This window comes from Henckelia pumila, chromosome 2 (genome assembly GCF_033568475.1).
Source record: "Henckelia pumila isolate YLH828 chromosome 2, ASM3356847v2, whole genome shotgun sequence".
Taxonomy (NCBI): Eukaryota; Viridiplantae; Streptophyta; class Magnoliopsida; order Lamiales; family Gesneriaceae; genus Henckelia; species Henckelia pumila.
Genome location: NC_133121.1, coordinates 122381830 through 122526008, shown reverse-complemented (window position 1 = coordinate 122526008; position 144179 = coordinate 122381830). Strand labels below are relative to the sequence as shown.

The 144179-nt window shown below is 33.7% G+C and overlaps 8 protein-coding genes, 2 long non-coding RNA genes and 1 other non-coding gene across 16 annotated transcripts; 6 read left to right on the top strand and 5 right to left on the bottom strand.

Annotated features, from left to right (window-relative positions):
• The first annotated feature begins 13493 nt into the window (after window positions 1-13493).
• Window positions 13494-16583, top strand: LOC140881020 (7-deoxyloganetin glucosyltransferase-like). The gene is made up of 2 exons (XM_073285967.1): window positions 13494-14124; window positions 15523-16583. Exons 1-2 carry the CDS (start codon window positions 13605-13607, stop codon window positions 16449-16451), a joined length of 1449 nt encoding a protein of 482 aa, XP_073142068.1. The 5' UTR covers window positions 13494-13604; the 3' UTR covers window positions 16452-16583.
• A 33164-nt stretch (window positions 16584-49747) lies between these two features.
• On the bottom strand, window positions 49748-50556 carry LOC140877547 (uncharacterized). The gene is made up of 3 exons (XR_012149283.1): window positions 50248-50556; window positions 49961-50140; window positions 49748-49854 (listed from the first exon to the last, which is right to left on the bottom strand). It is a non-coding gene; the product is annotated as an uncharacterized lncRNA (long non-coding RNA).
• Window positions 50557-79955: 29399 nt separating this feature from the next.
• Window positions 79956-81799, top strand: LOC140882623 (7-deoxyloganetin glucosyltransferase-like). The gene is made up of 2 exons (XM_073288735.1): window positions 79956-80571; window positions 80671-81799. Exons 1-2 carry the CDS (start codon window positions 80052-80054, stop codon window positions 81600-81602), a joined length of 1452 nt encoding a protein of 483 aa, XP_073144836.1. The 5' UTR covers window positions 79956-80051; the 3' UTR covers window positions 81603-81799.
• Window positions 81800-98478: 16679 nt separating this feature from the next.
• Window positions 98479-98589, top strand: LOC140885797 (small nucleolar RNA R71). The gene has a single exon (XR_012151213.1). It is a non-coding gene; the product is annotated as a small nucleolar RNA R71 (small nucleolar RNA).
• Window positions 98590-105222: 6633 nt separating this feature from the next.
• Window positions 105223-106177, bottom strand: LOC140878312 (protein TRANSPARENT TESTA 1). Its single transcript, XM_073281915.1, has 2 exons — window positions 105806-106177; window positions 105223-105628 (listed from the first exon to the last, which is right to left on the bottom strand). The coding sequence occupies exons 1-2, from the start codon at window positions 106175-106177 to the stop codon at window positions 105227-105229; spliced, it is 774 nt and encodes a 257-aa protein (XP_073138016.1). The 3' UTR covers window positions 105223-105226.
• A 1332-nt stretch (window positions 106178-107509) lies between these two features.
• Window positions 107510-112584, bottom strand: LOC140879945 (cryptochrome-1). 2 transcript variants are annotated; one of them, XM_073283938.1, is made up of 5 exons: window positions 111888-112582; window positions 110994-111212; window positions 109239-109945; window positions 108324-109126; window positions 107510-107785 (listed from the first exon to the last, which is right to left on the bottom strand). In XM_073283938.1, the coding sequence occupies exons 1-5, from the start codon at window positions 112198-112200 to the stop codon at window positions 107782-107784; spliced, it is 2046 nt and encodes a 681-aa protein (XP_073140039.1). In that variant the 5' UTR covers window positions 112201-112582; the 3' UTR covers window positions 107510-107781. The 2 variants fall into 2 exon arrangements, with proteins under 2 accessions (XP_073140039.1, XP_073140040.1); XM_073283939.1 differs by lacking the exon at window positions 107510-107785 and having other exon boundaries at window positions 108320-109126; window positions 111888-112584.
• Window positions 112585-115559: 2975 nt separating this feature from the next.
• On the top strand, window positions 115560-116605 carry LOC140885006 (signal peptidase complex-like protein DTM1). The gene is made up of 2 exons (XM_073291921.1): window positions 115560-115890; window positions 116398-116605. Exons 1-2 carry the CDS (start codon window positions 115652-115654, stop codon window positions 116483-116485), a joined length of 327 nt encoding a protein of 108 aa, XP_073148022.1. The 5' UTR covers window positions 115560-115651; the 3' UTR covers window positions 116486-116605.
• Window positions 116606-118300: 1695 nt separating this feature from the next.
• Window positions 118301-119311, bottom strand: LOC140881379 (uncharacterized). Of its 2 annotated transcripts, none has more exons than XR_012149929.1 (3): window positions 119152-119311; window positions 118913-119063; window positions 118301-118381 (listed from the first exon to the last, which is right to left on the bottom strand). It is a non-coding gene; the product is annotated as an uncharacterized lncRNA (long non-coding RNA). The 2 variants fall into 2 exon arrangements; XR_012149930.1 differs by lacking the exon at window positions 118301-118381 and adding an exon at window positions 118554-118742.
• A 3365-nt stretch (window positions 119312-122676) lies between these two features.
• On the top strand, window positions 122677-123425 carry LOC140878311 (uncharacterized). The gene is made up of 2 exons (XM_073281913.1): window positions 122677-122862; window positions 122988-123425. The coding sequence occupies exons 1-2, from the start codon at window positions 122677-122679 to the stop codon at window positions 123423-123425; spliced, it is 624 nt and encodes a 207-aa protein (XP_073138014.1).
• Window positions 123426-124361: 936 nt separating this feature from the next.
• Window positions 124362-130999, bottom strand: LOC140881378 (aspartokinase 2, chloroplastic-like). Of its 2 annotated transcripts, none has more exons than XM_073286639.1 (13): window positions 130716-130999; window positions 128954-129496; window positions 128747-128829; window positions 128625-128665; window positions 128100-128254; window positions 127444-127593; window positions 127252-127347; window positions 127057-127173; window positions 126524-126643; window positions 126357-126449; window positions 126139-126261; window positions 125796-125912; window positions 124362-124928 (listed from the first exon to the last, which is right to left on the bottom strand). In XM_073286639.1, exons 2-13 carry the CDS (start codon window positions 129353-129355, stop codon window positions 124743-124745), a joined length of 1683 nt encoding a protein of 560 aa, XP_073142740.1. In that variant the 5' UTR covers window positions 129356-129496; window positions 130716-130999; the 3' UTR covers window positions 124362-124742. The 2 variants fall into 2 exon arrangements, with proteins under 2 accessions (XP_073142740.1, XP_073142741.1); XM_073286640.1 differs by having other exon boundaries at window positions 126145-126261.
• Window positions 131000-137996: 6997 nt separating this feature from the next.
• On the top strand, window positions 137997-142354 carry LOC140879895 (uncharacterized). Of its 3 annotated transcripts, XR_012149549.1 has the most exons (10): window positions 137997-138159; window positions 138230-138308; window positions 139402-139481; window positions 139585-139651; window positions 139809-139880; window positions 140382-140618; window positions 140710-140890; window positions 140967-141096; window positions 141340-141513; window positions 141973-142354. XR_012149549.1 is itself a non-coding variant. In XM_073283854.1 (8 exons), exons 1-8 carry the CDS (start codon window positions 138084-138086, stop codon window positions 140970-140972), a joined length of 798 nt encoding a protein of 265 aa, XP_073139955.1. In that variant the 5' UTR covers window positions 137997-138083; the 3' UTR covers window positions 140973-141237. The 3 variants fall into 3 exon arrangements, 1 of the variants encoding a protein (XP_073139955.1); XR_012149548.1 differs by lacking the exon at window positions 141973-142354 and having other exon boundaries at window positions 141340-141934; XM_073283854.1 differs by lacking the exons at window positions 141340-141513; window positions 141973-142354 and having other exon boundaries at window positions 140967-141237.
• The last annotated feature ends 1825 nt before the right edge of the window (window positions 142355-144179 follow it).

Sequence of the window (144179 nt, the reverse complement as noted above, 5' to 3'; positions counted from 1 at the left end):
CTTTTAGGTGAGTGACTGCGTGCATCGTCTAGAGATAATCCAATCATGAACATTTAAATTCCGATCCCCATGCACCAGTTTGATTCCTTGATAAATTGCTAAGAGTTGGGCAAATTAAAACCACCGAGCCGAGGGAATTAAGTTTTCCTGTTCTCCTGCCAAATGCCAACAGCAAATTTCCAACATGATCACGGACCCCTAACCGAGTAGGTCTATGAGTTCTCATTATAAACGGCATCTACCTCCAACCTTAAACAATTCATATATAGCTGGTTTAGGGTAGAAAAAAAAAACATTGGAGGTAAGCGTGTCTAGAAAAATGTCTAATATATATTAATTTATTTACCAAAATATCAAAATCACTTTTGAAAAATCGGAATTAAAATAAACTAACTTTGAGGTTTTAATTGCCAACGTCTATTTTATATCATTTTTCACTTTTATTTTCAAACACCATTAACTTCTAATATTTTACACCTACAAATTTAATCAATTTTATAAATTATTATGATATTTAATTTACAATAATTAATTAGAATCACTGTTTGCAATTATTCCTCTCTTCCGCCATAAAAAGAGTTTAACTCTATAAGGTCATGTACAATGCAGGACTTCCTCGCCAGTCGACGCCCCATTTGATTTCTTGCCTGAAAGGGATTTTTATTGATGATCTCTTGTGCGATGTTGCAAGCGGGCCTAGTATGAATTTCTTCCGTGTGGTGAAGTCGTTTTCTTTTATAATTATTATTACTATTATTGAATAAGATGACTAAATTAATCAAATCGTTTTTAATTAATTTAAATTAATAAACAAATAAAATTAGCAACTAAAAAATCGACGTTTTTCAATTATATGCAGTTTTATTTTGTTTTTAAATATATGTTTATTTTACGAAATAAAAAATTTAATATATTAATATAAAAAATTAATAATTTTAATATTATCTATACCGCTGACAATATGAGATGAAATTAACTAACAACATTAACATGTTACATTATTAATGGTGAGAAATGAAAAGGGTATTGTGTTTTTATTGTGTTTGTGGGTAAAAAAGAGTTCAATTCACTATAATTTTCTTCAAGAGTTGCGTAGAAACATATATGAGGGTTAGACGAATCGACTTCTTCTGCACGTCAATCTTACCTGAGCACCAACATATGAAAAATGGGCCACAAACTTCAATTATATCTTCATATATATAGAATTAAACAAAAATGAACTACGTACAGAAAAATCTTATGTTATCTTTGAATTATATATATGTTAATTAATCTGACTTAGCTTACATGTTCGTTATTTAGGTGCACATTCATTCCAGCAATTCCTTGTACAATCAAATATAAAAATATTTTGGGCCAACTTTGAGTAACACACTAACATGTCATACATAATCATAATCAAGGACGGATTCAGAAATTAAAGTTGGGGTGAACTTGAATTTAATCAATAAATTATATATTATTAAAAAAAAGGTCATTACATTGTACTACTCACAAAAAATAAAAAAAATCGTGTTTTTGGTCTTATATGTTTGTCTTTAGGATTTTGATCCTCTACATTGTCAAATTTTAATTTTAGTCATGATATCTTTGTTTCTTTTTGGAAACTTTCATATTTTTTCCGACTTGGCTCTGACATGGAAATAATGCATTACCGGTATATAGTGCTACATTAGAACTTTTAATAAAAAAAAATACTATAATGACCAAAAAAATTTGCGTGACTAAAACTGAAATTTGATAATATAGAGAATTAAAATCATAAAATGACAAATTTTCAGGATCAAAATGCAATTTTCCTCCCAAAAACGAAGTTGTGCACTTGTGCACTAGAATTAAGAAGATGAGCTAGGCTTTCGGTATGAAAAATAAGTTTTATTGGATTAAGTAAAAAACATTAAATATATAATTAAAAAAAAAATTGGGGTGGGCTACAATTTAAAATTGACTTAAGCTAGATCGGTCCCCGATCATAATATATATAAAAATAGTTTCAAATCTATGTAAAAATTGTAAAAATACAATTTTGTATATAATTGGGGGATATGATTCATCTTTAAATATGCTAATTAAAGGTTTCGTGTCATTTTCCATCAATCGTCTGAAAGTTGACAAATACACGTTCGTAATTTAGTAATCCATCTGTTACGTTGTTGTTGTTGTTTTCAATTGCACATGTCAATAATTTAGTGGAATCAAATCTTGCATGGGTGATCTTTCCCATTATAATATATGTAAACAAATTCAATCTTTATATATTTACAAAACTATGAAAAATCATCGCATGTGAGCGAGCATATCAAAATCGATTCCCAACTCTCCGCCGGTGTATCAAAAAATATTTTAAAATTTTTTTTTCAACGGTATCTAGTCAACAATTATAGTTCTACAGTATGTTGATCACATTATTATTTTAATGATTAATATATTCCCGAGGGAAGAGTAACTGAGTAGTATTCATTCACCATCTTTCAAATCATATATATTTGGCCATTCATCGGTGGAATTATTTTATAATCTCAACAGATATTAGAAATTGTTTCTTTTTGTATGTATTTGACTAATATTTATATATATCACAGTTAAAATTATAAAAATGGCGCATATGTGATATCACTAGTAGAAAAATTGCGTAAGACTTCGGTTAATAACCGAAGTCGTAGGCACTTAATTATCGAAGTAGTGTCACGTGAAGTAATAGAGTACTTTTTTACTTCGCTGAATCACCGAAGTCTTATACTTTAAATTACCGAAGTTTTTGGTCATTTTTTAAAGGCAGAATTGGACCGGTGCCGAAGTAAAATCATATATTTTACTTCGCTAATTTCATAAGTTATGAAGTCAAATATATTCCTATACTTCGTCAATTAATGAATTTGCCGAAGTAACAACTATGATTTTACTTCGGGTTTTGGACGAAGTTAAATATTGTCTATTACTTCGTTAATTTCATATATAACCGAAGTAAAATGTATTCTTTTACTTCGATTTTTAATCAAATTTTCGAAGTTAAATATTGTCTATTACTTCAGTAATTTCAATAATATACAAAGTGAAATAATGTCTTTTACTTCGTTAATTTCTTATATTACCGTATTAAAATGCATTCTTCTACTTCGTCTATAAATAAAATTTTGTTTATTCTAAAATTGCCGAAGCAATAGAACACATTTTATAAATTAAGATTTAGATACAATAATGCCATAATATATTTTTGAAACTAAAAAATACACTAATAATATTAATTAATCCATCCCAAAACGACACATACATAAATCAACAAGTACTATCCACCAAAATACACTAACAATTTGAAATGACATATTCAACCACCAAAACGTGTACACATCCACACGTATTTCGTAAGAACTGCTACCTAACTGAGAGTAGGAATGTCGTAAACTGGATTCTAGCTTGCCATAGGTCCCCTGAAGTTGCTCTCTGTGACCACTGGTGAAGTCCTGCATAACATAAAGATAACGTCCACCTCATTTTTTATCTTTAGGTAACAACAAGGCCATTTGTATGTATAGTAACTTTCTTACGTTTACTAAACCAAATTGTTATCAAAATCATATCAACTTAGTTTCTCAGCCCCTATTTGGGGATTTGAACTTTAAGGCCAAAGCACCAAATTTTATGATCATGAATTCATGATCAGATTAGGAAAAAAGGCATTAAAAAACTGAAGAGACTTTAACCTGAATAAGTTGCTGGGCTAGTTGAACTTGTGAAGAGGTGCCTTTTATCTCCACGGTGATTTCATCAGGCAGGCCCCTACTCTCTTGCACAGTTAGAATGGCACCAGTAGTGCATCTAATGTAATCAATATTTCTCCCTGAACTCCATTTATATCCTCTGCATAAGCAAGTGGTACTTGCATTGTCTGTGCAACCTGCCACAAGGAATCAACATGGCATATTTACAGGAAGAAATAGTGCAAAAAGTAACATCCAACTCCTAATAATATTTTACATATTTATTTTTGTTGCCGTCTGTGTTCGTTTCCTCAATTTCTGAGTGCCTGCAGACTGTGCATGAAACGACCCTAACTCTATAATAAATAAATATGCGGAATTTTTTTTTTTTTTTTTTACTACTAAATAAAATATGTACATATATGCCCATACATATATGCACAAAATAAAATCTTAAAATAAATTCATAACTAAATAAATAAACAATTTAAATACTTAAATAAAATGCATTCTATGAATTAAATAAATATCTGAGTCAACCCTATAATTAAAAAGATATTGCATAAATAAAATAAATAAAAAATGTGCATGCACCTAAAATATTTAATAAAATATTCCAAAAACATCAACCCATGAAAATATTAAAATGTATCATAACATAACATATATGGTGACTCAGAGGCTGTCACGGTCACGGAGCTACTGCAGCACTGCTCATACATCCTCACCACCGGTAGGAGTAACCTTCTCCTCTACGTACTCACCTGCACCATATCAGTGTAGTGAGCCTAGAGGCCCAACATGCATACTAACAAGGGTTCAAAATAATTTAAAACAATTTAATACTAATACATACATATACATGAATGAGCATGCTTAAAAATTTCATAACATAACTTACATAAATAAACATAAATAACATAATACATAACATACATAATATCATACATACTTGAGTTGTTGAGCATTTATTTTCTGAACATCGAATGGTCCTATCCGTAAGTGTGACCCATACTTATAGTGCGACTGATCAGTCTAAGAAACCATCGTACGAGGCTGGTGGCGAACCACCCATACATAAATGGCAGAAAACTGCCCATACATAAATGGCAGAAACTGCCCATACATAAATGGCCACACTACTTCAATTTCCACCTAAAATATTTTATTTGCTCAACCATAGAAATTAAATCATAGCATAAAAATTGATTTCATAAATGCATGTACTTAAATAAATTGTGTGTCCTTCATATATATTTAATTTAATTTTCTTACTAACATATAAATATTAAAATAACTTAAATGCATAAAAATAATTAAATATATAATCAGGACACATGCAATTTTCTCATGGATGGTTCTGGACTGCTGGCCCTACACTCAAGCCCATTAACTTAAATCTGGCCCATTAACATACTTAAGCCCAGTAACTTAAACTTTAAGCCCAATTAATTAATCTAAGCCTAATTAAATTAATTAAGCCCATTAAAATTACACTAAGCTCAATAACACTTAAACTGGCCCATTGGGCCCAAAAACCCAAAGACTGGCCCATTAACTTTTATAGGCCCAAAAGCCCATAAAATTAATGGACTAACTTAATTAAAATTTTAAAAGTTCAAATAAAATTATTTGGGAGTCCAAATAATTTTATTTTAATTTAGTTGACTCAATAACCCATTAATTCATAAAATATTTTAAAAATAAAAAGACTCGAGCCCGGCCCACCAAACCCGGACCCACTTAACCCGACCCACTAACTTACTGACCCGACCCGAGCCCCTGACCCGACCCGGAACATGCCAAAACCCTAGCCCGATCCCCCCCTTCCCAAAACTGTTCGGCCACAGTGAGCAGCCACCGAAAATCCCGGCGGCCGCCTTGCTCCGACCACCCACCGGCCGGAGGGCCACCCCTAGGACTTAGCTCACATCCAGACCTTTCCAACAAGCCAAGAACCAGCCCAAACCGTCGACTATGGAGTGAGAACGAAGCTCTGCAACCCGGCCCTTCTGCACTGTCGCGCAGACCCGAGCAGCTGCGGGAAAACCATTCGTCCTCAAAGCTCCGACCACGAAAGCCCATGAAACCTTCTGCAAAAACTTAGAAAACTCAAAGGGGGTTCTAACCCAACCGACCTTACCCAAAATAGTGGCCTGAGGAAAAAGATCTCAGCCTTCTTCCCCAGAACCCTAAACCTGCGCGACAGAAGCTTCAGAAAGGAAAGGCTTCGTTTCCTTTCTTCCTTAGCCTCAAGCCCCGACCTGACTCGACCCAAGGGACCTTGATACATGTATCCAACTAAGGAGCAGCAGCCATGATCCATCCATGCAAGAAAACGTGAGTATGAAACCCAAAACAATGCAAGAACAAGGTGCAACATTCAAAATTGAAACTTTCTGAAAAATATTCTTGGAAAATCTGATGTATACACGACCACACATGCATATACTAATATGGAGAAGAAAAGAGAATGAAGAATCATGCCTTTCACCGTAAATATGGATTTAACACGCGTAGGAAGGACTTCAGGACGACGGGGCGACCTTGGGTTGCTTGGAACCTTGAAACCGACCTTCTATGGAGTTCCTAGGGTTGAAGATCGATGAAGAAGAAGATGGGATGAAAGTGACGGCTGATGGGGGAGAAAACAATCGGCTAGAAGGGTTTGGTAGATTAGGGTTGATTTATTTTTTTGTGTTAAATAGAATATAGGTTAAATAATTAAATAAAAAGGTTTTAAATAATTAATATACAACTTAAACTCTTAATTAAACTTTAGAAATCTGATAACATAAAATAAATCTCGAAATAATAATTTAGGGGAATTTTAAAAATACTAAAAAGTCAATATTTTGACTAATTTTTGGATAAAAATGACCCCTAAAATTAAATAAAATTAAATATTTAAAATTTTGAGATAATAAAACTCAAAATAATATTTTAAGGCTCCAAAAAGGCTCATAAAATAATTTGGCTAGAAAGTTGTCATCTCGTCCGTCCACGGTCCCGTCTACGCGATTAAATAATAAAAATACTAAAAATCATAAAAATCACTAATTATGGGTTAAATGCTTAGAAATAAATTAAATCATGCATAAATAATTCACATAATTATTTAACCCATAAATCATAAATTTAATTAATTAAATATCCTAATTATGCAGGCGGATTTATGTAATTAAAAATACCGGGTGTTACAGTGCATCAGCTCAAATTTAATTAACAGAAACGAGAAAATGGAGATCTCATCAACCAAATATAATCATAACTCCAGTATGGTAAATAATAATAACACTACTAATTACAACAATAATTGTATTCTTTTGAGTAACCTTTTATGAATCTTGCTGCTTACCTACCTTTACTGCTATAGAATCATACATGTATTAGATCCTATATATATAATAATTAATCATATATATGTATGTATGTATGTATGTATGTATGTGTAGATTATTACAACCTTATCAATCGAAAAATCAAGAAGCGCACGAGTAAATTGTTGGAGAAATGGTCATACATGTACGTATGATAAATTAATGAAGAGAACAGAAAAATCCCAGAAAACCAAAAATAAACAGGAAAGAAGAAAAAGCTTCGGCTTCAGCCTCTTCGCTAGCTAACTCTCTCTCCCTCTTTTTCATGTTTGCATTAATTTATCTGACTGAATTGTTCAGATAACAAAACCAGAAAGAGAGGCAAAAGGGCAAGGAGAAAAAGAACAGTTCTGGTCCAATTATGGGGGGCTAATTAAATGCTTTCCAACAGAAATATATATAAATCCGAAAAGAAACTTTGTAAGAACTAATTAATTCAAGAGTAAAAAAATAAAAAATAAAAAGGGACATGACGATGTTTAAGTATTCAGAAGCTGATTAATTCACTCTAAACAAAAACCAACCTGCATTAACGGCTGGGGAAATATACACAAGTACTAGTGATATATAATAACCTTCTAAAGAAAGACTAAAACATAGAGAATGTGAAAGAGAAAACTTGAATGGATAACATTATAAGATGAACAAAATCTTAAATGGGTCGAATTAGTACTTAACATGGAGGCATGAGATTCAAACCTAAATCATCTTTTTCGAGAACCAGTGATCTGGACTTGTTTGTCTCCATTGAAGAACTATATTCTGGGTGCAATCTTTTCTTAGAATGCAACGGCACACTGAAAAGTTTAGTTCTAGCACTTTGTTCCTTTTCTTCAAGAATCTAAAAATACAACTAACCCTTGAGATCAACCAAAGACTGTTTGAAAGGATGGGGAGGCTTACTAAGAGCTGCTAAAATATAAAAATACAACTAATGCTAAAAATCAATTTTGTAATACCTAAGGAAAATAAAAAGTGTATGCCCTCTAGTCAGAGAACAAAAACTTTACCTGATTCTTAAGCTCCATGATGCGAGGTTCTTTTTCCAGATTCTCTCCATTCATTTCGAATTAATGATGTGAAGTCACCAATATGCAAGAGGATAAAATTATAGCTAATTGTAATGTGGCTTTTTACCCATGAAACAATAGTTTATAGTGACAATAAGATATAAAGGATTACTTGCACCTCTAAAAAAAGGATTACTTGCATTCTAGAAACACATGCATTACAGTTTAGTCGAGAAGCCAAAGATAGGACTGTAGTAGTGCTGCTTGCTCAACGAAAAATCAGGGCACCCACTTTTTCAGGAAACCAAACACCAATTCGTGAAAAATTACATAATCAAGAAAAAATAATATCATAAACTGACAATTTTCCCTCTCTTATGCCTTTTCTGCAGTTTTAATCAAAAAAATCAGAATATCATATCCCAATAATTTGACGAAGAATTGCATGGCTAAAATAACCATGTAATCTATAAATTATCCCTTAATATATCCATAAGGCCAATATGCTAGTTCACATAATCACAACAGATATTGTAATCCAGACACAACGAGACTCTCATCTGTGGCGCATGATATATTTAACATAATTTGACAAAAGAAACCAAAAAAAAAAAAAATAGAGGTGAGGATATGTTTTCATATGTTGGTTACATTTTTTATGGATTATTTCTGTCAAAAAGGATACTATCACAGGTAGAGAGAAACTAGAGGAAGAATTCAAGGAACTTGACGCACATATTTAACCCCTTTAAATATATGACAAGAAACATTACAGTTCGACTACATGAACTTAGATTGGCTGGAGAGCAGCAGAAACAAACTAAAATACAAACTAAATATTTTACTTGCATTAAAACTAGACAAAATATTACCATGGTAGTGTCATTGACATGATGGATATTGGGAAGGCCCCTTGAACCTCTTAAAAGTATTCTTTCATCCGCATCCAGTTTCATCATATCCTAACAAAAATAGGCACAAGAAATAGGCATCCAATTAGAATACCGAAATACAACACATCACTTACATTTTATAATGTGAATCGCACAGGGCAGATTACCGCAGATAAATGAGACGAATTGATCCCTTAGAACTACTATATGCTAACATGTTGCAATGACAAGGATGAAATTCAGGTGAAGTTATAACCTCTGCAAAAACAAAAAAAAAAAAACAGATATATGGCTTGGCTGCCTTCAACATCTAAAAATCCACAGTGTGAATTATACGGATCTAAAATGAGAAATTCCCAAATAATATATGCTGGAAAATTGAAATAAATCCCAAAAAAATTCGGAAATGTGATCTTTACCTTCAATCGACTCAAAAATTGTACCTACAACAAATAATACATCCAATTGGTTTACTGCATATCATCAAATTTTGCTAGCAAATTATATATTGGAACATGGTGAATATAAAGTTTGATGTTTCCTCTATGTATATGAAACATTTCTCGAAGTCTGAAATCTGAATTCCATTATAGTCTTGCGAAACGATACCTAGTGATGTTGAAATATTGAAAAACTTCAGCACATGAAGCTGATATGGGTAAAGATAAGGCGTAATCCTTGAAGCCATCGTCCTGCCTTATGGTTCCGGTAGCGTTTGCGCCTGCTGTTGGTTCCAAATCATTCAAAACATCGCAAAGGACGAAGGTACCTTGCACTGCTTCGGGATCCTAATGGGTACGGGCTGCCCTCGATGTCAAATGTGTTTACACTCACTCCCTTTACATGCGTACATACATAAGAGAAGTTGTATATTAAAAATTGAATAATATTTTATACAGTATGGCAAATTTATAAATATTTTATACACAAAATCTACTTACCTCATAAGTTTTACCATTTCACAACTGAACCTTAGCCAAGAACTTCCTGTCTATGACATTTGCAGCAACTGAGAGTGACCAATTTAAACAAACTCCTGCAGGTACACAAAATTTCCAATACAGAGTTATCATGGTAACGACACTAGTTCACAATAGTTGAGCCAAGGCCCTTGGCAATAGGAAGATCACCAAAGTCTAGATTTGCATATCAATAAAAACTGAAAAATAAGAGGAATGACTATACAAAAGGAAGACCGAAGATAATCCTTTCACAAGTTAGTCTATTTATAAAAAACAAAATCAAAGCAAAGATGGGTGAAAACGAATACCATTAATGTCAAATAAAGGCTAACAATGTGCGAAGTCAAGTCTATCTGCACCAAAAACAGAATCTCGTCACTTAAATTATGAGAAAAACACAAAAAAGATGTGGGAATAAACATATCATTCTCCTGAAATTCTACAAAAACTGTTTCAGAGAAGAGCACGTCAATACAATCAAAGCATAATCAACTGAGGAAAAGAAGAATGAAAAAATCGAAACAAGATATCAATCGAGATTTTACCTGGCGCTCAGCCTGGACGATCTGGCACACCAAATCTCTCAAGAATTTCCAAAACTTACTAGCTTTATCCACCCTCTTGGAGCCAGAGAACCTTTAATGAGCTTAGTGCATATAATCACAACAACTTTGTGACTCGAGCTCACCATGCTCTGATTGGAAAACAAAGAAAGCATAAAGGAACGATACTTCACAGGCTCATATAACAATTCACAAAAAATCTGACACAAAATCCAAAAGAATCGAGCCATTATAATTTCCAACAATTTTTCCTTACATCGTTGCATAGCATTGCCTCTGTTCTTCGCCGAGAGTTCCAAATCGGCCTTGGTTATTGTAGGAGTAACATTTTCGCTCTTAATCAAAATAGATTGATATGTGAACTGGACCATGTTCTCTCCCACCTCCATAGCCATCGTAGCTCAAAAAATAGTCCAGGGTTTGAATAAAACCTTTAATCGAGCAAACACGGCTAACAAAGTGGACGAAATAGCAAGGAAGAATGTTTCACAGTTCTGTTTGCGACAGGTCTTCAGCCGCACTGTTCTTGAGATCCAAAACTCGATCTAGGCCATAACCAAGGTCTTGAGGCACTGAGGTATCATCTAGGGTGGTTGCGGTGCAGTTCTCACCGGTGTAGAAGCGGCGATGGTGGTAGATTTGTGAAGGAACGAGAGCGACGGGAAAAGGGGATTGACAACCCTAAAAAAGAGTGCAGAGTAGGAGAGAAGAAGCAGGAAAAGACGTGAATAAAACCGGGATTCTAAACATATCATTCTATTACTTCATCAAAAACAAATTAAAAATTTTATTTTCATCTTTTTACTTCATCAAATTTAATTTGACGAAGTAAAAACTCACTTAAAATTTAAGTGAAGCCCGTTTTTTTATATTGGCGAAGTCTAAAGTGCATTTTACTTCGTTAATTTTATAACCGAAGTAAATAACTATATATTACTTCGGTAATAGTGATTGCCGAAGTAAAAACTAGCGAAGTAAAAGGCAGAAATTCTACTAGTGTATGTCCACAATTTTCCTACGTTTTTGGGTTTTACAAGATTACTTGTATCATATCTCTCCATTAAATAACATTCTTTCGCCATCGACCAACTTTGTGTTCACCGATGATGGATGGACCACGCTCTCAGGGGCATAGCTGGACTGACAAAGGCCTTGGTGAAAAAGAAGGTGACGAGTGTTCGAATCCCGTAAAAGGTGTATTTGGTCTTGTTTATCGCGCTTGCGAGCCTTCCTCTCCCTGGGTACTTACCTGGCCAGGCATAACCCTGATTTACCTCCCTTCACGCCGGGGCTTGGGGCGGCTCTGTGTGAGGCCCTTGGGCGTAGGGCTCACACTTTTTTTGATGATGGATGGACCACGCTATTAGACTTTTATTTTATTATTATTATTATTATTATATTATTATTATTATTAATTTTCTTTTGGTCCCTAGCTTCTTAATTTCTGTCTTTTCTGGTTGCATAAGCAATTTTGTGCATGTGTGTTTATATATATATATATATAGTTTTGTTATGTTGTCCACCAACCGTGCCAACCTCTGTGCCCACCATGTACAATACTTGAGTGTTTTATACATGGTGGGCACAGAAGTTGGCACGATTGGTGGACAGCATAGCAAAACTCTATATATATATATATATATATATATATTGTGCATATGTCCTTTCAAGTTTAATTATTATTAACATTCTTTGCACCTGATGCGTGCATAAACATACATTTTACTATATTAATTAATTTTTATGTTATTTTTAGAACTCATATAATGAATTAGATATTCAAAAGTTTAAGAAGAGATAATTGTCTAATTTAAAAATTTTAAAATACAAAAAAAAAATAGCGAGTGTCATTTTGATACATAAAATAAAATATAATAGTTAAAAATAGAGGTGACCATATAAAATGACTAATTTGTCTAATAATTTTAGTTTTGTTGGAAATTAATTAAGTTGGAATATAATTGTAATTTCATCTCAAGCTTCACCAATTAATCGAAACTTGGTTAATTAAAGGGTATCTACTATAATAAGATAGTAACATAAAATAAAAGATATTTTTCAATCTCTAAAATATCGTTTCTTATTAATTATTATTGACCAAGTCAGATCTTATTATTATAATATAATCATAACGTAATTATTATCAACCATTAATATTATATTCTTTTATTATAAGCTAATTAATTATTAATGGTTAATATTAATCTTGTATAAAGCTCTTGAATAAGTTAATTGCTAATCCTGTGTTTCCAAGGATATCTCGTGATTCATGTATGTTCGTAAATATATTTTTTTTACTCAGCTCGCATGCCACGAGCTTGATTCCCCCCTCCTTGTAAGTTGCACCCGCCATGGCACAATCAACTTGTTTACTTAAAAAGTTATGAAATTGATTTGGATGTTCAAGTTGATAAAGTAGGTGAACGTTTGATTATTAATGATCAAATGATCGTTTTTTTATTAATATTTTTTCAGGTGAGCTTATCCAACAATTTTGCCAAAAGCAGTCTGTGTGTCTACCGTGATTTGATGAAAAATTTACTCCAGAAAAATAGTTACTTCCATTGATATATATGAAATTAAACATTAAAAAATCAAGTTCAAAATGAATCACTCAACTTTTCAATTAAATCACTCTTGTTAATTAGAATCAACTATTAAACTATGCTCATTATTTGTCATTTAACTTTATTACTTTCAAAGTTGTAGTAGTGATTTTTGTATTTTTGCCGACCAACTTAATTCCTAATTAAGTATGTTATATATGTTCACAAAATGGGCCTGGCCGGAGACACATAAAACCAAACTTCCAAATTCCGATGTGTGAATTCAAACACACAAAATTCATTTTGTTTTTCCTCGCTGGCCAATTAATAAACAAATAGGCACACATATTTATAATATTTTACCCCAAAGTCCCAATTTCATGATCGCATGAGGTGATGCAATATTCGTAGTTGACTGTATCTATAAATTGGACCACTAGCTCCTCCTCTTTCTCACCTCTCATAACAAATAACTCTCCCAATCTAGAGCTTCACAAAATTAAAATTTCTGTATATTTAATTTTTTAAAGAAACAAATTCCATTTCTTGATGGGTTCCCAAGGTGAAGCACTACAGAAGCCTCATGCAGTTTGCATACCATATCCAGCACAAGGCCATGTAAATCCAATGCTAAAACTAGCCAAAATCCTCCACAACAAAGGCTTCCATATCACCTTTGTTAACACCGAGTTCAACCACCGGCGGCTCCTCCGGGCACGAGGCCACGATGCCTTAAACGGGCTTGCGGGATTTCGATTCGAGGCGATTCCCGATGGCCTTCCGGATTCGGATGCCGATGCCACCCAAGATATTCCTAGTCTTTGTGAATCTACCACAACTACTTGTATCGGTCCGTTCAGAGATCTTCTTGCTAAGTTGAATGACACCGCTTCGTCGAAAGCCCCGCCGGTGTCGTGCATAGTTTCCGATGGCGTGATGAGTTTCACCGTCCAAGCTGCTGAAGAACTAGGCATTCCCGAAGTCCTTTTCTGGACCCCTAGTGCGTGTGGGTTCTATGCTTACACACAGTATGTTAAGCTCATTGACAAGGGATATACTCCGCTTAAAGGTCATGATCTTTTTACTTCTATAATATATAATTAATTGGGAACTTATCTATGTGTTCTCTTAAAGGTTATCTTTTTTTTTACTTGTGTGTATAATTTGGAACTTATCTCTGTTCTCTGCCTATTACGTAGATATATATATATATATATATATATATATATATATATATATATATATATATAGGATGATGCTACATGTACACGAAGGGTTACATCTTGCATTTGAAATTACATAAATATTATTAATATATTTTGGAAAGATTTTTTTCAAATTAAGTGAAGGGATAATTTTGTAATTTCATGTGTAGTGTGTAACCCAATGTGTTACTAAATGTGTATATATAACATTTCCCATATATATATATATATATATATATATATATATATATATATATATATAAAAGGACGGAAGCGAAGAGAGTACCAGATCGGTTACTAACTTCGATTCATTATGATTTATGGCATACGACTTTTTTTTTTTTTTTTTATTTATAATAATACCCCTTTTGCCACGTTACTATTATTTTTAAAATTAAACCAAATAAGATATAATACAAATATCAAAAATTAATTTAACATCATTACATTTTTTTAATAAAAAAAATTATTATATATAAAAATTATTTTATTATATATTTTTCGAGAGTGACAAATATTTTATATTAAGATATAATATGTGCTGTGAGGTTTTATTAATCTCTTTCTATTATATTAAACTTGAGATGATGATAATAAGTGTATTTGGTATGTTGGAGTGTTACATTTCAAATTTAAAAACTATCATTTTTTGTCTTCTTTGGAAAATGTGGATAATATTGTATCATGAATTTTAATGTTATGTTTATAAACATAAAAAATTGTATCATTTATTTTAGGGATAATTGTATATACTACCACTGTGAAATCATGACATTGCAAAAAATCCTTATGATTATAAACCCCTTGTGTTTTCAATTTTATGCATAAATACCCTCAAATTTTGAAAACACAAGGAGATATGTGTTCAGGATTAAAAAATACATGGAGCTAGTAGATCATTATTTTTTCGTAGAAAATTTTTAGATATTTCACCGTGATAATGTACACAATTACCCCTTTATTTTACGCATCACGGCTAGTACTTTATTATGCTTGACCATGGGATTTGGTACGTTAGATGCTCCAAGAATTAAAAAAAAAGGATATTCTAGAATTTAATGGAGAAACAATATGGGAAAAACCAATATAAACCAACACTATATTCATCTATAGCTATCATGTAAGACAACTCGTTCATCTAATAACGTCCAACTTCACGAGAAATCTGAATGGAAAATAGCTGGCGTGGGAACTAAACTCGGCCTACAGTCTTTAACTCTTGATTATTATAACAACATGATTATTTTGGTTGATTGATGCAGATGAGAGCTACTTGACCAATGGGTACTTGGACACAATCATAGATGAGATTCCAAGCATGGAAGGAATTCGTTTGAGAGATCTTCCAAGTTTCCTGAGAACCACAAGCCCAGATGATTACATGATCAAATTTGTTCTGGCTGAAACAGAGAGAGCCAAGAGAGCTTCTGCTATTGTGCTCAACACGTTCGAGGACCTCGAAGGAGATGTTCTAAAACAACTTTCTTTATTTCTACCCCCGATTTACGCTATCGGGCCTCTGCAATTTCTGGAAGAACAATACGAGAACAAGGGATTAGAGCTTCTGGGATCAAATCTATGGAAAGAGGAGCCGGAGTGTCTCGAATGGCTGGACTCAAAAGAGCCGAATTCTGTTGTTTATGTCAACTTCGGAAGCATAACCGTGATGACTCCCGATCAACTCGTGGAGTTTGCTTGGGGGCTTGCTAATAGCAACCAAACTTTTTTATGGATCATAAGGCCGGATCTTGTTTCAGGGGAGAAGGCCATTCTCCCACCAGAGTTTCTTGAAGCGACGAAAGAAAGATCTCTGATGGGAAATTGGTGCCCTCAAGAGAAAGTTCTGAATCACCCTTCGGTGGGAGGATTCTTGACTCACAGCGGATGGAACTCGACTCTGGAAAGCATATGCAGCGGGGTGCCCATGATCTGTTGGCCGTTTTTCGCGGAGCAACAGACAAACTGCTGGTATTCCCGCACACATTGGGGCATAGGCATGGAGATTGACAATAATGTGAAGAGGGACGAAGTGGGGAGTCTTGTTGTAGAGTTGATGAGTGGTGACAAAGGGAAAGATATGAAGAGAAGGGCTATGGAGTGGAAGAGATTGGCTCAAGAATCTGCTCAAAGTTCGTCTCGCCAGAATCTTGACAAGGTTGTCGATCAAGTGCTTCTGTCTCACAAACGTTAGAAAATTTGTCTCTTGCTTTCTTCTCTTCAAGTTGTTTAATTACTCCTATGTTCACATCACAAACTAAAGTAACTTGTACGCCTTCAATAAGAATCATATCTATATATATATACTGAAAGGGTGTTTGTTTTCTGGCAAGCGTTTACAAAGGGATATTCGCGGTTTAGTTGGCCTAGCATGATTTGGAGCAAATTATTGCGTTAGTTTAGAATTTATCCAAAGCAAATCGAAAGAGAGGGACATCATATATACTAGTAGGGGATGGCAACGGCCGAGTTTGGGGCGGGTTTTGCTAAACCCGAGACCCGCCTCGCCCCGCCCCGCGAATCTGGCGGATCCAATCTGGGTTAGACTCGTTGGACCCGCCATAAATTAAATAATTTTAAATTTATCAAAATAAAAAAATAAAAAGTTTAAAAATTAACAAATATCATTAAATTTAATTTTAAATATAAATTTATAATATTTAAGACAAAAAAAAAATTATTTTCAAAAGTTTAAATTTATTAACTTGTAATTAATTAATATTTATTAACTAAAAACATTATAATGATTTATTTTTATACTAAACATATCATAATAAAATAAATTCATTTCAATCCAATAATATTACATATTCAAATTATGGATAAAATATTAATTATTTAGTATAATTATATATTATTAATATTACATATATATTTTATATTTATATATATACATGAATATTTTAAATTTATATATATATAATACTTTGGCGGGTCGGGTCTGGGGTGGGTTTGGCCAAACCTGAGACCCGCCCCAGACCCGCTTGTGGACCGCTTTGGCGGGTCTAGACCCGCCCCGTCGGGGCGGGTTTGATGCGGGAGCGGGTCTAAACCCACACCATTGTCATCCCTATATATTAGCGACGTAGCACACGCGTTGCATGTGTAAAATATTATATACAAATATAATGTATTTTATATTGAATAATTTGTTAATTTTAAAGTGCTTGTTTATTTTTGTTTTTTTTTCAAATATAAAAAAAATTAGTCATTAATGAAATTTAGTTTTTATTGATGGAAAAAAATATGATAAAAGAATAGATTATGCGAGCAGTTAGAGAAAATGCGAGATACGTGAGCTGGAGAGAGAGTGCAGGGATACAAAAAAAATTTGGAGAAAACAGACCATGACATCAAAATATTTAGAATATAGACACACTTAATAAAATAGTGAGTATTATAAATATATTATTATTATAGATGATTATCTTTTAAAGATATGTGATCAAGATAAATATGTCAAGATAATATTTGTGAAGATTTGTATCTTGTAATCTTTTCCTATAAATAGGGGTGATTGAGTTCAATGAAAATTGTACCTGAATATTGACTCATATAAATTCTCTCTCATGTAATAAATTCTCTTTATTCATCTCTCTATTTCTATTATGATTTATAACAGTAAGATATATATATATATTTTTAAAAAAATTATTTAAAATAGGTTAGTTAAAGAAAAACAATTAAACAAGTATCATACTAAAGATATATGATCTCTCCTTTCTTATTTAATATTTCGGTTATATTTATATGATATTAAATGGAAAAAAATTATGTTAGAAATTTTCAACATAATTAATAATTTAATATATAGAAGGGAGATGGATGAATATTAATGCACTTAGTTTTTTTTATTTTTTAAACTTTGATTTACTTTTTTTTAACACAACTTCTTTTTTTATGATTTATTACAAAATTTATAAAATAAAAATTAATTAAAAACAAAATCATAATTGTACGAGCAGCACGCACTCCGATACCCTAGTGATATATGAAGGTTGGTTTGGCAAATCGACAAACTTTTTTTTTTCTTTTTAAAGGGCAATTCACCAAATTATTATTATTATTTTTTTTTTTTGAGAACACAAAATTAAATTATTAATATATAAAAGAACACAGACAAAAGAATTTCGCATCACGTGTGACGTGGCAAAAGAATTTTGTGTTTTCTGTTCCGGGCCGGACTCTATTTATTTTAATCGATCATCTTGACTAGTTGGACAAATTATATTAGCACTCCCATGAAAATTAAATACATATAATTTATACTTCAAAAATTATCAAGAACACTCTAATTCTTTACTTAAATAATATATTATTAACATGATTAACCTTATACCATCATTCCTTATATAATAAAATCTTGTTTTAAAACATCAAATACAATACTTTTATATGTCAACAATTTAAAGTTTAATATTTTTAAAAGTTTTTCATAATATTTTATCATATATAAATAAAATAACGAAAATATTTTATTTTGATCAGAAAATATTTATAATTGATCTCAAATGTTTGTATGGTTTTACAAAATATAGACACTTTTATTCACGAAAATATATGAAATAATGGATGTAAAAAATTTTGATTTACCAAAATTTTATTAAATTTGATTTAATATACAAAGTATCTTAACATATAAGATAAAATTAAGATTTATATGTTTTTTTTTTATTTTGTAATATATCCTTTGCTGATCAATAACTTGTTTGGTAGCCTTGATTATGACAATATTCACTAATTATCCCGTGTTTGGTACCATTTTAGAATATTTTTCGAAAACCAAGGGCCCGTTATTATCTACCGTATCATTTGGAAAATGCCTTACTACAATCCACGTGCTACCCCTTGTATTATTAAGCCCAACTTGTACAGTGTTGAAGATTACCCTTCCTTGAACACATCTACCCTTCTCCCTAAAAAAAACTTTTTCACAGCTCAGAGCCTAACACCATTCGTTTCTCCATGGCTGTCGCAGCTTTGTTCTACGCGATTGTAGGACACTCGTTCTTCATGGTTTAAACTATTTTCAAATGTATATTATATTTAAAATGTGGTGCGAAATTTGAACCCCAGAAATCGATTTCGAGCTCCTAGAGTTGTTCAACTTTCGTCTTTGGTAATTAACTAATTCATCCATTTTTTTGAAAATGTACATCATTTGTGTATTAGTTCAAAATAATTTATTGTCATATATTTACAAATGGACTCTTCTTCACTGATTTGTAGTCTTTTTTATTTGTCGAGCGAGATTCAGAAGCAATGGCCGGTAAGAGATATGGGTTCTCTGTTAATGGCAAGGTTGACTAGTCAGATAAGGGTAAAAGTGTCAAATTAAAAATATTGGACACATTTTTATCTCTACATAAAGAAATACTACCAAACAAAAATAAGTTTATTATTACTTAAAATTTATCCTTTACTTTCTCATAAATAATACAAACATTCTCATCACACATATCAAACATTTACCCAATAATAAGCCGCCGCGTCATCTGCAGGACACTATCCTACGAGTAGCGTCGACTCAACCCCATTAAGCACTGTGCTATATACATTATGATGGATTGGTACTGTTCCAAACAAAAATACCCCTTACCCATTAACAATTTTCACCTCTTGCCCACCCACGTTAACAAAACACAATTTCGAAGACTCATCTCTTCATCCCTGCCGCCTCCAAGGTATTCAAGCTCTTCCTCTCTCAACTCTCGTTCTTAGATATACTCTGTCGAAGTTTTTTTTATATATATATCTGTCGCCCGATTACAAAAGCATGTCGTGGTCGGGTCTCGTTGTGCATAAAATCTAATTTTTATGGGTTTGGCTATGGTGTCGAGTGTACAGATCGAGGGTCACGCATATGGAAATATGAAGATTGAGCATAAGTACGAATACAAAAATATTTATTCGCAAAACAATTCGTTGATTCTGAAATTTGCACTCCAAGTTCCCGGCCTTAAAAGTAGCCTCGATGTCGACGGAGTTTTTAGATCCATTTCTTTCAAGAGATGCATGTGAGGTGCGAGAGTTTTTACACCGACACCGTTAAGGTATTTGTGGTGAACAGAACAGCTTTTGGTCTGGTACGATTGTGGATTTTTGAAAGAGAAATGGAGGAGAAGGGATCAGATGTGTCGTTTGGTTTTTCTCACAATCTACACGTATTTGAGGGGTATTTTGGGAATCAATATGTATTTCAACTTTTAATCCTAAACGCAACAAACCAACCAAACAAAAAAAATGTTTTTATTTTAATTTATGAAAATTATTGCAAAAAATATATATATCCCATATTTTATCTTTACACTAATAATCTCATAGTATAATATATCATTTTTTAATTTTATTTACGTTATGCAGATAAATACTAAATATTAATTTATGTTTATTTTTATTTTGTAAAATTTTAAATACACAATTAACTATGACTATGACAAATAATTTTTTTTACACATTAGGAATTTTTTAAAGATATTATGCCTAATTACAATTTTAATTTAAATTATAAAGAGATGTGTAATAAAAAAAAAAAAGGGAACATCATTTGTCACGGAAATTTTAATTTTAATAAACAAAATATAAACAAAATATAAATAAAAATAACAATAAAAATAACAATTAGTTTTTATATGTAATTTTGTGTTTAATGATTAAAAAAATTAACCATATTTTTTTGAGTAATTAACATTCTAGATTATTATTTTAGGAATTTTCGATTGAAATCATTAACAAATTTACTAAAATAAAAACAATCATTTAGAAGGATATCATTAGTTGCATTTAAAACCGCATGATCAAATAGGTGGATATTTGGATGAACTAGGAAGGTACTGAAAGAGTGGGTGTCCGGTTAGCCAACTTGTGGCTAAGGACTTTTATGACTCTATGTAAAACAATCTTTTGTTTAATATAATTTACACTTTTATAATGACATTGACTTTATCTTTCTTCATATTGTTATATTATGATATACTATTGTTGTTTTGATAAAGACCTTGAATATACTATAGTGTATGTAAGATGTGGTAGCATATGGGGATGACTATCATGAAACACATCTTATAGTCACTGTATATTCTAAACTGTTCCTAGTCAATTGAGCCGTCCGCAAATAAGGATAAGGATCGCTCGAGATTGAGACTAGCATTTGTGATGTCGAGTACCACGTTTCATTGGTATGGAACATAGAGATGTTCAAAGCATGCAAATGGATATTCATATGATGAATGATCGAACTACCCTATTCGGACTTTCCAAATGGTTATCACTTATCGAGTGGATAAAGTCCGCGGTTTTGGTTGTACACCATTAGTCCTTATTACTTGAAACATCATTGAGACTCTATATGCTAGTACTGTACTTTGACTCGTTTACCGACTCTATTGGGGTCATCAGGTGTCGGAATTGGGTACAGTTACGACACATATAGGAGTCGATGCTTTGTTGTCAAGGATTCACCACATACTTGCGAGTGTGGATATCCTATGCAATCTGAGGAGATATTAGTGTGACGAATCTCTGGCCAGAGTACATGATGTGTTTTAGGTTAATGGGTTTTCCTAGTAACACATGCGATGTCACTAATAGATCTCCAAGATGTTATGCATAGTTATCGAATCTCGAACAACTCTCGATATACCAATGGTTGTTGATTCGATCGGGATATATGGATGAAGGGACCGTACTGTACGCTAACAAAAATCTACTGGTTCTTGCAGGCACTATCAGTAATACCTAGGGAATCATGGGGCGATGTTGCTAGGCGCTCTTACCATGATTCGATGGGTAAGTCGGAAATTGTTGTTCCGAGTCACAAGGAGTTGTGAGCCCACGGCTAGCTGTATTCCTGAACCATTGAGGGTTACACAAGTAATGGATTACTAAAACCCCGTAGAGATAGTTAAATTTAAAGAGTTAAATTTAATGAAAGAGAAGTTGGACTTCTTAACTAAAGGGAGTGAGATTTCCTAAAATGACATAGGGATGGACATTTTTGGAAATAACTGAATTCGGATTCAGAAAAATTATCTTGACTCTAAGAGATGCAGAAATGATTTCTGTGCACATTGGTGAAATCAGTTTATCAATCGGAGTCACGATGAATTTTATATTAATTTCTATAACAACAGACTTGGCTTGTTGGGCTTAAGTTATGGATTGTGGGGTTTAAGGAGTTAGAGTTCTGATACAATTATAACTAGAAATTATCTATAAATATACTGTAGTGTTCGAAAATTCCATAAGATTTTCAGTCTTGCAATTTTCGAATTTCAGCCTATATTATTCAAGGGGATTTTCGAAATCCTCTGTCCCTTTTGGAGAAAATTCGGGTTGTGATTTTTGTGAAAAATTTACAATCTGAATTAACAGATCATATCTGTTTATTCTCTACGCAAACTTCTGATTGATTTCTAGTGCAGTCAATCAGAGGGTTTTGTTTTCTATTCGTGGACCTGATTGAAGAAACGTTCATTCATCAGTTCCTGGGATATACAACAAGAGCAGATTAAATTCTGTTGGTGTCCATAATCTCGCTTCGAGATTTCAAGGTAAAATATTTAATAGTGATTATTTGTTTTACTTACACAAATTTAATCGTAAAGTTTTGATACCCAGATATGAAATCGTTCCATATTAATAAAATAAATTTTTAAACTTCCGCTGCACCGGGTATCAATTCTAATTGATCTGAATACAGTTTTCCAACAGTGGTATCAGAGCCAGGTTGCTCAGATCAAACGATTAAATTAATCGATTGTACAAAATTTTTAAGCCTCGGTTTTTGAAACAAAACAAAAATTTAAAATTGAAATTTTAATGGGCAAATCGGGCAGCGATTGGATCGCTGCCCAGGGCAGCGATTTGATTGCTGCCCAGGGCAGCGACGGGCTGCCCAGCCCGGGCCCCTTTTTGGGGAGCGGGCTGCCCGGGATTGTCCCGGGCAGCCCGAAAAAATTATTTTTTAAATTTTAATTAAAATTTTAATTTTTGAAATTCTAGTTTTTGATTCGATCGAAAATTGTTTTTGATTGGTTCACGAGGCATCGGATCGAAATGTTCGAGTCCGAAAATTTTAAAATTGATTTTTGGATAAATTTGAATTTTTGGAAAATTTATAAATTTTATTCGTTAAATTAAATTTTATAAAATTAATTATTTTGGTACAATTGATGATAAGATATGATCTTATGGATGGATAAGATAAAATATGATTTTATCTTTTAAATTATGATGCCTTTGCATGTTTATCCAATTATTTAATTATTAAATTAATTAATGGATAAAGGATGATCGATTGCCATGACCAATGTTTTAGGTGTATGGTAGGTGATTTACATTTGTCTTATTGTTGTTGGTGTTTATTAATGGGCTTGGTTTATAGCCCAATATGATTGTCATATGTAATAAAAGTGGGTCTGGTTTATGGCCCGTTCCCACCCCTAAAAATGTATCTCATATTTGTCATCAAAATTTATTGTAAATTTATTAGACTTAGTGGGAGACAAAGATTTGAAGAAATGGTGGGCCCAGCAGACAATAAAGACCGAAGAAATGTAAATTGGAAACACAATGTAATAGGATTGCATTGCATACTTTCATATCACCTAGGATTGGACTTAGACTCGTGATTGGCAACCACGGGTCGATTAGTTAATGGGATCGATCATCCTTAAATAATATATGATATTATTGATGTATGCATGTTTAGACAAAATTGTATGAATCCCGCAAGCATACATAAATTGCATGATGAGACAAATTTTCAAAAATTTAAAAACTCTCATTTTAAATATGATTTAAAAGTGATATCAAGATTAATAAAAAGGGAATTTAAATATTGTTTAAATATTCCTACCTTCCATCAACGATTAATGTATGAGATGCTACCCGCGGATACGGTCCGGCTCATATTATTGGGGGGGGGCCGTTCGTCGGAAAGCTGTACATTGGATCGACACATGTTGTAAGTTGGGTGGAACTCCCATGGGATTGGCTCATATTATTGGGGATCCACATGGCGACCGTCCATCACAACTTAATATTGATGGGTTATCTTGACATGTCACAATAAACGGCGTCATATTATTGGGCTCTTATTGGACATGAGGTAAAAACATGGGGGTTACTTTGGGAGTAATTAAGCTCTACCTTTTGAAAATTATGGTTGGTTGATATTATTCGGGATCATGATTTGTCAATTGGACTCCATGTTCTCACTAAGGAAAACAGTTTCCCGTTTTCACTAGAGGGTAGTGAAATCGTTAAAATAGTGGGAGTGTAATTCATAAAATTAAAATTCGCCATATTTTATGTCTTAGTAAATTAATTAAACAATCATTGATTATTGTCTGTTTCCTTTTCAGTATACTATTACAATGACTTCTCGCAATCCACTGTTTTCAATTCTCAAACAAAACAAATTGACTGGCGCAAACTATACAGAATGGTTCCGTAAGTTGAAAATTATTCTTACTTCGGAAAAAGCTTTCTACGTGTTAGAGAAGCCGCCTTCGAAGGAAGCCCCGGCTAATACAAGTCCGGAAGAGTTGGCCAAACTTGATTTATGGTGGGACCATGATATCAAGGCCAAATGCTACATGCAGGCTTCGATGTCTGATGAGCTTCAAAGGAGATTCGAGGATACCGTGAATGCTGCTGACATTCACAAGAACCTCAAGGAACTCTTTGGAGCTCAGTCAAGATCGGAAAGGTATGCCACCGTCAGAGAGCTCATGACGAGCCGCATGCGAGATGGGACTTCGGTCCGTGAGCATGGGGTGCGCATGATTGGGCTCATTGAAAAGTTGGTAACACTCGACTTGACTTTGGAGCATGAACTTAGCGCGGACTTGTTGCTTCTATCACTTCCTTCATCGTTTGACGGTTTTGTGATAAACTTCAATATGAACAAGATAGAGGCCACCCTTGAAGAGATGGTCAATATGCTTGTCACATATGAAGCCACACTAAAGAAGGATAAACCGGTACTCTTGGTTGGCTACTCTTCTAACTCTAAGAAAGGACCAAGTGGAAAGGGTAAGAAACGTTCTGCCCCGCCCAAGAAGATTGTACCAAATAAGAAGGGAAAGACCAAGGCTTCAATTGGGATAAAAGATGAAAACGTTTGCCATTACTGCAAAAAACCCGGTCATTGGAAACATAACTGCAAGGAATACCTCGAACAGTTGCGAACTGCAAAGGGTATGTTTTACATTGAAATAAATGTTTCGCTTAATACTTCTTCTTGGGTATTGGATTCCGGATGTGGATCTCACATTTGCAATGATTTGCAGGTGATGACAAGAAGTCGTAAGCTAAGGATGGGTGAGACCCAGCTAAGGCTCGGGAATGGTTCTAGAGTCGAAGTCAAAGCTATAGGAGACATTTATTTAGTTTTGCAGAACAATTTTAAGTTATTTTTGAGAGATGTTTTATATGTTCCGGATTTGGTCAAAAACATTATATCTATTTCTATGCTTGATAAAGATGGTTTTTCTTGCAATTTTGTGAATGAGATTTGCAATATTTACAAGAATGAATGTTTGATTGGAAATGGACAACTTGAAAACGATCTATATAGCTTAAAATTAAAAGACGTTCCAATTAATTATGTTGATAAACCGGTAACAACAATTAAAAGAAAGGACGATAGTCAAAACCCGGCAAACCTTTGGCATGCTAGGCTAGGTCATATTTCCTCAAGGAGGATGAACAAGCTAGTGGGAGAGGGCATGTTTGATATGTCTGATATTAACTCTCTACCTACTTGTGAGTCCTGCCTAAATGGAAAAATTACTAAATCTCCTTTCAAAGGGAAACCTGAGCGTAGTCAAAATATGTTGGATTTGATCCATACAGATGTTTGCGGTCCATTTAGGATTGGTACTAAATGTGGCAACACCTACTTCATTACCTTTACTGATGATCATTCTAGGTATGGGTATTTATATTTAATGAAATATAAGTCTGAAGCATTTGAAAAGTTCAAAGAATTCAAGGCTGAAGTAGAAAACAAACTAGGTAAAAGTATTAAGGCACTTCGATCGGATCGAGGTGGAGAATACTTAAGTACCGAGTTTTTGGACTATCTAAAAGAGAATGGGATTCTCTCTCAGTGGACTCCTCCTATGACACCTCAGCTTAATGGTGTTTCGGAGCATCGCAATCGAACTTTGTTGGACATGGTTCGATCCATGATGAGCTTCACTGAGCTCCCACCTTCATTTTGGGGCTACGCGCTTGAAACGGCGATATTGTTGTTAAACAACGTCCACACTAAAGCAGTAAATAAAACACCATACGAGTTATGGAATGGCAAAGCTCCTAAGTATTCGTACTTGAGGATTTGGGGATGTCCTGCTTACGTGAAGCAGACAGTGGAAGATAAGTTGGATAGTCGATCCACTTTATGTTTTTTGTAGGGTATCCGAAGAATTCAATCGGATATTATTTCTATCATCCTGCTGAAACAAAAGTGTTTGTTTCAAGGAATGCCACCTTCTTGGAGAAGGAGTTCTTATTGGATAAGAAAGGCAAGATAATGGAACTCAAAGAAATTCGAGAAGAACCCGAGATACAAAATAGTGATCCTACACCTCAAGAATCATCACAAGACACGCCTATTATTAGGAGATCCGAGAGGACTTCTAGGCCTCCTATTAGATATGGTCTTATTCTTGAAAGGGATCAAAGTGAACCCGACATTGGATGTGATCCAAGAAACTTCAAGGAAGCAATTTCTGATGCGGATTCGAATTTATGGCTTGAAGCTATGCAATCGGAAATAGACTCGATGCATTCTAACCAAGTTTGGTCTTTAGTAGATCCTCCCGATGGAATTGTTCCAATTGGGTGCAAATGGATCTACAAGAGAAAGCTTGGGCCTGATGGAAAGGTATTGACCTACAAGGCACGATTGGTGGCAAAAGGTTATACTCAAAGACAAGGAGTTGACTATGATGAAACTTTTTCACCAGTCGCAATGTTCAAGTCCATAAGAATCCTTATTGCCATAGCAGCATGGTATGACTATGAGATATGGCAAATGGATGTAAAGACTGCATTTCTTAATGGAAACATTAAAGAAGAGATCTATATGATGCAGCCTGAGGGATACACATCCATGGGAAGCGAGCATAAGGTATGCAAGCTTCAGAGATCAATCTATGGTCTCAAACAAGCATCAAGAAGTTGGAACCAAATTTGATGAAACGATAAAGGATTTTGGTTTTATCAAGAACCCGGAGGAACCATGCGTGTACAAGAAAGTAGTTAAGAATGCGGTAACATTCTTAGTACTTTATGTTGATGACATCCTAATCATGGGGAATGATGTAGGGATGTTGCAGTCAACAAAGATATGGTTATCAGGTAGATTCTCGATGAAGGATTTAGGTGAGGCATCCTATATTCTAGGAATTTAGATCTATAGAGATAGATCTAAAAGAATGATAGGACTCACTCAATCAACCTACATCGACACCATATTGAAAAGGTTTTCTATGGATGAGTCCAAGAGAGGACATCTACCTATGTGTCATGGAGTTTCTCTATCCAAGTCTATGTGTCCCAAGACTGACGAAGAGATAGAGAAGATGACACACGTGCCATATGCGTCAGCCATAGGTAGTATCATGTATGGGATGATATCTACCAGACCGGATGTGGCCTATGCTCTGAGCGTCACGAGCAGATACCAAGCCAATCCCGGTCAAATGCATTGGAAAGCCGTGAAGGATATTCTTAAGTACTTGCGAAGGACTAAAAATTTGTTCATGGTTTATGGAGGGAGAGAATTGAAGTTGGAAGGCTATACCGACTCTAGCTTCCAATGTGATGTGGATGACTCGAAATCAACCTCTGGATTTGTATTCGTGCTCAATGGCGGTGCTGTCTCTTGGAAGAGTTCCAAGCAAGACACCACAGCGAATTCCACCACTGAGGCAGAATACATTGCAGCATCAGCTGCTGCTAAAGAGGCGGTTTGGATAAGGAAATTCATCCAAGAGTTGGGTGTAATTCCTGAAACTGTTGGTCTAGTCCCGGTGTACTGTGACAACACGGGTGCCGTTGCTCAGACAAAGGAACCAAGGTCTCATAAGAAGTCCAAACACGTACTGAGAAAATACCACATCATCCGAGAGATCGTGGAAAGAGGAGACATCAGTGTCGAGAGAGTGGCCTCTACAAACAATATCGCTGATCCGCTTACTAAGCCCTTGCTAGGACCATTGTTTGACAAACATCGCGAAGCAATGGGATTACGTAGTATGACTAGTTAGCTTTAGGGCAAGTGGGAGATTGAAAGAGTGGGTGCTCGGTTAGCCAACTTGTGGCTAAGGGCTTTTATGACTCTATGTAAAACAATCTTTTGTTTAATATAATTTACACTTTTATAATGGCATTGACTTTATCTTTCTTCATATTGTTATATTATGATATACTATTGTTGTTTTGATAAAGACCTTGAATATACTATAGTGTATGTAAGATGTGGTAGCACATGGGGATGGCTATCATTAAACACATCTTATAGTCACTGTATATTCTAAACTGTTCCTAGTCAATTGAGCCGTCCGCAAATAAGGATAAGGATCGCTCGAGATTGAGACTAGCATTTGTGATGTCGAGTACCACGTTTTATTGGTATGGAACATAGAGATGTTCAAAGCATGCAAATGGATATTCATATGATGAATGATCGAACTACCCTATTCGGACTTTCCAAGTGGTTATCACTTATCGAGTGGATAAAGTCCGCGGTTTTGGTTGTACACCATTAGTCCTTATTACTTGAAACATCATTGAGACTCTATATGCTAGTACTGTACTTTGACTCGTTTACCGACTCTATTGGGGTCATCAAGTGTCGGGATTGGGTACAGTTATGACATATATAGGAGTCGATGCTTTGTTTTCAAGGATTCACCACATACTTGCGAGTGTGGATATCCTATGCAATCTGAGGAGATATTAGTGTGACGAATCTCTGGCCAGAGTACATGATGTGTTTTAGGTTAATGGGTTTTCCTAGTAACACATGCGATGTCACTAATAGATCTCCAAGATGTTATGCATAGTTATCGAATCTCGAACAACTCTCGATATACCAATGGTTGTTGATTCGATCGGGATATATGGATGAAGGGACCGTACTATACGCTAACAAAAATCTACTGGTTCTTGCAGGCACTATCAGTAATACCTAGGGAATCATGGGACGATGTTGCTAGGCGCTCTTACCATGATTCGATGGGTAAGTCGAAAATTGTTGTTCCGAGTCACAAGGAGTTGTGAGCCCACGGCTAGCTGTATTCCTGAACCATTGAGGGTTACACAAGTAATGGATTACTAAAACCCCGTAGAGATAGTTAAATTTAAAGAGTTAAATTTAATGAAAGAGAAGTTGGACTTCTTAACTAAAGGGAGTGAGATTTTCTAAAATGACATAGGGATGGACATTTTTGGAAATCACTGAATTCGGATTCAGAAAAATTATCTTGACTCTAAAAGATGCAGAAATGATTTTTGTGCACATTGGTGAAATCAGTTTATCAATCGGAGTCACGATGAATTTTATATTAATTTCTATAACAACAGGCTTGGCTTGTTGGGCTTAAGTTATGGATTGTGGGCTTTAAGGAGTTAGAGTCCTGATACAATTATAACTAGAAATTATCTATAAATATACTGCAGTGTTCGAAAATTCCATAAGATTTTCAGTCTTGCAATTTTCGAATTTCAGCCTATATTATTCAAGGGGATTTTCGAAATCCTCTGTCCCTTTTGGAGAAAATTTGGGTTGTGATTTTTGTGAAAAATTATAATCTGAATTAACAGATCATATCTGTTTATTCTCTACGCAAACTTCTGATTGATTTCTAGTGCAGTCAATCAGAGGGTTTTGTTTTCTATTCGTAGACCTGATTGAAGAAACGTTCATTCATCAGTTCCTGGGATATACAACAAGATCAGATTAAATTCTGTTGGTGTCCATAATCTCGCTTCGAGATTTCAAGGTAAAATATTTAATAGTGATTATTTGTTTTACTTACACAAATTTAATCGTAAAGTTTTGATACCCAGATATGGAATCGTTTCATATTAATAAAATAAATTTTTAAACTTCCGCTGCACCGGGTATCAATTCTAATTGATCTGAACACAGTTTTTCAACAAGTACACGTGCGTTGCACGTGGTGACTATCGGATAAAAACATAAATATGAATATGTTCATACAAATGTTAAAATAAAATCACTAAAATATTGTTGAATTCAATATCATTTATGTTTGTGCTAAATTTATAACTTCTTATGGATTTTGTTTATCTTTTTCTATTTGTGTTTTAGAATTATATATTCTATACAATTAATTTTGTATAAAAATATTTTTTTTGTAAATTAATATTGAAGAATATTAATTTTCATTGAACATGATATAAATCGAATAAATAAGTGTACTAAAATACATATTTATAAAAGATAATACACTAAATAATTTATATGTATTTTTTAAAAGATGAAATAATCATAAGTTAAAAAGTAATTTCTAATAAAGCTAATAAATCGTCTCTATAATTCATATTTATTATAAAAATTATCTCATACATTAAGTTAATTTATTTTTTATGAATAAAATTGAAAGTAAATAAAATTAATCAAACTATATAATGTAAATAAAAATTAGAAAAATTTACAAAAGAGTACTTAAAATTCATTTCCTCAATACCAAGTTTAATTGTATAAGCACTTTAAAAAAAGAGAAAAAATTATTTTTTGATTTTATGTTTATTTTTTTCGCAATTTTGGTCTTGTTATCAAATATTTGGTGTAGTCTGCTATATTTTTTTGTCGCTGAAATTTTATTCATATTTTCTATTGGAAGCTGACATGAAACCAATACGATGATGATGTCATACTGATATTTACTGTGTCACCTCAGTACACTAAAAAATGACTAAAATTATAAGAAAAATAAAATAAGTTATAGAAATAAATGTTAAATTTGACAACATAGAGAGACAAAATCGCAAAGTGACAAAATTATTTGACAAAATTGTAGTTTTTCCTAAAAAAATAAAGGACATTGAAGTTTTTCAAGAGAACTTGGGGAAAAATATTGTAAGCTTTGCATACTGAATGAGATATTTATAGGATCAGTTTAGGAGGTGAGCTCGATTAATAGATTGAACTTGTTATGGACTGTATGTGATGATGAAATAAAAGTAAGAACATTAAAGTTCGTTTATGGATGTTCGTAGATTTCAACAACTTCTACGTTACTCCTTCCACCTTGAAAGAATTCACTCTATAAAACTTTGAATATTACAATCAACTTACAACAACCGACTCTAAGACCATGACTTATGTAACACCCGGTATTTTTAATTACGTAAATCCGCCTGCATAATTAGGATATTTAATTATTCTAAATTTTAGATTTATGGGTTAAATAATTATGTGAATTATTTGTGCATGATTTAATTTATTTTTAAGCATTTAACCCATAATTAGTAATTTTTATAATTTTTAGTATTTTAATTATTTGACCGCGTAGGCGGGACCGTGGACGGACGAGATGACAACTTTCTAGCCAAATTATTTTATGAGCCTTTTTAGAGCCTTAAAATATTATTTTGAGTTTTATTATCTCAAAATTTTAAGTATTTAATTTTATATAATTTTAGGAGTCCTTTTTATTCAAAATTAGCCAAAATATTGACTTTTTGGTATTTTTAAAAATTCCCTACTCTAATATTTCGGGATTTAACTTTTCCATCAGATTATTTTTATTATTAGGGATTTTTAAATAAGTGTTTTATGGTATAATATAATTATAATTAAGTTATTATCCTAATTAAATTCTACTTAACCTAAAAACCTAAACCTAATCTACCCCAAACCCCTTAGCCGATCGTTCACCCCCTTAGCCGCCTCCATTCTCCATCTTCATCTTCTTCCTCAAGCCTAGGAGGTTCCATAGCTCAAATATTTTAAAGCTTCGAAGGTGTGTTCGCCCCGTCGTCCCGGAAACGTCCTACGTGCGTTCTAAATCGATTTCTACGGTGAAAGGCATGATTTCTTCTCCATTTTTCGTTCCCTATCAGTGATAAATAGTGTGCGTGTGTATGCATCAAAGTTATCCAAGGAATTTTCAGAAAAACGTTTACTATTGGATGGTTGCACCTTGTTCATGTGATATTTGCATCATATTCACGTTTTGTTCCTCTCCATGCTTGGTTCGGCTGATGGCTAGTGTTCCAGGGGTGTGTGTACGTGGTCTGGGCTCGGGTGACTCGAGTGGTTTGAGCCAAACGAGCCCAGGTTGTCACCATGTTCAGTCGGGTGCCATGGCCGAAGCAGTTTAGGGTTTCGGGATTGGAGGCTTCGGGTTCGACGTGCGGTGTGCATGGGGCTCGAACCAAGGTAGGGTTCGAACCGGCAGGACCCTGGGAAGGTCTTGCCGGCGGCGCTCCGGCCGGTCGTGGCCGGAGCAGGGCGGCAGCAGGCGATGAAGGCCTGCTGCCCGAGCATGCGGCGGCCGAGAGGGGAAGGTAAGGGGGGGGGGGTGGTTTCGGGTTAGGGCTCCAGGTGGTTTCCGGGTCGGGTCTTGGGTTCGGGTCGGGTCAGTAGGTTAGTGGGTCGGGTTAAGTGAGTCCGGGTCCGGGTTAGGTGGGCCGGGCTCGAGTCTTTTTATTTTTAAAATATTTTATGAATTAATGAGTTTTGAGTCAATTAAATTAAAATAAAATTATTTGGACTCCCAAATAATTTTATTTGGACTTTTAAAATTTTAATTAAGTTAATCCATGAATTTTATGGGCTTTTGAGCCCATAAAAATTAGTGGGCCAGTCTTTGGGTTTTTGGGCTCATTGGGCCAGTTTAAGTGGTTATTGGGCTTAGTGTATTTTAATGGGCTTTATTAATTTAATTGGGCTTAGAATAATTAATTGGGCTTAAAGTTTAAGATATTGAGCTTAAGAATGTTAATGGGCCAGATTTAAGTTAATGGGATTGAGTATTAGGGCCAGCAGTCCAGAACCATCCATGAGAAAATATGCATGTGTCCTGAATATATATTTAATTATTTTTATGCATTTAAGTTATTTTAATATTTATATGTTAGTAAGAAAATTAAATTAAATATATATGAAGGACACACATTTTATTCAAGTACATGCATTCATGAAATAATATTTTATGCATGATTTAATGTTTAAGTTGAGCAATAAAAATATTTTATGTTGGAAGTTGAAGTAGTGTGACAATTTAAGGGGGACTTGTCCCCATATGATTGAAGGGCAGTTTACTGCCAATTTAAGAGGTGATTCGTCACCGGCCACGTACGTAGGTTTCCACGCTGATCAGTATTTAATGTATGATTTAAGGTTACACTACGGATACAACCATGCTATGTTAGAAAATGAATTGCTCAATAATGTTATGTATTATGTTATTTATGTTTATTTAAGTAAGTTATGTTATGAAATTTTTAAGCATGCTCATTCATGTATATGTATGTATTAGTATTAAATTGATTTAAATTATTTTAAACCCTTGCTATGTTAGCATGTTGGGCCTCTAGGCTCACTACACTGGTATGGTGCAGGTGAGTACGTTGGGAATGACATTGTACCCACCGGAGGCGAGGACGTATGAGCAGACATGTAGCAGTGGCCCCGTGACCGTGACAGCTTTTGAGTCACCATACATGTTGTTTTATGATACATTTTAAATATTTTCGAGGGTTGAGGTTTTTGAATATTTTATTAAATATGTTTAGTGCATGCACACTTTTTATTCATTTTATTTATGCAGTATATTTTTAATTATAGGGTTGACTCAGATATTTATTTATTTTAAAGAATGCATTTTACTTAAGTATTTAATTGTTTATTTATTTAGTCATGTATTTATTTTAAATATCTTATTCTGTGCATATATGTATGGGCATATATGTACATATTTTATTTAGTAGTATAAAAAAAAAAATTCCGCATATTTATTTATTATAGAGTTAGGGTCGTTTCAGTTGGTATCAAAGCACGGTCCTCGGAGGGGTCATTACTGCTATGCGAGCTCAGAAATCCACGCTACCGGTCTGTAAGTTTTAAATGTTTATAGCATGATTTAATTTCTAGAATTTAAGTTAGCATTAATTTTAAACACTTAGTTATGCATGGCGATTTACGTAAATAAATATGTGGTGGTGCAGAATGCCTCCCAGACCAGTGAATAGACGTGGGGGACCTCCACCTCCACCTCCACCGCCACCTCCGCAGAACCCTATGACAGCATTGGAGCAGGCCAGTGCTACGATGATGGCGGGGATTACTGCTCTGTTGGAGCAGCAGGCTGCACGTCCCAGACTATCCCATGAGGAGGACGTGGCTGAGAGGTTCCAGAAGAAGGGGCCTAAGGAGTTTATTGGGACCACCGATCCTTTGGTGGCTGAGGGATGGATTCGCTCTCTTGAGTCCATCTTTGATTACATGGGGATCACAGACACCGACAGGGTGAATTGTGCGACATAAATGATGAGAGGGGATGCAGCCCTATGGTGGGAGGGTGCAGCTAGGGGAGTTCACTTGCCCACACTGACGTGGACGGAGTTTAGGCGTATCTTCTACGCCAAGTACTTTACTGAGGATGTGCGCAGCCGCATGATCCGTGAGTTCATGAGTCTCCGTCAGGGGGACAGGTCTGTTGTGGAGTATGTGAGCCAGTTTGAGAGGGGCTGTCACTTTGTGCCCATGATTGCGGACAGTCCGCAGGAGAAGATGCGACAGTTTGTGGAGGGCCTGAAGGCTGAGATCAGGCATGATGTGCGTATGGCAGATGTCCTTACATACGAGTCTGCAGTGAGTAGAGCCTTGCGTTCCGAGGAGGGTCGGAGAGAGATCCAGAGGGAGCAGCAGGGGAAGAGGCAGTTTCAGGCTGCATACCAGCGTCCATCTTCGCAGCCTCCTGCGAAGAAGCAGTATACAGGGCCGGCTAAGGGCCCGAATCAGCAGCAGAGGCCACAGCAGCAGAGGCCGCAGCAGCCGAGGGGCGGGGCCCCTAATGCCACAGCTCATCCTACTTGCCCGAAGTGCCAGAAGATGCATTCGGGACCTTGCCTATTGGGAGCAGGAGTTTGCTTCCACTGTAGAGAGCCGGGGCATCAGATAGCTAACTGCCCCAGGAAGAAGAACACCGCTGGTAGGGTGTTCGTGATGCAGGCTGAGGAGGTAGATCCAGACACCTCCTTGATCACCGGTACATCCTATCCCTAGTGTTTTAATAATTTTCCTTTGGTTGAAAATTTAGTCTTTAATTTGGAATTCTTGTTATTTGGGTTATTTAACTGCATGTTAGAATAGGAAGCATGTTTTACTTATGATTAGAGTTAGGAATTTGTAGTGACTCGTTGGAGAAGATTAAGTAGTGGTATGAAACTGTTGAGGAATTTTCTGCGTGCAGGGAGAATTCTAGTTGGAGACAACTCCACGTTTGAGTTGCTAGATTCAGGGGCTACGCATTCGTTTATCTCCCTGGAGTTTATCAGGCGGGTAGGCATCACACCTGAGAGTAGCGACAGTGGGTATGATGTTACTATGCCGTCAGGGCAGATTATTTCTACCTCGAAGGTTATTCGAGGACTGGAGTTAGAGCTGCAGGGACATTCCATTCGAGCAGATGTAGTAGTTTTGCCTTTGAGTGGTTTTGATCTCATTTTGGGTATGGACTGGTTGACAGTCAATGGAGCTTCGATTGATTTTCGTCGGAGATCAGTGTCAGTGAGACCTGCAGTAGGCGACCCGTTCACTTTTCATGCATCTCAGAGCAGTGATTTTCCTCAGGTGATATCTCTTATTCAGGCGAGGAAGTTGTTGAGACGGGGTTGCCAGGGGTTTCTAGCGAGTATTGTCACGACTACAGAGCCATCTAGCAGATCATTATCAGAGATAGAGGTGGTTCGTGACTTTCCGGATGTCTTTCCGGAGGATGTTGCTGGAATTCCACCAGTGAGAGAGGTGGAGTTCAGTATCGATTTAGTGCCAGACACCGTGCCTATCTCTAAGGCACCGTACAGGCTTGCTCCTACCGAGATGAAAGAGTTGAAGGAGTAGATTCAGGAGTTGTTAGAGAAAGGCTTTGTTCGACCTAGCTTTTCTCCTTGGGGAGCTCCGGTGTTGTTTGTGAAGAAGAAGGATGGCAGTATGAGACTGTGCATTGATTACCGAGAGCTTAACAGGGTCACAGTGAAGAACAAGTATCCATTGCCGAGGATAGAGGATTTGTTTGACCAGTTGCAGGGAGCATCAGTGTTCTCCAAGATCGATCTGCGATCTGGTTATCATCAGTTGCGTGTTAGAGATGCAGATGTGTCCAAGACTGCTTTCAGGACACGATATGGGCATTACGAGTTTTTAGTGATGCCATTTGGGTTGACCAATGCTCCAGCGGTTTTCATGGATCTCATGAACCGAGTCTTTCAGCCGTATTTAGATCAGTTCATCATAGTCTTTATTGATGATATTTTGATCTATTCTAGGAGCATCGAGGAGCATAGACAGCATCTTCAGACGGCCTTGCAGACTTTGAGGGAGCATCGGTTGTATGCCAAGTTCAGCAAGTGCGAGTTTTGGCTTGAGCAGGTGGCATTTCTTGGCCACATTATTTCGAGAGATGAGATTGCAGTTGATCAGTCTAAGGTTGAGGCAGTGCAGAATTGGGGTATTCCGAAGAATGCTTCAGAGATTCGCAGTTTCTTGGGTTTGGCAGGGTATTATAGGAAGTTCATCAAGGGTTTTTCCTCTATTGCAGTACCCTTGACTTCCTTGACCAAGAAGAATGCGAAGTTTATCTGGAGTTCAGACTGTCAGAGGAGCTTCGATCAGTTGAAGGAAGCACTCACTACTGCACCAGTGTTAGCGATGACAGTACCACACGAGGAGTTAGTGGTGTACACCGACGCGTCTAAACTGGGTTTAGGCGCAGTGCTTATGCAGTGTGGTAAGGTTATTGCGTATGCGTCGAGGCAGCTAAAGATTCACGAGCAGAATTACCCGACGCATGACTTGGAGTTAGCAGCAGTGGTTTTCGCTTTGAAAATCTAGAGGCACTATCTGTATGGCGAGAAGTGCAAGATTTTCACAGACCACAAGAGTCTCAAGTACTTCTTCACACAGAAGGAGTTGAACATGAGACAGCGCAGATGGTTGGAATTGGTGAAGGACTATGATTGTGATATTAGCTACCATCCGGGTAAGGCTAATGTAGTGGCCGATGCTTTGAGTCGGAAGTCATCAGTGGTATCATGTTTGACTGTGCAGTTACCACTACAGACCGAGATTCAGAGATTTGGCTTGGAGTGTTATCCGAGTGGCCATGCACCGAGCTTGTCAGTGTTGACGGTGCAGCCAGTTCTGCGAGATCGGATTAGAGAGGGACAGTCTACTGATGAGGAGTTACAGCGATGGAGACAGAGAGATGAGGCTAGAGGTAATCTCTTGTATACAGTGGAGGATGGTATCGTTCAGTACCGTGGTAGGATGTGGGTACCGAACGTCGATCAGTTGAGAGCTGAGATTTTAGCAGAGGCTCACACATCTCCGTACTCCATTCACCCTGGAAGTACGAAGATGTACAAAGATTTGCAGCTATTGTATTGGTGGCCCGGGATGAAGAGTGACATCGGGAGAGTGGTGTCAGAGTGCTTGACTTGTCAGCAAGTCAAGGCAGAGCATCAGCGTCCAGCAGGACTTCTTAGACCTCTCCCTATTCCGGAATGGAAGTGGGAGAATATTACGATGGACTTTGTGGTTGGCTTACCGAGGAGTACCAGAGGGTGTACAGCGATTTGGGTGATTGTGGATAGACTCACCAAGTCAGCTCATTTCTTGCCGGTAAGGACTACTTACACTTTGACACAGTATGCAGAGCTTTACGTCAGAGAGATTGTTAGACTGCATGGTATACCAGTGTCTATTGTGTCAGACAGAGATCCGAGGTTCACCTCAGCGTTTTGGAAGAGTCTGCACACAGCTTTGGGGACTAGACTTTTATTCAGTACCGCTTTTCATCCCCAGACAGATGGTCAGTCCGAGAGAGTGATCCAGGTTCTCGAGGATCTTTTGAGAGCTTGTGTCATCAATTTTCGAGGATCTTGGGAGACTAGACTGCCTTTAGTGGAGTTTACCTATAACAACAGCTTTCAGTCGTCTATAGGTATGGCTCCATATGCAGCACTATATGGGAGGAGATGCAGATCTCCTGTGCATTGGGATGAGGTTGGTGAGCGGATTTTGTTGGGTCCTGAGATTGTGCAGCAGACAGCTGACATTGTGACTCAGATTCGAGATAGGATGAGGACTGCTCAGAGTCGGCAGAAGAGTTATGCAGATGCCAGACGACGCGATTTGGAGTTTGCCGTAGGTGATCACGTATTTCTGAAGGTGTCACCGATGAAGGGAGTAGTGCGTTTTGGACGGAGAGGCAAGCTTAATCCGAGGTATATAGGGCCATTCGAGATCTTGGAGCGAGTTGGAACGTTGGCCTATCGCTTAGCCCTACCTCCAAGGCTAGCGGCAGTGCACAACGTTTTCCATGTATCCATGCTTCGGAGATATGTCTCCAACCCGTCGCATGTGTTGGATTTCGAGCCCTTACAGTTGCCACCAGATCTAGTGTATGAGGAGAGGCCAGTGCGGATCTTGGCTAGGGAGGAGCGGAGGCTTAGGACGCGGGTCATACCGATGGTCAGAGTCCAGTGGCTGAATCACTCGGAGGAGGAAGCTACTTGGGAGACCGAGGCTGACATGAGGACTCGTTACCCGGAGTTGTTCGGGTAAGTACTTTAATTTCGAGGACGAAATTCAATTTAAGGGGGGAAGAATTGTAACACCCGGTATTTTTAATTACGTAAATCCGCCTGCATAATTAGGATATTTAATTATTCTAAATTTTAGATTTATGGGTTAAATAATTATGTGAATTATTTGTGCATGATTTAATTTACTTTTAAGCATTTAACCCATAATTAGTGATTTTTATAATTTTTAGTATTTTAATTATTTGATCGCGTAGGCGGGACCGTGGACGGACGAGATGACAACTTTCTAGCCAAATTATTTTATGAGCCTTTTTAGAGCCTTAAAATATTATTTTGAGTTTTATTATCTCAAAATTTTAAGTATTTAATTTTATATAATTTTAGGAGTCCTTTTTATTCAAAATTAGCCAAAATATTGACTTTTTGGTATTTTTAAAAATTCCCTACTCTAATATTTCGGGATTTAACTTTTCCATCAGATTATTTTTATTATTAGGGATTTTTAAATAAGTGTTTTATGGTATAATATAATTCTAATTAAGTTATTATCCTAATTAAATTCTACTTAACCTAAAAACCTAAACCTAATCTACCCCAAACCCCTTAGCCGATCGTTCACCCCCTTAGCCGCCTCCATTCTCCATCTTCATCTTCTTCCTCAAGCCTAGGAGGTTCCATAGCTCAAATCTTTTAAAGCTTCGAAGGTGTGTTCGCCCCGTCGTCCCGGAAACGTCCTACGTGCGTTCTAAATCGATTTCTACGGTGAAAGGCATGATTTCTTCTCCATTTTTCGTTCCCTATCAGTGATAAATAGTGTGCGTGTGTATGCATCAAAGTTATCCAAGGAATTTTCAGAAAACCGTTTACTATTGGATGGTTGCACCTTGTTCATGTGATATTTGCATCATATTCACGTTTTGTTCCTCTCCATGCTTGGTTCGGCTGATGGCTAGTGTTCCAGGGGTGTGTGTACGTGGTCTGGGCTCGGGTGGCTCGAGTGGTTCGAGCCAAACGAGCCCAGGTTGTCACCATGTTCAGTCGGGTGCCATGGCCGAAGCAGTTTAGGGTTTCGGGATTGGAGGCTTCGGGTTCGACGTGCGGTGTGCATGGGGCTCGAACCAAGGTAGGGTTCGAACCGGCAGGACCCTGGGAAGGTCCTGCCGGCGGCGCTCCGGCCGGTCGTGGCCGGAGCAGGGCGGCAGCAGGCGATGAAGGCCTGCTGCCCGAGCATGCGGCGGCCGAGAGGGGAAGGTAAGGGGGGGGTGGTTTCGGGTTAGGGCTCCAGGTGGTTTCCGGGTCGGGTCTTGGGTCCGGGTCGGGTCAGTAGGTTAGTGGGTCGGGTTAAGTGAGTCCGGGTCCGGGTTAGGTGGGCCGGGCTCGAGTCTTTTTATTTTTAAAATATTTTATGAATTAATGAGTTTTGAGTCAATTAAATTAAAATAAAATTATTTGGACTCCCAAATAATTTTATTTGGACTTTTAAAATTTTAATTAAGTTAATCCATGAATTTTATGGGCTTTTGAGCCCATAAAAATTAGTGGGCCAGTCTTTGGGTTTTTGGGCTCATTGGGCCAGTTTAAGTGGTTATTGGGCTTAGTGTATTTTAATGGGCTTTATTAATTTAATTGGGCTTAGAATAATTAATTGGGCTTAAAGTTTAAGATATTGGGCTTAAGAATGTTAATGGGCCAGATTTAAGTTAATGGGATTGAGTATTAGGGCCAGCAGTCCAGAACCATCCATGAGAAAATATGCATGTGTCCTGAATATATATTTAATTATTTTTATGCATTTAAGTTATTTTAATATTTATATGTTAGTAAGAAAATTAAATTAAATATATATGAAGGACACACATTTTATTCAAGTACATGCATTCATGAAATAATATTTTATGCATGATTTAATGTTTAAGTTGAGCAATAAAAATATTTTATGTTGGAAGTTGAAGTAGTGTGACAATTTAAGGGGGACTTGTCCCCATATGATTGAAGGGCAGTTTACTGCCAATTTAAGAGGTGATTCGTCACCGGCCACGTACGTAGGTTTCCACGCTGATCAGTATTTAATGTATGATTTAAGGTTACACTACGGATACAACCATGCTATGTTAGAAAATGAATTGCTCAATAATGTTATGTATTATGTTATTTATGTTTATTTAAGTAAGTTATGTTATGAAATTTTTAAGCATGCTCATTCATGTATATGTATGTATTAGTATTAAATTGATTTAAATTATTTTAAACCCTTGCTATGTTAGCATGTTGGGCCTCTAGGCTCACTACACTGGTATGGTGCAGGTGAGTACGTTGGGAATGACATTGTACCCACCGGAGGCGAGGACGTATTAGCAGACATGTAGCAGTGGCCCCGTGACCGTGACAGCTTCTGAGTCACCATACATGTTGTTTTATGATACATTTTAAATATTTTCGAGGGTTGAGGTTTTTGAATATTTTATTAAATATGTTTAGTGCATGCACACTTTTTATTCATTTTATTTATGCAGTATATTTTTAATTATAGGGTTGACTCAGATATTTATTTATTTTAAAGAATGCATTTTACTTAAGTATTTAATTGTTTATTTATTTAGTCATGTATTTATTTTAAATATCTTATTCTGTGCATATATGTATGGGCATATATGTACATATTTTATTTAGTAGTATAAAAAAAAAAAATTCCGCATATTTATTTATTATAGAGTTAGGGTCGTTTCAACTTATACGTACTACCTATCCCAAAACTCCTAAAAAAACTTCAAGGACATAGTTCACAACTGCTCCTTGTTACAACGAGGTATGCAACACCTTAACTGATCACACTGATATAGCAATGTTTGCAACAAAACACTAATAATTAGCACTTGATTGATCTTCTAATCACAGAAGTTTGCTAGTGTTCTTCGGCTTGCTTGAGTATTATTAATACTTTTCAGTAAGTATTTATTTCTTCGACTGATTGTATATGGGTAAACTACCTTTTATAGTGAGAGTATACTTGCGAGTGCTTTTTCAAGATGCCGGATGTCTATGAATGTCCTGATGATGGGTATTTATATTCCAATAGATAACAACTCTATTTTGAATTCAAAAATCATTTTGATGCAAGCTTGTCTTTTCCGCGACATTCTCTGCCAACATCATACACCAATATATTTTTGATTGCGTCTTTATTTTTTGTACGGGAAAACCTTATCCACAAGAGTTCCGTTCTTTATTGATTGACTTACACATATTCTTGATCGACTTAGGTTTTAGTTATCCCAAATGATTCAGTTTATCTCTGCTAAACTGAATCAACTTGTCTTTATACTTTTAGTTGAACTCTACACAACTGCTCCGATGATTGATTAGATCGATTCTTCCTCAACTGAGTGCAACCATCTCTTTTGCATTGGTCAATAATCAACACAGTTGATGTCTCAGTTTAGCTCACCAATTTATATCTTGCCTTTGTTTTTCTTGATGTCAATTACAAAATTATGTTTGACGACCTTTTGAACGAATAGTTTCGTAGATATCAACACCTTGAAAGTTCCAACAGACATTAATTAAAAAAACAAAATTTTTATAATTAAAAATTAAATAAAGTCTCATATTAGGCTATTTTTTAACATGTTTAGTCAATTCAACCAAATAATTAAATACGGTGCTTCCAACACTGTTGTGACCACTACCACGACCAAGGTCAATAAATTATTTTCTTTTAATAAAAATTAGTTTAATAGAATAAATACCATTACGTGAAATTGAATGCATTACTTTGTACAAAAAAAATATTTGTGAGAAATAAAAATAAAATAGATTTTTTTTTTGTAAATATTATATTACACTAATAGTTTTTTAAAACATTTCACAAATTTTTTATGCAAATATTTTTAAGAAAGAATAAGAAACAATTAAAATACAAATTTGATAAAAAAAAATTAGTTTAAGTAAAATATTATCATTGTTATAACAGTATACAATAATTTTTGTTATAATATGTATATGATAATTAATAAAAATAGTTTAAGTAAAATGATATCATTTTTATAATAGTTTACAATACTTTTTGTTATAATAGAATAATAGATAGATGGACATTAATTAAAAATCAATTAAATTTTCTAACATTTAATATCAAATAAAACGAAAAAAAATTATGATTATTAAATAAAAAAATAATTAAAAACTAATTAAATTTTTTAACATTTAACATCATAAATATATTGGAAATGAATTATGATTATTAAATAAAAAATTAATTAAACAAAATATTAATTTATGCAAAATCTAGAAATTGGAAGCCAATAGAAAAACATGAAAAATGATCTTTGGATACCTAGTATTAAATATATTATTTATGACTCTTCTAAGCTAACATAGAGATGACATATTATATGTTTTATATATTTAATTTTTTATAAAAATATATTTTGTAAATTAATATTGAAGAATATTAATTCGATTGAACATGTTATGAATCAAATAAATAAGTGTACTAAAATGCATATTTTAAAAGGATAATACACTAAATAATCTATATATTTTTTTTAAGATGAAATAATCATAAGTAAAAAATTAATCACTAATAATGCTAATAAATTATCTATATAATTATATTTATTATAAAAATTATCTCATACATTAAATTCTAGATATTATTATTTCATCTATTTTTAAAATATCTTGTTAATTTTTTTATGAATAAAATTTAAAGTAAATAAAACTAATCAAATTATATAATATAAATAAAAAAATTATAAAAATTTACAAAAAAATGCTTAAAATTCATATTTTCAATGCTCAGTTTCATTATATAGGAATTATAAAAAAGAGAAAATTATTTTTTAATCTTATATTATTTTTGTAATTTTTGTCTTCGTGTTATCATCAAATAGCTAGTGTAGTCCGCTATATTTTTTGTTGTTGAAATTTTAGTCTTTTTTTCTGATCGAAAGCTGACATGAAACCAATACAATGATTATGAAATGGTAATGTTTACTGTACCACTTCAGCACTTCTAGTGTAACATGACTAAAATTGTAAAAAAAAATTAAAAATTATATAAATAATTTGAAATTTGATAGCATAGAGAGACAAAATCGCAAAGTGACAAAATTGTAGCTATTATAAAAAAAGGAAATTTATTGAAGTTTTTCAAGTAAATTTGTGAAAAAGTATTGTGAGTTTTGCATGCTGAATGAGACATTAATTAAAAAAACATAAATTTTAAAATTAAAAATTAAATAAAGTCCCATATTAGGGTAATTTTTAACATGTTTACTCAATTCAATCTAATAATTAAACACGGTTCTTCCAACACTGTTCTGACCACCACCACAACCAAATATCATTTTGCTGCTAGCTTGTCTTTTCCGCGACATTCTCTGCCAACATCATACACCGATATATTTCTTATTTCGTCATTTTTTTGTACGAAAAAAACCTTATCCACAAGAGTTTCGTTCTATTTGGATTGACTTACACATATTCTTGATCGACTTAGGTTTTAGTTAAGCCCAACTGATTCAGTTTATCTCTGATAAACTGAATCAAGTTGTCTTTATACTTTCAGTTGAAGGAATAGTTTCGTAGATATCAACACCTTGAAAGTTCCAACTCTGATAAACTGAATCAAATTGTCTTTATACTTTCAGTTGAAGGAATAGTTTCGTAGATATCAACACCTTGAAAGTTCCAACTCTGATAAACTGAATCAAGTTGTCTTTATACTTTCAGTTGAAGGAATAGTTTCGTAGATATCAACACCTTGAAAGTTCCAACAGACATTAATTAAAAACCATAATTTTTATAATTAAAAATTAAATAAAATCTTATATTAGGGTATTTTTTTTAAAACATGTTTAGTCAATTCAACCAAATAATTAAACACGGTGTTTCCAACACTGTTGTGAACACCACCACGACCAGGGTCAATAAATTATTTTCTTTTAATAAAAATTAATTTAATAGAACTAATACCATTACGTGAAATTTAATGCATTATTTTGTACAAATGAAAATAAAATAGATTATTTTTGTTTATTAAATATTCTTAGACACTAATTGTTCTTAAAACATTTCACAAAATTTTTGTGCAAATATTTTAAGAAAGAATAATAAACAATTAAAAGACAAATTTGATAAAAAAAAAAAATTTCAGTTTAAGTAAAATAATGTCATTATTATAATAGTATACAATAATTTTTGTTATGATATGCAGATGATAATTAATAAAACATAGTTTAAGTAAAATAATATCATTTTTATTATAGTATACAATACTTTTTGTTATCATAGATAGATGGTAATTAATTAAAAACCAATTAAGTTTGTGGAAAAATTGCAAATTTAGTCCTATATATTTGTCACTTTGCGATTTTGGTCCTCTATGTTTTCACATTTCAGTTTTAGTCCTGCATGTTCTGATTTTTGGCAATTTCGGTCCTTTTTATTCAAAAGTTCTTATGTGGCACTGTACATGTCAGCTCCACATCAGCACTGAATTGGTGCCACATCAGCGCCACGTCGGAAAAAGGACTAAAATTGCCAAAAAAATAAAGATAGCGGACTAAAACTGAAATCTGAAAATATAAAGGACTGAAATCGCAAAGTGACAAACATACAGGACCAAAAAACAATTTTCCCTAAGTTTTTTAACATTTAACATCAGAAATCAAACGGAAAGAAATTATGATTATTAAATAAAAAATAATTAAAAACTAATTAAATTTTTTAACATTTAACATCATAAATATAATGGAAAGGAATTATTATTATTAAATAAAAAAATAATTAAACAAAATATTATTTTATACAAAATCTAAGCAATTGGAAGCCAATAAAAAACAGAAAAATGATCTTTGGGATACCTAATATTAAATATATTATTTATGACTCTTCTTAGCTAACATGAAGAGGACATATTATATATTTAATTTTGTATAAAAATATGTTTTGTAAATTCAATTGAACATGTTATGAATCAAATAAATAAGTGTACTAAAATGCATATTTTTAAAATAAAATACACTGAATAATAGAGCCGTCAATTTGGGTTAGGCCCGCCACACAATTTAAGTGGGTTGAGTTGAAATTTTTTCAACCTAACAAAAGGTGGGCCTAGATGGGCCAACCCGCCTAGGCTCGCGACCCGCGCGGGTTGGCCCGCCGTGGGCCTGGGTTGGTCCGCGGGCCTGAAAAATTAATAATTTATTTTTATTTTTATTGTTATATATGTATTTTTTAATAAAAGTTGTGATTTTTTTTTGTATTAATTATTTTATATAAAATTTACACACATGAAATCAATAATTAAAATTTTTATTAATATGTTTCTATTAATATTTATTTATGAAATGATATTTATAATTAATTATAATATTTTTTATTTGTCGTGATCCAACCCGCGGGCCGGCCCGCCTAACCCGCAACCCACCTTGGGTTGGGCTAGGTTGAGGATTTTCAGCCCGTCAGGATGGTGGGTCGGCCCGCCATCGACCCGTCAAAAGGTGGGTTATTAGTGGGCCGGCCCGCCCCGCCGTGGGTTGGCCCGTTTGACAGCTCTACTGAATAATCTATATATGTTTTTTTAAGATGAAATAATCATAAGTAAAAAATTAATCTCTAATAATGCTAATAAATTATCTATATAATTTATATTTATTATAAAAATTATCTCATATATTAAATTCTAGATATTATTATTTCATATATTTTTAAAATATCTCGTTAATTTTTTTTGAATAAAATTTAAAGTAAATAAAACTAATCAAATTATATAATATAAATAAAATTTTTAAAAATTTACAAAAGAATGCTTAAAATTCATATTCTAAATGCTCAGTTTCATTATATAGGCATTGTAAAAAAGAGAAAATTATTTTTTGATCTTATGTTTTTTTTTTGTAATTTTTGTCTTCATGTTATCAAATAGCTAGTGTAGTCCGCTATCTTTTTTTTTTTTTTTTGTTGAAATTTTAGCCTTTTTTTTTACTAAAAGCTGACTTGAAACCAATACAATGATGAATTGATGATGTCATGCTAATGTTTACTGTACCACCTCAGCACTTCTAGTGTTACATGACTAAAATTGTAAAAAAAAATAAATAAAAAAAAATATAGAAATAATGTGAAATTTGATAACATAGAGAGACAAAATCTCAATAAAAGTATTGTAAGTTTTGCAGGTAAATTTGTGGAAAAGTATTGTAAGTTTTGCATACTGAATGAGACATTAATTAAAAAAACATAAATTTTAAAATTAAAAATTAAATAAAGTCCCATATTAGGGTATTTTTTAACATGTTTAGTTAATTCAAACTAATAATTAAACACGGTGCTTCCAACACTATTCGGACCACCACCACGACCAAGATCAATAAATTATTATTTTTCAATAAAAATTAATTTAACATAACTACTATCATTACGTATAAATTGAATGAGTATTTGTACAAATAAATGTATTTGATGAGAAATAGCAATAAAATAAAATATATTATTTTTTTATTAATATTCTCTAACACTAATATTTTTTAAACATTTCACAACATTTTTATGCAAATATTTTTAAGAAATAATAAGAAACAATTAAAAAAAATTGAAAAAAAATTAGTTTAAGTATAATAATATCATTGTCATAATAGTATACAATAATTTTTTCTATAATATATAGATGCTAATTAATAAAAAAATTTAGTTTAAGTAAAATAATATCATTTTTATAATAAAAATATTATTTTATACAAAAATCCTACAATTGAAAGTAGAGCTGTCAAACGGGCCAACCCATGGCAGGGCGGGCCGGCCCACCAAAAACCCACCTTTTGGCGGTTCGATGGCGGGCCGACCCACCATCGTGAAGGGCCGGAAATCCTCAACCCAACCCAACCCAAGGTGGGTTGCGGGTTAGGCGGGCCGGTTCCGGGGGTTGGCTCACGACAAATAAAAATAAATAAATAAAATAATAATTAATTATAAATATCATTTCATAAATAAATATTAATAGAAATATATTAATAAAAATTTAAATTATTGATTTCATGTGTGTAAATTTTATATAAAGTAATTAATACAAAAAAATTCATAACTTTTATTAAAAAATACATATATCATAATAATAATAAAAATAAATTATTAATCCTCCAGGCCCGCGGCGGGCCAACCCGCGCGGGTCGCGGGCCTTGGCGGGTTGGCCCATCTAGGCCCACCTTTTGTTGGGTTGAAAAAATGTCAACCCAACCCACTTAAATTGTGTGGTAGGCCGGGCCAACCCGGCGGGCCTAACCCAAATTGACGTCTCTAATTGGAAGCCAAGGGAAGAACATGAAAAATGATATTTGGTAAATTTATTATTAAATATATTATTAATGTCTCTTCTAAACTAACATTGAGAAGGTATTAATTAACCTTATCTACAATAAACAATTAAGAGGTCAAAATAGTATATAATAATTTTTGCTTTAATATATAGATGATTATAATTAAAAAAAATTAGTTTAAGTTAAATATTATCATTTTTATAATAAACAAAATATTACTTTATGCAAATATCTTGCAATTGGAAGACAATTGGAAAACATGAAAAATGATATTCGGTATACTTATTAGTATTAAGTGTATTATTAATGACATTCTTTTAAACTACAATAGAAAAAGACATAAATAACCTTATGTACAATAAATAACTAAAAGGTCAAAATAGTAAGCTCACATTTCAAACTCACATATTTATAATATAGATTGGTAACTAAGCCCATTTTTGAATTGATTTTTGGATGGATTGGTAACTAATCTGTGTACCAAACGGGGTGAGACTATAAATTTTAATAAACTGTCCCATAAATGTATTTGATTTATTATATATCTAGTCCATTTTAAGATGGGCGCTGGTCTTGTCGATTTTATTATAATGGCCGCCGGTGTTGTCAAAATTCATAGGCAAAACAATCTTCCCAATTACACTATGATTTTTCTTCAAAAGGTCCAAAGCTTGTCGAGCTTCATTCGCTGCAAAACGACTCCCCGCTGCAGGGAATATATATATTTTTAAGAATGGCAGACCACAATTGAGTTCTCACTTGGGCAATCACATAAGCTTTATAACCCAAATCTCTAGATCGTAGATCGAAAACTGCAAATTAAACAATAATAATTAATAATAGTAAACTTTAATTGAGAAGATATATAATTAAGAGGAGGCCATGCATGCAGGCTCTGTTGCTAATTAATAATATTAATGCTCGATCACCTTTAATTTCAGCTTGTTTTCTTTGTAGTATAGTAATGTCTATGCTACTACGTTCCATTCCATGCAAATCCAAAATGACAACCTTACCCCTCCGACGACAGCACTTGATGTTTCTTTCGAGATCGGAAGCACCGTAATCAAGAACAAAATCAACACCTGAAAAAATTATAATAATAAAAAAAAATTCATGCATGCAAATATTGTTTCAATGTCTTTATTTATATATAGGTGAAAATTATTAAGTAAGTTACCTAATTGTAAAAGTTTGTGGACGTGTGATCTAAACAAATGTCAGCACCATAACGATGACACATTGAAAACTGGTCCCTACTTCCTTGAGAAATTTAGCATCAACAAGCAGATAAATTGACTAATTAATTAATTAATTATTAAGAAAGGCCTGATGATATATATACATCAATGATCGATCGATAAATTGTCACCTGTAGAGGTAATAACTGTTAAGCCCATATGCTTTGCATATTGTATTGCCAACAATTAAGCCGATCCAGCTAGTGCCGTCACGAATCTAAATATCACACGTACAAGTTTAAATTTGTTTATCAAACAACGGGGTATATCCAAATATTACAAAAGCTAGGTAGCAGAATTAATGAGACGTAATTGGTTCTCACCAATATCTCTTTATGTTTGAGTAGTGCGTGGGATGACATGCACATTTCAAAAAAAGCTGAGCAGATGGTGCATGATGCATAAGGTAAGGCTGCAGCATCATCTAAATCAATATCATCACATAATGGGAGATGTACAAGCACTTTTTCAGCATACCCTCCTCCCTCCAGAATGGCACAAACCTGAAATTTGTAAAAATTAGTACAAACCTAGCTAGCTAATTTCCTTAATTCTGTCTATCAACAAACAAACAATATTAATTAATAATATTTAATTACATATATAGTACCCTTTGTCCTACTTTCCAGCCATTGACATTTCTTCCCACTGCTTCAATTATTCCAGAGCATTCAAGGCCTGGGCAGTGACCAATATCAACCAATTCACACCTTCAACATTACTTCATTCTCCTTCATTTTAGGAATTTTTACTTGTCGCTGCTCTAAAATACAAACACTTGAAAACTAGCATTTTTTCACTACCATCGCTTTCATTGTCCCACTCCCACCAAAGGCCAAAACACAAACACAAATACACACATATATCTCAGATGATATATAGCTAGGATATTATTTATATTACACGCTAGCTTTTTATTCTAGACCAGATAGATTAGAGGCCAAATTCAAATTTTCTGGCATCCATTTGAAGAAATCCAATAGGATATTTCTACCTTCCATATCATGATTTTACAGATTTTTAGGGATTGAGACAGATGTAGGATAATTAGATGATGTTGTTTTTGTTGTTTTTTAATTATTAAAACTGAAGAAAGAGAAAAAATGTTTTTTTTATGGGAGGGAAATCAAAATATTTTGATTTAATTCTTGGTTTGCCTTTCCTTAAAAATCTAACAAACAAGAATATATATATATATATATATATTGAAACTTTTCAACTCCCAAGCCGCAAATTGGTTACATGATTAGTAGAGAAAAGATCAGGTTTAGCCAGGTGATTGAAATTAATTATCTCTATTGATTGATTTACCTTTAGTACGTACTTAATGCTAGCTATCATCATTAAAAATGGATTGATTTTCTTTTTTTTTTTTTTTTTTGGCCATGTTAGTTGTATCAAGCAAGCAACAATAATGTCAATTAACTGATAACGATTGTGCCAGCTTAATTAGGCTGACTCGTATCTGTTTGGATTGTATATTTTATTAATTCATGACTAGGAATAGGAATTAATATTCTCGATGATCACGTGGTAATTATATTTGCAGATGAAGGTTGTGAATTATGAAAGATCAGGTGTTGTTGGCATAAAAGAGATTCCAAAACCCCTTGTTAATTATAGTTATCAAATACTGATACAAGTGGACTAAACGTTTATGATTACAGTAATTGTACCCCTCTACATCCTGGACATGAGTGTTCGGGGAAAGTTATTGCTGTTGCCTCATACGATTGCAAATTTAAAGTGGGTGATGAGGTGAGTATATATAATTTCTTTATCAATTATTATTATTATTATTTGTACTATATATATATACATGCAGGTTTGTACGATTCTTGATCATGGTGGCGCACAAGCAGAGTTTGTGGTGGTTTTCGACCAAGATGCTGTGCGAATTCCTTCAGGAGTTTCCCTTGTTGAAGCAGCAGCGTTGCCTGAAGCATCAATGTTAACTATTGTTGCTCTGAAAAACGTCACCCCTAGCAAAACAATCTTGGTAATCGCTTTTTTTAAAACAAATTAATTTTCATAAGTACTTACACTACTATATCGAATTTAAAAACGCGATTATATATATTGCAGATACATGGTAGTGCAGGGGGATTTGACTTTATTGCTATTCAATATGTTAAGCATATTGGTTGTCAAGTATTTGCGGTTGCAGGTAATACTGCTTGCTTATTAATATAATTTTTGTTTGCATTTTAATTTAGTCTACATGCATTTAACGCTCATGCAAAAATCCGTACGTGTCTGAGATATATATTGGAAAACTTAATTTCAATGGTAGATCACTACTTTTCATTGCTTAGTACTCAAATCATAAAATATTTAAGTAAATAATGTAGCTTTCTAGGAACGGAAGAAAAACTGCGAATTTGCAAATTGCTTGGAGCACAAGTTTGCATCAACTACGAGTTAGTTACAAAAGATTTTCATTTTCATTAAACTAGTAAAAAGCATTAGGAAACAATTTGTACATGATAATGAAAATCAATGGAAAAAGTATTTTGAATATCATGTGAAGATATGTATAGTTTGAACATGGAAAAGAATCCATTATTATAAATATTAATGTATGGACGTTGTTTGTATCCATTATTAATGTATGGTTGTTTGTATCCATTCATCGTGTGAAATGTTATCTGTGGCATATGAGAAATGCAACCTCTAAAATGATGAGTGGTTGCAGAATCTTCTCCATCTTTATCGACTGTCATTTTTATGTGTAACTTGTCATTTGTTTTTTTGTTTTTTTTGTTGGTAAATGAAGCTATTTTTTTTTTTTTTTTTGGTATCTTTACTTTGAAGGCTTGTGTTATATCGAAGCAACAAAAGGAAGGAATATTATATATGATCGATTAAAAATACCAATTACCTGAATTTTTTCACTCACATTCTTTATACTCAAGATTGATATCAACTTTGAAAACAATCAAATATAGGACACCTAGTTGGATTGGGAGGCACAAGGAATTTAAGTTCTATATTTGATTGTTAATTTGTGTAGATCTTGATGTTGATTGTTTCGACCAAATATCCGTTTTTTGTAATTATCATTCTTCTTAATATAATAGTATTACGTTTCTCATAAAAAATATATATACTCCATTTCATTCCCTTCGCACTTTGTATAGTCCTAACTCCTATATATGTCATAATTAAAATATTCCTTACTTTGAATTGAAAGAAATCAACCACATTTACGAAATGCAAATGCTATATACTTTTTTACGACTTCCGTTACATCCCTTTTCTTGCATGTTCATCCTAGATGTTTATTCTTATTATGTTATTCATTCTAGTGCCATTCACTTTATTTTTATCACCATCCATTTAATTTTATTCATCCCTTTTCTCTCTCCACTTCACTTCTTTTTATTTCCAAATTTTTACTTTTATATCCTGACTCTTACATATCACTTTTACATTCATATACCTATATATTTTTAGATTTATATTATATAGAAAAGTATACAAGGCAAGGGCAAAATATAAATTATTAAATTATTAAAAAAATAAATATATACATATATGATTCATGACATGTTGATGATGAAATATTATATTAAAATATGATCGGTTATATTATTTTTTTGATATCGTATAAATTATTTTGAAACTTTCATTCATGTGCAATATGGTTTCATTTTTTTTTACATGACACTCGTTTATTTGTTGGAAAAAAAATTAAAAAATGTAAAGTTTTTTAAGTCCTATTTCGCCAAATGTTGATATATTTTGATTTTGCCACCCCTACCAATTTGCAGAAATAGATTACAAATTCTTTTACTTGTGAGTTATGAATGATATATAGTTCAACTATTAAATGTTATATGCAGTATAAATATTGATATAGATCTTATAAGTGATATAGTAGCCCGATGTAATGTGAAAGGTACGTAGAACATCATCAGCTGGTTACTTAAGGAATATCGGATGAGGAGAAATTCAAAATCCTTTTATTTGTAGGTTCAAAATCCTATGCGCATATGCAATCCGATGTTATACTTGCTGATTAATGATGTTTATTAATGGCATAGGGGTGGATGTGGGCAGATCAGGTTATTATGAAAGAATAGAACTTTGGTCTGATCTTGAAACAAAATTTTGGCCACTGATAGAAGATAGACATATAAAGCCAATGATTGGTAAAGTTTTCATCTTTGCTGAAGCGGCGGAGGCACATAGATCCTTGGAGGAGGGTAGTATTCCTGGCAAATTATTGTTAATTCCACAGTAAACCATTTTATTTGATTTATAGTTGTCGTTTGGCTGTTAAATTTGATCCAGGATCTTGTTCAATTGCAAATTGTTAATGTGAATCCTTTGTTTTTGCAATGCATTATGTTAAACCCTCAGTCTAATTCGATGTAATCAACTCAGCCAATTACCAAGAACAGCCCAGAAAGTCTAAAGCACAAATCACAGAGTTCACTCAATCAAAAAGATTTAACAAATCCAAGCAATAAACATAAAGCAATAACCAAGAACAACAATTTACGTGGTTCGGCTATAAAACCAGCCTACATCCACGGGAGATCTCTGCTTTGATTTATTCCAATCCAAAGTCTCATACAACACTTCTATCGAATAGTGAAAGAAAAACTTAACACAGATTTCCAGAAAAGAGATTCGAATCCTCAATCCAATCTGTACAGTTCTTCTTTATCACTGTTCTTTAGCTTCAGATGTGTATCCCTTTGAACCCTCAAGTTTTCTGGAGAAAATTGCTTCTTGATCTGCCTTCCCTTCTCTCGATTTCTCTGTGTGTCGATCTCTTTTGGAAGTTGCAACTGAATCTGTTATAACCTCAGGCCCTGTCCTCCAACAATTATCTCCCTGTTGGGCTGGACCACCGGACACCAATTAAAGATTGAGCCCATATATAAGATTAAGTCATGGCCACTGAATTAATCTCATGTTTTAGGCCCATTCAAAAAATTCCCTTCGAGGCCCACTAGAAACTTCAGCTGGTTGAAGGCACATCTCAACAAATCTCCACCTTGACTGATAACCAAAGCTGATCTCCATCTTCTTTTCTTATTGATTACTTCAATTCCACTGCTCCAATCAAGTTTAAACAAAGTTTAAACTTTGATTGAGGCAATGTCTTCGTTAAAGCATCTGCAGGATTGTCATCAGTACTGATCTTTTCCAATTTGATCTCCCCTTTTCCAATTATGTCTCTTACAAAATGATGATTTACGTCTATGTGCTTAGACCTTTCATGAAAAGTCTGATGCTTTGAAAGATAAATGGCACTTTGGCTGTCACAATGGATCACCACTTGCTCTTGTTTCAGTCCAAGCTCGGTGATCAACCCTCTTAGCCAAATTGCTTCCTTTATAGCTTCAGTCATAGCTATATACTCTGCTTTTGTTGTTGAAAGAGCAACAACAGATTGAAGATTAGCTTTCCAACTTATTGCAGTTCCATACATTGTAAAGACATAGCCGATTAAAGATTTCCTTGTATCAATGTTTCCAGCATAATCTGAATCAACAAATCCTTCCACTGGTTTCTGACCATCTTCTTGCTTCTAGAACAGCAGTCCAATGTTTTCTGAGCCCTTTAAGTACCTTAATATCCACTTAAGGGCCTCCCAATGTTGTAACCCTGGGTTTGCCATAAACCTGGAAACTACACTTATAGCATGGGCCAAATCTGGCCTGCTACATACCATAGCATATATTATGCTACCCACTCCACTTGCATAAGGAATAGATTCCATTTCCTTCTTCTGATCATCATCTGTGGGTGATTGTTCTGATGATAGCTTCATATGTTGTCCAAGTGGTGTGGTAACAGATTTGCACTCTTGTATATTAAATCTCAATAGTACCTTGGCAAGATAATCTCCTTGACTTAAAAACAGATTTCCTTTCTTCCTGTTTCTCTGAATTTTCATCCCCAATATCTTCTTGGCTTCACCAAGATCCTTCATATCAAATTCAGAATTTAACTTTTCCTTTATTTTCTGAATTCCAGTCTTGCTTTTACTTGCTATAAGCATGTCGTCAACATATAACAAAAGATATGTCCTTGAATAATCCAGCTCTTCCTTGAAGTATACACATGTGTCATAGCAGCTCCTGTGAAATTCTATTTTCATCATAAACTCATCAAATTTCATGTACCACTGCCTAGGACTTTGTTTCAAACCATAGAGGGATCGTTTGAGTAGGCAGGCTTTACTTTTACCTTCTGGAATGTGATAACCTTCAGGAGGTTCCATGAAAATAGTCTCCTCTAAATCACCATGAAGGAAAGCTGTTTTAACATCAAGTTGTTCCAGCTCTAAATCCATTTGAGTGACTATAGCAAGAATCATCCTTATTGAGCAGTGTTTCACTACAGGGGAATAAATCTCATTGAAATCCACTCCTTCAATTTGTGAGTATCCTTTTGCCACCAATCTGACTTTGAATTTGACTTTGCTTGCTGCTGTAGAATCTTCTTTAATCTTATAAATCCATTTAAAGCCTAGGATCCTTTGGTGTTTTGGTTTATCAACCAATTCCCAAGTCTTGTTGTAAAGAAGTGAGTTTAGCTCTTCTTGCATTGCCAAATTCCACTGATCTTTGTGTTTACTTAGCATAGCATTCTTATATGATGATGGTTCACCATACTCCACCTGTTCTGCTGTGCTTAGAGCATAGGAAACCAGATTTGCATCTGAGTATCTGATTGGAGGCTTAATTTCCTTCCTTGGCCTATCCCTTGCTAATCTGTAGGATTCAAGATTTGTTTCTGTTTGAGGTAGGACAGTCTCAGTAGGCTCTTGTTGATCTGATAGATGTTGTGTCTCACCTTTTTCCTTCTCCTGTAACTCCACCTCGACTTGAGTATCATTTAGACTTTCATTTGATGTTTTAATCTCTGCCTTCCTCAAGCCATATCCCATTCTTGTTTCATCAAAAGTCACATCTCTTGAATTGAAACACCTTGGTCCATTTGGCTCCAAATTCCAGAGTTTGTACCCTTTAACTCCATCTGGGTATCCTATGAAGATACACTTTAGAGCCCTGGGTTCCAGCTTGTCTTGTTTGATGTGTGCATAAGCAAGACAACCAAATATCCTCAAGTTTGTATAATCAGCTGCTGTGCCTTTCCAAAGTTCAAGAGGTGTTTTGAAATTTAGGCTACTTGAGGGACTTCTGTTTATCAAATAAGTAGCCGTGGCCAAAGCTTCACCCCAGAAATTCTTAGAAAGACTTGCATTCAATATTAAGCATCTTACTCTTTCCAGAAGTGTGCGATTCATCCTTTCTGCCACTCCGTTTTGCTGAGGTGTGTATGGTACTGTATAGTGTCTTGTGATCCCTCTTTGAGTGCACAGAGCTTTGAATTCTTTTGATAAGAACTCCAAGCCATTTTCTGTCCTTAAGAACTTGACCTTATGTCCTGACTTGTTTTCTGCCATTTCAATCCATTCCCTAAATTTTCCAGAAGCTTCATCCTTTGTTTTAAGAAGGTAAGTCCAAACCATTCTTGAATAATCATCAATGATTGACATAAAGTATCGGCTACCTCCATGAGTGTGGGTTTTGGAGGGACCCCACAGATCAGAATGTACATATTCTAAAGGGCTTGTAGCAGTGTGCTTTCCTTTGCCAAACTTTACTCTCTTAGCTTTCCCTAGAATGCAGTAATCACAGAGGTCTAGCCCTTGTAGCTTATCTCCACAGAGAAGTTCTCTCTTAGAAAGTTCCATCATACCTCTTTCACTCAAGTGACCAAGTCTCATATGCCATAGGCTAGACTTGTCTTGAGCTTCATGAATAAGAGCTGAACCTCCTATTACTGTCTTAGCTTGAAGAACATACAAAGAATTCATCCTCTTGCCTTCCATTACCACCAACGAACCTTTAGACACTTTAATCATTCCACCTTCAGATTTGAAAGAGTATCCGTTTGATTCCAGTGTACCTAAAGAGATTAGATTTCTATTTAGTTTTGGTACAAACCTTACATCCTTGAGGATTCTGTTTATTCCATCATGCATTTGCAACCTGATGGTTCCAATTCCCTTTACTTTGCAGGACTTGTCATTTTCTAGTAATACCATATCTTGATCTGTTTCTGTCAATTGTTCAAACCAAGACTTTACTGGGCACATATGATAAGTACAGCCTGAGTCTAGTATCCAAGCATTTTTCATCTCATTTTCTACCACTACTAGAGCTTCTGCAGTGTCATATTCATCAAATACTAGAGCCACTTCTCCATTATCATTCTGCCTTTCAAAACCTTTCTTCTTTCTTTCTGGACAGTATCTTTTAAAGTGTCCTTCTTTATGACAAGTGAAGCACTTATATCTTGTTTTGCTCTTTGATCTTGGCCTGGTCTTGACAGTCCTTTGAACCCTTTTTTCTGCTCTGCCTCTTACATTAAGTCCTTCTCCCAGAGACACTCCAGTAAGCTGAATCTTCCTCTGCAACTCCTTTGATTGAATGGCAGATTGTACTTCATCCAAAGAGATAGATTGATCTCTTCCATACAACATAGCATCCTTAAAGTTTTCATAGGACTTTGGCAGAGCATTTAATAGTATGAGAGCCTTGTCCTCATCATCAAGTTTCACTTCTAAATTTTCCAAATCATCCAAGATCTTGATAAAATCATCAATCTGGTCCTCAATGTCTTTTCCATCATGTATCTTAAAAGAGTACAAGCGCTGCTTCATATATAACTTATTAGCAAGGGACTTAGTCATGTATATACTTTCCAATTTTAACCACATAGCCGATGCAGATTTCTCCCTTGCCACTTCCCTTAATGGCTTGTCTCCCAAACACAGAATGATTGCACATTGAGCTTTCTCCAATACGTCATTCTTTTCTTTATCATTTAAAGAAGTCGACATTTCTTCTTTAGTTTTCAGAGCTTCTCCTAACCCTTGTTGAATCAAGATTGCCTTCATCTTGATTCTCCACAAAGTAAAGTGATTCTTCCCGGTAAACTTTTTGATATCGAATTTCATTGACCCGAGCATGGTTCCTTTTATTCCCACAGACGGCGTCACTGTTAAACCCTCAGTCTAATTCGATGTAATCAACTCATCCAATTACCAAGAACAGCCCAGAAAGTCTAAAGCACAAATCACAGAGTTCACTCAATCAAAAAAATTTAACAAATCCAAGCAATAAACATAAAGCAATAACCAAGAACAACAATTTACGTGGTTCGGCTATAAAACCAGCCTACATCCACAGGAGATCTCTGCTTTGATTTATTCCAATCCAAAGTCTCATACAACACTTTTATCGAACAGTGAAAGAAAAACTTAACACAGATTTCCAGAAAAGAGATTCGAATCCTCAATCCAATCTGTACACTTCTTCTTTATCACTGTTCTTTAGCTTCAGATGTGTATCCCTTTGAACCCTCAAGTTTTCTGGAGAAAATTGCTTCTTGATCTGCCTTCCCTTCTCTCGATTTCTCTGTGTGTCGATCTCTTTTGGAAGTTGCAACTGAATCTGTTATAACCTCAGGCCCTGTCCTCCAACGGCTATCTCCCTGTTGGGTGGACCACCGGACACCAATTAAAGATTGAGCCCATATATAAGATTAAGTCATGGCCACTGAATTAATCTCATGTTTTAGGCCCATTCAAAAAATTCCCTTCGAGGCCCACTAGAAATTTCAGCTGGTTGAAGGCACATCTCAACACATTAATTGTAGAATACCTTTTGCATGGGCCAAAATTTGGAGAATAACAAATGAAAATTCAATTCTAGTTTGATAAGCTAAGTGTAGATATATTAAAAATGTTTTGGTGATGACAACTTTTGGTGCACCCTTGGCAGTGTTTGGATTTTGGCACTCAATTCTAATTTTGTTTATTTATTTGGATTGATTTATTCCTTTTTAATTTTGGCATGTACGTGATACTGATTCTTGCAGGCCTGCTTAAAATTTATAAGTTGGATAATATATCTGTTAATATTTTTTGTGAAATTTCTTGGAAGTTTAAATCTATTACTATCGATCTGAATTATTTGGAACAAACATTAGATAGGACGAAAGTTAATCGGAAACAAATTCTCATCTTTGAATCTCGATAAATGAACTAAACCTTTTATATATCATCAAATCACAAAAATAAAAAACTACAGTATAAACCCAAAAACATAGAAAATGATAGATTATAGGCACCGTTTGGTTTGAGTGATAGGATAAGTAATCCATATATAAACAATATAATGTAAATTAAAAATAAATAAAAAAAATAGTTAATACATTATTTGATTTGATGGATAGATTATAATTTATTTGATTTAATTGATGTAAAATTATTAATTAATAAATAGATAAATAATATGACTAAAATAATACGAAATTAATTGGAATAAGTTATACATAGATTAATAATACATCAAACCAAACAATGCTACATATACTGAAATAAATCGGTAAAATAATTCAATAAATTTAAATATCAATATATTAATTTGAATCACTGTATAACATATATAGTTGAAATTTAAAGTCAATTATATAATATACTAGTATTTCACCCGTGCGATGCACGGATTTATATATTGTGTATAATATAAATAAATTGGATCAATTGAAAATATTGACAATAAAATTAAAATATAAATAAATTTAATTTTACAATTAGTAATAAGAATAATGTTAAAAAAATACTTTTTAAAAATACAAAAATTCTTCAAACAAAAATATGTCATGCGATGATAAAAAATAGTAAGAATGAATATTTGAACGAATAATCGAAATATATATCGTATAATTAGAAATTAAACAAACAATTATCTTATAAATTTTGAAAAATTTCTTTAAATACAACGTTTGTTGTTGAATTTTTCTGGTTGATCTTACCATCGCATATCAAGATTTTGAAACCCTTATGGTTGCATGTATGCGGGTTCCCTGAAAGTGAGAAAAAACATAACAAATCGAAGTTAGATTGATGATAAAAATAAATCACAAAAGGTTTGCGATAAAAAAAAACTTTAGGAATTTCATTGTTGGATCTTTCTTGTTTTTATTTGAAGGTAGATCGTAACAACGTACTAATCGTAATTTCAGTGCTCAATGTCAGCCTGAAATATTTATTTCGCGAATAACTTTGAACAAAGGTGTCATTTGGCGTGTACCGAGTGGAGACTATGTTGTAATTATTTGATTGAAGTTGAAAATATAACTATATTTATGCAATAATTGTGTTCAACTCAATATTGGAAATGTTTTATATTTATGTTATTTTTTTCTTGATTTTATAATATTTAAAAACGGGCCAAAAAGTTATTAGTTATTGTATATAGTTTTTAATTACGGATTTATAGATGCAAATATTATGTAATTTTTAATTACATGAATATTGTGATTAAGTTTGGAATTAGATTTTTTTTTAAAGATTTCTCATTAATCAAAATATGCCAAATATAAAATAATTGATTTAATAATTTGTAAAAGTATGATTTTTTAAAACATTAATTTTTCCAGCTTTGTTCTCAAAATTTTTATTTTTCGAATCTTAGTTTGGATTTAATTCTAAATGTTTATTTATGATTTTTAAATTTTTTTTAAAGCAAAAATTATCAAAGGAATGTTGAAATCAGAGAATAATTTGAAATCAGAGAATAATGTAAATAATCTTGTGTAATTTTAAGTGGATATATATGTATATAAATAGATGCAAATATTATGAAATGTTTAATTTGAATATTGTGATTTAATTCCGTAATCAAGATCGAAAATATTTTATATTTTTGTTATTTTTAGACTTTATAGTATTTAATTACAGGCTGAAAATCATTAGTGATTTTGTAGATTTTTATTTACAAAATTATATGTATATATATGTATATACATAAAGATTAAGGAATTATATATTTTTATATATACATATGTAAATATTCATACGTAATTAAACATTGCTGTATATTTTTTGGAATGATGTTTATATGTCTATATATATATATATATTTATGTTTATATTCATATTAAATTTTTTTGAATCTTTGGAATTTTTTTAAAATGTCAATTCATGTTTTTAAATGTTTTCGAAAAAAAATATTATAAATAAAATGCAAAATCAGGTAATATTGTAAATAATCTTGTGAAATTTTAAATATATATATATATATGTATATAAATATACGTAAATATTATGTAATTTTTAATTACATACTATTGTGATAAAATTTGAAATTAGAATTTTTTGTAAATATTTCTCCTTAATCAAAATATACGACTTGTAAAGTAATTGATTTAATAATTTGTAAAAGTATTATTTTTTAAATACAATCTTTCTAACCGATTTTGTTCTCAACATTTACATTTGTCAAATCTTAGATTGGATTTTAATTAAAATTCTTATTCATGATTTTTAAATGTTTTTGAAAGTAAATAAATATTAGAAAGAGATAGCTTAAATCAAATGACTAATGAAAATAATTCTGTGTAATTTTAAATGTATATATATGTATATAAATAGATGCAAATATTATGAAATTTTTAATTACATGAATATTGCGATTTAATTATGAAATTTTTTATTTTCGGCTTTAGCAACACGGTTTTGACGAAATTTTGCCAAAAATGTCAAAAACTCCACACACACACACGCACACGCACACACACATGCACACACGCACACACACACACAGATATATATATATATATATATATATATATATAATATATAGATATATATATATATATATATATATATATATATATAAAATCACAATATTAAAACATCCAATCAAATTTTAAAATTTGAAATATCTAATCAAATATCATATTTTGAACCAAAATTATAATATATGTGACATTAGTGAATTTTTTTATATACACATATATGTAAAATTAACTAAAATTAAATTAATAATATTTCAAAAAGTTATTTTAAATTTTATTGATAATATTTATTTATTCAAATTCATAATGAATAATTAAATTATTTATTATTATTTTGTTATTATTTGTTCAAATTTATATATTTTATTATATTGTTATAATTATCTATTGTAACGATAAAAAAATATCTATGATAATATTTATTATGTTTATCAAGTGTGTAATATAATAATAATATTTTAAAATCATTATACTTACATAAAGATATAGATTTTAAACCAAAATATTAAAACATCTAATCAAATTTTAAAATTTGAAATATCTAATCAAATATCATATTTTGAACCAAAATTATAATATATATATACCATTAATGAATTTTTTTATACAAATATATGTAAATTTTACTAAAATTAAATTAATAATATTTCAAATAATTATTTTAAATTTTATTGATAATATTTATTTATTTAATTATTCAAATTTGTAATGACTAATCAAATTATTTATTACTTATTTTGTTATTATTTTTCATATTTATAATTATAATGTTATAATTTTATATGATAACGATAAAAAAATGATCTATGATAATATTTATTATGTTTACCAAGTGTGTAAATATAGTAATATTATTTTAAAATCAATATACTTACATAAATATATGATAACTCTTATGAATATTATTATTTTTTAAATTTATCTCAATTATTGATAAATAATAACAAAATAAATGATAAACGAAAAATAAAAAACTTTCATTTGAATTTTTTTTTAAATTTAATGAAATATCTTGATTCGATGCAAATATTTTTAGTTATTTTATATTATCAAAAATCTTAATTTAAATTTTAATATAAATTTGGAAAGTTTTGAAATTAATTTTAGATTTGGTAAATGTATATAATTAATGTTAAAAATTATTTCTTTTTATAGTATACATATTTTGGCGAAAAAATACTATTTTTAGTAAAAACTCTGTTTATATATATATATAGATTCGACATTTCAAACTTTTCATTTGAACAAAAATGTAACGGGTCAGTTCAAAAGCAAAGCAAGGAAAAATTTAAACACAGATCCATTACCTCATGTCTATAGAAGGCAACGATGATATTGTCCTATTTTTTTTTATCGTAATGATATTATCCTTTCGGTAACATTCTTTCCCGTAAAACCATGAACCAAGAACTCAAAACACAGATCCACTATATTCACTATATTTATATTATTATTACTTTATTTTTTTACTATTATACAGGAAAAAGTGAAGATTAAATTTTAAAATACAATTATTATAGTAGTTAATGTGAAAAGGAATGAAGTTACGCTTCGTTCCTCAATCCAGCAGTGATCTTCTCAATGGATGACAATGATTCGAGATGGTTCGTAGCAAGAGATATATCAATGAGATAAATTTTTTGAGATTTGATTTCACCTAGTTTTCACTTTTCACGATAACTATTCTATATCAAATTTACAGTCATGAATTTCACTCATTTAATAGCTAAAAACACTTAATTGTTTTTATTTCTCTTTTTCCAAGTGACAAATAGAGTATATCATAAAATTTTGATTTTTATATTCCTATTAAAAATCAAGGCTTGAATGACATGTTAAATGATTTTTCTTACTTATACTTCGCTGAAATTATGCGATTTCCGAACAATAAAAATATTCAACGATGTATTTTTTGTGATCTTATAAATTTCAATCCCGTCTTCCGGGTGACATAATTACTATTAGTATATTATTTAATTTATGACCAGTAAACTAAAGGCATTAAAATCTAAGAAACACAATTAAACTTAAAGGAATTCAATCATGTAAACCAACAAGTCCTATCAACTAGGTTACATCATCCCTCTAGAAGTAGAAAATTATTTCATAATGTAACTAAAACAAAAAGAATGCATTTTTATGAGTTTATATAATTTTTTATTATATATAATATAAAATGTTGATGATTTCGACATGCATGACATGAAAAAAATTGGGCAAAAGAAGCTGTCACAGAGGCTTGGTGGTATATATCTGAAATCTTATTGTATAAGTTGAGAAGGAGATTTAAGGTTCTAGGTTCATGTAGAAAGACCTAGAACATTGTGAAAAAAACATTAATGTTCTAGGTTCGTACGAAAAGATTTAGAACATTATGAACAAGACTTGAACATTCTAGGTTCATATATAATGACCTAAAATGTTGTAAAAATTAAGGGTTGGGTCTAGAAGTTTCCTGACATTCTATCAAGACGTAAAGACTTTAAGAAAAATTTAGACTATTCTACAGCACATGTAAATATATAAAATGATTTAGAATACTCTATGATGTAGAATATTGTGACATACATTAGAAACATCTAAATGATTAGGACTTGTAGTTGTATATATAGAGATACAATATGAAAAAAAGATATATATATGAAACAAGGAAATCTCAGTGTGGTTGGCACAATTTCTCCTTGAAGTTGTTCTTCGCCTTTCTCAGGCTCTAGCCGTCAAACTAAAACTTTAATTGTCAAAAGTCCTTCTCAATTCTTTTTAGGTTATATATATATTTATATATATATTTATATATATATATATATAAGTTTTGTTATGTTGCTCACCAACTATGTCCAACTCCGTGTTTATCATGTACAATAAGTGAGTTGACCAATACAATAGGTGAGTTGACTAGCTTGAACATGGTGTGCATGGAGTTGGGCATGGTTGATAGACATCATAACAAAACTCTATATATATATATATATATATATTTAGAGAGAGAGAAAAAAATATAAGTGCGTGGTGTAAAATTTTTATTTTTTAATTTTTTCAAATTAAATTGGGCCCAATTTATGAATAAACTTAGCTTCTTCTTTGTCACTTCAATCTCATCACCTCCACTCCAGTCCACCTTTGCGGCCTAAAACCTCAAAGTCTTCGCCGTCGCCTACCACGGCCAACATCATCTTTATCCCACCACATCACCACAATAAATATTTCAACTAAATTGGTCCTTCAATATCATTTCCTTCAACCACAATCACTTATTCCAAGCTCTTAAACCCTCTTGCACCCGAATACCACCGCAAAACCTCGTCGTCGTCACCTTGGAACCACCCCACCTGTTTTCCCCGCCACCGTATTCTCTTTCCTCGCCTCTTCGCTTCTACCCTTGGGAGTTCCATGTGCCCACTTCACCATTCCCACAAATTAAGGTCCGGGATTTCTGGTGGGAAACAATAGTATGGGTAGATATCACCCAAGTCCAGTTCTAAAAGAAACGAACCAATTACTACAACTCCTAAGAGAAGAACATGACCATTAGAGAGAGAAACTAGAGAAAAAGAGGATAGAATTACAGCAAGGGAAAAAGGAAATGGAGCAAGCGAGGCAAGAGTTCAAAAGGCAAGAGTTCAAAATGAAAAACTGGAGTTTTCTCTGGGTTTGGTCGAGATAGAAAATAGTTGGAAGCTACGCGAATATCACAAAGAAGAAAATAGATGAAGACAAGCTTAAGAGAATGAAAGAACATATAAACAAAATTAAAGAGTAATGTTTTCTCTTTTTTTCGTTGTGATTCCGATTTCTTGGTTATTAGTAAAGAACTGGACTTCATTTCTTCAATTATATTCTCGTTTTGTGTATTTTAAACAAATATTTAATACAAGATTATTCTGTGGTGGATTCAAATATTAAAAAAATACAAAACATTAATTACAAATTGAAAGATGATTGATTAATGATAACTTCAAAGACGTCAATCAACATATATATAGATGATTGATTAAAGATAACTTCAAAGACGTCAATCAACATATATATGGTTAGCTAAACCGACTAGAAATTTTATTCGGTTTCAGTATGTCTTTTTTTTTTGTGAAAACTGAAATTTCATGGCAATTTAATGAATTTAAATCTAAGCAATTTAATTAAAAATATTTGGAATGTTATATTTATATTGATTAATAAATATATGAATATATTAATGATTAGTTTAGGGTATTTCCCCTTAATTGACTGATTGTGCAATAATTTGATAATTAGTTGGATTTTAACGTGTCTATATAATAGAGTTTGCTATCGTTGTGTGTCTTAGTCTTTTGCTTGAATTTGAATAGTTCATTGATCATTAACTATTGTCAACTTTAAATGACAATTGCCCTAGTTAGATAAATATTTAGATTTATAATTTTATACTCCATGTTTTATTTATTTTTTCTAGCTTATGTTAAGTGATTAAAATTTTAATAATTAAATATTAGTATATGTAGGATCGACTCAAACTTTAATTAACTATATTATAACTTGACCTAATTCACTTGCTAGAATTTTCAATCGAAATTGTCAGCACCCATTTTCAGTTTTTTTCGGTTGGACCAATTCAATCTCTATTATAGTATTACTGAGCTCAAACTGGTCTTTGTTGACTTGACTAAACTTTTGTTTTATGATGTATCAACAATTAACCAGGTCATCTCCCAGAAAACTAAAACCTAACTTTTTAATTTTATGTCCATTCATTTTTTTCGTATTGAAAAAATTCTAAAAAATGAGAATAAAATACTTTATGAATTTTAAATTTAATTTTTTTTATAAAAAATTGTAAAATGACACGAAAGAAAGAGTACGGCAAAAATTATCAAAAACAGAAATTTGAGTTTTAGTAAGTTAAAATTTGATTGCGCCGGTAGTAGTGAATACACGGCCCCAAAAATTTTTAAAACCTTATTACTAGGGATGGGAAAAAATACCGAATTTTCGAAATACCAAATTTACCATATCGAAAGAATATCGAATTTTTGGTATGTCAAAAATTTTCTACGATACGATAACGATACCGAATTTTTCGGTATGATAACGATATAAAATTTAAAATTTTTGGTATATACAGTATACCGAAACAATATAAAAAAACTTTAAAATATATAATTTTTATATACAATAAATTTTTTAAAATATAAGGGTTTTTTTGGTATAAAACGATGTATACCGATATCGTACCGATGTTTCGTTATACCGTAAAATTTCGAATGATCAGTATGCTATTTATATGTAGCGAAAACTTTAGTATACTGATTTTCGGTATAACGAGAGTTCGGTACCGCTATAATATTTTTTTATATTGAAATTTTCAGTTCGGTATATAGTTTACGATTTCGGTACAACATACCGCCCCTACTTATTGCTATATTAAAAAGTGTTCTTCTTACTATATATTTATTTTTGTCACTCCAATATATATTTATTGGTGGTGAGATCTCTCCTTTTTAACACACGGACTCAAGACTCTCAATTTTTCTTCCTTCCCATATTTCTCATGGTCAAATATGAAATCTAGGAACTCACGACCACAAGTATGAAGAGCAAAAGGAGCTACCTCTTTTGGAAATTAGCAACTCTGGTATCGCTAATCTAAAATTTAATTTGAATCTGCCCCTAGTCTGCAGAGCCGCGTAGATGTCACATTTGTGCTACATCGAAATAATAATAATAATAATTATAATAATAATAATATAACAAAAAAACAAGACTAGATTGAAATTTGATATATAACATAGAAGATCAAGGTAGTAAAGATAAACAAGGATACATCACTAATGTTGCAGATTCCCGTATAGTTTTTATTTTATCACTTCATGATGTTTTCTATTGCGATGAATAGGAGCATATCGCAAATAAATTTTCCATTATGAGGTGTGAAAGAAATTAAAGCAGAGGTGATCGAGGGTGAAAAATGAAATATCTACTCGATTGGGTAGGATACACATTCATTTTTTTTTTTAACAAAAGATCATAATATTTGTTTTAATTTAATAATTTGATTTCCGATCAGCTTAACAGCATGAGCCTATATGTCCATTAGATATTTATTGTTTGACGTCGTAGACCTATGACGTAGGAATACACCATGAAAACAAAATTCCTAATCACTAAAAATTACAACGAAAACAAAAATATTTCTCCCCTAAAGAAAAAGAAAAATTACCCAAAAGCCACGAGTACGACGTAACCACATATAGAGAAAAATCCACGAATCCATACAAGAAGTCAAATCAAACGTCGAAGATGATAGTGCTTGCCATTATTATAAACGAAATGTATATATTATATAGAAAAAATATTAACAATAGAGAGGTCAGAGGTGCGTGCTTTGAGCCGATTAACTGATTTCATAGTCAATGTAAATAATCATAATAATAACAATAAAAAGCATGGCACGTGCCATGTCTTAGGTGCCCAGCGGGAGGCAACCACAAGTGACAAGCCTTGCGTCAATCTGATGTAAATTTGTAAAAAGAAAAAGAAAATAATTTAGAAAATAATTAAAAAAAATATTGACCGAGATTAAAAAAAAATATCTCATTTTTTTTCTGAAGATACAATCTGTAATTATGTCACCCTCAATCGACGCAATTACCTATAGCTTTTCCGTTCATTTCAAATGGTGCATTTACCACTTTTCGTCACATGTTATTGTCTTCTCCGAAAATCATATACAGACATACAAATCCTTTACAGTGTTAAGATGAATTGAAGAACCAGAAAACTGTTATTGTATTCCACTAACTTATGTGTACAAGAGGAGTTGAATTTATACATTGGAAATAAGGGAAAAACGTGAATTACAAGAAGTGCGACTTTGTACTGCCTATATAGTCAACACTTAATTTCTATAGTCAACAGACCTCCCTCAAGCTTGATATAGGTTACGTATACCAAGCTTGGACAGCAAAAAAAAAATTTAGCATGTCCTAAAGCCTTAATAAAAAGATCAGCAATTTGAAGAGAAGTAGGAAGATGCATTGTCTTGAGCAAACCAGCTGTAATCTTCTCCCGGACCAAGTGACAATCAATCTCGATGTGTTTGGTCCTTTCGTGATACATCGGATTGGCAGTAATGTGAAGAGCAGCCTGATTATAACAGTACAAAAACGCTGGCCCAGACAACTTAACACCCATATCTGCAAGAAGTCCTGTAATCCAAACAAGTTCACATGTAGTCGAAGCCATATGTAACAACCCAAAAATTTATTAACGAATTAATTGACAATTAAAAATAATTATTGAGTTGAAAAAATAATTATTACTGCCAAATGAGTTATAGAGTGTATTTACAAAATACACGTGCCAATTAGTCAATGAGTTTGTCTATTTTCGAATATCTGATAATTTTGGCATTTTGAGATAATTATTGAGATAATAGAATTAAAAATAATTATTGATGCCAGATAATTTAATTTGGAGAAAATAATCAGTTTGGGTCACTGGTCAAAGCCTAAAATTGACTCAATTTGTTTATTGGGAATTAACTGGTCTAGTTGCCAGGTCAAAGTTGCCCATTTCAGATAATTGTAAAAATGTGTTAAATTATATATTGGTGTAAAATAACACAAGAACATTGAAATGGATCAGACCGGGTCATTTTAGGACCAAATTTTATAATATTAAGTGATGCACTCTCTCTCACGCACTAAACACCTAAAACACACACTAAAACCATAACCCCATTCACGTCCCGCCGTCGCCGACCGCCGCCCGCCGCCTTTCGCCGTCGATTGAACATCCATCTTGTAGCTCTCGTCGCGGCGATCACAACCATACCAAAATCGTGAGTTTTGGTGTCCGATTTGGGGAGCACGACGTCGAGAAAGGGGCAACACTATTCATAATCTTCCTCGCGCGAATCGTCGGATTTCAGGTCGATTCTTGTTGTTTTTGTGTTTTTAAAAGGTTCTAGGATGTGTGTAGATTATTTTCCAAGATTATTACATCATTTTCACTCGAAAATCGCATGGATCGGAGCTTAGAGCTCGCCGCCGCAGCCGCCTGTAAATCGCCGATTTCGGCCGCCTCGGTGGTCATTTTTGATCGGGGCTTAGTCCATTAGAATCGTCTCGTCGAGTTCTACAAGCCTGCAAAATTTCAGAAATTTTGGAGAAGTTTTAACATCGCCGTCGGACGCCGCCGTCTTCTCCGGCGAGTCTCCGGCCGTCGACATGCTAACCATTTTCGACCGTCTCGACGTGATAGATCCGAATATCCAAGTTTCGAGTCGAGATTCGAAATCGTTAAGCGGTGAGAGCGCAATAAAATTTGGTAATTTTTTGTCAAAGTTTGACCAAAGTTGACCAAGGTTGACTTTTGACCATTGTGTGATTTTTCGCAGATCGGAAGCCCGTTGACGATAATTAGAGGCAGATTAGGGATTTGATCCAGAATTGGATAATTATGAGATTTTCGAGTCCCGATATGCGCAACCGCAATTGTATAGGTTTTTCGTGCGTTTTAAATGCAAATGCATGTTATACTCTTCGTTGCTAACACCGTTTAGATTAGTATATTCACTGTTTTATTATTAAATTGTGTCGTTGCATTTGTATGTGGATATGGTAACTCAAATTTTAACTCATGCATCATTCGTGTTTTTATGTATTGTGAATGATTTTTCTGTCATGGCTAGTTTTTAGTTGTTGTTCACTGGTTTGATGGCTGAGTCAGGTTTCTTTGGGTCTTGATTTAAGATAGTTTGAACTAGTGTCGGCTAGGTGAATAGTGGGATGGTTGTAAGGTTGGCTACCTAGCGGGCAGGGCTCAGGCAAGTAGGTTGTCCGGGTCGGGTCAAGTGAATTAGGGTCATATGTATGGGTCTGGGTCTGGGTCCGGGTAATTTTATTTCGGACCGGGTAATTTATTTAGGATTCCAAGTGTTAAGTTTATTTTATTGGGTCAAGTTTATCTTTTTATTGGGCCCAATATGTTTATTGGACCAAATTTGTTTGATGAGCCAAGTTTGTTTATTGAGTCAAGTTTGTTCATTGGTCCAAGTTGTCGGGCCAAACTTGTTGGGCTTAAGATATTAATGGGATTTAATGTATTAATTGAGCTAAATTTGTTATGGGCCTAAGTTGTTTAATTTATTTGGTTGAACTAAGTTTTTAGTTGGATTAAGTATTTTAATTGGGCCAATCTAAGTATTATTGGGTCAATTTAAGTGTGATTGAGCTAATCTAAGTATTATTTGGTCAATTTAAGTATTAATGGGTCAGTCTAAGTGTTATCAAACGAATCTAAGTTTAAGAACTTTAGTTAAGGGGGTACAGCAACTCGAACTAGCCAGTGACAAACAAAATAGTCCGTAAATATATATTTAATAGATGTATATGTATATTTTGATATAAATATGATTTTTATGAAAAATAAATTAAATATATATTTACGGGCAAAATTTTAAGAAAATGATATTTCTAAGTTCATGATTCATGCATGTATTTTATGATGAGATAACGGGCATATAAAGAAAATATTTTTGGGAAGTTGAAGTGATTTGTGACAAACACGGGACTGGAGGTCGGGATACCGGGCCCAATGACCTTTTCATTTACGATTATGAGTCTATAGATCCCCAAAGGTTGGGTGAAGTGGCATAGGGCGTTAGGGGTACGTACACCCCACAGGCCGCCACCACGTACGATGAATTTAGATTGATCAATCGAATTAGGTTACACTTCACTGATATGACCCACAGAAAATGATTTTTATGTTTATGACATGCCAATGCTTATGTAATGTATTATGTTACGAATTATGTTATGATTTAGATTACGACGCAGTTTATGCATACGATTTTACGATCATGCATGCATTAGAATCCTCAGGTTATTTTTATATACGTTATGTGCTTGCATGTGGTTTTATTTAGTAGTACTCGTTATTAAAGGTAGAGCATGCTGGGCCTTTAGGCTCACTAGATCTAAATGGTGTGCAGGTGAGTTTTATGTTATTCAGGAGGTTGTGGTCGCGACTGGCGTTGAAAACCTATGTGCATCCGTGGCGAGCTAGCACACCCATGACCTTCGCCAGCTCATGTTTCAGTTGATTTAGTTTATGATGAGATATTTTATGTATTGAGCTGTTTTCCGCACATGTTTACTATTTTTGTAGTAGCCCGTACCCTAATTGAGTAATTAAAGGATTAATACTAATTAAATAAATTGGGTATCGGACGGATTGGAAGCTCCGAAAGCACGATCGAAAGCTCCGATCAGCGATCGAAGGCACCGATGTTATTACGTCATCCATGACGTGTGGTTGGATCGGAAGCTCCGATCACCCCTATCCGAAGTCAACAAGTGATATTTTGACGCATGGCAGATTTGGATCTTCGGAAGCTCCGATGGCAGGATCGGACATTCCGATCGAGGTTCGGACGTTCCGATCGAGGTTCGGATGCTCCGATCGTTGTCTATAAATAGAAGGCCGAGAATTCATTTTCAATTTTCAATTCTGGATTTCCTCTCGACTCTAGTCGTATTCGAGTTGTTCTAGCCTTCCTACACTTGACCCGGGAGTCGTCGAGGCGTTCGGAAGTCATAGCAGAGTTGTGCCCAAGTTCTGGAGGCATCGTCATCAAAGGGCTAACGACGGACGAAAGTATAGCTTTTGCTTCCTATAAATATTTAGGAGTATGCAATAGCTTAGTTAAGGCTTTTAGAGCACTATAATGATAGTAGTATCATTTGGCAGTGTAGAGCAGACTATAGGCGTGGACCTAGAGTTGGTAGAGCTTGCACTGGTTTGAGGTACGGAAGTACTGTTCGAGATATCCTGACTGAGTATGCATGTATTATGTGACTGCATGGTTTATATATCATTGATTTATGCTGCATTCATTTGCATACTGAGCTATATCTTTCGAGATGTCTGTTAGTAGGGTTTTTCCCTATCCTGTTAGTGGTTGGACTTCCATCGATTTGGGTCCGGCATGTGACGCCCGGGGCTGAAGAGGCGGGGAGTGATCGCCGGTGCCAAGAGGTTGCACGGACAATGAGCGGCTCCTGAAAGGCTTCTAGGCGGAGGGAGACATGAATGAACCGATCCCGTGCCGGAATGAGAGGGCATTCTGAGGCTGTGTAGGTATGGGACTACATAGTTGAGGAGGGATTAAAATATTTCATATGTACTGCTCAAATCAAAAAGGTGCATCTTCTTTTCGGGAGCTCATCACATAAGAACTCTAAAGTTAAGCGTGCTTGACTTGGGGCAATTATAGGATGGGTGACCCCCTGGAAAATTTCTCAGGGTGCGTGTGAGTGAGGACATAAGCACGCTGAAAAGACCCGTCTTGATACAGTGGGACGTTACAAATGGTATCAGAGCCGACCTCTCTTAGTACGGTATGGTTCGGGGACGAACCAAGCGGAAGCTGGTGGGCATGTGACGCCCCGGGCTGAAGAGGCGGGGAGTGATCGCCGGTGCCAAGATGTTGCACGGACAATGAGCGGCTCCTTAAAGGCTTCTAGGCGGAGGGAGACATGAATGAACCGATCCCGTGCCGGAATGAGAGGGGATTCTGAGGCTGTGTAGGTATGGGACTACATAGTTGAGGAGGGATTAAAAGATTTCATATGTACTGCTCATATCAAGAAGGTGCATCTTCTTTTCGGGAGCTCATCACATAAGAACTCTAAAGTTAAGCGTGCTTGACTTGGGGCAATTATAGGATGGGTGACCCCCTGGAAAGTTTCTCAGGGTGCGTGTGAGTGAGGACATAAGCACGCTGAAAAGACCCGTCTTGATACAGTGGGACGTTACAAATATCCACTGGTATTATGGTATGGGAGCCACCTCCTGAAGCGACGGCACAACGTGCTACATACCAGAGCCCGGTCTGTATCTGTTATCTGATCCTTGATCTTGAGTTTATAGAGAGTTCACTTTGCATGCATGTATACTCATACTCTCGTATTGAGCGTTTTATGCTCACGTCTCGTACTCTGTGTTTCTGGACAACCCTATTCCATGGGGCAGGTTTGCGATTGGATGAGGCGGGTGGATCCAAGAGGGGCTAGGCAGTTGTTGGTCAGCTGGAGCTTCGCCTAGGTTTATTCTGTTGTTATTAGATTGATTCAGCTGTTTGATCTGGTTGTATAATATTTGGGTATTTACATATTTCTTTCCTTGGGATTGTATATTGTTTTTGGTTTCCGCAGTTTTATTCTGATATCCGTTTAATTAAGTTAATTGCATGCCTAAATTCTGTTTAGTAGGTGATCCAGGTAAGGGTCACTACAATTTTTCATTAGTTTGCATACTTTTGAGATTATAGTCGTTTGCATGGATTTTAACATGTTCGAGTTTTTAAACTTTTAAGATGAAATCTCTTTTTATTATGTATTAAATTTTATGAAAATCAATTTTAAGTATAGATGCATATATGTATGGGCATATATGTAATATTTTAAAAAAAAAATTCCTTTGAGTCTGGTTCGTTTCACTATAGCTCGGTATTCAGCTTCGGCAAAAGAACGAGACACAGTGCTTTGTTTCTTTGTGCGCCAAGATAGTAGAGAATCACCAAGCTTTATGCAAAAACCCGTAAGAGAACGATAAGTCATGGGACATGAAGCCCAATCAGAATCACAATACCCAAAAAGTTGTAATGAGTTTTGTAAAGGCAAAAAAATCCCTAAACCAGGAGAACCTTTAATATACCGAGCCACTCTCACTGCAGCATCCATGTGGGACTCCTTAGGAGCATGCATAAATTGACTCAAATGTTGTACAACATAACAGAGATCTGGACGAGTGATTGTAAGATAAATGAGGCGTCCAATCAAACTTCTAAACCTTTTTGGATCAGAAAGTAAAGGATGAGGCATCACATTGTGTTGTTCCTGATGTATAAGAACATATAAATCATGTCTGGTCAACTTTTTGTGTTGCTCCATAGGTGTGTCAAATGGTTTAGCACCCGAAAGACCAATATCAACAACCAACTCAAGAGCATACTTCCTCTGACTTATATAAATCCCAGCAGTAGATCGAGCAATTTCAATTCCCAAAAAATACTTCAATGTACCCATATCTCGAATTTGTAACTTAGAATGCAGAAACGACTTTAGCTTGATGATAGCATCCATATCACTCCCGGTGATGATAATATCATCAACATAAACAATCAAAAGGGTAATATAAGAACCTGACTTGCAAACAAATAAAGAATGATCGTGCTGAGATTGAATATATCCTCCTTTACGCATCACACTTGCAAACTTAAGATTCCATTGGCGAGACGCTTGTTTAAGGCCATATAAGGATTTGCGCAGTTCGCAAACCATATTAGGAGCACTGATTTTGTATCCTTGCGGCAAACTCATGTAGATATCCTCATCTAAGTCCCCTTGAAGGAATGCATTAGCTACATCAAGCTGATATCAAGCTGATATCAAGCTGATGCAAGGGCCATCTATTCATGGCTGAAAGCGTGAGTAGACAGCGAATGGTAACTATCTTAACTGTTGGAGAAAAAGTATCATGAAAGTCTATTCCAAATTGTTGTGTATAACCCTTTGCAACCAATCTAGCCTTAAAACGATCCACTGTTCCATCAGGCAAAAACTTAACTTTATAAACTCATCGACAAACGATAGGCTGTACATTTGAAGGCAACTGCACCACATCCCATGTATGGTTAGATTCCAAGGCCTCAAGTTCCATATTCATTGCCTGTTGCCATCGAGGATCAGAAAGTGCTTCATGATAAAATCGTGGTTCTTTAATGGAAGAAATATTGGCTAAAAAAACTTGATAGGCTAAAGAAAAATTTGAATACTGAATATGATTGGAAATGGGATAGGAACAGGAAGTATTTGTGCTAGGAGGTAAGGTAGGACAAGAAAAATTTGTAGTCCAAATAGGTGGTTTAGATATTTTAGAGGATCTTCTCAACTGAGAAGAGGATTGTACGGGAGCAGGATCAAAAGAAACAGGAAGAACTGGAACTGGAATCTCAGGAGGAGGAGATGGAAGATCATGAACTGATGGTGATACCAGATCAGCAGAATCTAGGATAGGAGAGGATGGTGAAAACATAGGAAAAGCAGGAGAAGGATTTGCAAAAGGAAATAAATGTTCATGAAACACAATATCTCGAGAAACATAAAATTTCTGAGTTTGTATATCCATAACTCTATAACCCTTTTGAACATTGGAGTATCCCAAGAAGACACAAGCCTTCGCCCGAGGAGAAAATTTATGTTCAAGGACCAATGAGGTAATGTAACATAGACACCCAAATACCCTGAGATGATCAAAAGAAGGTGGCTTACCAAGTAATGCTTCAAAAGGTGTTTTATTATGAAGAAGTGGAGTGGGAGTACGATTGATAAGGTATACAACTGTTAGGACACAGTCACCCCAAAATTTTAATGGAAGAAAGGATTGAAATCTCAAAGATCTTGCTATCTCCAAAATGTGTCTATGTTTTCTTTCGACGACACCATTTTGTTGAGGGGTGTATGGACAAGAACTTTGATGAATAATGCCAAGAGAAGACAGCAAAACAGTACATTCAGTCTTAAAGAAGTCCGAGGCATTATAGGTTCTAATGATTTTAATATGGGAGTGAAAATGTGTGTGAACCTTGACAGAAAAGTTCTTAAGGATTCGAAGTATGTCTAACTTAGAATGCATAAGGTAAGTCCAAGTTGCACGAGAGAAATCATCAACAATGGTTAAGAAATAACGCTCTCCATTATAAGTAGGAACTCGAAAAGGTCTCCATATATCCATATGTAGTAAAGCAAAAGAATGTAAATCACGAGACAAACTAGCTTTAGGAAACACTGATCTAGTTTGTTTTGATAAGGGACAAACAGTACAGTGATGTAAAGAGTCTTTAGAAGCAATAAAAGGCAACATACACATTCGAGAAAATGACATATGTCCTAAACGATGATGCCATATATCAGTGCTAATGGAATTACATGAAATGTTAACAAGGGGCAGTAAAGAAGATGTATTGCTAACTGTGAATCAAGATGATTTGGAGAGAAAACATTTGAGATAACACAGACCATGATACTCCTCACCAATCCCCATGATCTTCCCACTCTTGAGGTCCTGAAATAGACAAAAAAGTGGAAAAAAATATGACGACACAGTTGTGGGATTTGGATAATCTGGAAATAGACAGGAGATTGAATTGAAAATGAGGAATGTAAAGAACATTATGGAGAGTGAGATGATTAGAAAACTGGACTGATCCTACACTATTGATTGGAACATGATCACCATTGGGAAATCTAACAGAACTAGATGGTGTAGGCAATGTTCTGGCACTATGAAACAATGAAAAATCACCAGTCATATGCTCATTTGCCCCTGTATCAATTATCCAATTGGCACTGCCATGACCAGAAATACTACCTGCCATGTTAGCAATGGGAGCTTCTGGAGATTTGAGGGAATTTTGACCCAGTAACTTCAGTATTTCTGCATATTGAGCAGGAGTAAAAAGGAAGCCTCCACTTTAGAAGTTGATCTGAAGTGTCTTCAACTACATTCACATCAGCTGGACCTTTTCTTTCCTTATTATAGCCCCTGTACGGTTTCCTTGTAGTATTCTTAAAATACTGTGGTTTGTGAAGTCTATGGCCAGGAGGATAACCAATAAGCTTGTAGAAATATGCTTTAATGTGGTCAGGCCCATGGCAATAATCACAACGAAGTTCATCCTTATTAGAATCAATAGCCCAGTTTTGTGTAGAGTAGAAAACTGAGGGAGGAGCCTCCACAGCAGCCAAGGACCGATGTGATTCTTCTTGAGAAATCAAGGAAAAATCTTGACTAACAGTAGGCAAAGGCATCATCAGCAGAATTTGACTCCTCACATGCATAAAACTGTCATTAAGGCCCATCAGGAACTGCAGGAGTTTCAATTGTTGATTATGTTCAATATACTTACGGGCGGTAGCACATTCACATGAAGGCAATGTAACTAAAGACCCAAACTCATCCCAAAGTTGTTTAAGACGACAATAGTATGCGGAAATTGTGCTATTTCCTTGAGTCAAGCGTCCTATATCCCGATGAATCGCAAAAATCCGAGTTCCATTAATTTTATCAAATTGTTCCTTTAAATCAGACCATACAGTAGAAGCCTCGGTATAATACACGATTCCACCAAAAATTTCTTTAGAAACAGTATTCATGAGCCAAGACAACACAATGCGCATTACATCGCTCCCACTGTGCAAGGGAAAGAGTTCCCATGGCTGGACGCGGACATGTTCCATCGATGAATGGAATCTTATTTTTCGCTCGCAAATCATTTAACATAGCTCTACTCCAAACTCCGTAATTATCAACACCAATCAGCTGTTCATTGATAAGATTCAAACCTGGAGTGTCGGAAGGATGAATGAACAAAGGATCATTGGAATTGGAATAACCAGCCATGGCGATGTATGATCGAAAACAGTGATCGAGCGACGATTCCCAAAAAATGATCTCAAAACAATCGGCAGCTGAAGTGATCTTCAAGAAATCGATACAAAAAAATGAAGATCCAGCGGAGTGCAGCTCCGAAAAAAATGCCCAAAACCTAAGCTCTCTGATACCATGTTAAGATGAATTGAAGAACCAGAAAACTGTTATTGTATTCCACTAACTTATGTGTACAAGAGGAGTTGAATTTATACATTGGAAAGAAGGGAAAAACGTGAATTACAAGAAGTGCGACTTTGTACTGCCTATAGTCAACACTTAATTCCTATAGTCAACATACAGGAACATATAAACAATAAAAACAAAAATATATCAATCTTACAATAGTTTATTTATTTTAGATCTCCAATCATTATACTTGTTGCGGCCATAGGTATTACCCACATTTAATTAGGTAGTGTTTGAGAGAGCTTCTAGAAAGCACTTTTCAGCTTTTTCTTAATAAAATTTTGAAATTTGTTGACGAGAAGCTGATAAGTGCTTCCTAGAAGCTCTCCCAAACATTATCTTAATCTAATGTTTCCCGCGCGTGGAGCCGAATCAACTTTTACCTGCATATATTGACCCACATGTACAAAAGAAATTGACTCGGCATGAACTCTCTTAGGTAGTGTTTGTGAGTGCTTCTAGAAAGCACTTCTCAACTTTTCTTAACAAAATTTCAAGATTTTGTAAAAAAAATTTGAGAAATGCTTCCTAAAAGCTCTACAAAACAATACCTTAAATTAATAACAGGAATACAAGTGTCCACCTTCATTTTAGCGGAACTGTCGATGCTACCAATAGAGTAGTGTCATGTGATGCTACCCACAGGATAGTGCCCTGTGGATAGCGTGTCGAGTTTTGATTGGTCCAAATCAGTAGGACCCACTAATTATACCAATCATGAGGATACACGTTGCCCACAAGGCACTACATTGTGAGCAGCATGTACAAAACTCATTCTAGCATGGAATAAGTCCATCATGGTTTCAGTCACGTGTTGAATCAACTTCCAAATTTATAATTCGAACTTGATTTGTAAAAAAAGAATTCATTTTGTTTTTCTGAAGACTCTCAACCACCAACGGCCCACCCTAACAGTCGATAACAAATAATAAATATTAAAAAATTTAACAATGTTACTCCACATTTTATGATCAATCATTGGGATGCTACATTTTTAAGAGGTCAAGCTGCTCTATCTATAAATTTGGACGACCAATAGAATACCTTCTTCTCACCTCTCCTCTCCTCTCCTCTCAGAAACAAGCAACTCTTCCAAGTAAAGTAGTTCCAATCTTGTGCTCTCTATATTTCTTGATGGGTTCCCAAGGTGAAGCACTACAGAAGCCTCATGCGGTTTGCATACCATATCCAGCACAAGGCCATGTAAATCCAATGCTAAGACTAGCCAAACTCCTTTACTGCAAAGGCTTCCACATCACATTTGTCAACACAGAGTACAACCACCGGAGGCTCCTCCGGGCAAGAGGCCCGGATTCCTTAAACGGGCTCCCCGGATTCAGATTCGAGGCCATTCCCGACGGTCTTCCACCGTCGGATGCTGACACCACACAAGATGTTCCCGCTCTTTGCAAATCAACCGGAAATACTTGTATAGGTCCATTCAGAGACCTTCTTGCTCGCCTGAACAACAGCGAATCTTCCGGCGTTCCACCGGTGACGTGTATAGTATCCGACGGGGTGATGAGTTTTACCCTGGAAGCTGCTGAAGAACTTGGCATCCCCGATGTCTTTTTCTGGACCACAAGTGCCGGTGGGTTCTATGCTTACATTCAGTATGCTATGCTCAATGAGAAGGGATATTCACCACTTAAAGGTAACAGCTTTGAACTTGTTTAGATAAAACTTTGATTGATCCTATTAGTATTGAAGAATGTTAATATATATGAATGATTATTTTTGTTGGACAATGCAGACGAGAGCTACTTGACCAATGGGTATTTGGACACGGTTCTAGATGACATTCCAGGCATGGAAGGGATTCGTTTGAGGGATATTCCAAGTTTCATTAGAACCACAAGCTCAGATGATTTCATGGTCGAATATGTGATGCATGAAACAGAGAGAGCTAAGAGAGCCTCTGCTATTGTGCTCAACACGTTTGAGGACCTGGAAAGGGACGTTCTGAAACAACTGTCATTGATTTTACCTCCGGTTTATGCTATCGGGCCTTTACAGTTTCTAGAAGAACAATACAAGAACAAGGACTTAGAGCTTCTGGGATCAAATCTATGGAAAGAGGACCTGGAGTGTCTCGAATGGCTGGACTCGAAAGAGCCGAATTCTGTTGTTTATGTCAACTTCGGAAGCGTTACTGTGATGACTCCCGATCAACTTGTGGAGTTTGCTTGGGGGCTTGCTAATAGCAACCAAAAGTTTTTATGGATCTTAAGGCCTGATCTTGTTTCAGGGGAGAAGGCCATTCTCCCACCTGAGTTTCTTGAAGAGACAAAAGAAAGATCTCTGATGGCGAACTGGTGCCCTCAACAAAAAGTTCTGAATCACTCTTCAGTGGGAGGATTCTTGACTCACAGCGGATGGAACTCGACTCTGGAAAGCATATGCAGCGGGGTGCCCATGATCTGTTGGCCGTTTTTCGCGGAGCAACAGACAAATTGCTGGCTTTGCCGCACTCGTTGGGGCATAGGCATGGAGATTGACAATAATGTGAAGAGGGACGAAGTGAAGAGTCTTGTTGTAGAGTTGATGAGCGGAGATAAAGGGAAAGAGATGAAGAGAAGGGCTATGGAGTGGAAGAGATTGGCTCAAGAATCTGCTCAAAGTTCATCTCATCAGAATCTTGATAAAGTTATCGACCAAGTTCTTCTGGCTCACAAGCAATATTAGACAATATGTACTCTGTTTAAAATTGTACTGTTTTTCGGGTGAAAACTCGTTCCGATCTTGTGATTTTCTTGGAATTCTGTTCTCTCTAGAAGGTTATATTTGGTTGGGTCCATGGCATTTAATAATCCAACCAAATCATATGGTTTGGTTGTAATTGTAATTTATTTAATAAATATTTATCTACATCAATTATTCAATTCCCAGATCATATGTGAACGAATTGAGTTATTTCGCGATTTTTTCGAACTTGACTCGATAAATATTTTATTTATATTTAAATTTATCGAACTCGAGTCATAATTATTTTGTTCAATAAATTCATGAGCGCAAGCTTTAACATTTTATTAATATAATATAATATGATGTTATTAATATGTATAAATTTCAAACTTTTATGATGGTTCGAACCTTAATATTCGAGCTATAGTTCGAATAGTTTTCTAATAAATTCGAATATTTCGAATCGAGTTCGAGCAAAAATATTTCAATTTTTTTAGTTTCGAACAAAGTTAGGACTCGAATATAATTGATTTGAGCCGAACTCAAACCTTAAATTTTTAGTGTTTTTTTAGCTCAATTCGATTGGTGTGCACCTCTCGGTCAGACAAATTAAATCATTACACAAATTAAATAATAGATCCCAATACGATCTTTCATGTCTTTTTTATATTACGATCTTATCTCAATTTAATCAACTAAGTTAAATATTATTTTTATTTATCCAACACAATTCCACATGATCATGTTTTAATAATCATAAGATTATTTATATATCCATGTGTTCTTGTCAAATCAACTAAACGCAACTTATACTCGTATTTGTGTAAAAGAGAATACAGGTATCTTCAATATATAAGCCTACTACTATTCACGTTGTATGACCCTTGAAAATTTTCTGATGACTACTTAAGCATTGATATTGATCCTATTTCATTCCAAAATTAATGCAAATTTAGGAACGATTAGATGTTTTTATAAAAAATATGGATGCAATTACTTAAACATTATCTAGCATGAACATAATGCAACTTCATTCTCGATTATATTGTACGAGAATTTTTATGAAATAAAAACTTTGATGAGACAGATCCACATTTCAATTTTGTGAGATAGATATTTTGTTTAACTCGATCCATGAAAAAATATTATTTTTTATCACAAAATTATAATTTTTCATGGTAAACACAGACCAGATTAGAGGTGTCAAAACGAGCTTGCGGGGCGGGCCGGCTCACAACCCGTCATAACCCACCATTAGGCGGGACGAGGCGGGCCGGACCACCTTTTAGGCGGGTTGGGCAAACATCAACCCAACCCACCTATTTTAGGTGGCAGAGCGGGTCAATCCGGCAGCCTCATGTGTGAATTGGCGGGTTTTTGCGGGTCAACCCATAACCCACCACAACCCACCATTAGGCGGTGCGGGCCGGCCCACCTTTTATGCGTATTGAAAAATTGTCAATCCAATCCATCAATTTTGTATAACGGGACGGGCCAACCCAACGGGGCCATTTTAACATCTCTAAACCAGATCGACACGTCGCAAGAATATTTATACGTGATACCGTCCCCACGAGATTTACTATTTTATGAAAGGAGGACTTTTTCAAACTCTATATATGTTTGTAGATTTAGATATATAAAAAATACTTTTCTATAGCCTATAACTTCCGTTATATCTAATTGACAAAAGATTATTCTTGTAAAATTTATACTCATTAAAATTATAAATGATTTTCTATATAGTATATAGTTTATATTATATTATACCGTAAAACCATTTGTTAGAAGAAAAAAAAACACATGTAACTCGAACTTTTATGAAAAAGATAAGATAAATATAATATTCCCACTTGTATTGTTTTTTTTTATTATTATTTATTTATGGTTTTTTTTGTTCCTGGATATATGAGGTACAGTCTGTTGTCTGAAAGAGGATACTCTCTCGTCCAGTCAAGGCGTCAGCCCTTGTGTATATTTACATACAAATACACAATTATCATTCGATCGTATAATTACACTCTATTATTTTAAAAACTAAAATGATTAATTGTAGTGAGTGCGAGTGCGAGTGCGAGGGAGAGGGAACATATATACATGTGCTATTAGAGTCATCAAAATGGGTCGGGTTCGTCGGACCAGCCCGCCTTGTTATGAAAAATTGACGAGTTGGGTTGAAATTTCACTGTCCCGTTGTTTTTTAAAAAAAATAATTTTTTTGAATTATGGCTATAAAAATATTTATTTTTAAATAATGTGATTTTAAAATTTTAAAACTAATAATGTAATATTTTTAATATCTTACGTTATTATTTTTTATGATTAAATATCTATTTATATTATTCATATTATTTGAAAATGCGATTTTTTTTATTTAAAATATAATAGTTAACATCAAAATTTTATATGATTTGTTTGATTGTGACATTTATTATTTGTTATTTTTTTTAACATTGTTGATATATTTTTTTTCAATCTCAAATATTAATTTTATTTTTTGAACTTTTTATATATTTTTATTTTTTTTAAAATTTTGACGGGTTGGTCTGCCTAGACCACAATTCGCAGCGAAACGGGGCAGATTGGGATTTTTATAGCCCGTTTGGAGGTGGACCTAAACGTGTCAACCCAAACGGGCCGCGAGTCATAGCGAGACGGGACGGCCGACTCATCAGACAGCTCAATATATTGTGTAAGAAGGTCATGTAGATTCTCTTAATATGTTCAATTTTAAATATCATGTAAGGTCGTTAAACTTAAGATGACATCTTGATACGCTCATTTTTAAATTATAAAACAAACTCATAAAACTATTAAAATGTAAATAAAAAAACATAGATTATATTAAGAGTGAATTGTGAATAAATCCCTAAACCCAAACCTAAATTTTTTTTTATAAATCCCTACAATAAAAATTCTTTCTTAAAACTCCCTAGGACCACCAAACTTGGTCAAATCCAATGTTTAATTCTTGTACCCATTTTATGCATTTATGTACTTCATTTATGCTATTTTTGTGCTCAATTATGGTACTTGAATCATCCGCAAAAATAGTATCAGAGCTTTAGGTTAATTATTCAGACTTTATATTATTCGTTAATTCATACTTTTCTTTGTTGAGGAGAAGATTTTCTACAAAAGATGACTTCAAACGAAAGTTTGAATCAAGAGGATTTTATTCATATAAAATCCTATAAACAAGTTAATCTACTCATAATAGATTACTTACAACAGGTTGTGATTAATGCTCTTAATTTTGAAGGGAGTAAGAAAGATGATCTCTAACTCTAAATTTTTAGAGATTACCCCAGATTCCTCTAAACTCTCCGGAGATCTTAGAGAAATTCAAAAGACGGTACAATATTACAGCAATCAGCTATATGAAATACCTCGGCAAATTGAAGAAATCCTTAAGAAACAAGAAGAAATTCTTGGAACTCTAAGGGATCTTCAAAATAAAATCATAAATCTAGAACACACTTTTGGTTCTAGAAAAGGAAATACAAGAGGAAGGTTACCACTCTCGTTTGGTACTGAACCTTTGTTACATCAGAAAGGTAAAACCAAAATGGTTCAAAAACCTTTAACTGATGATGAAAGGATGATTAATCTTATAAAAGCAGTATCAGAGAAAAACACTATCTGATGACTACTTTAGAAAGATTAAATCTCGAGGATCTACAAGATCTTGCGGATTCTTTTGCGAATCTCAAAGTAGTGGATCTAAAAATGAATTCCCCTGAGGGTGAACAACCCATAGGAAATCCCCCAAGATATGTGGTTAAAACAGAAGAACCACATAGTGAGTTTCAGGTTGGAGAAAATTCACATCCAGCAAGAACCAGATCAAGAAGGAGTAAAATCTCACTCCATCAAACTCCTTACGGAAAAACTGTTTTAGATCCAATACATCCTTACGAGGTTATGTTAAACCTTGATGTTTTGGACTTCAAAAACAGAGAAGATCTTATAGATGATTGGACGTCAGCTATGAGAATTGCAGCAGGGACATTAGATCTCAATAAAGAAGGATTCATTAAACTTCAAGAAATGAGTCTAATGGGATCTGTCAAGATTGCATGGGAGATGACTATGCCAGATATGAAGGAATCAATCTTAGCAGGAGAATCCCTCAGCGAGATTGGAGAAAGAATGGCCACCCTATTTAAAGCACAATTCATAGGGGTAGACTATTTCAATAATCAAGATACAGAGAAAAAGAGAAGATATACTCAAGCTCTGTATAGCCTCGAGTTACATGATATCTGTTTAGTTGATGAATACATTATGTTATTCACCAAATACATATGGAATTCAGGAGTCGAGAAAAATGTAGCTATTCAGCTATTTTTCGCAAAAATGCCAAGTCCTTGGAGAGAAATGCTGATTAAAGAATACGTTCCAGGTCATCTTGATACATTGGCAAGACGCGCGTTCTTTTTGAAAGAAAAATTTGCAGAATGGTGTCATATGGCAGCATTACAGAAGAACTACAAGAAAATAAGGGGTATAGATAAACGTACACCTTTATGTTGTAGAGAAAATGATCTTCCAACGATCATTGGAAACAGATCACAGGGATTTAAAAGGAAGAAATTCAGAAATAATCCCTATAATAAAATAATGAGAAGTTATTGGAAACCAAGAACATTTTGGTCCAAACAAAAGGCCAGATCTTATAGATCAGGAAGAAAAAGTGGACCTACAAGAACATCTCCAGTAACAAGCTCATCACAAAGCAGGGGAAGAACACCATCAAGAAGACCTTTCAGAAGAACTCATACAAGAGCAAGTGAAAGTTTCAAGGATTGCAACTGCTGGACATGTGGAGCAAGAGGACATATATCTACAAATTGTCCAGAAAACGAGAAAAAATGAGTTAAACTCTTTGAAGCAACACCAGATATGGATGATGCGGTCTTCTTTCAAGTTCTAGTCCAAGTATATCAATTTGAGGATATCCCCTCAGATGAAAGTATATACGAAGAAGAGATATTGTTTAGTCAAGAAGATTTTGAGGATGAATCAGAATCAGAATCAGAATAAAGAAGAAGTGTTTCGGCAGGAAACACATGAAAGTTTGGCTAGATTCTTTAGCCAAACCACGATATCTCATAATATGGCCCAAAGGATTATGAGAAAAAATCCAACGTTACAAAATTACCAGGGATTTTCGGCAGGACAAGTAGAAAGAGTCTTAGGCAACCTAGCGCTTAGACAAAGAAGACATAATTTGATTTACAAAGTATCCAGAAGGGAAATGGCAATCCCCATGGAGTTAACAAGTAATCAAATAGAGATGCAGTTAATTCCTTTTGAAGAAATAAGAGAGGAATTGCAAAAGTTGAAAAGTGAGGTAGTAAGGACGATGTCTTGGATTCATATTGGAGCAATCCAAATAATGATTAAGGCAACTTTTAAAGAAGGAATAGATTCACCTATAGATATCGTAGTATGCGATAAAAGAATGGGGAATATTCAAGATGCTGTCCTGTGTACTATCTCAGGAAATCTTTGTGCAGGAAAAATTGTAAGAGTTATTTATCCAAGAATAGCCTACAATTTAGCTGACAGGGACTTTAGTCGAGCCTTGGCGTTGCATCAAAATTTCAAGGAAAAAAGACTAATGAAGGGAGGTAATAGGCCATATTCTATTACATATCAAATTTCATATGCTCTTTTTAATACTCACCATTCTGAATTATTTATTAAAAATGAGTTCATTGAAATTTCAGAGATCTTTGGCAAAGTTGCTCATGCGATATACCCAGAAAGAATCGAGTTTCCTTTAATTCAGGAAACAGACATTCAAATTCAAGACAGACCGGTTCTATACAGAGACCTTAAAATAGAACCTCGAAAGTTTTCTTTCCAAGGAAACCGAATGACAAGTAGGAGATGGGACAAATCTCTTATTCAAGAAATTTCACCAGAAGAAAAAGAGTTTTCTATAATAGGAAAACTTAGATCTCCAGAAGGATAGAAAGAACTAAAAATAGTATTCGAAATTACAAGTCATCGGAACCAGTTCCCTTGCAACTTGATTTACTATTTGGAATAACAGGAAAAAGGAACTTACCAAGGATTGATAAATATTGGAGAATTGGAAGTTCAAATCTGTGGAATTCCAGGAAAAGAAGTGGATCAGCTCATTCTTGGCCTAGAGTTTCTGGAGGACCATAAACCATGGAAACACCTTGAAAAAGGAATAGAGTTCATGGCAAAAGAAAAGACTTGGAGGATTCAATAAGAATTCTACGAAATGGAAAACCAAGAGAATTGGATAAGGGACAATCCCTTAATCAGATTCGAAAACTCTGTTTACAAACAGAGGAAGAAGCAATTGTTGAAATTAGTAAGTCATGAACATGATTTACTAGAACGCATTGAAGAGGTAGAAAAGGAGTAACCATACTCTACCTTCTGAAGCCTTAGGAAGACTAAAGGCGAATAGTCTTAATCGGATTACTGAGTTACAACACATGCTGTTAAAAATGGCAGGGTCATTTAGTAATCCCTTTAAAAATGACAACAAGTCCATTCTCCATATACATCCCGATAGGGATGTTGTATGAACAATATAAGGCTGAATACTTTGCAGCTTATATTGATTCGGAAGCAGGAATTTGTACAGCAAAAAGAGGAGTCTTTCCTGAAGAATGTGAAGAAGAATTACCAAAAATTGATGGACGAGATTTCTCTAGAAGAATTTTAATTCTTTGTAAAGGAATAAAACAAGCAGAGATCCTTATGGGAGGAGCAGGTCAGACACCTTGGTACAAGGTAAAGACACCACCAATCTATTTCCATGATACAGGAGCTGATATCCTGTTGGAAAATAACTTCTTACAAATGTTTAAGAAGTACACACAAGACAATGAGTCAAGAAGGCTTATGTTCACTACAATTTGTGATCATAAAATTATCGTTCAAAAACTCAAGGTTGCTTTTTATCGACAATTGCCGATAATATTTCGCAGCCAGCGTGGTGATAAATGACAACTTTTTCACCCAAAAATGAAAGATCCAAGAAGGTTTGGAGAAACCATGTTAAAAATAACAACAGAACAATAAATCCAAACAGAGGATATGGAGCTTCTCAAGGTAACTCTACATCACAGAGATATAGAGTTAAAAAATAAGGTATCCCTTGAAGATGTTAAAAAGAGGCTCAAAGAAAGTTATAACGAACATCCTTTGGCATGGTGGGATAGAAATCAACTCAAAGTCAGTCTTACTCTAAAGGAAGACAAAGAGTATGAATTCATCAGATATAAGCCTATTCCGATGAACTTAACAGATCAAAGGGATATGAGAATGATTATCAAGGAACATTTGGACCTTGGTCTAATCAAAAAAGGAGTTTCACCATATAGCAGCCCAGGATTTCTGGTCAGAAATCATGGTGAAATAAAAATAGGAAAACTCAAGTTAGTTATTAATTACCAAGGTATTAATAAAATCCTGGAGTTTGATGGGTACTTCATACCCAGTAGAGAACATCTAATTAGCTGTGTACGAAATGCTAGAGTGTTCTCAAAATTTGATTGTAAGTCTCGATTCTACCAGATAAGAATGGAAGAAGGCAGTAAGAAATTCACAGTCTTCTCTACTCCACAAGGACACTATATTTGGGAAGTTATGCCTATGGGATTGGCTAATGCACCCCAGATATTTCAAAGAAAGATGGATAACCTTTTTAAGGATTATTTCAACTTTATGTTTGTTTATATTGATGATATTCTTATAGCATCAAAAAACATCGACGAACACGTTAAACATTTAGAGATTTTCTCTAAAATTTTCAAACAAGAGGGATTGGTCTTATCTGAAAAGAAAGCAGTCATAGCAACAAGGAAAATTGAATTCCTTGGTATTGAGATTGATGAATCCGGAATAATTCTGCAACCCCATATTGTGGAAAAAGTAAAGAATTTTCCAGATAAACTCAAAGACGTAAAACAACTCCAGAGTTTTCTTTGAGTAGTTAATTTTGCAGGGATGTTCATTAACAACCTAGCAATGTACAGAAAGGTGTTCAGTCCTTTGTTAAAAAAGAATGCTAAGTTTATATGGACTGATGACCATACTAAAGGGGTAAACCAATTAAAGGAGATATGTAATAATCTCCCAAAAATGGCTATACCCGTAGATGAAGATGATCTGGTGTTATTCACGGATGCCAGTTGCTACAACTTAAATTGTAATTCACCCAAGTGTAGGTTGTCTGCAAGTAATATACTCGTGAGTACGAGATCGATCCACGGAGAGGATGTTGTAAGTTTAATTTTAGCAATAATATATTATAGATGAAAATATTATTATAAAACTTCAAATACACAAATTATAAAATTGTCAAGGTTTCAAAGGTTCATTGTTGGTTTAATTAAGATTGCTAAATAAAAATAAATAAAAGAAACTAAAATAAAATAAAAATAAACATAAAAGAACAATGAAATATTTAAACAAGTATATCATATAATATAGTTCCCACTATATTAATATCAGATTAACCGATATTTAATACATGGTACCCATAATATATATATAGATGAATAAATATAAACATAAAAAGAACAATTAAATATTTAAACAAGTATATCATATAATATAGTTCCCACTATATTAATATCCACCGATATTTAATACATGGTACCCATAATATATATATAAATGCATAAATATAAATTGACATAAAAGTAAATGTTAGATCAAATCACAATATTTTATTTAGAACAACCGGCAGAGCCACGCTATCGTCTAAATAAAATATATGACTTTATGTTAGATGCGATAAAGTAAATGTTAGTTGCGGAAAAGTAAAAGTTAGATGCGAGAAAGTAAATGTTAGTTGCGGAAAAGTAAATGTTAGTTGCGATAAAGTAAAAGTTAGATGCGATAAAGTAAATGTTAGTTCAAATCACAATATATTATTTAGAACAATCGACAGTGTCACGCTATCGTCTAAATAATATATATGACTTTATTATAAATAGATACATATATTTATAGTATATAATTATTGTAGTAATTATTGTATCATATTTGACAACAAATCAAGGTAACCACATTCAAGGTACCAAGCATTTGATGTAAATAGATAACAACAAATCATCCAAAATTATACCTACAAATAAAGATCAATTAGTAAAAATAAAAATAGAAAAGAAAAGAATATACAAAATATAGACAATCTTACTTGACCAACAATGAAACCTTTTCACCTTGACATAAAAAGATTTAGCTTTCCATGAACATGAAACTCAAGAATAAAGATAAAAGAAATTTCATACTTGAACTTGAGAAACTTGCACACTCAAACTTTTATTCTCACACACACAATATTTATTTTACAAATGAAGAATTCTCTACACTCTTGCACACTACAAAGCTTATACAACACATCTATTTATAGGCCAAATGAGAGGAAGAGTCCAAGGCTCATTAAATGTGAAATAGTAAAGTTGGTGGGTGCTTGTCTCCTTGAATGTCAATACCATGACCCAACTTTAATTGGCATGTTTGATGCCTTAGACCACCGATTCAGCCTTTATTTTCAACATAGAACACGTAGGATATTTTGTGTAGATGTGTTTGGACAACTCATTCACCCCTTTTGGATAAAATATGAAATACTTATGATATTTTTACTCCAAGCTGGTCATAGTAAAAGTAAATCTATCTCCATTTTGATGTTTTATTATTTTGATCATCTTAATGAAGTTTTTGGAATTTCTTGTCTTCTACAAAGTTGAAGATGCCTCTTTTGTGATTCTACAGGTTTTGAGATTACTCCATTATGACCACTGTAGCTTGAGTAATTTTATTTTTACCAAATCTGCGCAAACCGTAAAATACAACATTTTAGTAAAACATTTAAATATAAACACATAACACTAAAATAATACAACTTCATAATTTTAATTAAACTTAAATTTTAAAACACACTTTTTAACATATAAATAATTACAAATTTTAAGTTTCATCAAACCCCCAAACCGGCTAATTACTAGTCCCTTAGTAATAAAATATCATAAAATATCATAAAATATCATAAAATCACAAGTTAGATTTTTATTCCTTAATATATATATTCAAATTTGCAAACTTTAAAATTTTAAAAACACACTTGTGAGGAGATCATATGTTTATTTATAAATCTCATTATCAACCAATATATTAATATGTAATTGGATGGGCTATACATATATATTTCACACAATATCAAAATAGTAAATATATATAATTTTTTTTTTTTTACATAAATATTTTCTAAAAACTTTGAGAATAATATAATTAAAAGGATAATAGAAATCATTTTCATAACATGTATATCATCAGGAATATTAATGTAAAAGTCTCAACTCCATATTCTCTCGGGTTAAAGTATTTCATATATAGCTGTTTTTTACTCGTGGAGTTGGAAGAAAATTATACACTCTTTGAAAATGGCTAGTAAAGCAGACAATCAAATAACCTAATATTGAAAATAAGATAGGATGATTTACAAAGAATAAACCCATTTTTTTTTGTTTTTTTGTTTTTTTGTTTTTTTGTTTTTTTTTTTTTGCTTGGCTGCAAAATTGTTTTTACATAATCAAATACCTCCAATAAACTTTGAAAATGTAACATTTTTTTTTCAAAGTTTATTTATTTTTTTATTTTTTATGAGGTAAATCTATTACATTAATAATTATAGTAGAGATATTAATACTCTACATCTTTACAATCAAACTTCAAACAACTTTGCAGCCAATTTTCATTTTTTTTTTCTTTTTTTTTTTTCAAAATGGGTTTAATCTAGTAATCAACCATTTCTTAATAATCAATAAAAGCTTATAAGTTGTTTTCTCAATTCTTACCCCTCACTCACAAAATTTATGTGAGTAACTATTGCACTTTTACAAATTAATTCCCTCAATTATACATGTTATTATTTATTCAATCAATATCACTTTAATTATATACTCATAAAAGTTTTAAAAAATATGTATTTGAAAACACACAATTATATATTATTTATAACTTATATCCCATCAATTATATATTTTTTATTAAATTGATAAAAAGAATAATAAATAAACATCTATACAAAAAGACTTCATTTTCTTAGTAGTTTGCAATTTAAATATATACGGAATATTAAAATCTAATCTATTGTGATAAAATGATAAATAAAAACTAATGCGTGTCAGGAGTTTTTGACTCCTTACTCTGCCATTGAAAAAGAAAAATAAATATTATTATAGAAATATATATATATTTTTTTAAATTTTAAATTTTTTTTTATTTTTTTTTAGAGATAAACCCTCCCCCAAACCTGAATATGACATTGTTTTTAATTTTTTTTTTTTTTTTACAAGAAAAATAAAGAGTACATGATGAAAGAGATATCACCTGGAATTTATTGAAGATGAGGAACAAACACAAACCATTTCGTAACATGTTGAATCAATGATGACTTCAACGTCTTCTTATGAGTTGAGGGTTGGCTTCCCATCCAATTTTCTTATAAATTGGCAAATAGGGTCTTTTTTAGTCAGATTCCCAAGACCATTACCATGACGCTGCGCTTGGAATAGTTTCCATAAACGGAGAAGTTGACCTTGTACATATCCACTAGAATGCGTCTCAAGAGTCAATGAGATATCATCCAATGACTCTTTACTCAGCCCATTCTTAATGAAATCAATTTTATCTTCTCTATTTGTGGAAACACATCCCAAAGATCTGCATCGTTTGTTACAAGTCCATCTGGCACATTTATGACAAACATCTAACCCTTTTGCCCTCCTTTTCTTCACATAGGTGCTTTTTCCTAGTCCGGACATATTTCGAACATATAAGAATTTTGGAACTTCGCCACCTATTCGAACCTTGGCTTCAATTATAAGACGAATATCCTCCGGAATTCCTTTTTGCATAAGCATTCTCAATCTTTCACGTCTGCATTCATAAATCATTCTTCGAACTTTTTTAGAAACAGAAGAACAAATATATTTTCCATGTTCTTTGATAGCTTCTTCCATTTTGAAAATAAAGAAATATATTTTTTTTTTTGATCAGTTATTGTGGGAAACCAATTTAACCGACTGTAAGAGCCACGGAGTACCGTTATCCGCCACTTAACCGGGAAGTGTCCTAATTTCTGCAAAAATAAAATAAAAATATAAGTAACAATTAAGTTGGATCATATAAAGGCATAAACTCTTCATTAAGAACTTCATTTTCTATAAACGGTTTAAGTCTTTGCCCATTAACTTTAAATACATTATTATTTTTAGGATTTTCAACATCAACAGCACCATTAGGATAGACAAATTTAACAATAAATGGTCCAGACCATCGCGATCTAAGTTTTCCTGAAAACAAATGCAAGCGAGAATTATAAAGTAAAACTTTTTGTCCGATTTCAAAAGATTTTCTCATAATATTTTTATCATGAAATGCTTTTGTTTTATCTTTATAAATCTTTGCATTTTCATATGCATCATTTCTTAATTCTTCTAGTTCATTTAATTGCAATTTTCTTGATTTAGATGCATCATCTAAATTAGTATTAAACGCTTTAATTGCCCAATAAGCTTTATGTTCAATTTCAACAGGTAAATGACAATGCTTTCCAAAAACTAATCTGTATGGTGACATCCCCATTGATGTTTTAAATGCAGTTCTATATGCCCATAATGCATCACTTAATCTTAAAGACCAATCTTTTCGATTTGGATTGACTGTTTTTTCCAAAATTTGTTTTATTTCTTTATTTGCAAGTTCAACCTGACCATTCGTTTGAGGGTGATATGGAGTAGAGACTTTATGTGTAATACCATATTTTCTTAACAACGAAGAAAATGATTTATTTATAAAATGACTTCCCCCATCACTTATTATAGCTCTAGGTATTCCAAATCGACTAAAAATATTTTCTTTCAAAAATTTTATCACAACTTTATGATCATTAGTTCTACATGCAATTGCTTCAATCCATTTTGAAACATAATCGACAGCTACTAAAATATAAGTGAATCCAAAAGATAATGGAAATGGACCCATAAAATCTATTCCCCAACTGTCAAATATTTCAATAATCATGATTGGATTTAAAGGCATCATGTTTCGTTTTGAAATTGAACCCATTTTCTGACAATTTTCACAAGATTTGCAAAATGAATGTGTATCTTTGAATAAAGAAGGCCAATAAAATCCACATTGAAAGATTTTTGCAGCTGTTTTCTTTGACGAAAAATGACCTCCACATGCCTCAGAATGACAAAATTTAATGACACTACTTACCTCATTGTCGGGTATGCATCGTCGAAAAATTTGATCAGGACAATACTTAAACAAATAAGGATCATCCCAATAAAATTTTTTGACCTCTTTCAAAAATTTATTTTTATCTTGTGAACTCCAATGAGAAGGCATTTTATTTGTCACAAGAAAATTTACAATATTAGCAAACCAAGGCATAGTAGTAGCATAAAATAGTTGATCATCCGGAAAATTTTCATTTATTGGTATTTCATTTTGAGATGATTCAGAAATTATTCTTGATAAATGATCGGCTACTACATTTTCTTTTCCTTTTTTATCTTTTATTACAAGATCAAATTCTTGTAACAACAAAATCCATCTTATTAATCTCGGCTTAGCATCTTGTTTATTTGATAAATATTTTATGGCAGAATGATCAGTGTAAACAATAGTAGTAGAACCAATTAAATAGGATCGAAATTTATCTAATGCAAACACTACTGAAAGTAATTCTTTTTCAGTTGTTGAATAATTGATTTGAGCACTATTTAAGGTTCTACTTGCATAATAGATCACATAAGGTTTACCTTCTTTTCTTTGTCCTAACACGGCTCCTACAGCATAATCACTTGCATCACACATTAATTCAAATGGTAAAGACCAATCAGGAGGTTGTAAAATAGGTGATGTAGTTAAAAGATTAATTATTTTTTTAAAAGCAGTTTCACATTCTTGAGTCCATTCAAATTGTGCATCTTTTGTTAAAAGATTTGAAATTGGTTTCGATATTATGCTAAAATTTTTTATAAATCTTCTATAAAATCCCGCATGACCCAAAAATGATCGAATTTCTTTGATCGTGTTTGGTGATGGTAAATTAGCAATAACATCAACCTTAGCTTTATCAACTTCAATTTCTTTTTCAGATATGACATGCCCTAACACAATTCCGGATTTAACCATGTAGTGACATTTTTCCCAATTTAAAACAAGATTTTTTTCTTCACATCTTTTTAAAACTTCTTCCAAATTTTTAAGACAGTTTTCAAATGAGTTTCCAAAAACAGTTATATCATCCATAAAAACTTCCACAAATTCTTCAATCATGTCACTAAAAATACTTAGCATGCATCTTTGAAAAGTAGCCGGGGCATTACATAAACCAAATGGCATTCTTTTAAAAGCAAAAGTTCCGAACGGACAAGTGAAAGTAGTTTTTTCTTGATCTTCTAATGATATTGGTATTTGATAATACCCCGAATACCCATCAAGAAAACAATAATAAGGATTACCTGCCACTTTCTCTAAAATTTGATCTAAAAATGGTAACGAAAAGTGATCTTTTCTAGTTGCATCATTTAATTTTCTATAATCAATGCACATACGCCAACTAGATGGAATCCTAGCTTGTAATAATTCTCCCTTTTCATTTTTTATAACAGTGATGCCTGATTTTTTTGGTACTACTTGTGTTGGACTTACCCATTTACTATCCGAGATTGGATAAATAATTCCGGCATCTAATAGTTTTAAAACTTCATTTTTAACAACTTCTTTCATGTGTGGATTTAATCTTCTTTGTGGTTGTTGATATGTTTTAGCATTTTCTTCCAAGTGAATTCTATGTGTGCAGATTAAAGGATTTATACCTTTTATATCTTGCAAAGTCCATCCAATTGCATTTTTGTGTTTTTTAAGTAGTGTTATTACATCTTCTTCTTGTTTTGGTAAGAGGGTAGAAGATATTACAATAGGATATGTTTGATTTTCACCAAGAAAAGCATATTTTAGTTCTATAGGCAAGGGTTTTAATTCAAGTTTTGGATGATCATTTTCTTTTACTTCTTCAAGTTCATTAATTTCTTCAAATAACTTTGATTTAAAAACATTTTTTGAATCAAAACTTTCCACTAAACAAACTTCAGATTGTTGATTTAAGTTTTCTTGGTGTATATTTTCTTCCACAATTGTTTCTATTGCATTATCATCTTCATCTTCATTAATACTTGGTTGTTTACATAAATTGAACACATTAAGTTCTAAAGTCATATTTCCAAAAGACAATTTCATTATTCCATTTCGAAAATTAATTAAAGCATTTGAAGTTGCTAGAAATGGACGTCCCAATATTACTGGAATTTCGTTATGTACTTCTATTGGTTGTGTATCCAAGACAATAAAATCCACAGGATATATGAATTTATCGACTTGAACTAACACATCTTCTACGATACCTCTAGGTATTTTGATTGACCTATCGGCTAGTAAAAGAGTAACAGATGTAGGTTTTAAATCTCCCAACTTAAGCTTTTCATAAACTGAATAAGGAATTAAATTCACACTTGCTCCCAAATCTAACAAAGCTTTTTTAATTTTATTTTTTCCAATAATACATGAAATTGTTGGACAACCGGGATCTTTATATTTCAAGGTAGAATTATTTTGAATAATAGAGCTTACTTGCTCCGTTAAGAATGCTTTCTTCTTTACATGCAATTGTCTTTTCACAGTACATAAATCTTTTAAAAACTTTGCATAAGAAGGCACTTGTTTAATAGCATCTAATAATGGAATATTTATTTTTACTTGTTTAAAAACTTCATAAATATCAGAATCATTTTTTTGTTTTTTATTATTTACTAATGCATGAGGAAAAGGAACATGTTTATTTATTTTATCATCAATTTTCTTATTTTTAGGACTCAAAGCATCATCTTTCTCAAAAGTATCAGGATTTGAATCCTTACTCTTTGAGTTTAATTGATCTTTGTTTTCATCACTATATGGATCATTAACTATTTTACCACTTCTAAGAGTAATAACAGATTTTACTTGATCAAATTTTTCTTGATTTTGATTTTTAGGATTAGGTTGTGGTTGAGATGGAAATTTTCCTTTTTCATGAATATTAAGTGCAGATGCAAATTTTGCAAGAGTTTCTTTCAAATCATTCATAGATTGAATGTTTTGAATATTGATAGACTCTTGCTTTTGAATGTATGCATGAATTTCATCTTCAAAATTTTTTCTTGGAGGTGGGATATAAGGAGCATAACCTTGATGACTTTGGTTATTTTGAAAAGGTTGTTGTGAAGGTTGTGCATTATTATCGTTCCTCCAACTAAAATTGGGATGATTTCTCCAACCAGGATTGTATGTTTGTGAAAAAGGATCTAATGTTGGTTTTTTAAAATTGTTAACATAATTGGCTTGTTCATGGAGACATTCTTTAAATGAAGGCAAAGTAGGACAATTTTTTGTAAGATGATCATGTGTGTCACATATATGACAAACAATTTCTTGAACACTTTTTAATTGATCACTCTTTTTCATTTCTAATGACTCGATTTTTCTTGCTAAAGATGCAAGTTTAGCTTGAATATCTACATCATCTTTAAGATGATAAATACCACCCCCATTTGTTGAATTATTGGTTTTACTTGGTGGTTCAATTGAGCCTATATTATCCCAATTTTGAGCATTTTCTGCTAATGACTCCAAATATTCCATAGCTTCATTTGGGTTTTTATCTTCAAAAGTTCCATTACACATGAATTCTATCATTTGCCTATCTTTAGGTATTAAACCTTCATAAAAGTGAGAAATTATTCTCCATATTTCAAAACCATGATGTGGGCATGTATTAAGTAACTCTTTATATCTATCCCAACATTGATAAAATGTTTCCCCTTGTTTTTGAGAAAAAGTTGTAATTTGTCTTTTAAAAGAGTTTGTTCTATGGGAAGGAAAAAACTTTTTTAGAAATTGTTGTTACATTTCTTCCCATGATCTTATTGAACTTGATCTCAAATTTTGCAACCATGTTTTAGCTTTATCTTTTAAGGAAAAAGGGAAAAGCTTTAATCGAACAGTATCCATGCTACAATTTTGATCATTATAAGTGTTGCAAACCTTCTCAAATTCTCTTAAATGCAAATATGGATTTTCAGAATCTAAGCCATGAAAATTTGGTAAAAGTTGAATGACTTGTGGCTTAAAATTGAAATTAGATGCATCAGGAGGAAAAACTAAACAAGATGGTGTACTAGTTCTTATTGGATTCATATGGTGCCTAAGTGTTCTTGGTTGTTGATGTTCTTGATGATGATTATTATTATTATTATCATCTTGATTATTAGAATTATCGTCCATGTTTAAAATATTTTCAGTTACTCGAACAAGTCTACCACTTTGTTTACGACTCCAAACAATCATACAATTAAAAACAACATACTATTTACATAATAACAAAATTAAACTTAATTTATACCTCCCCGGCAACGGCGCCAAAAACTTGCTACAACTTAAATTGTAATTCACCCAAGTGTAGGTTGTCTGCAAGTAATATACTCGTGAGTACGAGATCGATCCACGGAGAGGATGTTGTAAGTTTAATTTTAGCAATAATATATTATAGATGAAAATATTATTATAAAACTTCAAATACACAAATTATAAAATTGTCAAGGTTTCAAAGGTTCATTGTTGGTTTAATTAAGATTGCTAAATAAAAATAAATAAAAGAAACTAAAATAAAAATAAACATAAAAGAACAATGAAATATTTAAACAAGTATATCATATAATATAGTTCCCACTATATTAATATCAGATTAACCGATATTTAATACATGGTACCCATAATATATATAGATGAATAAATATAAACATAAAAAGAACAATTAAATATTTAAACAAGTATATCATATAATATAGTTCCCACTATATTAATATCCACCGATATTTAATACATGGTACCCATAATATATATAAATGCATAAATATAAATTGACATAAAAGTAAATGTTAGATCAAATCACAATATTTTATTTAGAACAACCGGCAGAGCCACGCTATCGTCTAAATAAAATATATGACTTTATGTTAGATGCGATAAAGTAAATGTTAGTTGCGGAAAAGTAAAAGTTAGATGCGAGAAAATAAATGTTAGTTGCGGAAAAGTAAATGTTAGTTGCGATAAAGTAAAAGTTAGATGCGATAAAGTAAATGTTAGTTCAAATCACAATATATTATTTAGAACAACCGACAGTGTCACGCTATCGTCTAAATAATATATATGACTTTATTATAAATAGATACATATATTTATAGTATATAATTATTGTAGTAATTATTGTATCATATTTGACAACAAATCAAGGTAACCACATTCAAGGTACCAAGCATTTGATGTAAATAGATAACAACAAATCATCCAAAATTATACCTACAAATAAAGATCAATTAGTAAAAATAAAAATAGAAAAGAAAAGAATATACAAAATATAGACAATCTTACTTGACCAACAATGAAACCTTTTCACCTTGACATAAAAAGATTTAGCTTTCCATGAACATGAAACTCAAGAATAAAGATAAAAGAAATTTCATACTTGAACTTGAGAAACTTGCACACTCAAACTTTTATTCTCACACACACAATATTTATTTTACAAATGAAGAATTCTCTACACTCTTGCACACTACAAAGCTTATACAACACATCTATTTATAGGCCAAATGAGAGGAAGAGTCCAAGGCTCATTAAATGTGAAATAGTAAAGTTGGTGGGTGCTTGTCTCCTTGAATGTCAATACCATGACCCAACTTTAATTGGCATGTTTGATGCCTTAGACCACCGATTCAGCCTTTATTTTCAACATAGAACACGTAGGATATTTTGTGTAGATGTGTTTGGACAACTCATTCACCCCTTTTGGATAAAATATGAAATACTTATGATATTTTTACTCCAAGCTGGTCATAGTAAAAGTAAATCTATCTCCATTTTGATGTTTTATTATTTTGATCATCTTAATGAAGTTTTTGGAATTTCTTGTCTTCTACAAAGTTGAAGATGCCTCTTTTGTGATTCTACAGGTTTTGAGATTACTCCATTATGACCACTGTAGCTTGAGTAATTTTATTTTTACCAAACCTGCGCAAACCGTAAAATACAACATTTTAGTAAAACATTTAAATATAAACACATAACACTAAAATAATACAACTTCATAATTTTAATTAAACTTAAATTTTAAAACACACTTTTTAACATATAAATAATTACAAATTTTAAGTTTCATCACCAGTGACGAATGGTGGGCAGCAGTCCTTACCAAGATCACCCCAGATGGAGAAATACCATGCAGATACTGTAGCGATCTTTTTTCAGAATCAGAGACCATCAGATGGCATATCAACGAGAAGCAATTTTATGCAGTTAAAAGGGCTTTCGAAAAATAGCCATTATTTTTACTTGCTAAAAAATTCACACTCAAGATTGATAACACCCAGCTTTCCTAAGAAATAAGATTTAATCTAAACCTGAGAAAGCTAGGTTATTAAGATGGCAAGCATTATGTCAAAATTATATTTTTGATATTGTTATTATTAAATCTTATGAAAATATTCTTGCAGATTTCTTAACAAGAGATGGAAGGCAGTGACGTGGATTCCATCATGAAAATGCAGAGGCATCTCAGGGAACACCTTGGGTTGCTTCAAACCGAGTTCAACCAGTTAGCCATTAATGCTGAAATGGCCGGCAGGTTACAACAAGCTGATCAGATCAAAGTATCTAATCGAATTACAGGATGTATGCAGGCTCAAACACAACTTTGGGCTGCTATTCAAGGGCCAATTGTGAAGACTATAGAGAAACCATTGGTTTCTCATAAAAAAGATATGCTAAAACCACTGATTTTATAAAAACAAGAAATACAACCACCAGTTGTGAAACAAGATGTTGAGGGATCTAAAACTCAAGAAACAAGTGTGAATCTATCATCAGCCTTTGATGATTTGGATGAAAGAACAATTGATGAGGATAACTCATCAAGTCAACCCTCCGTCTCTGGGGTAAAAGAGGAAGAGATCAATCTTAGGCCCAACACAGACAAGGGCAAATTTAAGATCGATACTAATCCAACTATTATTTCTTCATTTCAGGTTTATCAACAGAGGTGGGAGAAATTAAGTACAAGAAGTGAAATTAACCCTAACACTTGCAGGGTTGATGTAGCAGGGATATATCCAAGGGTTTGGCTAAAAAACAATGTCAATCCTAAGGATGTAAAGCTCTGGTATGAATTTGGGGCTTTGGCCTCAGTTTATACAACGTCACCAAGCTTTTCGGAGATATCACAGTTACCAAAATGGATTCAGGAAGCAGTCCAAGAAACATGGGCAAATAACGACCATTTGTTCAGAGGAGATGTGCTTGAATTATATTTTTTTAGTGCAGCTCCAGAACCAACCGGGAAAGGATCACACAAGCCCTTTCATTTCATCAAGCTGAGGAGACCTGACATGAATAATAAAAAATTCATCAAGGATCCCCTATCTGAAAAAATACCATTAGTGTCCACTTTTAGAGAAGATGAAATTTCAACTAGAAGGGCATGGGGTATTTGGGTTTGTCTCACCGAGATGGACAAGGTCAAGTTTTCGTTCAAATTTTATCAGAATTCGATGAACGGATCATTCCTATTAAACACAATGACAGGAAAAACTACGGCTTTTGCGGAAGAACTCTTCGAAAAGAAGATAAACTTTTTGTGGAACAACAAGCTGCCGGGGGAGTAAAGAGACTCGCCGAAAATTTTGTAACATGGCTCATATCGGAAGATGGTCAGAAAACATCTGCCCAGAGTGTCCAAACCAGAAGGAGCCAGAATTCGGAAAAAACTTCAGACCCCGAACGGGTCGAAAAAAATTTTCCGAGACAAGCAAAGGTGGACAGGGACCACCAAAGATGCATTTTTTCATAGGACCACTGCAAAAGAAGAAGATGCCCCGACAACAATAAAAAAAGCATGTGAGGAAGATAGAGCCAAAAGAAAAAGGACAGCATGTGACTCCTCCACCAAAAGATGCCATCAATAATGGTATAACAGGACAATGTGGATAACGGGTGACTCATTCACTAGCTAAAGATGCCATTAATAATGGCATAAAAGGACAAGACAAAATAGCTGTAAGATTCCCTGAAGTTTCTCGTTGAAACGAGTGGAACCTCAGCTATAAATACAAGCGTTTAAGGAAGCTGAAGAAATCGAGCATTCCCTTCAGTTTTCTTACAAATAAATTGTTGTAATATTTCTCTTTCTATTGTAATAAGTTTTCTGTTTATGTATTTCAAGAACAAAGCTACTATGAGTAGCTAAACAAGTTGTCTTCTCCTCTTCAAATGAGTTGATTTATGTAATAATATTATGTCTGAATAATTTTTCTAAAGTCTCTTGTTCTTTCATGCTCATATTTTATAATTAAATTCATATACCATATGCCTTAAGGTAAAAAACGAATTAAGGCTGTGTTGGGTGTCGTTGAAGGAGTTTGTGCAGAAACCATCTGTTGTGACTGCGTGGTTGGAGTGTGAGGAGCACTTCGTAAAACTCGGCAGGTATGACCCGACGACACTATTGTCAAAGAGGTATTTGAATTTAATTCATCTTACGGAAGCATGTTGGACTCTAATCCAGAGTATATCGGCTGGAAACCTTGCGTAACCGATAGTTCTGCTTGGCCTGAACGGGTTCGATAGGTAAAACAATGCCACATACAAAGGATTAAATGCTAAACACTTTGTTAAGACAAATTTGAGGACCACTAGGGAGTTGAAACAAAGAAATTTGAGTATAAGGAGTTAAGAGAAAGAAATGTTTGAGTTTGGGGATTTTAAAATAATTTGTCCTTATATTAAAATCAAATACCTCTAAAAATAAATATTATATTATTAATTATATACACAAGTGATATTTGTATATTATATTATATTATACATATATTTATATTTTATTATATGTTGCCGCTAGGTACTATAAATGTCTCCATGTGCTTCGAATCATGAATGTATGATTTATTTATTTATTACTGGGGTCGGGGTTTTGAATCCAATTGCAGATGGCCTTTACAAAATATATATATATATATATATATATATATATATATATATATATAATAATAATAATAATAATAAATTTAACGAGCCCATGGAATGGAATTTTTTTTAAATAAGTAAATTTGTTTCCATTTAGCTTAATTTTATCTCAATCAAACAACATTACTATTATATATATATATATATATATATATATATATATAATAAATTTAACGAGCCCATGGAATGGATTTTTTTTTAAATAAGTAAATTTGTTTCCATTTAGCTTAATTTTATCTCAATCAAACAACATTACTATTATTATGTAATATGATCATGCAAATAGTCGATCGGTATGTTCAACTTTAAATTACAAAACAATTAATCCACTAAATTGCCAAAAAAATCATATTGAAATCAAATAATTTTAAAAAAATATTATATTATATTTACACAACATATTATATTACGTTATACATAGCGTGTGTACTTTGGCACTAGTATTGTAATATCCTAATATCTCCATGTGCAGTGAATGCATCAATCGACGAATATTTTAAGCTTAATTAATTTCTACTGGGGTCGGGGTTTTGAATCCAATTGCAGATGGGCCTGACAAAAAGTAATGCAAACGGGCCCATTGTTTAATAAACTTGGATTTTTTTTATAAAAAAAAAAAAAAAAAGAAGTAAAATTATTTCTATTTAATTTAATTAACTTATATGTCAATCAAATTAGTTAGCATGGAAATACATCCCAGATTTGCTTTCGCTTTGCTCTTTCACAAACCAACTGTCCAGTGTCCATCAAAACCAAACATAGGTCACTTAGATAAATGAATATATATATTTTTTGACGAATGATAAATGAATATTAATTTGTCTGGAGATGTGTTTAATCGAGAAAAATGTTCAAGAACCCTGAAATATAACCATTTTTTCAATTTTATATTTATTTTTAAATTTCTTAAAAAGGAAAAAAAAACAATTATTTTACTATTGCATCTAAACATCTTCTAATTTTAGGTTAAAATCAATTTAAGTTTTTTTTTTGGTTTATTGAATGAAGAAATTTTTAAAAATATAATTTGTAGTCTGTATATATATCCAGTACGTAATATCATCTAGCGAAAAATTGGGCTTATAAAGTGTTTTGCTGAGCCATAGTTTCTAGACACGTGGAAACCAACCCAAAATACGATTCAAACAAGTTTGCAAGTGCATTTCATTTTCATATGTACATAAATTTATGAAATAATATTGACTAATTAATTGGTTTCGATCGGTCATTATTTTCTTACACTAGTAGGAATTAACAATAAGCATCACTGTTTGTCTGAATTTTTTACGTTAAATATATTTCAGAACTTTTAAAAATTAATACTCATGATGAGCAAGAACTTATAAACCTTGAAGTTACAAATATTTGTAACGTATTATGGCATCCACAATCAATTTCTAAGCATGCAGCGGTTCAGATTCGATTTTTCATATAGGTTCTTCATCAAAAGTGGGAGGAAAATTAGAGGGGGCATGACCAGAACCAAAGGAGGCGACATGATCTTTGAGTGATCTTTTGTGCTTGAAGTCGGAACCGCAGAGGCAGAGCCAGCGTTTGCCGCAGTTCTTCTCGTGAGTTCTCCAGTCTCCTTTGACGGCCAGACGCTTGCCACATTTCCGGCATGAAAAACGCTTGGTCCCATGTTTTCTCTTGTGGTGTGTTTGTAAAGTCCTGAAATCCTTGAGGGGTTTGGCTCTGGGGTGGTTTATGTTGTTCTTGCATCCTTCTCTGTAGCAGTAGCATGGGATGCCTAACATGGCTCTTGGTTGGGTCCCTTTCAACGAGTTTGGGCCTCGCCGATATTCCGACCCATGTCCCCACATGTGCATCTGCATGCAGCACAGACATATATATATATATATATATATATATAAATCTTGACACAAAAGAGTACCGGATGCAATATTATAAGTTTGAGCTACATATATAATATATAACGTATTCATGCATGCATATTAATTGTGATGTGTATGAGCTAGGGTACTATATATATGATATATGTGCACCTGGAGATTGTTGTAGCGATTGAAGGTTTTTTTGCATATTTGGCAAGAAAAATGAGTGAAACCCACCGAGATTTGTTCAGGTGTAGGTATCCAGTATTGGCTAACTAGCTCTACAGAACTTATATCCTTAATATCATGACCAACATCAGCAACACTACTTGAGTCCAAGAATCCAGTACCGGCGCAGTTGGGAAGGCCTATTTGCAAGGCAAATGCAGCATCTTCTTTAGCACAACCATCGGAAGCGTTTTTCGGGTGCGATTTCTCTTGGGAAATCGATGGTTTGTTTGGGAAGAAGTTGAATTGTTCGATATCTTTGGAGGAAACTAGAGAACAAGATGGGCTAAATGAAATACCACCTGAACCCTCCATGCTTATGATCAGTGCATATGTTTGCTTTGTGTGTCAAGGTCTTCTTATATATATATATATATAACTAGTATTACTATATTAACCTTCATCGAAAAATAGTCACACCATCTAATTGCGTGTGATGTCCATAGTCTATATCAAATATATATAAACTCGAGCTCGAAAAATACAAAAAGAAAATGAATTTGAAACATCAAATTAAACTCTTGATCAACTCAAGCTAATTGTCATCCGATAGATCTAGGACTCGAGCTCGAGCTCGGTCGAGTTCATCGCGTCCAATCAACTCAGACTTGCAAGTTGCAACCCTGATTTGCAACAAGAAATCTAGGATTTGATTATTTAGTGAATTTTAGGTAGATTGATGAAAAGGATTTTATGTGAGACAACTGTCACATCCCATTATATATATGTATCTCGGGAAAGTGAGGCAAGAAAAGAAATTTAATGGGTGAATAGGTTGGTTGAGCGAAAGCAACCTCAGTTGAGGCGGTCACAGTTAATATGTGCTGTTGGTGTAGAATATCTGATTTTGGGTATGAAATAATGAGTGTGGCCCATGCATTCCATTTCTTGGACGAGGCACAAATCAGTGACTTTGAAATTTATGGGAGTGAATTAATATTGTCCAGTTCAAATTCTTGCCTCTTTTAGGACACAAGGGTATGCTGGACAGCCTCAGCTATGCCCCCAACTGGAAAAGTCGTGCATGGGCTCGCACCAGGTTCATTTCATTTATGTTTCTTCTCCTAGGTACGTTTTTCAATTTCAGTGCTGAATCATTGCTATTTTATTAACTAATATTAAACTGATGATAATTAAATTATTTACCTTTGTTATGTGCACAAGTACTGTTACCAACCAAAAGGAAAATATTTACAACTTACTTTGTAAAAACTAAGGATGGTTCTCCGTGATATGAATTTTAGATTCGAGTTACTAACATATGTGGATCATCGAAAAAAATATTGTAAAAAAAAAAAAAAAAAAAAGAATGAAGCTACGTGAAGAAATATTGCAGGGAAGCACGATACAGTCCCAAGATATCAAACACAGTCACACAGAGGCTCATTCTTTCCTTTCTACAATCTTTTTAACTTTCTCGATCTACCAGCTCAAAAATTTCAGTGAAGGTCCATGTAAAACTACAATGGATGGAGGAATTCTGAAGTAGAAACACAAGAATCACACGCTTTTGAATTGCGTTGAGAATCAGTTAAAGCGCCATCAACAAACCAACCTTACAAGCAGGTCTTCAGGCGCATGTATAATTTCGAATAAAATAAAAGCATCAGCTTCAGCTGCCGATATATAGAATTTGAAGCATACAAGTAGGCACAAACATGCATTTATTAAAAACAAAAAAGCTCCAAATCCCGTCACTGAATTCCAGCTATAGTGATGGCCAAACACATACTGTACAGAAAAACCGTAAAAATTGTACAACAGGACAGCAAGCGATTTATACAGATGAACCACTCCATTTGAATACAAAAAATGTGGACGCCGATGGATTGTTGATCGAAACAGACGTGCCATACAGGTGCTGGTTTCATCTTGCAGTTTCTACTCCATGTCCAGCTCACTAATATACTGCCTTCAGATTATCTGGTAGCAAGTGAAACAATGAAAATCAAGGAATTTGAACACCAGGAGCTGAAGGCAATTGCCATTAATGATAGAAGCGTAGTTTCATCTTTGCTCAAGAACAAATGGTTATTATCAATTATCATGACTTTTTTTTTTTTTTTTCCTGTTGACAGATTTAAATATAAAGAGAAGCCATCGAATCAATAAATAGCAACTACTTTTATGATAAAAGACTTCTAGATTTTAGCAAAAAAAAAAAACAATAAAAACCCGATCACTTGATCCTTTCAAAATGGAGCTCAATGCAAGCACAAAGAAATTGGGATTTTGATCATGAGTGTAACAATCTTGTCCCAAGCCAATTTACTGGCAGAGTATATATATAAGAATACACGACTCATCAAGCAACTCTGGTCGACTCTTTTCATGAAGTGAGCACGGACCTGAGTGACAACCGATGAGCACAGAGCAGTGGTAGTTATAATATGCACGATAACATTCCGCTTCAAAACTAAAGTTGCAGTAACAACACTTGAAACTCAAATGGTCTACTTACCCAGTTTGATAAAGCCTCCTCCGGCTTATTAGCTGGTGAGATTGTGGGTGCCTTTGCGAGTAAGACGAACCATTTCCAATACCACTGTCCTCAGCAGCAAATGGGTCCGAGTAAGTTGAACTTGAGGGAGACCAAACCGGTACTAGACCTCCATCTCTTTCTCTTCTACCGACACTGGATGATTCTGCAGTAGACTCTTCAGAATTCCTCCGACCTGCTCTGTTAAATTGTAGAAAACCAGTGTTGGGTCTAACTGTTTCTGTAGTAACCCGTCCAAATGCATCTCTTCTCGGTTCCTCTGCCATATCTACATTTGATGGCACCTCGGCTCTACTCTCATCTGCTGAAATTCGAATATCAATAGACGTCTCTTCGTCTTCCACCCTGACGAAAGAAGAAGTGATGCTTGGGACCATTTGATCCTCGTATTGTCGAATATTTGTATTTATATGGTTGTTTCGAATTGGTTCGTTATCCATTTCCATTTCTACTTCTGTTTCTTGAGGAAACGCTATAGGGGTTGATTCAGATGAGTCTCCGAGTCCCTCTTCCAATCCATTACCGGCTCTTGAAGCTGCTTCATTTCGCCACATCTGTGACACTGCTTCCTGTAACCTGGCTTTCGCATCATCAATTTCAACAATTGGTAAAGGATAATTGGAACCAAGCTCGATTCCAGCCGCTTGAAGAACAGATTCTGGTGCATTCCAAGGGTGGTGTATCCATTCGGTTGGCAATCTAGCAAGTTCAGGAAGCCATCGCCGAACATACTCACCGTTTGGGTCAAACTTGTAACCCTCAAACTGTGAAATGATAATATATGTAAGATTAAATACACCATTATTGAGAATTTGGAGAAAACGGTAGCATAAAACATGAAAAATCAAAGATAATACATAGTAAATCAACCAACACCTGTGGGTTGTCAATGCGATCAAGCTGACGACCATCTGGAAGAGTCCCTGATATATACTGCCAACCAAGGGCATCACTTTCAAGATCCGCATCCAAAAGGGTATCCCAGAAGTACTTCATTCCCCATCTCCACGGCAGCTGCAGGACCTTTACAAAGAAACTTGAAACCACCACTCGTATCCGATCATGCAGCCAGCCACTGGCCCACAGTTCTCTCATACCAGCATCCACCAAAGGATAACCGGTTCGGCCTTGTCTCCATGCCTTAAAGTAACCCTCATCCACTACCCAAGGGAAAAATTTAAGGTGCCCAAGTAACGGCCTTTCATGGCTGTACGGATGGTTGAAACTCATGTATCTCGAATATTCTCTGAGGCCAATACTCTTAAGAAATAAGTTGACACTATCTTCACCAGCCCTGTTCCCATCATTGGCCCATAGAACTTGCTTGCTGCGAACTAAATGGAAGACCTTCCGTACACTGACTTCGCCAAAATGTAAGTGAGGAGAGAGGAACGAGGTGGTAGCACTATCCGCTTTCCTTCGGTTCTTTGAGTACTCTATGAGTGGTCCGTTAATGAAAGAGGTGAGAGCCTTATCAGCGTTGCTCCAGCCAGGAGACCAAGCTCGAGCAAGAAGTGCATTACTTCCTTTCTCGGACTCATCTTCAAATACTAAAGGGTCCGAAGCACATTTTGCAATGTCAACTAGCAAAGAGCAAGCATAAATTTCAATGCAAATTCAAAGAGAGAGTTAACCAGAAACTGAGGGTCACATGATCAAGCACTACAACATATGAAAAAAGAAAGGAAAACAGAGATACATATCAAAACCGAAAGGTGAAAACCAGGATGACGTTCACCAAATACTCTTTCGCAGTAGCAAGTTTCACAAGAAACCTAATCCACCAAGTGTCAATGTTTTCGTATTCAACTACTGTTCTTATTCATATTGATAAGTTGTATGAGAAGATAGAGAAGAAGGTCAATGTCTTAAGAAGCCCGTATAAGTAAACAATCACTCACATGATAACTCATTGTTGCAGTAGAATTTTATGGCTGAATTGGGTTTAGAATCAGCCAGATATTAAATGAGTCGAAGATTTTTAACATTGCTACAGAATGAATTGCAAATTCAACCAGGAACACTAATATCTTTTTCCCTGATGAAGGGAACACTAATGTAAGAGCAAAACAAAAGACAGATAATTCAAATAGCTGCTTGAATATATCTCCTTTACGAAGGGTAGGGTCATGCTGATATAGTTACCATCATGACACAAGTATTAAGATATTGTGGTACTAGCACACATTTGTCTGGTTAATTTTAATCCTGCTTCCTCTTCCAAAACACATTTATTGGACAAAAATCAGTGAATCCTTGGTATAATTTCCAAATATCAGAACACAAAAATCAACTACGATATATTGAAATTGCCAGAAATTGATGAGCATGGGTGATAATATGCTAATATATACAGTAAATTCAGAAAGCATTATCAAAAACCAACATTATTAGCACTTGTAGTGAAAGAGGTTGGATGTCAGCTGTATTCAATTAACATTTGGCTCTTGAAACTAAATGATATCCTTTTCAACACTATTTACATTACTGTGTTACCAAACATAATGCCATTATAAGCAATATCACCGCAAAATTTTGATGAAGTGCACAAAAGGACTAGAAATTAGTAGAGTCAATAAGATTGAACACGGTGAGAATCATAATTGTCAAAACATGAGAAGCCCCTATTACCAGAAATGATTCTTTTGGGTGGGAGAAGTGGAGCATCGGGATCACGTGGCATGCTAAGGCATCTTTCCCAAAATCCTGCAAAAGTTGAGAATGGTAGGCCTTCCTGATCAAGTACCTCCCAAGGTTCGTACAGCAAGTCCGCGTTAAAGGAGCGAACAGCCACTCCTTGGGCCGTCAAAACTTCCTTTGCTCGGTGATCCCGAACCAACGATATAGGATCTAAAATGATAATAAACCACATAAATGCATAACTCCAGCGGTAGCAGAGCTAAAAATCTTATTGAGGGAGGGGGGGGAGGGGGGGGGGGGGGGGGGAAAAAAATGAAATATAAAAATTTGAGGGGGAAATATGGTCTCATGTAAAATGACTTCTTTTCTAACCAGCTATTGCCTTTGAAAGATAAAAGCTATAGCTTTAAGACAACAAGATAGTCCATTTCTACAGATGGAAAGAAGAAAAGAACACACTAAAACACTATCCCACTTCTCTCTCCAAAAAAGAAAACAGTTGGATTCAAATTGCATTATGCTTACTCGAGTATTGTCACTAATACAAAAGTCAACTTCTTTCCAAAAGAATGGGCTATTTTAAAATAAAATTGAATGTGATAAGTATTACTGCAGAGTCTAAAGAAATCATGGCATTTATGTTCATATTGCAGTATGATATGGGCCAAAAAGAGAAGAGCAACGAAGGTTAAAAGCCATTATAAAATTCTTTACCACTATTAAATTACTAAACAATATCAGTTTCAGTAACGATAAACATCAATAAAATATGCTAAAAGTAAAGTACAATGAACTGACAAAATCCCAAGTGCCGCCTTTAAAGTATAATATGAAAACTAACAGAAAATTAATATAAAACTCTACACAAGGAGAAGGAAACCTGACCATATAAATGGTTGAAAAGGATCTGAGTAGCTCCAGTGGATTTAACAATTTCGAGGAGAGAAGAAACACTATCTGTAGATCTCTTGGTGAGAAGACTAGTGCCTAGACGTTTCAAAGAAATATCGAGATGTGCTAAACTCTGCTTCAGCCACCATCTTGAAACCCTTCCAGGATAATAAGGCCCTTCCTCTTCAGGTGCCCATATAAATACAGCAATCACTGCTCCAGCCCTCACTCCAGCAGCTAATGCTGGATTATCTTCCACTCTTAGATCCCTCCTGAACCATACTATACTGCACCTACCTCCTGACATGCCCAATAAATTTTCAAGAAAACACACACAAACACACACACACACACAAAGAAATTACTTTTCTTCTATATACTTCATAATTCTTCTCTTCTTGCAGTTGGGATGCTAATCAATCTTGACACCTGTTGATTTTGCTATTCTTTTCGGCAATCGAGACTCAAGAGAATAGACCATGAACCCAAAGAACTGATCTTTAACTTTCTTTGTCACATAAATTGCATATGAGTGCGTGGAAGAATTTAATTCTCTGTGAATCTTGATGGCCTAAAGTGAATAATAGTATGGAAAAAAAAATGGGCACTCAGCAATAGCAAAAAGGAAAGAAACCTTTGAGAGAGAAACAGGGAGTGATGGTGATTGGTTAAGGTTGTGGGGTTGCAAGATAACTGCCGGCCAAATTGCAGCCACAACTTTTAAGTTTTTCGAGATTTTTATTTTCTTTGGATCTTGGTTTCTTATCCGATGCAAAAAACAAAAATACCATCAAGCCCATCTAGCGCCTTCGCCAATCGTTCCAAGATGACGGGCTGGAATTTTTGGTAAAGCTTAGCTCGCTTCACTGCACTTGGGATTCTACGCATTCAATTTGAGCATTTATAAATTACTAATTATAATTAGTTTTTAAATCTCGAGCACTTTTTATTTTATAGGTTTCTTAGGTTAGGAGTATGTAGGTTGAGTTGAAGAGTTGGAAACATGATAAGTTAATAGCCATGTGAGATTTTTTTACGATCTCGTGATTTAGGGTAGTATTGTATAAATGAATTTATTTCTTTATTTGTCCTTAATATATAGTTTGGTTTCTATATATATAGCAATAGTATCATTTTTCTGAGTTTTACTAATATACTTATATTCTTTAAGTCTTCGAAAATATACAACAGTTTTTTGAATGAACTAACTATAGATAATAAGAAGTTTGTATGTAAATTTTGTTTTCTCAAATGTTTTCTTAATATGTGTAAAGAAACAAACATGCCTACATATTGGGAACGAATAATTATATTTTATAAATTTTAGAACTTCTCAAAGAGTTTAAAAACTTATATTATAATTTCTTCCATTTTATTTAAATATCAAGCTCTCAAATAAAACTTAAAAATTCGAATAAGATAAGCAGTTGTAGAATATTGAAGAAACAATGAAGAGAAAATAGAAAAATATCAAATAATATGAAAACGTATAAAATTTCTAGCAAAATTTGATTTGAAAATATTTAAAACATAAGCATTGGGAATACTTTTAATAATATTTATATGGACTTAGAAATAAAGTTCCATAATCTCAAATTATTAATTAATTATCTCATAAATCTAAGAAGTTTATTTACATATATTATAATATTTTTTTCAAAAAAAAATTTATAAAGTGAGGGAAAATTGGGAATAAACACCTTGAGGACAAACTAGCTACTATTTGTAATAATTATCAACCCTGGTGAAGAAAAACTCGGTGTTTCTAGGACTGGAACACCTTTAGGACAAACTAGCTACTATTTGTAAATGGTTTAATAATAATAATAATAATAATAATAATAATAATAATAATAATAATAATAATAATAATAATAATAATAATAATAATAATAATAATAATAATAATAATAATAATAATAATAATAATAATAAAAATAATAATAAATTATTATTTTTTTTTATGATTTTATTGAAGATGTTCTTTATTTATGTATTTTTTTAAAATCGAAATCAAATGGATATTTTCATATAAACCGAATCAAAACACTATTGATTTCAATTTAAACGGCTGGTTAAACAACAATTTTTTCGCTTATATATTATCAATAAATTTTAAACCAGGTTTGACCCAATTACGAAATTTAACATATTTTCTTCAATTATATATGCTTATAATAAAATAAAAAATATCGAGTATATATAACATATGATTATAAGAGCATATCTGTTACATAAATTCATAAAAATACAGATACTACGTACGTGCAAGAAGAATCTTTAGTATAGAAACTGAATTATATATTTGAGATTAAAAAAATAATATTAAAAAGAGCATATTTTTTGCAATTTCGATTTATATATCTCTTCACAGTTCACACTCCCGGTTTTAGGAAACAATTTTTTTAGTTTTATTATTGGCATTAATGGAATTGCTAGATAAAAGTGATATTAAACGTGATCTTTTAGTCATGGGACATCTTAAGATTGAAATAAAACCATTATGTCCTTTTCAACATTTTGTCTTGAGGTCAAAGATAAACTTAAAAGGATATGCATGCCACGAGTCTTTTCTTGGATATGGTATCGAGACTTTATACCAATTAAAACCCCTTTAGCACATCTCAATTAGATTCAAATTCTTATGCATAGATTTCAAGTACAAATATATATATTTTTTGAACAATTTGATGGCGTATTTGCAAGTCAAGTTACGATGTTTTGAAACCTTGGAGGAGTAGAAGATTCACACTTAGATTTGTGTTCTGACAACTTTGGATTTACTGCCTTATTATAGAATAGAATATGTAAGAGTTCCAGACAGCTAATAATATTTGATAAGTTACCGCAGAAATCATTTACTATAATATTGGAACTTATAGCTTCAGTTTTATTTTATACATATATGTGTGTGTATTTCATCTATTCTTAGAAAAATACAGTAATGAATTATATAATAATAAAATAGATAATATATATATATATAAACGCATTAAATTCGGAGTTGGGTATTATTAAAAATGTGTAGCTGGACTAACATTTAATAGTGGCTCACCAATGACTGCACTTTCCCATGCTGGAGTGCGCAATGGATAGATATGTAAGATGACAAAGCCATTAATTTCCATGCATGTGGTAAATTGGCTTGGGACCTCCGCACGTGAACACATACGTACACCTTCAATCATCACAAAAAATAAAAAAATTTAATTGGTTACACTGAACTATCCAGGAATTAAATTAAATATTATAAAACTCAGGAAAATTTAATTTTAGGGTGAAAAGATCATTCTAATACATATTTTGAGGAACCACCCTATCCACATTAATAACGTATTATTTTTTTTCATAAAAAAATATTCAGATGTCTGAATTTTATTTTTTCAGGAAAAGTTGTCTACTCTAGCTAGCTTAACATTATCTCAATTCTCAATAATAATTATATCTAATATGAAACACAATAATAGTCATCAACTTCTTTATTGTAACATTAACCTTTTAAGTTCTAAAGTCTTATCCAGTAAAATTAACAAATTGCATCTTTATTAATGAATCCACACTGATTTGCAAATTATTGCGTTAATTTAAAGATTTATTCTATAGTCAATACATAAAAAAAAATAAAAAAAATAAAAAACGAAACAAATAGTACCGTGCGATATTTAAAGCCATTGTTAAGAGTCAGCTACTGAGTAGTACGTCTCTCTCATCGAGTTGCTGAATATAACTGCTTCCATCTCCTCTTCGTTCATCGATCAATGGGGAGCGACGCCGTTTTACGGACATCGATGGTTTGGTTGGCCGCGGCGGCGGCGATAACAGGACTTTACACACTGTCGTGGAAGAAAATGGGGATTACATACTTGTTCGGGATGCTTGCCATCTGCGGCGTCGTGTTGCCTGATTGGGATAATTTTGATCGCGGTGTCTCCCGGTGGTGCTCCGTCGTCACCGCTGATGGAACGGCCCGGCCAACACCAGTAGTAACCACCACAAGGTGATTGATTATTAATTACTCGATTTTTTAGGTTCTGATCAATAATTTACTTGATAAAAATTTGAAGTAGGTGGTGAATATTACAATCTCAACTAAGATTACATATTATGGCAGTGGAAAACTTACCAAAAATTCCATGAAACATTATGTTTGAAATTTATTTAAAAAATAAAAGAGTAGAAATCGATTTGATAAAGCTACGTCACATCTTTTTTATATATATTTTATGAATAAATTAAGACTTTGGATTTTATATATACACGTGAATAATTTTACTGATATTATGTTATTCTCGTTTGCGTTTTCTAATTAGTAACGTCGTTATATATTAACAAACACTGCACGAGATTATAGAGTCCTGTTAAATAAAAGTAACGTAACTATTTAATGACGAGCAAAAGTTAAGTCTCGTCTCTCTTTCACAATTTCTCCTCTAAAAATTCCAATGGAAAAATAGATAATAGACCAGACAGCTCAAATTTTCCACCTCTTTAATTTTACGTGCAGGTTTACGATGCACCCAATCAAACTCATACTTTACAGTGCAGTTTATGGTTTCGCGTTTTATAAGTGGTGGAGTTTCATAACTAGCTAGGGAACTTGGCGCTATTTTTTTATAGCAATTCTCATTCTGCATGAAGTTGAATGTAATTATACATTTCAATCCAGTTGGGGAACACATAATAATTCAATCGTAATGGCTCATCTTTCTTCATGGTTTAGCCATTTCACAGTCAGGGCTGATTTAATTTGTTTAGTTACGAGTTATTATGCCTTTACGGCTTAACCCATTGCCATTTTTCGGGGAAAGAAAAACATTTTTTTAAATAAAAATCAACAATAAAATGTAAATCCTTCTTTAACTTCTGGGGTAATTAATTAGCTAATCCGATTAATTAGTCCCGATGCCCCCACGGCCACTACCACGTATTTACCAGTTCTATGTTGAAGAATATTGTTGCACCACAACTAGTTTCTTATGCAATCATGATATCATCGTAGAAAATACCTGTGCAAGTTGCAAAGGGACTGAATTAAATTATGTTCACTCTTGTCCGCGGACAATGAAACAAAACAATATTTGCAATCTCTAAAAATAAGTTATTATTGATTTTACCTTCTCAGATTTGTTAAGTTATACACGCGCGTACACTCTAATTCCACTTTTAATCTTGTATATGATGATTGCCGAACAACATATATTTTCGGATCCTGTGGCTGTCTAGATGTCTACACTATAGGAAAATTGCTATCAGCACCATATGTTTGCTTAGGCAATGGTTTTGACTTTTGAATATAAGGCCTGAGGGAGTTCCTACTTCCTAACTTTCGGCTGTGACTGAAGAGGGCTTCTTCCCTTTGACAGTGCCTCGCCCCCTCAGCACTAAATTTAATTTATGAATTGAAATAATTCTAAAACACAAAAAGGAGCATGATAAAAAGGCAATGCTATCCTGCGGGGGTGATGTGTAATCTCATGATTGGTCAAAATTAGTGGGTCCCACGTGAGGCCCACTGATTTTAACCAATCAAGAGCCGCCACGTCACCCGTAGGGCACTACCCTGCGGGTAGCATCTACTCAACCGCTACATGGCATGTCACTCACCACTCACGTGCACCATGTGTGATTCCAGAGTTGACATGCCAAATTCATAGCCCAGTTGATTTGTAGGCTGGTCTAGCATTAAAAATAAGGCACATCATCATATCATCATATAATGAGGAATGATACATTTTCCCCCAATTTTCTGTTATCCCTGTTCAGCTGCTCTCCTCCATAACTTATGTTGTGTGTCTAACAACTCATCTTCCTTTCATTAAGGGATCATTTGCCTTCTTTAGGATGCCGCACAACTCTAAGAATTGACTAATGATCGGGGTATAAATTAGGTCAATCAAATTCATCGATCGAGCCAAACCACCATAAGTTCATTTCACAATGCCACCGGTTCGATAATCGATAACGCCTTTGTTAGGGATTTTGTAAATGAATTTGCGTTTGTTTCCAGTGGTTTTCACCTATCGTGCTCATAGTGCTCTTCCACGCTTTCATTTATATCACATTCCATAGGAGCAAATTTACAGTGTACTTCAGAAAAACCCATCACAGTGGCTTAAAAAAGCACACCCGTTAAGGACCCAATTCTCTCGTAGAATATGATCTAAGAACTTTAATCGCCACTTCATAAATCCTATCGAGTGATCCTAATGTAAAGTGCTTTTTGTCGATTGGTTTTCTGAAGCGGGAAGAAATGTTGAAGAGTCATAATTATCAATTATCATATTTATCTTAATATCTACGTGATGCAGAAAATAAGCATAACATTCAAAAAGATTGAGTGCCATTAGTGACAGTCGACAAAAGATCCATCTTAATTTTGAATTTAACCCAAACTTATGAGAGCACGTTCAATGGCTTCCTCGCCCATTTGATTTCTGGTCGTTAGATCCTCGCTCCATTGAACATGCCCTTGGTGTTAGCACCTGATCCTATAGAAGCAAAACACTAGTAGCTCCTAATTGCTCATAGGTGAAGGAACTACAAATCCCCAACTAATGCAACAGTAAGAGTCCATCTACACCACCAATTCCGCAAATTCATCATAGTAGATGTAAAAAATGGAAATGAAACAGAGTAAGGAACACTATGCATAAGCCCATTTCTTTCTGCATAAATCAATCAAACGGAACAAGCACTAAAAACGAGAGTAAAAAATCATGAAGAACTCAATGATTCAACTAAAGTTGTCACCAAAATAAAATCAACAGATCTACTATTCACATTGGTGATTTTTTTAAAACAAAGCCTTCATTAAAAAAAAAATTTCCTCCGCAAGCACTATCGAAGCACCTGCACCGAATCATTTTAGATTTACCAGTTATTTCTGAGCCTGAAAGGGGAAAAACTGCACAGTTCCATTCAACAGAGACATATGAACTAGTTTTAAGAGAGTCTAGTGCAGCAAATTCACAAGCTAACAATATAATTAGTAAATGATTAACCAAATCGAGAATACGTACCTTACAGTCAGATAAAACTGAAGGTCATCAGCAAAAGGAGTGTCCACAGAAAGATCAACAGCAACTCTGTTTCAATGCAAAGCTTCAATTTCTTGTTCTTTGATCTCTCCATCATCAACTCCATCTTCAGCTTCTCGACTGTCTCTTCATTCTGAAAATCCATGGTTACTAAAGCAATTTACAATCCGATTCGTTGTGAATCAAACTCCTAACGTTCAATTGCGAGACAGGGGTTGAACCTGGAGTTGGGGAGGATTCGTGGATGAATGATGGTGGTCGGTTTTCAGAGAAGAAAGGAGAATCGCAGCTTTAGCACACTGAATTGCAATGTGAGATTTGCGTTTCTGATCTTCCTTGGCGTCTCCCGTGTTCTTCATTGATACTCCTCTCCTGCGCAACCTCTCGTCATATACTCATGTTTTGGATTTTATATAAATATATATCATTCATGTATAGCTTTATGAGCTTGAATTTTCCCTCCAAACGGCCATTCAGAAAATTATTTTACAAGGTAATCTTCAATTCATTACTTCGTTTTGTTATAACATTAATTTCAACTAGTTGCACGCAATGCGTGTTAAATAAAATTTTTATAATAAAATTATATTTCAATCAAAATTTTTAATTAAAATGATTGTATTATATATTAAATAAAAAAATTGAGATAAAAGAAAAAAAATAGTTAAATTAAATCATAATGGTGGGAAAAAAATTAAAATAGCTGAGAGAACAATTTTTTTTTAATTTTTTAATTGTTAATTTATTGGCACATACCAAGATACCATAAAACTTTCTTACTTAATATATAGATATAGATATAACATAATTTTTACATCAAATACAAATTAATTTTCAACCCATCAATTTTAAACTCTACACGAATATTTTCAGAATATTGATCATTATTTTATTTAAAACAACTAATTTATTACACAACGTATTTGTAAACACAATGATTTATATTTATTTTTATTAATATTTTATTAACAAAGAATAATTAAGTGATGTATTATCTATAAACAATTATTTTTAGAAAAACTAAATAATCATATTATTGGAAATTAAAATCAAAATATCCTATAATTAATAATTACAACAAATAGATTATAATTTAAAGATGTAAAAAAAAAATTCAAAACGAAAACACTAAACAGATTCTAATAAAAAAAGTTGAGGAAAAAATTTTAATTTTTTACGATTTTGCTACAGTGTTGAGCACTACTCCAACATAGCACTGAAAATAGCGGTTGGTTCGAGAAGAAAATCAGACACTATCTTAGCTTCCAACGCTAAGACAATGTCTGATTGAAGATGCTCTAAACTGTATTTTTCGAGTTCTCATGAATTACTTTTCAATGAAGTTATGAGTTGAAGCAACGCTAAAATAGTATCTGATTGAAGATGCATGCTCTAAACTGCATTTTTCGAGACCTCATGAATTACTTTTCAATGAAGTTATGAGTTGACATGAGATAGACTTGCTCTTTTAAATAATACATATTTCAATGTGGAATATTTGGTGTGGTCCTTTTGTAAAATATTGATCCAATGACCATAAATTGATCACACATATTTTTTTCAAGTGATATAACATATTGGAATAGGTGAAAAACCAAATGTTTGCACATTCATAACCACTGGATCAATCTATTACGTCAACTGCAAATTACAATCAAAGTTATAATACATGTATCATGCATTATAACATATATACATTCTCTCTGTCTTAGTAATTATATACATCATGATTTTTTGCGATTATCTCAAATATAAAATTTTAGTACTAATTTTTTTTCACATGTATATAACTATTGGACAATTAAATATTTATTGATTTAATTTAATATGAATAAAATTTGGTTGTAAAAAGTTTCTAAAACAAGCTTCTTAATTATCTGGACGGATATAATAAATATTTCATAACTCACTTCAAAGCACAAGTCTAAGCACCCGACGTGCCAGGCCACTAGCCAAATTATTTACGCTTCCAATTATTTTTAAGTTTTTTTAAAAAATAAATGCTCCAAATTTGTCGCAGATCATTAGAGTAGCTAGCAATACCGATTAGTGTCCCACAACAATATTATTGTATTAGTTCCGCCAATTCTACAATATTCTAATATTAATATTATAATTATACTAGTTTTGTATGTCCACAATAATATATGCATGTTTCTATATTTGATTGATTCTATTTTTCGGTTCTACTAATATTTGATTGCATTTTTTTTGGTGGTACTGGTACTAATACATATGCATTAACGAAGTATTAAAAAAATTGCGACTATTTTTAAATAAAATAAATAAAGATAAAATAAAAATTTTGTTTGTAAATTTGTTTTTCAATGATTTTCTTGATATGTGTGAAAAACAAATAAACAAGTTTTGAATATTTTAGACAGTGGACGGATGAATAAATATATAAAACAACACACGTTGTGTCATTATTTAATAAAAATCTATGAAGAAAGAGATGATTCAGATACCATACCAATTTGAAAGGGAAGGAAATCATGTCCTGTTTCTTTTCTTCTTTTTTTTAATTAACTTGTTAATTTTTAATATTATAATATAAAGTTGGAACTATAAATAGAGTCCATCAGGCATTAAATTCAAGACCCTCTTCAACTGTTTACAAGCACTCCCATTTAATGATATAATAATGATGGAGTCTTCTCTCTCACCCAGAATTCGTCACGCTACTCCAAAAATTCAACACCCTCCATTTATTATTTATTAATTTTTAGTATAGTTTTATTAAATATCTTCCTATTACTCACTCATTTTTTAATGAAACATATATATACACCATATATCATTGTGAGGGTGATTGTTATGGATGAATATATATATATATATATATTATTAATATAAATACAAATATATTATATAATTATATATATATTTTTTATATTATATAATTATATATGGATGAATATATATATTATTAATATAAATACAAATATATTATATAATTAGTTTATAAAGAACTATATAATAGGAGATCGATCGAACACAATGACATCGGAGGATATATCTGTATAGCCGAAAATAAAAGCTAGTGTGTTGGGGTGTTGTTGTATACATATAAATAGGGATGGATGGGTGAGTTGAATCGACCTCAAGAAAGCAGCTTATTTATGAAACCAAAACCCCAACCACCCTAGAGCTAATTTATTATTGCTATATAGTGCCAAATTTAATGCAATCAAAATCAGGTGTGCTAACTGGTGTTTGGATAAGTACACACTCCATTTTTTATTCGCCAAATTAATTAAGGAACGTTGGTTTAATCAGCAATTAGCATTATATTGATGTGCTTTAGACTACAAGTTCACTTCCTTTCTAATTATAATTTATTAATTAAAATTCCAAAAGGGTTATATGCATGCATACATGCATGATTCGGGTTAGAACAAAACTAGCTTTCAATTTTGATGTTAACATAAAATCATGCTCCAAAAGTGAACATATATAGGTAAGAACCAAAAAAATGAGTAAACGAAATGAAATCCCAAAAAAAATTATATATCCCAATTAAATTAAAAACTACATAAAAAAAAAAAAACATATAGAGATGGCCCCTTTCACTTTCACATTAAAATATGTTGTCCTCTCAAATTAATCTCACTTTCACATTAAAAGCCATTGTCCTTGCAAATATTATAACTTTCAACTGCTTTCTATCCCTCCTCTTTATATATCATCGCCCAAAGATTTCCACCATTCTTGGGACGAAAAATTCATTGAAAATAAAAAGGAAAATGCTCTCTTTTCATACATCGAAACGAATTTTGTCCGCCGAGGAAACATTATCGAAGAAGAGAAAGAGGGATCACGAAGAGAAGACCATAGACAGAACCGAAACCATGAAATCTTTTCTCGAAGCCGCCGACCTACAAACCCACACTCCTTTGCCTTTGGAGTGGCAACGTTGTCTCGATGTCAAGGTTTATAAATTTTTATTACAAACTCTCGATCGTTTCTGATTTCATTTGTGAAAAAATAAATTAGTTTTGCAACTTTTCATTCATTAATGGTTAATAAGCTAAGTGTGACATCTTAATGCATGCAGTCGGGACAAGTATACTTCCTCAACACAAGGACTCAACAGAGGGCATTAACCGATCCAAGAACAAGCGCAGGGCCATCCCCTAATCCGACCCCGATGAGTTTAGATCTCGAGCTTAATCTACCGAGTTGCCAATATTCACCAAATAATTATGATCACTTCGAAAGCAACTCAAATAAGCACGATATTGGCCAGGCCAAATTACCAAGCCATGATAAGGCTATGATTTGCAGCACAAGAGACTCAAACATTCGGCGTTTGATTAATCGTTCGCCTTCGTGGTTGAGTTTCGAAGTTGACGAACAAGAAATGGTGACTGCGGTGTGCAACAAGTGTTACATGCTGGTGATGATGTGCAAGTCTTCACCTTCATGTCCAAATTGCAAGTATATGCACCCCATAGATCATACCCGTGAATCGAGCCGCAGCAGTAGTGGGTAGGATATTTATATAGTTGATCTTTAATATTAATTAAGAAACAATTGTTGTTTTGTTGCTTCCCGAATCCGATCATATATATATGTGGCAGAAAAAATATTTGTACATTATTCTCTTTATAAACTGGAATATTGAAGGTAAAATTAAAAAATAATAATAATAATAATAATTAAGGAATTGGGCTCTCATCATATAGATTGAAGCTAATTTGAAAAAAAAAAAAATTTATCCACTTTCAGTACTGTTCACTTTTATATATGGCTACCCCCTCGTGTATCCTAATTCCTAGATCATAAAATGGGTACAATAACACAATGAAATTTTAATGTATGACGAATAATTATTTTGAAAGCATTTATGTTATTTAATTTATATTATAAAAATCATCTAGATATCACCGAAATTAATAGATAAATAAAATTAATTCAGTTAAAATAGATATTTATGTGAAAAAATCTAGCTAATTTTCCGCCTTGAATATTAATAAATTAGTAGAAACATAAAAACGTTACATTACAATATGACAAACATAGATATGATTGAACTAAAAAATGTTAAAAATCATAATATGTATCTTGTGAGACAATCTCAGGAGTTTTATCCGTGAGACAGACTGACCAATCATGTTCATATTTATAATAAAAAACAAGATTTTTGAAATATAAAATAATACTTTTTCAAAAATGACCCAAGTAAAAAAATAGGTCTCACAAAATTAATCTTTGAGACACGTACATCACATAGGTTTTTGTAATCATTAAATGGAACATTAAAAGAAAGTTAAGCATAAAACAAAATAAATGGAACATTAAATGGAAGTTATGCATAAATAAATTTAAAATCTCACTATCTTCTTTAGAATCGAATAAAAAATTAAAGGAACAAGAGCTAATACACACACACGCACAGAGTCGTAGATTTCAAGCTCGTGGCAAGTGCTAGACTCCATAAAATTCCATTAGTCTGAGAGGGAAAAAGTGACCTACAATGGTGATAATAGAGTACTTAATTGTGACAATGCTACAAAATCGTACAGAGGCAAACAGACGATGTAAGGTTGAATTTCGTGTCCAACAACCTCATCGCAGATAAATGCACATCTCATCAATGTTTACAGCCTATAAGACAGCAATACGACCTAGGATCATGTGTGACCACAAAATTATGATGATGACCAGACTGACGCTAATAAAAATCAAAATTCAAACAAACCAGAAGACAGAACCTCAACAGTTTGGGTTTTGATATCGACGAATGATCCGTGCAATTGGGAGATTTAGGACCACCCAACACCATATTCTAATCAAGGGATAATTCTTCTCATAGTAAGCCGTTTCCATTTGTCGATACCAAGTCTGAGAGATCGGCCTCAAAGAACGCAGAGTGAAGGGCACGGACACATTGTTCTGATTCGCTATCGTTCACTATCAACGATATATTGACTTTTGAGGCACCTTGAGAGATCATTTGAACATTTACTCCATTAGTTCGAAGGACATGGAAAGCCTGCCACAACATGAAGTACAAACAACATGAGCGACTGGAGTCATACTTACCAAAGGATTGAAGAACTAAAACATGATGAAAACAGATGCAAAGAAGTTGAATCCCACGTTATTCTATGATTTGGACCTGGTTCCAGGTTCAATGATGATTCAGGGATCATTCTAAGAGTCAGCTCAACCATTCAAATTGAGATGATCCTGGGAATGAATTGACCTTCATTGAACCGGGAATTGGGATCATTGGCTAGGTCCCACATCCAATCCATTTCTTTAAATTCCTCACTCCCAATATAACCACTTACAATCCATTCTTAGAGCCAAGAAAAAAGACCAAGCAGTGCCCGTGTGTTTCTCAAGAAATGTACAATCATAACTTGGAGATATAGCCATGCCGAATCATGACATGAAGTGAAGTAGCAAAATAATTTTCAGATTCTACCTATTTCAATGAAATTAACTTAACAAGTGACGAACTCTTATCTATCAGCCAAAAATTAATTATTTTGCGTTATAAAAAAAGTTGATGTACTGTTTCTATAGAAGAACCGAAGGTAAAAATTCAAGACTTTCAAATGCATAAGCATGAGTAAAATCTTCAGTCCAAGTGCGCTAAAGAAAAAAGTACAAAGGAACACCGACATTGGATGTTGCTTGATCACCTAACATATGTTTTTTTTATTTAACATGGTAATATCTTTAGTTCCTCGTTTCATTTCATACCAATTTCTTCTGACTATGATAATTGAAAGACAATATCCTCTAACAGTGTTAACTAAAACATTAACCAAAGATAATATTTTTGCCCAAATCTGCATCAAATATAATAAGATATTGAAATCTGGAGAAGCAAGCTGCAGATAGACAGAACCTTTTCTAAAATCAGCGAGGATCTCTGAACATTTCCAATGAGAGAGATGATGGATCTGTGCTGAAGAAGATTCACAACTGCGATATTTTCTAGTTCTTCCACAACACGATCTAATTCCTACTTATGAAGAGAGAAGTGAGGTGAAAAACATAGAACAGAGAATAGAAGGCATGTCTAAATCATATCAAAACACAAGCACGTGGTCAGAGCCAGAAATTCATGTAAATCTGCAAAGGAGTGAAAGAAATAGATGGCTTAAAACAGGACTCATTTGCTGATCATGAATTCTCTTATACAGCCAATTTTGTAAATGCCAAACAACAAAACGAGGCCAGTATCATACGCTTGCCTGCTGGATCAGTTCTCTGCTCCAAAGCTTAGATGGGTCCAACGTCAGGGAAATACTGACCTCACTGGTGGCAACAACATCCACTGATATGCCTAAATCCTCAAAGATTGAGAAGACCTGAATAAAGGCATTGCAAAAAGAATTGCATTAGAATAAGACATCCATCAAGGTCAATAGTTAAGAGGGATGATGGATAATCTGCATGGCTTCACCTTAGCAAGAAATCCAACTTGACCAAGCATTCGAGTGCTCACTATATCCAACATTGTGACATTCCTTTTCAAGACGATGCTAGTTAGTACTGCCTGGAGATGCAAACAACCAAGTATAAGTATCCAACAGTTCTATTCTGTGATTCTAATCACATTAATGCACCTACCTCGCTCATGTCTCTCGCCCGAGTAATCAGTGTTCCTGGAGCTTTTGGATTGTAAGAGTTCTTCACTCGCACAGGAATGTCCCCTTCCCTAGCAGGTCTCATGGATTGTGGATGGAGGACCTTTCAATCAAAAAATATTTAACACGTGGATTTTGTAAGCTCTAGATACAAGTTTGGAAAAAAAGAGGAATTGCCTATTTGGCGACCACTGGTTGCCGTCAATATCTAAGTGCATCAGCCAACAGTAGGGAAAATCAACATTGTTATTCACAAAATACTGAAGCTACAGGCATAATGAGACATAATATGTGAAATTTGTCAATAATCACCACATTAAGTATCCATGCAAGTTTCCAGACAAAGTAATTAAGATTTTCCACAAGAATTACTGAAAATTTTTCAAACCATCAGTTTTCCCATGAAAATTGGCAAAAGAATCTACATTAATCTAGAAGAGGCCGCAGAATATCCAAATTCATTCGCTTATAATTTTGGAGTTATCAAAACTTTCAGTCACTAAAATTGTATGATACCTGAGCTCCAAAATAAGCAAGTTCAGCTGCCTCATCAAAAGTAAGATATGACACTGGCTCTGCATGGGGGTATATGTTGGGATCACAGGTCAAAACACCATCCACATCTTTCCATACCTATTAATGATAGAACAGCTAGATTATTTTAAACCTTGAAACCTCAAACCACCATACATCTGAATGGATTTAACCAACCTGAATTTCCCTCAGCCCCAATGCTTTACCAATAGTTGTGGCAGTCAAATCACTACCGCCCCTCCCCAATGTGGTCACTGCACAGCTTCTCCAACCCTACAACCAGAGAAGGCCACCGTATCTTCAAACTCAAATGAAATTACGCAAAAAATGCAGTCATGCAATGAAGAATATCTGCATTAACAGGGCAACCTTCCCGAGGAAGCCAGTCACAATAGGAATTGCAGGATCACTAATCCAATCTCCATGCAATCTCTTTGCTACAGCTGGATAAGTTGCTTCTAAAATATCCGCATTTGTGAAATCATCTGTAGTTATAAAACCTATGTCGAAGGCATCATACTGCAAAGCAATCAAAATGTTTCACATATTCAATAATTCATGATGCTGATGGTTTCCATTGATAATCATTGGAAGGACAAGAAAAAAGAAAATAACAAAAATGCTTTTGCCAAGAGAGTATGTTGTATCATCTTGTGATAAGGTGACTGAATGATGTACAAGATAAAGGAAAACGACGACCTACACATCGTAGCATACCCGTTCCTCCAAAAATGGTAGCTAGCTGCTGACATATGCCAGCATCTGAAACAAGTATATCATCTCAAAAACTTCACCATGCTTTACAACGGAGAGGTGGGTGGGCTTTGACAAATGTTGAATAATATGCCTTACATTAGATGAATCAAGACAAGTATCAAAGGGCCAATAAACCCTTCGACACTAAAGGGGATAACTTTTAATCACAATTTGTTGGCTAGAGAAAAATATTTGAAAGCAAATTATTATGAAACATATTCTAAAACCACTAGCAAAAACCTAATTCTTCGTAAGAAAGAAACACATACTTGCCGCGCTTTGACGGCAATTCTATTCAAATATGCTGCAAAAATCCTAGTGGACATGCACTCCCCAAAAGATACTAAATAGTCCCTTGTTCTTGGAGTCATCTCTTTAATCATAGCAATTCCATTCAGAAGTTGTTCCAACTCAAAAAGATGCTCTGCAGAATGTTATCCATGAGATAAAAGAATCATAAGTGAGGGATTGAATAGATGACCACCACAGGTTATAGACAAAAGACCATATACCAAACTGCTAAAGCTGATCAAAACTTAACCAATGATGTTATTTTCCAAGATTTCACCAAACAGCAAAAAACAAACTAAACGTTATACACAAAAGAATAATTTTGCTGAAATTAATCTTGAAGGGATATAAGTCAAATTGTAGATGTACATGCAGTAGAAATGAATTCTTATGCAATCAACTAGGCTAAATAAAGACCAATGGTTCGAAACACGGTCTTTTTATACAATGGTGGGGCAATGTTAGTTCTCATGCATTCCATTAGTAATAGAAGGATAACTCACTGGCAATTACAGATCTTTCTACTCCAAGCTCATCTGCAGTCCTGATTATAGCAAGACCGTCATTGAGGTGAAAGCCGCAAAAGAAAATCAGAATGAAACATAGAAATATTACGAATAGTTACCGCAAATGCAAATCTTTTATGAAGGTCAATTCTTGAAGATCAGATATTTTTGTGACACCGCAACTGACAGCTTTTTCTCCAGCCTGATAGTAGAAGCATCAATTAAAATCCAGTCTAAAATCTACTCAGAAGACTTCTCATAACACAGAGATACGCAAAGATTAAAACATGTCTGAAGACAGCGGAGATAAGTAGTTATGTGCCTACCAGTAAAAGATTGTTGGTTGTTTTCCCCATCGCAGAAAGAACAATAACAGGCCTCTCTTCTGGAAAACTGAGTATAAGGTCAGCTACTTCCCGCATTCTATCAGCAGAGGCAACAGATGAACCGCCAAACTTCATCACACATGTCAACTCCTTCTTAATTTCTTCAGAATCTTGGTTTTCAGTATCATTCTTATTGATCAAATCGACATTCCCAGCCTCCCGAGTGAACTGAAGGGCAAAAGTTCCGCGAGACCCTTTTGGCAGTACATATTGACCAGGAACACAAGAGATGCTGGATACACCAAAATGAAGAGGAAGCTGGCGGTGCTCGAAAAATGACTCTCTCTTTGAGAAAGTCATACATGGAGTTTTGACTCCGCATAACCGCAATGTTGTTGCCATGCTTAATGATTCGATAAAGAAGGCGGTGTGAGTCTGAAAAGGAATTTAATGGAGAAAGAATAAATTTCAAATAGAGAGCTGACTTGTGGAAAACACTTCTCTGAGTCCTGTAAAGGTACAATCAGAGAGCAAGCATGTAACCTGCGAATACCATAGCAACATATGACATTAGTATTTGGTAAATGTCTCATATAACCCACAGACCACTGTGCAACTAGTTCAATCACTTCATTTTTCACATCGTCATGGGATAATTATCAACAATAATTTTTAAGAATGAAGAAGAAAAGGTATGAAATTTGGGACAGCAAGCATAGAATAAGAAAAAAAAAAGCAAAACTGAAGGTTTTCAACATTTATGTACCCAAAGAGAAAGCTTTTGAGTTTAAAAGGGACAGAATGAAGCTCCTTCCTCGAAAGAAAGGAAGAACCAGTGGCAGTTTTTATCAGAATCTAAAAAGATATTGCCAATATCGAATGTGATCCAACAAGGAGAGTAAATGTGAGTGAGTGAAACTGTTCAAATGATTAAACAAAGTATTTACATCACAAGGCATCTACAAATCCAACAGAAATACTTCCAATAGCAGTATAAGTACAACAATTAGCTTATAAAAAAATCACAATGTCAAACGCGATAATAAATAAATAGGGAAAAAAATTTCACCAAGTAGGAACAAGTCAATCACAGTCTCAAACCACCCGGTAGATTCGATACCACAGAAGGCAAACTCATATAAAAAATCATCAATATCTAATTAAGGTTCAAAGCCAGAAAACCTTACGTAGGCACCATGCATACACCTCGTAGAAATGACCATATAAGCTAGTGGGAGATTTTAGATGGCATGCATTGTTGAAGTGAATCGTGTACCGGAAGTTCTATTCAAAAGATACGTCAAAATGACTAATCGTCCCACTGGAACAAAGACTTGTCACCAAATTATACCCTTAAATGAATAGTAGTCTCCAGCGAAAAAAACACTTTTTTTAAAAAAAAAAAAATTGGCAGCTCTCTTGATCAAGAGTTCAAAAGTACTTGAAACGTATCTAACTTTTCTTTTTATAAGTAAAACAATTAACATTTTCTCCACAAATTTTTCCTTACAAATTGGAGTTCGAGATTTGAGAACAAGCATAAAAGAAAAACCACCTGCAGCAACTTTTCATAATGAATACAACCAAAATGCAGGTTAAATCAATAATGCTTTAGGACCCCACTATCTGAGATAATAAAGTTGAGCAATCAATTCAGAGTAAAACAACGCGAAATGCATAAACAATTCCTTAAATGCATCGAAATCAAAATTTAGCGCAAACTAAGCGGGGAAATATTCAATGGAGGAAAGCATATGCATACCTGACAAGAAAGAAATCCCGCCGCTGGATGGAGTCGTAGTTTTGGCTCAGAAGAAGATTCTACGACAATACCACATCGGCAAGGATTCAATTAGAATTCACAAACACCCAAGTCGACCGCCCCAAAATGGAAGCTGCCCAATTGGTGAAAAAGAAAACCTAGAAGCGAGCCCAGTTGAAATAACGGTTGGTGAAGACTCAGAAGATGGAGTTCAATTTCGCATTTGGGACCGTGTATTCAAACCCCGGCACCGGAGTTTTATTATAAAAAAATTTTATATTTGTGTGGCGGACGGTACATAACATTGCGTTTGTTGTACAATATAAAACTTTTTTTTATATTAATATTAATTTGTTGGCGGACGGGTTGACCCGACTTAACCCAAATTGATGGCATTGCGTTTGTTGTACAATATAACAATATTATATATAATATATTTTTATTAATTAATTTGTTTCCCACTAAGATCTCTTAATAAAAGAAGATGAAGAAAAAGATAAAGAATACTTTGTATTTTTTTTATTGATTGTTTTAGTAAAAATAATGTATATTTTATCTAAATAGTGTGATTTGCAAACTATTATCGTATTTCGGGATTTATCCAATGCTCATTGTAACCAAAACGTAAGAACCGCAAATACTTGCATAATAATAATAATAATAAAGATAAATTTGTACAACTATTCAAATAATCTAAAACGATAATTATGTGATCATTTTATATTATAATAATAATAATACTCTCTTACTATTATATTAAAAATGTGGGTCTCAATCTCATGTTAATTTTTTGGTAAGTTGGTATGACCTTTTCTAATTTTCAAATAATTCCTTACTATTTTACAGAAAAAAACAATGGAAAAATAGATAACGGTAAAATTTACATTTCAAAAAATAACTTCCCACATCCATTTTCTTTGTGTGTGCATTTATTTTTTCTCACTCTCATAATCTCATTATTTAGCATTGTATTTCTCTTTCTTATGTAAAACAAAAAGAGAAAACAAAACTAACTTGAATTTTTGAAACACTATATTAAATATGTTTAAATTAAGCACAAACACATTAATTATTTTTATTTTTTTGAGTTGGGAAAACGGATTGTTTTAGTTATAATTGATTATCAAACTTGTGACCTCGTCTCATACTTGGAACTTTGATGTCAGATGAGTTATAAGTCATCGACTATATTAATTAATTTTAATAGTATATGAGTAATAATAATAATAATAATAATAATAATAATAAAATAAATAAATGAATAAACTGTTACAATATTATGGATGTCAAAGATTTGGGTGATCGAACAAATCTTCAAGAGATGGTAAAGAATCAAGATAATATCAATTCCTTGTAATTGCATAGTTACCATACTCGAGAATTTTTTGTACCTATAAAAAAATGGCCACTTATGTAATACTTTTGATATATTGAATTTACTTGTTTTCTTTGCATATTCTTTGATTAGTTTATCCTTTATTTTATAACACGTTATCAGCACGATTTTGCTAATGTTTTTCAATTTCATGGTTTTCATATAATTATCTCTCCGGCACATCTTACTCACGTCACCCACCACCGCCAACCTTGAGTGTCTCGTATTGAATTTGATGTATAATAATTTTTTAGATTATCATTTTCTTTATTCACGTCTGACGCCACCCACAATCACCAACTTTCAAATTCTTAAGTTACTTCTTGAATGTTATCCGTATGCTAATTAATTCATTTATGGCTTACACTATCATGTATAATTCTTTTGTCATATTCTTGACTCATGGCATGATTACATGAACTTGAGTATATGCACCATCCATATTTTGTTCCCTTTTAATCTACTATTATTTCATAAAACATCAGTTTACATGTATATATTATAATTATGTTTAGAGATTTTTATTGATGAATATTATATGATTCTAAATTTTATTTTTTTTAGATTTCATCATGTCGAATATCTCAAAGCTTGAATTTGCCGCTCTTGATATCTCCGGCAAGAATTATCTCTCTTGGATACTAGATGCTAAAATACATCTAGATGCTATGGGTATTGAAAATACAATCAAAGATGAAAATAATGAATCACCGCAAAACCGTTCGAAGGCTATGATATTCCTTCGTCACCATCTTCATGATGGTTTGAAAATTGAGTATTTGACGATAAAAGATCATCTTGATCTGTGAAATAATTTGAAAGAGAGATATAGCCATCAAAAGACGGTGATTCTCCCAAAAGCACGTTATGATTGGATGCATTTGCGCTTACAAGATTTTAAGTCTGTAAGTGAATATAATTCTGCATTATTTCGCATCAGTTCACAATTGAAATTGTGTGGAGAAAAAATAACTGATGATGATTTTTTGAAAAAAAACATATTCCACGTTTCATGCCTCTAATGTTCTCCTGCAACAGCAGTATAGAGAGAAAGGCTTCAAAAAATATTCTGAATTGATTTCATGTTTACTTGTGGCTGAGCAAAATAATGAATTATTGATAAAAAATCATGAAATCCATCCCACTGGAGCCAACCCATTCCCTGAAGTGAATGTGGCGATGCATGATGAAAAAAGAAAACAAAATAAGACCGAATTTGGTCGTGGTAGTGGTCATGGTCATGGACGTGGCCGTGACCGTGGACGTGGACGTGGACGTGGTCGTGAGCGCCGTCGAGGACGCTTTCATCCGTATAATCGTGGGCATGAAGAGCCACGTGACTATAGTCATAGCAATCAAAAGAATACAAATTATCAAAAATGGGGTAATGGCCAAGCAAAGAAAGTTGAAATTGGTCAAAATAATATGCCAAAGAAATCAGAAAATGAGTGCTATAGATGTGGAATAAAAGGGCATTGGTATCAAAATTGTCGTACGCCCAAACACCTTGTTGATCTCTACCAAGCATCAAAAGAAAAGGCAAGAGATATAGAGACTAATTTTATTTATCAAGGTGAAGATTTAAGCCAAGTCCCATCCTTCTCAGCACCTTTCGATGTCTCTGATTTCTTTGAAGACCCAGATGGGAGAATTGATCATTTGATTGAAGATGGCAGCGTGCAGAATTATTAAATATTTTATCTATCGTTTAGTTATATGTTTTGATTTATTTAATGTTTTTGAGTTATTTTTATTTAAGACAATATTAAGTTGGTTTAATTGTTTTTATTATGAATAAAAGTTATTTATTTCATATTGTCTTTATTATGAATTTTTTTATTCTTATTAATTCTATTATTTTGAATAGAATATGGACTTTGGACATGAAGTCAATGATGGAGATTTATGTCTTGTTGATAGTGCGACAACGCATTTTATATTTAAGAAGGATAAATATTTCTCATATTTGCAAATAAAAAAAAGTAATGTCAACACAATTTGTGGTAGTACAAACATTATTGAAGGCTCCGGAAGAGCAAATATTATATTACATGGAGGAACAAATTTTATTATCAATAATGCATTATTATCTCCTAAGTCTCAAAGGAATTTATTGAGCTTTCAAGATATCCGACGGAATAGATATCATATTGAGACTGTAAGCCAGGAAGGAAAAGAATATCTTTTTATTACGAAAAAAATGTCGGGAAAGAAATACATTGTTGAAAAATTATCGACATTTACTTCTGGCTTATACTACACAAAAATAAATGTAGTAGAGATAAATGCCACAGTTGACCAGAAAGTCATTGATATGAATACGTTTATGACTTGGCATAACCGTTTGGGACATCCTGGTTCTACAATGATGCGAAAAATTATAGAGAATTCATATGGGGATCAATTAAAGAACAAGAAGGTTCTAAATTTTAAAGAATTCTCATGTGATGCATGTTCTCAAGGCAAATTAATTATTAGGCCTTCACCGACTAAAGTTGGTATTGAATCACCTACATTTTTGGAAAGAATACAAGGTGATATTTGTGGACCAATTCACCCATCATGTGGACCATTTAGATATTTTATGGTTTTGATTGATGCATCAACAAGATGGTCACATGTATGTTTACTATCATCTCGCAACTTAGCGTTTGCTAGATTATTGGCTCAAATAATTCGATTAAGAGCACAATTCCCAGAATATCCCATTAAGAGGATTCGTCTTGATAATGCCGGTGAATTCACATCCCAAACTTTTAATGACTATTGCATGTCAATTGGGATAATTTTTGAACATTCTGTTGCTCATGTTCATACACAAAATGGTCTCGCTGAGTCATTGATTAAACGTCTCCAATTAATAGCTAGACCATTAATGATGAGAACGAAACTCCCCACGTTAGTTTGGGGACATGCTATTTTGCATGCAGCAACACTTATACGCATCAGACCTACTAGTTATCATGAATTCTCCCCTTTACAATTAGTTTTTGGCCAAGAGCCTAATATTTCCCATATAAGAATTTTTGGATGTGCGGTGTATGTTCCAATTAGTCCATCACAACGCACTAAAATGGGTCCTCAAAGGAGATTGGGAATATATGTGGGATATGATTCTCCATCAATTATCAAATATTTAGAGCCCACGACGGGAGATATTTTCACGGCACGATTTGTCGATTGTCATTTTGATGAAACAAAATTTCCAACATTAGGGGGAGAAAATATGAGATCACCAAGTGAATTAACTTGGAATGCATCACTACATCAATTTGATCATCGGACAAGTGAATGTGAACTTGAAGTTCAAAGAATAGTTCACTTGCAAAATATTGCAAATAAATTACCTGATGCATTTAGTGATGTGAAAAGGGTGACTAAGTCATACTTACCGGCTGCTAATGCTCCAGCACATATTGATGTTCCCAAAGAAATATCAAATGATGAGTCAATTGCTCGACTCAAGCGTGGTAGACCAATTGGATCCAAAGACAAAAATCCACGAAAAAAAAAGGAGCAAATAATATGAATCAACATATTGAGATATCTGATTCATTGATTAATAACTCTGAAAAAGTTGATCATCAAATCCCCAATGAAGTTCAAGTACTTGACAATGAAGAGATCTCGATAAATTATGTCAAAACGGGGAAACGATTAAATCGAGCAGAAATTATTGTCGACAATAAGTTTGCATATGCCATGACATTTGATGTTGTTAATGAAGATGATGATCTAGATCCTAAATCTATTACTGAATGTCGTAATAGACATGATTGGCCAAATTGGAAAATGGCAATACAAGAAGAGTTAAACTCACTAGCAAAACGTGAGGTTTTGGGACCTGTTGTCCAAACACCAAAAGGGGTAATTCCCGTGGATTGTAAATGGGTTTTTGTACAAAACGAAATGAGAAAAATGAAGTGACTAGATACAAAGCTCGATTAGTAGCACAAGGTTTTTCTCAAAGACCCGGTATTGATTATGAAGAGACGTACTCTCCTGTGATGGATGCAATTACATTCCGATATCTTCTTGGCATGGCCGCACAAGAAAAACTTGAAATGCGTCTTATGGACGTTGTTACTGCATATTTGTACGGAAAACTTGATAATGATATCTACATGAAAATTCCTGAAGGATTTAAGATATCAGAAGCATTTGCTTCAAATTTTGCAAACGTTTGCTCCATTAAACTACAAAGATCCTTGTATGGACTAAAACAATCTGGGCGCATGTGGTACAAGAGACTTAGCGACTATTTGTTGAAAGAAGGCTACAAAAATGATCCAATTTGTCCATGTGTTTTTATTCAAAAGAATGGATCAAAGTTTGTCATTATTGATGTATATGTTGATGATTTAAATATCATTGGAAGTCCCGAAGAACTTGAAAAGACAATTGATGTCTTGAAAAGGGAATTTGAGATGAAAGACTTAGGCAAAACAAAATTTTGTCTTGGTTTACAAATTGAACATCTGGCAGATGGAATTTTAGTCCATCAATCCACATATACAGAAAAAGTGTTGAAGCGATTTTATATGGATAAAGCCCATCCATTGAGTTCGCCCATGGTTGTTCGATCCCTTGATGTGGAAAAAGATATTTTTCGACCTCGTGATGAGCAAGAAGAACTACTTGGTCCACAAGTACCATATCTTAGTGCAATTGGTGCATTGATGTATATTGCTAATAGTACTAGACCGGACATATCATTTGCTGTAAATTTGTTGGCAAGATATAGTTCTTCTCCTACACGAAGGCATTGAAATGGAGTTAAACATTTATTTAGATATCTTCAGGGCACTCATGATTTGGGTTTATTTTACTCTAATGCTTGTAATTTGCAATTGATTGGTTATGCAGATGCTGGGTATCTATCTGATCCACATAAAGGAAAATCACAAACTGGGTACTTATTTACTTATGGTGGAACAGCTATATCTTGGAGATCTACGAAGTAAACCATGGTCGCTACCTCATCAAATCATGCAGAAATACTTGCAATCCATGAAGCCAGTCGAGAATGTGTTTGGTTAAGATCGATGATTCATCATATTAAAGAGGAATGCGGCTTGTCTTCTACTAAAAACTTGGCTACAATACTCTACGAAGACAATGCGGCTTGTATTGCTCAACTGAAAGATGGATACATCAAAGGTGATAAGACAAAACATATATCCCCCAAGTTCTTTTTCACCCATGATTTGCAAAAGAAAGGTGATATTGAAGTTCAACAAATTCGCTCAAGTGATAACCTTGCCGATCTTTTCACAAAATCATTGCCCACATCAACTTTTGAGAAATTGGTGTGCAAAATCGGAATGCGGCGACTTAGAGATTTCAAGTGATGTTCGCAACAGGGAGAGTTAATCCAAACTGCACTCTTTTTTTCTAGTCCATGATTTTTACCAAGTGGTTTTTCATGACAAGGTTTTTAACGAGGCAGTTTAGCAATAATGAGGGATGTTGTACTCTTTTTCCTTCACTAGATTTTTATCCCATTGGGTTTTTTCTAGTAAGGTTTTAACGAGGCACATCCGCCGAATGACATCCAAGGGGGAGTGTTACAATATTATGGATGTCAAAGATTTGGGTGATCGAACAAATCTTCAAGAGATGGTAAAGAATCAAGATAATATCAATTCCTTGTAATTGCATGGTTACCATACTCGAAAATTTCTTGTACCTATAAATAGGTCACTTATGTAATATTTTTGATATATTGAATTTACTTGTTTTCTTTACATATTTTTTGGTTAGTTTATCCTTTATTTTATAACATAAACGATGAATAAAAATATACAAAAAAAAAATATATATATACAGCAAGGTACCGTAAAAAAAAAAAAAATTTACAGTAAGGGCAAAAGTGACCAAACAGCGAACTGAAATTATCTACACGATTTCTTCTTAGAGGCGGCGTAAGATAACCACACAAACCCTAAAACCTCAGCCCACCGCAAAATTCCCCCTTCTCTGTCGACAGAAGCATGTCGCACTTTGGTAGATCTGGGCCGCCGGACATCAGAGATACCTATTCTCTTCTCGTCCTCAACATCACTTTCCGTAGGACCTCTTTTCTACTTTTTGTTTGTTTGTATTTATTTATTTTCTGATTTTTATTGGTTTTTTTCAGGTACGACGGCTGATGATTTGTTTCCCCTCTTTGATAAGTATGGGAAAGTGGTTGATGTTTTCATTCCCAGGGACCGGAGGTACGTGTTTGGAAGTTTTATGCTACATGCAATCAGCAACTATGCAACAAAATACTTGGTACCTGTGAATTTATGGAAATATTTGAGAATATGTATGCCATAGGATCTTAATCTGCAATTCTTGTTATCGTTATTAAAATTTAAAAATTGATAAAAGTGTATTAATTACAAAATATCAGTATATTGCTTTCGATTTCTGATGTGTGGTCGCAAGCATCCAATGGAACTGTGTTTTCTAAATATATTATAGAGTTTCCCTACTAGTTCAAAAGAATGTGGATTCTGTGGATTATTATGGTTGGACATCAATAAAGATGTCTAAGACGCATAAATCCCTGAATGTTCCTTGTAAGCACGCTCCGTTCTTTTATTTCACCTTATGTCTTAAAATTTGGTTTGTTTCAAGTTAAAGCACCGATGCATCATGCTCCCATTGCTGGCTTAATTGCATATGCACTTGTGAGTTGTGATTTCAAATAATAAAGCATTGGGTTAGATACTACCTATGTTTATATATTTGCTTGGCCCTTGAGTCCTTGACTCCTCATCTCTGTCCCTCTCTCCCTCAATATTCGACCACTCTCTCTCGTTCAACCTGTCATACTTAATCCCTTTTGTTTCTTGAGAAAAGACAGTCCGACAAATAAGAACTTCATATTTCTTTTATCTAGTGTTCAAATGGCAGCCACCTAGGCGGGAGGAGGCCATCGGCCGCACCGCCTTTGCTTAGGCGGTTCTGTAGGCTGTAGAAGATGAACAGGGGCGGGCCAGACGGTCAAATTCAACAAAATTTAAAGACAGATTTTAGTTGGATGATTGGAGGGTTTCAGTTGGACTATTTAATGATGAGCTGGGTAAACTGTGCACTTAATTAGATGAAGTGGGTTTGATTCTGAAAATTAAAAAATGAAGCTTTTAAGTTCAGGCTAGGCACAGTCTGATCTTTGAGGTGGCAAGTGAATTTTGCCCTAAAATGTCAGTTTGAGCTGCACATAAATTTGTAATTGGAGGTTATATTTTTCCTTGTCAATTTTGGTTGTAAACTTTTTTGTGTTTAGCTGAGGTGCTCTATACTGTCACTGTTGTACGTTAGGACTGGAGACTCAAGGGGCTTCGCATTTGTGCGATATAAGTATCAGGAAGAGGCTGCAAAGGCTGTTGAAAAGCTAGATGGTAAGTTTGTTTGACAGTTGGAGAAAAATGGATTTTAAAGTGTGTTAAATGATTAAATCATAGTAATTTTTTATCAATGGAAATTTTAACTTTTCATGTGCAGGAAGAGTTGTTGATGGGAGAGAAATAATGGTTCAATTTGCAAAGTATGGCCCGAACGCTGAAAAAATGTAAGTTTGGCCTTTTTTCTGAAGCTAAAATCTCACAGGTTACTTCGCTAAACTTTGTTGGGTTGCTGTTTTGAATTGCCATTGTTTTGTGGTATTGATCGATAGTTGTTTGATCAGAAATGCCATTGTAACAAACTGTAATGATCTTTTTCATCAGTCAAAAGGGGAGGATTTCAGAACCTGTTTACAAGTCCAGAGGGCGATCTAGAAGTCGCAGTCCTCGGCCAAGGTATATTGCTTTTTCCTCGTGTTTTTTATTAAGTACTTGACTGTTCAAACTCATGATTTAAATCACCTTGGAGGCATCTGGACATGTAACCCCAGAAAAGTAAATAGTTGCATCGTGATTTGGGTTATGTTGTGTCTGGCATTTGAGTTTTTGAATCTTTTCCCAGTCCCTTGGGACTTGGAATGGAGGAGCCACGTTCAACAGCTTCGCTAAGTTGCTCACTGTTTACCCCTGGTCATCTACGTTGCCTGATTCTGTGAATTTACTTGTTTAGAGACTAATATTCTAGATTCACTTGAATAAATGATTAAATTCTGAAGTTAAAACCTGTTTTTTACAGACGATACATTCTTTAGAAAATCTATATATCTATTCCATGGCAAATAATCGAATAAAAGCAAGTTCATTTTTTTGTTCTCCCTACTTGAGATCCTGAGCGCTTGTATTTTGTAATCAAATATCTTTCTTAGTCAACTCCCGACTCAAAGCATATTTATCTAGGCACAAAGATGATCACAAGGACAAGGATTACCGGAGGAGGAGCCGTAGTAGAAGTAAAGGTAGATATGAACGTGAGCGTGAGCGTGATGGTGGCAGGGACAGGGACAGGGACAGGGATCGTCGGCACCGTAGCAGGAGCCAAAGTCGGAGCCGCAGTCGAAGTCCTGGTTATCGCAGAGAACGTGGAAGAGGCAAGTATAATGATGAGCGACGCAGTCGAAGTCGGTCTTATGGAAGGTATTTCTTTGTTATAGTTATTAACGTTATTTATCTTGAGTTGCATGGTATGTTCATAAATTAATTCTGATACGTTTGGCACTCATGGCAGTGCGTCCCCTGTTCGTCGCAGTCCTAGTCCTCTGCGAAGCCCATCTCCACGGAGATCTATGTCTAGGGATGCAAGTCCAGATGCTAAGAATCACAAAGAACGAGCAGCTACTCCAAAGAGTGTCTCTCCGCGTGTACCACGTGATGGTTCTCGAAGTCCATCTCCAGGTTCTGAAGCTGATGTGAGTGTTGTAACCACTTGAGTCATTAGCTTGGTTGGAATTGTTCTTGATGATGCTTAATTGGATATTGTTTCAGGAATAAAGGAGTTGGTGCTGCTCGAGTGATAATGACTTGATACAACTTCTTTTGCTGCAATTGTCTTGGATAAATTGGATATTTCTATGTAGTGGTTGCTATTAGTGATGTCCTCGAGATTTCTTTGAAGGTTGAATTCTTCTTTACTGTCATGAAATCCGATGTCATGTTTGATGGTCTTTGCACCTTGCTATGGTTGCTACTTGAACAGTGTCTAAGCTTTTGTTTACCTTTGCTATTTATAGTGTCACATGCGGTGAAAATTTTTCTATTTAGTATTTATCAGACTCTCGGCAATTAGCTTTGTGAATGTTTTCCTGGATGTGGATCATTGAACGTTTGACTCATGTGTAAATTTACTGGCCTTCTATAGTTGTGCTCGTGAGAAGTAGTTGCTGCTGATTGACGAGATGATGCAGCAGCTATTGATGCTGTGTTTAGATGATGCAGCAGCTGTTGATGCTGATTTTACTTTGCTGTCGATTGTTTTAATTTCTTGCTGGTGACGAACAGGTGTCTAAACAAACTTTTTACGGTGCCAAGTTTGGTAAGGTTAATATACCCACCTGCTAGTATTTAAGCACATTAAAATTCTGAATTTGGCCCATGACCATCCTAAAGTAGTGTTTGGGAGACCTTCTAGAAAGTATTTCTCAGTTTTTTCTTGACAAAATTTTGAAGTTTCATGAAATTTTGTTAAGAAAAAACTGAAAATTGCTTCCTAGAAGCTCTCCCAAACACTGCCTAATTTTTGCTTGCTTATGATTTTGGGAATTAATGAGAGTTCTGTAAGTATCGTGTACAATGTAGCTGAGGCTATTGACAAATAGATCCTTTATTTGCTGACAAATATCAACCCCCCAGGCGTTCTTTTTTTGTCATGGATACTCGATATGGTGGTAAGATATTAACTGATTTTCCCCCATTGATGGTGTTCTATTTGGATTTTGACCGTTGCTAAGAAATGTCACACAGCTGTAATCTGATATTAATTGTATTATCACAGCATGAGATCGCCGCTGTAGCTGTGAAGTTGATACCTGATATTCTTGTAGATTGTTGTAGATCCATTTTGGTTGCTGAATTGAAGTTTGATATGAGTCTTCTCAAATCCGTTTTTTACTTGCATTCATTTCCAGTTTCGTTTCACCAGAATCCCTAGTTTATGCTAGAGATTCACTTTTAATTTACCTCCTGTAAATTATGTGCTTGCAAATCTTAAACCATATTCGAGCTTAGTTTTTTTTTTTTTTTCATTTTTTGGGTCATCGACATGTAATATTGCTCGTTTAGCTCTCTGCTTTGGGGTGGTTTAAACACGAAAGTCAGCAAGGAGATATTTTGAAAATATCATTTTGTATGTTGAACATAGTTCAAAATTATTTAAGAAAATCTCAGAGTATAGTTGATCAAGTAGTGGTGGTCTGAAATTGATTTGATTTAGTTCGCAAAATATTTCGACATTCAGTTTTTTATCCCTCTCAATGTTACTTTGCAAGTTATTTGTATTTAAATAGGTAGAGAACATGACACTTTTCCAATTGTTCATATGCAAAAACGTGAATGAAATGTTTGTTGTCTTGGGGATTGTACTCAACGTTCTGCCATCGTTTACACCAGAATTGAGACGTCCAGTCAATGACGCTCATATTTGCTCATCAATTATTAAAGTCTGTACGTAGGTTTGATGTTATCTGCGACGTTTCAATTTTATTATAGATGTAGATGTAGATTTTTTTTTTTTATATACAAGAATCAAATAAATTCATTGGAAAGTTTTTTTTTTTCTTCAAAACTTAGTTATAAGGAAATATTAATAAAAGAAAAATTTGCTTTTTCACTTAAAAAAAATCATTGGAAAAATTAAATTATAAATCATATGTGAATTTCTTATTTTCTCCTTATTTAGTGTATAGAAATGATTGAATATTTTAAAAAATCGTAGTTAGTATGTATGTTGATAAAATTGTAGAAAAAAATTACTATATTTTAAAAACGTGGTTAATATTTTATATATTTGAGACAAATAAAAAATATATGATTTATATAATTTAGATGGATTTAGCATTAAGTATGCAATAAGTATATGTATATTTGAAGTAAATCCAAAAGGAAACATCACTTGTATAATGGAGATGAATGTAATAATTATAAAAAAACAAAGAAAAAAAATTGACGAAAGACTTTGTTTTGAAAGATGCGGAGTCGGCAAGAAAATTTTAATTTCATTTATTAGGCAGTGCTTTCACTTTAATTTTTTTTTTTTTTTTTTAATCTTGAAAGAGGGAATTGATGGTGACAAGATGCTACAAATGATTAGATTAGTAGGGGCCTCTCCCGTTGAAATCGTGTTTGTGTGGACTTTTAAGGTTCAATTATAGGCCTTAATCACTATGACAATTTCTTATTACTAGTATACTTTTTGGAATAAAGTATACGGTGCTACAAATCAATTTTTGAAAACAAAATATGTTTCAAATAACATACTATCCATTTCGATTTTTGACAATTTTCAATCTGACCCATTCTTGAATTAGCAATAATTAGTTTTCAAAATTTAACGCAAAGAGTAGAAATTTCAATCAAATCTCATTGTGGATGTTATCACTTATCATATATAGGAGGCAGGGGATATTGGATAGTGTGTGGTCGCCCAACCACGAAATTTTGAGCATAAAGACGACCTTCGTATTGATTGAGAATATTTAATGTGCTATGTTAAGAAACGGGCCCTTCTAATGAAAAATGAGCAATTGGGTAAAATAAAATGATTTGATAGTGATCATCAGTATAACTTCTTGTGTTTGGTTTTTATTTATAAAACGTTTTTATATAAGTATTTTTTATAAAAATTTTATAAAATATTTTAAAATTTGTTTTAAAAATAAATATTTTTTAAGTTGAAGAAATGTTTGGACAACTATTCAAAAAAAAAAAATCGATTTTATAATTAAAAACAATTAAAAACGTGTTTGAACATATATTTTATAAAAATATTTTAATTATTGTTTAACATACGTTTTTCGCTTTTAAAATAACAATAAACACATCTCATTAGTTATTTAAAAATTGAGTAATACTCCTGTGAGACAGTCTCATTCGTGAGATGAGTCAATTCTACCCATATTTATAATAATAAGTAATACTTTTGACATAAAATGTAATATTTTTTAATGGATGACTCATATAATAGACCCGTCTCATAAAAATGAC

Excerpts from the sequence above, each read along its gene's own strand:
- LOC140881020 (XM_073285967.1), top strand. The coding sequence starts at position 13,605 with ATGGGTTCCCAAGGTGAAGCACTACAGAAGCCTCATGCAGTTTGCATA. Across the intron at positions 14,125-15,522 it reads GGGATATACTCCGCTTAAAG|ATGAGAGCTACTTGACCAAT; the intron begins GTCATGATCTTT and ends TGATTGATGCAG.
- LOC140882623 (XM_073288735.1), top strand. The coding sequence starts at position 80,052 with ATGGGTTCCCAAGGTGAAGCACTACAGAAGCCTCATGCGGTTTGCATA. Across the intron at positions 80,572-80,670 it reads GGGATATTCACCACTTAAAG|ACGAGAGCTACTTGACCAAT; the intron begins GTAACAGCTTTG and ends TGGACAATGCAG.
- LOC140878312 (XM_073281915.1), bottom strand. The coding sequence starts at position 106,177 with ATGGAGGGTTCAGGTGGTATTTCATTTAGCCCATCTTGTTCTCTAGTT. Across the intron at positions 105,629-105,805 it reads ATCGCTACAACAATCTCCAG|ATGCACATGTGGGGACATGG; the intron begins GTGCACATATAT and ends TGCTGCATGCAG.
- LOC140879945 (XM_073283939.1), bottom strand. The coding sequence starts at position 112,200 with ATGTCAGGAGGTAGGTGCAGTATAGTATGGTTCAGGAGGGATCTAAGA. Across the intron at positions 109,946-110,993 it reads ACCCAAAAGAATCATTTCTG|TTGACATTGCAAAATGTGCT; the intron begins GTAATAGGGGCT and ends GCTCTTTGCTAG. Across the intron at positions 109,127-109,238 it reads ATCGCATTGACAACCCACAG|TTTGAGGGTTACAAGTTTGA; the intron begins GTGTTGGTTGAT and ends ATCATTTCACAG.
- LOC140885006 (XM_073291921.1), top strand. The coding sequence starts at position 115,652 with ATGGGGAGCGACGCCGTTTTACGGACATCGATGGTTTGGTTGGCCGCG. Across the intron at positions 115,891-116,397 it reads CCAGTAGTAACCACCACAAG|GTTTACGATGCACCCAATCA; the intron begins GTGATTGATTAT and ends TTTTACGTGCAG.
- LOC140878311 (XM_073281913.1), top strand. The coding sequence starts at position 122,677 with ATGCTCTCTTTTCATACATCGAAACGAATTTTGTCCGCCGAGGAAACA. Across the intron at positions 122,863-122,987 it reads AACGTTGTCTCGATGTCAAG|TCGGGACAAGTATACTTCCT; the intron begins GTTTATAAATTT and ends TAATGCATGCAG.
- LOC140881378 (XM_073286639.1), bottom strand. The coding sequence starts at position 129,355 with ATGGCAACAACATTGCGGTTATGCGGAGTCAAAACTCCATGTATGACT. Across the intron at positions 128,666-128,746 it reads ATAAAAGATTTGCATTTGCG|GACTGCAGATGAGCTTGGAG; the intron begins GTAACTATTCGT and ends TGCTATAATCAG. Across the intron at positions 128,255-128,624 it reads AGAAAGATCTGTAATTGCCA|AGCATCTTTTTGAGTTGGAA; the intron begins GTGAGTTATCCT and ends AACATTCTGCAG.
- LOC140879895 (XM_073283854.1), top strand. The coding sequence starts at position 138,084 with ATGTCGCACTTTGGTAGATCTGGGCCGCCGGACATCAGAGATACCTAT. Across the intron at positions 138,160-138,229 it reads CGTCCTCAACATCACTTTCC|GTACGACGGCTGATGATTTG; the intron begins GTAGGACCTCTT and ends GGTTTTTTTCAG. Across the intron at positions 140,619-140,709 it reads CGAAGTCGGTCTTATGGAAG|TGCGTCCCCTGTTCGTCGCA; the intron begins GTATTTCTTTGT and ends CACTCATGGCAG.